General features: G+C 45.4%; 3 protein-coding genes across 4 annotated transcripts; all 3 read left to right on the top strand.

Moving 5' to 3' along the window:
- Nucleotides 1-10,563: 10,563 nt before the first annotated feature.
- Nucleotides 10,564-16,153, top strand: MYL3 (myosin light chain 3). 2 transcript variants are annotated; one of them, XM_004034038.5, is made up of 7 exons: nt 10,564-10,762; nt 13,037-13,064; nt 13,199-13,348; nt 14,380-14,553; nt 15,569-15,646; nt 15,758-15,799; nt 15,929-16,153. In XM_004034038.5, the coding sequence occupies exons 1-6, from the start codon at nt 10,634-10,636 to the stop codon at nt 15,784-15,786; spliced, it is 588 nt and encodes a 195-aa protein (XP_004034086.1). In that variant the 5' UTR covers nt 10,564-10,633; the 3' UTR covers nt 15,787-15,799; nt 15,929-16,153. The 2 variants fall into 2 exon arrangements, with proteins under 2 accessions (XP_004034086.1, XP_018878909.1); XM_019023364.4 differs by lacking the exon at nt 13,199-13,348.
- A 73-nt stretch (nt 16,154-16,226) lies between these two features.
- On the top strand, nt 16,227-54,730 carry PRSS42P (serine protease 42). The gene is given in 8 exon segments (XM_063703739.1): nt 16,227-27,370; nt 29,891-30,021; nt 39,996-40,459; nt 40,461-40,653; nt 40,859-41,015; nt 41,350-41,609; nt 42,519-42,679; nt 44,062-54,730. Coding segments are annotated over 6 exon segments (882 nt in total). The 5' UTR covers nt 16,227-27,370; nt 29,891-30,021; nt 39,996-40,438; the 3' UTR covers nt 44,152-54,730.
- Nucleotides 54,731-54,799: 69 nt separating this feature from the next.
- LOC134758049 (serine protease 44) lies at nt 54,800-66,428 on the top strand. The gene is made up of 2 exons (XM_063703740.1): nt 54,800-62,324; nt 62,673-66,428. The coding sequence occupies exons 1-2, from the start codon at nt 62,060-62,062 to the stop codon at nt 62,831-62,833; spliced, it is 426 nt and encodes a 141-aa protein (XP_063559810.1). The 5' UTR covers nt 54,800-62,059; the 3' UTR covers nt 62,834-66,428.
- Nucleotides 66,429-105,444: the final 39,016 nt, after the last annotated feature.

The following is a 105,444-nucleotide window of genomic DNA, read 5'->3' as shown; positions in this document are numbered from 1 at the left end:
GGGCTCTCACTGGGCACAGGTGGGTCGCCAGTGTGGAGGAGGTTCTGGGCTTAATGGGAGGTGGCTAGGCATAACTCAGATGCCTCCCTGAAGCTGGAGGGGACACTGGCAGCCGGTCTGGCCCAGTGAGGTCAGGCCTCTGCCCAAAGTCACACACCCAGCTCCTGCCTGCCCTGACCTCTGCTCTATCTCTGTGGCCTCTCTGCCTCCCGGACTAGTCATGATCTTTTTGGGGAGGTCAGTGGTCTAGGCTTCCCCCAGTCCCACTGCACTCCTTTCCTGAGCTGGTGTGGGGGCTGTGGAGGCAAGGGACTGGAGCACTGAACTCAGGGCCATCCAGTACATCCTGTCCTCACAGCAGCACCCTCTCTCAGCACAGCTGGCTCTGGAAGCCACTCTTGGCCCAATGAGCAGAGCTGGGTTCAAGATGGAAGGGTGACCACCCCCGCCCTTAAACTCAGCGGCCCCACATCAATTTTCCCAATCAAGCATAACCACACAGGGCTCCTTGGGGGTGGAGGGGGGCAAGGAAGTGATGACCTCACAAACAGAGGAGGAGGAAGAAGAAGAGGAGGAGGAACAATGTGTTCTGCAAGCTCAGCCCTGCCTTCCGTGGCCCCTGCCTGCACCTTACTGTGTGTTGGGCTCAGCTGGGAGATGCAGAGACTCGAGAGTTTGGGGGAGCCAACTCCCTGCCTGGCCCCACTGCCCTGTGTTCCCATTCCCTGAACCCTCCATGAGCTCTTGGCCTCTGCCCCTGCACTTCTTGCCATCTGACTTGTCCTTCCCTTCTCTGCCTGGGTGGCTCTTGTATGCCCTCCAAAGGCCCCCTCCTCTCTGAAGCCTTCCTGGATCTGCACCCTTCAACTCCCAGCAGAGTGAGACCTCAGACCTCCTGGTTTGACTAGAAAATTTAGCACGGCATGATATGCTGCTGCCTCTGTCCCAATAGACGGCGAGCCCTTGAGGACAGGGGCTAGGTTATCTCTGTGGCTCTGCTGAGAAGCCTCCATCTCTGGGGGAGGGCACACCTATTGGCCAGAGCTGTGGATTCCAAACACCCTGCTCCCTTACCTCTTTGTCTCTCAGTTGCCATGGGTAGGCTCAGTTTCCTCATGAGAAGGCCCCAGGATCAGAGACAGATCCCTTCATTGTTGGAACGCTCATTGTCGAAACGTTTTCCTCCAGGAAACGTTATGAGATGGAATCTGCCTGACGGCATCTTCTCAGAAAGCCAGGGAGCAGCCCCAGGGGTTGAGCTGGAGCCTAACCCTGAGACAGCAGCTGAACCTGGCACTGGCAGAGAGGACCCACCCTCGACCGCCATCCCAGACCAGCCTGGCTGTCCCTGCAGCTGCTGCTGTGAGACCATAGGAGTGGGGAGACTGGCATGTCCTCTCTCTGGACCCCAAAGTCAGGCGAGGAGGGGCCTGAGAGGTGGTGACGGCTTCTGGCAGCCGCAATCAGTGATGGTTTCTCCTTCTTTTCCTGCCCCTGGGAGGCGTATCTCCAATGATTCTAGGTGGGGCAGGGGCCACGAGCATGCTGGTTGGGGGTGGGCTGAGGTGGGGGGGGGGGGGTCTCGGGGCCCTACAGCATCCCCTGCTAAATCCCCCACAGAGGCTGTCCTGCTTATGCTCTCAGACCAGGACTACCGAAGGCAGGGCCTCCCTTTGGATGGATGGGCTCACTGTTAGGCAGGGCTTCCTCGGGGCGCAGGAACTCCCCAGCCCCTCCCAGCTCATCTGCAGCCTTGGATGAGCCCCTCTGTTTATGCAGAATTCGAGCCAGTTGTTCCCCTGTTGTCTTGGCTTCAAGCTCCAGCCCTCTGCCCCTCACTGAGACCTGGCCAGGGGCACAGGCTGAGGCAGTGGGGAAGGAGGACACTCAGGTCCAGGGATGCCCCACCCTGGCTGCACTGGGAGGACCGTGCACCTGCTGAACCCACCTTTAGGGAACTCTCGCCCCACTGTGCAGGTGTGGACACTGAGGTCTCCAGAGGGGAAGAGGTTCCAGGAGTCAGTGAAGGGGCCAGCACCAGAACTGAGTTCTCTGTCCCCAGCCAACCCAACCCCAATCCCAGGACCTGTACCCTCATCAGCTTTGGATGGGAGGATGATGCTCCAGTGTCTCCTAACATTCCACTGTCCTCCCAGAACAGTTTCTCATCCAACCCAACTCCAGACCTTTGGGGCACAGAGGTATTTACCGCAGCCCTGGCTCTAAAACCGCATGAGGCTCCCTGGAGCAGAGGGCTCCAAGGCCAGATGCTGCAGAGAGCTGGGCTCCTGGCCTCACCCTTACCCGTCGGCTCTAGGCTCTGCATTTGGGGGTTCCTGTGCTGGTCTGAGGGGGTTATTACACATTCCTGGGTACCCGTGAGTCTCTGAACCTGCTGTGGTCTCCCCACAGCCCTCAAGGCTGACCTGATGGGAGCTTGCCTGTCTCCCAACCATCTCTCCTTCCCTTTTGTCTTCCCTCTGCTTGCACTGGGGTCCAAGATCTGGGAAAGGAATGGGTCGGGAGCCTTCCAGAGAGTCCTTTCCCACGAGAGCCAAGCTCTGACCCCGTCCTTATCTGGCCCGGATGTGCCAAGAACAACACAGATGCTGAAGCTCGAAAGCCCCAAACCAGGACGCTGACCTCCCCGCTCAGCTACTCTGCTTGGGCCTCTGTTTCCCCTTCTGTGGACAGGGTGGGGTGGGGTGAGAGGAGGCAGTGGAAAGGTCCCAAATGTCCAGACACACACGTTCACACACAAACAGATGCGGACACTACCGTGCCAGGCAGGCCTGGTAGGGTTCCCTGATTTCTGCTGCCTTCAGCCCTGCTCCTCCTTCCCAGTGCTCATTTCTGCCTGGAAATTATACCTGGGTGTTCTTTCTATACCTGTGAGCTAAAAGATATGGTGCATTAGGTGTATGTGGGAGAGTGCATGGATGTACATGCAAAGGCATGTGAATGTGTGTATACATGTGTGCAAAAGCATATGTGTACAAAGGAGTGTGGATATGTGTGCACAGGCGCGTGAACATGCATGCAAAGGTTTCTATGAAGCATGAGGATATATGGTAAAGGTGTGTGGTACAGCGTGCCTGCTCTTGGCCCAAGCTCCCTTGGGCCAGGGTTCCTGAGTGCATGTCTGCAGGCTCCAGGAAGCTACGTGTGCACGCACACATTTCAGTGTGATTCCTGCTGTCCCAGTACAGGTGGAAAGGGACTAGGCAAAGGTGGAGTAGGTGGAGTAGGGAGTGTCTAGGGGCCCATTGGTATCTCCAGACAGACACACATCAGGGGTGGGTTAGCCTGCCTGGGGATAGTGTGTGTGTGTTTCAGACATAGCCACACTGGGAGGGTGGATGTATAAATACTCACACAGGCAGGTACCAGAGTTGACCCTAACTATTCCTGGCTGGGAGCTTGGGCCATTTTTATTGCAGCATCCACACCCTGGGCCACAGAGGATTTTTGTATGGCCACTGGAGGCAAGGCCACAGCTGGTTCTGGTGGGGGCAGAGTGGGGAGAGCCCTGGGTGTAGGGGGCCACCATGGCTAGGTGGGGTCTGCAAGGGGTCAGGGAGGTCCTCCCAGCCAGCACTCCCTCTTCACTGTCACCACCACTGTGGCCTTCTTGTCACCCTCCTGTCTTCACCTCCATCACTGTTGTCCCTGTCCTCGGCACTGCCTTCTTCATGTGTCATCCTGTCCCTCTGTCCAGGTGCCCATGCCCACCCTCTCTCCTTGCATCCTGGTCTGGTGCCCACTTCTTGTCCACTTGGAGCTGCTTGAGGATGAGTGAGAGGTGGGAATGAATTTGGGTTATGCTGGCTGGGAGCCGAGGTGAGGGGTGGCATGATGGTGTGCATGCCTGCATGTCTGCAGGCTCCAGGAAGGTGCATCCTTTCCTGGGGCAACATTTGTCCCTGACCCTCCTACCAACCCTCTCTCCCCCCTGTTTCTGACTGCCCCATCTCTCTCTTTCTCTGTCTCTCTCCATCCTCCCATCTCTGTCTCAGTCTCTGTGTCTCACCTCTGCCATAGCCAAGGGTCCCTGTCTCCAGTTTCTCCGTGATGGCCCAGGGGAGCCGGTTCCTCCTCCCAGCCAGTGTGAACTGTTTGCCTGAGACAGTCGGTCCATCCACTCAAACAACCACTCAATTCAGACTCCTCGTCTGACTGACGGGTTTTTTTTTTCTCCTGCTAAATTTACTTGCATTTTTGACTGAATTGGCCATTCAACAGAGGTTGTGTCCACATGCCCCTTCCCCACCCATGCCAACAGATGAACAGGCTCGCAGACAGACACGCACACAGAGCCAGGAGCACGCAGACATGCTCACGCCCACACAGAGTCACAGCCTCGTGCCCATGGTGACACGTGGAAGCACGCAAGACGACACACTCCCACACAATCACACGTGTGGCCTCATCCTCTTGTCCATGGTTACACACACATAGACTATCCACACCCGTCCAGTCACACATGTTCACACCTCGTGTGGCAGTGTCTGCATGTCCTCACACCTATTCTGGGGAAACCTTGGGGAAATGGAGGCAAGGGGAGGGAGGAATGTGGCCCAGGGTGCAGCGCTGGGCAGAGCCCCAGCCCAGCACCCAGGGCAGCCTTTGCAGTCTCCTCCAAGGCTGGCTCATGGAACACCCTCCTTTCTTCCTCAGCCCGTCTAGGTGGGGTTTCTGGTCATTTCAGGCTGCTGCTGAGCCCCTGCAAACCTCAATAGCAGCTCCCAGACCCCGATCCTAAAAGGGGAGTCTTTTTTTTTCTTCCAAGGACAATAAATATTTGCTCTTTGGGAAGCTGCTGGTGGGAGAGTACAGGGTTTGGCCCAGTGGCAGGGAATGTCCAGGGCAGTTCAGGGAGGCCACAGGCCATGCTGGGGGGGAGGGGCCGGGCCCCTGTCCGGAAGCTGGACCAGCAGGCAGAGCTGGGGAGCTGGGGCTCAGGGCTGCATCTTGCTCCATTCCTCCTGACCCAAGCCCCAGGCCTTTGTTTTCTCAGTTCCTTTGATTAGCACATTGGCACCCCCTCCTCCCATCCCAGACCCCGGTACCCCGAACCTCACCCATCCAGAGCTCCCACAAACCCTTGGCAGCCCAAGACTCCATCTCATGCACCCAGAATGCACAGACCCAACCGATGCTCACTCTTTGGACTAAACAGGGGTGCAGTATCTCCAGACACATTTTCAATCTCCCTCCTGAGACTAGCTGCTGAGAGTGGGGCTGAGGTCCCCCAGTCCAGGCCCCTGAGAAGTCGGGGCCATGCCCTTCTTCCAGAATGGACCAAGCCTGGCCAATGCTGTCCCCATCCTGTCCCCCATGAGGCTTGGGTCCCTAGAGGCTTCTGCCTGCCCACCCCTCCCTCATGCTGAATTGGGCTCCCAAATATAGCGGCCGTGGCCACAGCCGGCCAGGACACCACAGCCCTAAGCGTCAGTCCTGGGCCGGGATCAGAGGGGCAGGAGCTGATTATAGGTCCCTGGGCCAAAACCAGGGTTTGCCTGCCAGCCCGCTGGGCCCTGCCACCCCCACCCCTAGAACCACAAGGTTGGAGCATCTGGTCCCCGTCAGCACAGTGGGCAGAGGGAGGGGCCTGAGGGTTGTGTTTGGCCTGCTCGAGGACAGAGTTGTCTGTGTGTGGTGTGGGGGTAGTGAGGATGGGCTGGGACTCAGGGGCAGAGACTGTCCTCTGAACCTGGAATCACATTGCCCCACCCATGGCCATGGTACAGGTGGGGAAACTGAGGCCAAGAGGAGCAGGGACCAGCCCGGGTCACAGGAGCATAGGGAGTCTACTGCCTCCCCCTTGGGTACTCTTTTCCATCTCTCAAGGCCCAGGGTTGTGCCTCTGGGAGGTGGGCCCCATCCTGTTAGTGGCAGAGCGGCCTTGCTGGGAAGTCCTCCTAGGAGTCAGACTTTCATCTGAGGCTCCAGGGCCATGGGATGGTGTAGAAATTTATCTCCTTCTGCTGGTCCTTGTACCTGCCTCGTGCCATCTCTAGTCAGAGTTGCTGGGCAGCCCTTGCCTCCTTGGGGCCACGGTCTCCCCATCTGTGCAACTGGACAGGGACCTAGGGGCCCCGCGTGGGGTCTGTGTTCATGGGTGTCCAGTGTGTAGCGGTGGGTTCACATCTATGTAGACACACAAGTGGGCCCTGGTAAGTGAGCTGCAGCCCACGGGCCTGCCCACACCAGGACAGGGTCCCCAGGACCTGCTGTGCGGCAACATTTGACCTACTTCTAAGGCTCTGGGTCTGGCCCAGGCCGTGTTCTCGACTCCTCCGGGAAGTGTGGGCCTACGTCCCAGCCCAGAGGCTGTGGGCCAGGAGGGGCGGGACCGGCAGGCCAGGGCGGGCCATGGCTGCCTGCGGAGACTGCGGCCCAGGGGACAAGGGCACGTGGGGAGCCCGACCCTGTTTCCCTGCCTCTGGCTCTTAGGCCCAGGGGACAGCTGGCCCTTACCTCCTTCTGCCCACCCTCCACGTGGCAACCATAGTCTGAGCTCCCCAAATTGGCTCTGACAGGATGATGGACATTCTTCATGCCCTTCTGAACGCTACCAGGGAGGTCTGCCAAGCACCTACCCCCGCTGTTGCCAAGAGTGTGACCCCCCAGTGCCCCTTCCCACTGGCCTTGTCCACACAGGGCCACGCTGATCTGGAAATCCGTCAGCCCTTGTCCTGGGTCCTGGGTCTGGGGTTTGGGTTTGCAGTCCTGGAAGTCTGGGTTTAGAGTCCTGGGGCTTGAGTCCTGGATCTGGGGTCTGGGTTTAGAATCCTGGTTCCTGTATCTGGGGTCTGGGGTCCGGAGTCTGGGTTGAAGGTCCAGGTTTACCATCCTGGGTCTTGGAGTCTTCTGTCAGGGTTTGGGTGCCAGGATCTGGGTCTAGGTCTCCACAGTGGGGTCTAGTCCTGGAATCTGGGTTCTGGGTTCTGAGTTTGGCACTCAGATTGTGAGACCTGAGTCTGGGGTCTGAGCTTGGGGTTCCGGGTTCCTGATCTGGGGTCTGGGTTGGGATTCTGGGTTCTGGGGTTTGAGTTCAGGAACCAAAGGTCGGTTCCCATCCCTTCTGCGCCCCCTGCTGGCTGATCGTGGTCCAGTCACTGCCTGTACCACAGGGGTCACCCTCACCTCTTTAGTCTGTGAAGAGCACGCCTGAATTGGGGTGGGCATGGGGAAGTGGTGGGTGGGCTTGGAGGCAGCTGCTGGCCGCACTACTGTCCCAGAGTGCCCTCTGCACTGCCAGAGCTCCTGTCAGTCAGTTGGCAAATCTCCCCATCTCTCCGGGCCCACTCCAGGACAGGGTTTAGCAAGGGGTTCCAGTACCTCTGTGAGAGGTGGGTAAACTGAGATATTTGGAACATTTGTTCATCCAGCATTTATTGAATGCCTGTGGTGTACCAGGTCCTGGGAAAATGTAGCTGTGGAAGAGCAGAACATTCCTCCCTCCTGTGACGGCTGACATTCATAGGAAGGCGGACGCACGGAAGACGCCAGGTAACAAGAGTCCAGAAGAAGGGCGGCGTGGCCGGGCTTTCCTGCCTTAGTCCACAGGCTCCTCAGAAGTCAGGGCCCATATCTTCCCCGCATTCCCCTTGGCTGGGGGAAGGGAGAGGTAAGTGGCTGCCTGAGAGGGCTCTGGGACATGGCGTGTGCCAGCCTGCAGCACACTGGGCTGCAGCTCAGACATCAGAGCTTTGGGAGCTGAAGCAGTAGGACCCAGACCCCCAGCCCTGGCTCTCCAGGCCCCCAAGGCCCTGCCCAGATCCTGCCTGCTAGGCTGACTCCTAAAGGGCACAAAGCTCAGGTTGGGATGTGGGAGAGAGAGGGAAGTGCCAGGCATGGTGTGGCCTGTTCTTACCGCCAACTGCTGCCCACCCTCCCTCCCTCCACCCCCAACTCCCTGCCCACCTTCCTGCCTCCTGTTCACCCCATGCCTTGCTCCTGGTCTCGGTGTGCCTGGGAGGGCTCTGGCTGGTCCTGAAGAGTGCCTATTGGGGGCTAGGCAGTTGTTATAGGTTTGAGGGTGGGCCTGTGGGTGAGTCCTGGGGTACTGTTGCTCCCAAGCCAGCAGGGACATGCCCAGAATCAGAGCTCAGGCAGTCACCATCCTGGCCCTAGCCTTCATCTGGGTCCTGATGAGGGAGTGAGGATGGCTCTGTGCAACCTGTCCCTGCTGCAGGACCACGTTTGCCCTGTGTGTGACAGGAGGGGCCCAAGCCACTGCCTTGACTCTGCCACACACAGGTGGAGGAAGGTGGCACTATGTGGCTCTGGCTGGCTGCATGAGCCTGCCCATCCTAGATTACAGACCTGGACACTGAGGCCCAGGATGCTTTTGTCACTGGCTTACCCCCATTTGGGCCAATGTTGGGTGGTTTCCAAGGGGTGGTAATTGTGTGAGGATGAAAGAAATGAGATGGGAGAGAGGGCCCTGTATATGTCCTCTGCTCTGGCCCTCTGCTTCCCTCATGATGAACGCAAGGAAATTGGTCTTGTTGGCAGTGTCTGTGGGTGGCTGGGGCTCCCGTGTGACTTCCAGAGCCCGTTGTCCTGAGGGTCGGCAGGCCTGGGTGGTGGGGCCTCCCCGGGGCCCCTCTGTGTGGCCCTCTGGCTGTCTTCTCCTCTTGTGGTATTTCTGGCTCGTCTCTACTGACCATCCCCCCACCCCTTTCTTTCTCAATACTGTTGCCAAACATCTGGAAGAAAAGTGAAAAACTTGCCCCCCCGCCAGTCCCGGATGTTGTCAGATTTCCAGATGTGTGTGTTCTGCCCTCCAGATGAGAGGCAGAACGTGTTCCAGTCAGAAGCGGGCTGGCCCCAGCGCTGGACTGCTGTCCCTCCCTGTGAGGCGGAGTGACAGGATGAGAGGGACTGGGCCCAGTAGGAAGACAGCAGGGCGTGCCAGGTAGAGGCCCTGGGCCCCACTGCACCCTCTCAGCCTCAGGCTTAGCCCCTTGCCACACCAGGGAAATCCCTGGCTTTGAAGTTTCTATCAAAGGCTCCAGGCACTTAAAAGTAACCAGGAGCACCTCCTTCCCACCCCCCAGGCACAGATGCTGGGCAAGGAACAGAGCCCAATGTGTTTACAAGATGTCCCTACTGTTGGCGTCCCCATGCGGGAAGAGCCTTGTGCCACCTCAGCCTTCCCACCTCCCCAAGTGGCAGTCCCGTCAGGCTGCACTCTGTCACTGTCATCTGCTGAAGGCTGGGCTTGGGATGGACCCTGAGGGCCGGGCACTGCAGGATGGGCACTGGGGGTGGGCACTGAGTGGTAGGAACAGGGAATGAGCATCATTGCACTGGGGCAGACCCTGCTTGGCAGCTTGGGGTTCCTCAGAGAGGCAGACCCTCTCAGAGCCCCTGCCAAAAGATTCGGCAGAGGGCAACATGTGGCAGTGGAATAGCATTGGAGAGAGCTTTCTGGAAGAGGGCCAGTAGAGCCAAGCCTTGAATATGTCAGGCAGAGGGGGCGAGGGCACTCTGGGCAGAGGGTGCAGTGGGGAGCCAGGCCTGGGGTGTGTAGGGAAATGTGCATCCCTGGGGCCTGTAGAGAGGGGAAGTAGGAATCTAGGGGTGAAAGCTGAGAAACTGGTCCCTGGGCCAGCAGGGGCTGAAGAGGGAGGCTGCTGAACTGGCCTGGGGCGACTGCCCTAGAGGGAGCAGCATCCTTTCTCTTGCCCTTTGTGGGGGTTCCTGGAGACCCTTGGACCCATAGCCAGGGCTACAGCTGCCTGCCATGACCAGACATTCACATACAGACACATGTAAACACCCAGACATAAACACACAGAAGCAACACCCGCAGACACACTCACATAGACACATAGACACACCACACACACATAAAGACCCAGACCCACAGAGACAAATGCAGACACCCGGGCCATCCCTTACATAGACACAGATACGGAGCACACATAGGCACGCACAGAGCCCCCCACCACGGAGGCACCCAGACAATACACACAGGTGTACACAGACCCCCCTCCACACAAACACAGACACACAGAGACCCACAGACACATAGACACCCCAACACAGACACAGACAACGCACACAGACACATGCTGACTTCTGCCTTCCCCCACATGGACACGGTCGTAGACACAGACACAGGCACAGGGGACTTTGGAGAGCTTAAGTTCAGAGGTGCCCTTAGATCATCCCAGTCCTTCTGGCCCCAACACAACACGTAGCATGTACTTGGTCCACCCTTCTTCACCTCTTCAACTTACGGACCTGCAGAGAGGCAGCAGGGCCCTGTGTGGGTATGTGTGGGTGTGCAGATGAGTGTGTGTGTATGTGTGTATGTGTGTGTTAAGCAGTGGCCTTTGTCTCCCTCTCTCCCTCCCCCTTCCCAACAGGTGATTGGGAGGAATGGAGATCCCTCCTCCCCTACCCATTCCTGAGCCTGAACAATGCCCTCCCCAGGCCCCAAAATAGCCCCTAAGCCTAGCCATATCCTTTTATGGCCCTGTCCCTATTGTGCACTGCAGGGGTGGGGCTGGGGTCATGAGGTATCCGGGCAGGATAAAGGCCTGGGTGAGGCGGCTCACCTACCCTGCTTTCTGCATTCTTCTCTGCACATCCCTCTCTGTACTTACAGCCCCCAATGGCCCCCAAAAAGCCAGAGCCCAAGAAGGATGATGCCAAAGCAGCCCCCAAGGCAGCTCCAGCTCCCGCACCTCCCCCTGAGCCTGAGCGCCCTAAGGAGGTCGAGTTTGATGCTTCCAAGATCAAGGTGGGTATGGAAGCTGGGTGGTGGCAATAGGAGCAGGGCAAGTGAGTGGATTCCAGAGTGGACCTAGCAAGAGGCAGGTCAGGCTCTGGAGGTGAGCACTGAGCTGACGCTGGAAGCTTCTGTGCAGAGGTCAGACAAGCCCTGACTGCTTCAGGCATCAGAAGGGCTGCAGCAGGAGGGATGGTGGTCAGACGTTCTGCAGGACTCCTCTGGTGCTGCTGAGAACTAAGGTGGAGTCTGGACTGGGGTTTGAGTCTGGACTGTCTTTTTAGTGGTTTTGGAAATGGACTCTCCCTTGCCCTTCTTCCTGGACTTCTCATCCTTGGGGAATCCTGGAGTCAGCTGGAGCCAGGCAGGGATTTTCCTTGTTCAGCTGAGGGGTCCCAAGTCCATACACGCTCCCAGCGTGGATGAGATAGGGAGTGAGAAGAAGCAGAGCCCTTGTCCAGGCTGGGTCTCGTTCAAGTCACCGAGCCCAGAGCTGGTAGAGCACTTCCAGGCCTCAGCTTTTAGGTAGGGAACTTGAAGCGTCAGCTGGCTGGGGACATTCTGAAAGCTGTGCAGGAAGCTGGTCATGGAGCTATGACCAGTGGCCCCAGGAGCCCTTCCCCAACTGGGAAGTCTTTCTCAGAGTCTAAACTTGGAGGGAGCCATGACTCCCACCTGTGGTATCTGCATAGCAGCACGTACCCTGTGTCCTGCCTGCTCCCTGTTCTTGGCTGGGACCACTGCTGCCCTGGCTGCCTCCTCAGGAGCCCTGTGGAACCCTCGCCGTCCCCGCATGCCCAGCAGGACCTACATTCCATCCGTGAAGTCTTGCCTCCTGTTCATGAGCCCTTCCCAGAGACATCTACCATGTCCTTTGAGGCAAGGGTTCAAATCCCAACTCTGCTCCATTTTAGTTGCCAAGTTCTTCACTGCTCTGAGGCGTGGTTTCCTCAGCTGTGAAACAGAACAGCAAGTCCCCTCTTGCAGGGCTGCTGGGAACCATTCAGAGTATATGCACCTGGAGTTGGCCACCCAGGTCCCAGGCTTGCATTCTGCAGGCCTCATGGTGAGGCTGTGACCACAGCCACGGCCCATGGTGGCATTGTCCTTTCTCGCCAGGCCTGAGGTTGGCACAGACTCCCTTCTGAGAGGTGGGGACAATGAGACCCCTCATGCGCCCTCTTCCCCCATCCCCAGGTTGCAGGTAAAGGGCAGGGAGCCTTTGCCAGGAGCCCAGAGACCCTAATCTCAGTAGGCTTCCTGGTGGAGAGAGCTCTCAGGGAGCCAGGAATGACAACCTGTTCTTCCCAACACTGGGTCAAGCCAGAAGCCAGGAGGGACAGTCATGGTAGGGTGGCCCTGAACAGGGTGTCCCTCTGTGCCGGCATGTACTGTGGAGATTGGTGGGGCTCCGAGGCAGCAGCCATGAGAGAGACGCCAGTCATGCCCCTCCCCCAACCTCCTTTCCCTTGTGTGACCTTGACCTTGGGGCGAGTGACTGCAGTGATAAAAATAGACCTGGTATCCGGTGAGGAGGGGGACACTGGATCCTGGGAGGCCTCTTGATTGACGTCAATCAAGGTGGCCCCAATGTGACTTCAGCAAACACTCAGCAGCACTGCCCTGGCCCTGTGCTGTCCTGGGGTGTGGGAGCTTCCCAGGGACCTACAGACAGGGTGTGTGAGAAATAGGTATAGTGGGGCTGGTGAGCGATTGCCTGGTCTTTAGGGCTTAGGGGGCTCTGTGAGGGCAGACGTATGTAGACACATGCTCACACACACACATGCACACTTGTGCTCACCCTCGATGCTTCCAGCCACGAGCCCTCGGCCTGTACCATTGCCCTTACTCCTTCTACCACCCTGGGCCCTCCCATCTCACTTTTGCTGACAGTCCTGCCCACCAGGCCCCAAGCAAAGCCAGCCTGACTGGGGCCTGTGGCTTAAGGTACATCTGTCCAGAACCGGGAGCATCAGGTAAGGCCCACGCTGGCCTGAGGCCTTGAGCATGTGGCCTCCCTCCTCACTGCTACCCCTGCCAGGGTCCACCGAGCATCAGGGGCTCGGTGCACACAGACTCAAGGTCTTCTGGCTGGAGAGGTGGAGGGGGGCAAGGAGGCAGGAGGGCGTCAAGGTGGACTGCAGGAGGTCCTGGGGGTGCAGGCTGGGATGCTGGAATGGGACAGGCTGAGACAGTTGACATTCTGGGCTGGCCACTGAGTGCCCAGGAGGAGGTGTGGCCCCACCTTTTAAGCCGGGCATCTGAGTCTTTGGGGTCTCTTTTCAGATCGAGTTCACACCTGAGCAGATTGAAGGTGAGCAGGGGTCTTGAACCCAGGGGTTGCAGGATTGGGCTGGGATTCCCTGGTCTGAGGGTCCTGCCAGGGGTGTGGGGAGTGGGGTAGGCTGACCCTGGGAGTGTCTGTGGCTCACTGCCCTCTCCTGGCAGAGTTCAAGGAAGCCTTCATGCTGTTTGACCGCACACCCAAGTGTGAGATGAAGATCACCTATGGGCAGTGTGGGGATGTCCTGCGGGCGCTGGGCCAGAACCCCACGCAGGCAGAAGTGCTCCGTGTCCTGGGGAAGCCAAGACAGGAAGGTAGTGCACCTGCCCGAGAGCCCCCATAGTGTTAGTCCCGGGGAGACTGGCTGGGTGGGCTGCCATCCATCCTGCGGGATAGCACGAGAATCTTTCCTGACATCTCCCATTGTCCCGATGAGGGCACCGAGGCCAGCCACAGGGCCATGCCGACCAGGTGACATGCAGTAATGGTTTGCTGGAGCATCTGGATCCATGCTGATTTGCCAGGCCTCCTGGTGGTAGGCGCTGACACCTATGGAGGAGTGAGAAGGTCGGGCAGTGACAGCAGTGGGCAGTGGGATGCTGTCATCCCAATGCTTTGGGAGGATCACTTGAGGCCAGGAGTTTGAGACCAGCCTGGGTAACATGGTGAGATTCTATCTCTACAAAAATTAAAAATTTAGCTTGGCATGGTGACATGCACCTATGGTCCCAGCTACTCAGGAAGCTGAGCCAGGAGGATCCCGTGAGCCCAGGAATTTGAGGTTGCAGTGAGCTATAATCACACCACTGTACTCCAGTCTGTGTGACATAACAAGAAGACCTCGTGTCTAAAAATAAATAAATAAATGAGTGAATAAATACATAAATGAATAAAATTTTAAAGCTAAAAGAAAAAAGGAGTGAGGCCCAAGCCCCCACCAAGGGTTCAAAAGTCCCAGGGAAGGTCTCTGATTGGCCTAGCTGCTCCTGACCCAATCACAGGTGGTGGAGGGTGAGGTCTATAAGAAAATGCCACGAGGGGAGGACTGTTTCCCAAAAGTAGGCAAGGGGTTCTGGACAGAGCCCTCCGTGGTGGCTCAGGGCAGCAAACTCCCTTTGTGAATAGCAAAGGGCTATGGAAACAGTGCATTGCTCAGTAGACTGTAAAGTGCCTCGCGATGGTAGTTTACTTTTAAATGGCAAACTGGTGTAGACTGCTGTGAGAACTGGTGTAGACTGTTGTAGAACTGTGTGAGAGGTGGGGATAGCTCCTCATTATCAGGCATGGGGGAGGGGTGTGCCCACCCCAGCCTTAGACCCTGGAACCTGGGACCATTTCTCTGCAGAGCTCAATACCAAGATGATGGACTTTGAAACTTTCCTGCCTATGCTCCAGCACATTTCCAAGAACAAGGACACGGGTACCTATGAGGACTTCGTGGAAGGGCTGCGGGTCTTCGACAAGGAGGGCAATGGCACTGTCATGGGTGCTGAGCTTCGCCACGTGCTGGCCACGCTGGGTAAGGGCAGCCTCCTCCCCTACCCCAACTCCTTCCAGGGACATCCTGGGAGAAACCACTCTGTTGCCCCCCAGGCCTGTGACCCATCGGTGAAATGGAGAGAGTTACATAATTAGGGAGCCTCAATGGCAGACAACAGAAATATTACTTAGGAGGAGAGTAAAGCAAGCATGCTGGTGCAGCTCACAGAAGGGGGATGACATCAGCTCTGGGGACAGAGCAGGGCGGGAAGGAGCCGTCTTGATATGCTCCCCTCCTTCCCACGACTCCAGGCCACCGTCCTGGTGGTCATTACTCCAAGGTCAAATTCCAGGGCCACAGCCCTAAGTGGTCAAGCAGGTCAAGTACCTGCCGCCTGGGGGGATCCTGACCTCTGTGGGGCCCTGTGTACCTCCCAGTTATACCCCTACCATCGGCTGCCTGCAGCAGGGGGTCCCTCTTCAAAGTGATTTTTTCCTGCAGCAAACATTTGAGTGTCTACTGTTTCAGCTCCGTGCTGGTCTCTCTCTCTCCTCTCTCTCTCTCTGTGTGCATGTGTGTCTAAAGGTTGGGGTAAGAAGGGGGAGCTGCGGCTGGCATTTTGAAGGGGGGCCAGCACAGCACACAGAAGTACGGAGGCAGGAGAATGCCAGACTTGGGGAGCAGCGGGTGGTCTCTTGGCTCCCTCCACCACCCTCTCCCAAGATCCCCAACTCCACCCCATGGGCCCTTCCTCTAGCCTCAAGGGGCTGCCCCAAGGGACTGCTTCCAGGGAGCCCTGGCTTCGTCCTGGCGGAGGGACCCCCTCCCAGCCTAGTGGGACAGAGGACAGCATGTACTGCACCCCAGGCCCCTTCTTAACTTGTCACTGATTCTCCTGGCCTCAGAAATGGGGTGATGGCCAAGGTCTTGTGAACAGTGCTGGCTGTGGGAATACTGGAGAGGTTGAGCCACCATCTAGAGGGATTCAGTGGGTGCCCCCACCCCATCATGCCTCTGCACGCACGGTGCTGACTCAGCCTCCCACTCCTGCCAGGTGAGAGGCTGACAGAAGACGAAGTGGAGAAGTTGATGGCTGGGCAAGAGGACTCCAATGGCTGCATCAACTATGAAGGTGGGCTCAGCAAGGACAGGGGTCTTCTGGGAGGGGAGTGCTGGGACCCAGGCTCCCAGCCATGGCTTCCCCATGTTGCACTCCTGCCACTCACTCTCCTCTTCTTTCCAGCATTTGTGAAGCACATCATGTCCAGCTAAACCTCGTGCCCAGGTAGGCACCCACTCCCTCCTGAACCCGCTGCTGCCACCTGCCCACACTCCACCAGCTGCAGTGCTCACTTGACATCCTGCTGCCTCCGTCTCCCTCCTCCTCTGTAATCTGCACTGCCTTTGCTCTCAGGAAGCCCAGGGAAGGCTGTGCAGGGACGTCTCACCTCCCATGTGTGATGCTGACACCAGCGGCCTGGAGTCGTGGGAAGGAGGGGAGCCTTACCAAGACTCCTGCAAAAACCCTTGGACCTCTCCACGTGGTTGCCATCTCTGGCCCCTCTCAGGCTGTGCTTACCTGTGACAGCAGCTCTGTCCCCACCCCATGGGCCTCATGAATAAATGGCTTCTTGCTGGCCTTCCTTTCTGACTTATTTCCCTTTCTCCCTCTCTTTTTTCCTTCTCTCCTTCCTTCCCTCCCCTCCTCTTTTTTCTTCCTTTTCTCCCTCCCTCCCTTCCTACCCACCTCCCTCCCTTTCTTCCTTTCTTCTTTCCTGCCTTCCCTCCCATTTTCCTCCCCTTCTTCCCCTTCTTCCTTCCCTTCCTTTCTTCCTTTCCTCTTTTCCTTCTTACTTCCCCCTTTTTTTCTTCCTCCCTCCTTTCCTCCCTCCCTCCCCTCCTTCCTTCCTTCCTTTCCCTCTTTGTCCCACATTTCTCCTTCCCCTCTTCCCTTTCCTCCTTCTTTCCCTCTCTCCTTCTTTCCTCTCTGTGGCCCTTGGCTTGCCTATGTGAATTCTGTGGCCCATGGACACTGAGCTGGAGGAGGCCGAGTGCTTCTCTGTTGCGCTTGCCCCTCACCCGGCCTTCTGCAGGAGGCAGCCATGCTGGGGCCGCTAACACAGGGATGCGGGCGGCTGGGAGCCTGAGAGCACTGTCTGAGCTGTCTCACTGCATGTCCACCAATTGGGTGACCATGGGGCATTGGCCCAGAGCCACCCTGTCACTGGTGGGGAAGCTGAGGCCCGGCACAGGGAATGGCCTTGCCTGAGTGACATTGGGAATGGGTGGCAGGGCAGGAGCTAACTTTGTCCCTAGGCTGTCAGAGCTGACCCCTTGCCCTGACTCCGATGGTGAAACTGAGCCACTCTGCCAGCAGTGTGGCTCTAGGTCAGAGGTAGAGGCTTTGTGGGGATAGCCCCGGGCTCCTCAGCAGAAGACAGCATGCAATCCCTGCGTGGTGGAGGGAGGTGCACACACCTGCAGACCCCTGCCCCATTCTATCCCCTGCTCTGGGGCCAGAGCCCCTCCCCTGAGTCCTCGAGCCTGATGAGGATAGAGAGGGGAGGCTTCCTCGAGGAGATGATTCACGCAGGCTTGATGTGAAGAGAGAGCAAAGCCCTGCAGAGAGGCTGGGGGCCCCAGATATAGAAATGTGGGGGAGATCAAAGGCTTTGAGTGGGGAGTGGGCCACACTGGATGGGAAACACCTTGCAGGCCAGGACCCAGGAGTCAGGGCAGCTCCAGGGGGCGCCTTTTCATGACCTCGTGTGGATGCGCGTGTCTGCGTGGCAGGGGGGATGTGGTGGGGGTGAGAGCAACTTGGAAAGCCTGCGTGGATCAGACTGTCCAAGGGGCTGTGTGGTGTGGGGAGTCCTGAGTGTGTGTGAGAGTGAGTGTGTGTGGATGGGGGCTGCTGGCAGTGTGTGGGAGAGAGTGCATGTTAGGGGTGAGTGTGTCGCAGGAGTCTGTTGCATCCTCCTTTCATTCTCTCAGCATTTACTGAGCACCGACTGTGTGTCAGGCTCTGTTCTAGGTGCTGGGAACACTGCAGTGGAGAAGGCAGTGGAAACCTCTGCCCTTGTAGAACTCACACAAACCAGACAAATCCTGACAGTGAAGTATCGAATGGTGCTAAAGGCAGAGAAGGACTGAAAGCAGGGAGGGCTGTGGTGTGTGTGTGCATGTGTGTGTGTAAGCCGGGAGGTGGGTGACATGTTAAATAATGAGGTCAAGGATTATCTGGGCAGGAAATAGTTGAGCAAAGATTTAAAGGAGAGAAGATGATATTTAGAATATATAAAGAACTTCTATAACTCAAAAACCACCCCCCGAACAACCCAACTAAAAAATAGGCAAAGGACTTGTATGTATACATTTCTCTAAAGAGGATATGCAGGCTGGGCGTGGTGGCTCACGCCTGTAATCCCAGCACTTTGGGAGGCTGAGGCGGGTGGATCACATGAGATCAGGAGTTTAAGACCAGCCTGGCCAACATGGTGAAACCCCATCTCTACAAAAATACAAGAATTAGCCCAGCATGATGGCCGGTGCCTGTAATTCCAGCTACTTGGAAGGCTGAGGCCAAAGAATCATTTGAACCCAGGAGGCGGAGGTTGCAGTGAGCTGAGATTGCGCCACTGCACTCCAGCCTGGGCAACAGAGCAAGACTCCATCTCAAAAAAACAAAACAAAACAAAACAAAAAACCAAAGGATATACAGATAACCAATAAGCACATGCAAAGATGCTGAACATCACTAATCATTACAGAAATGCAAATTAAAACCATAATGAGGTACCACCTCACACCCATTAGAATGGTTTTTATAAAAAAACAGCAGAAAATAACAAGTGTTGTTGAAGATGTGGAGAAATTAGAACCCTTGTGCACTGTTGAAATTTGAAAGTAAAATGGTGCAGCCACTGTGGAAAACACTATAGCAGTTTCCCACAAAATAGAATGACCAGATGACCAGCAATTGTACTTCTGGGCATGTACCTAAAATACTTGAAAGCAGGGTTTGAACAGGTATTTGCACACCCACGTTCACAGCAGCACTATTCGCAGTAGCTAAAAGGTGGAAGCAACCCAAGTGTCCGTGGAGGGGTGAGTGAGTAAGCAAATGTGGTCTATCCACAAGGGAGTATTACTCAGCCTGACAAAGCAAGGCCATGCCGACACACGCAACAACGCGGGTGAACCTTGAGGATGTTACACTAAGTGAAATAAGCCAGTCACACACACACAAAATACTGTAGAGTCCACTTATCTAAGGGTCCTAGAGTAGTCAAATTCATACAGACAGAAAGTAAATGGTAGGGGCTGGGGGAGGGGAGGTGGGGAGTTATTGCTAAAGGGAAAAGGGAGAGATGAAGTGTCTTAGGCTGGGCTCCCCCAGAAGTAATCCCTGAGACAAGGACCAGATCGAGGACTACCTGCAAGTAGTCTCCCTGGAAGGTGATTCCAGGGAGCATGGGAGAGGGGTGGGGTGGGGGGCCTGGGAAGGAAGAAAATCCCCCCAAAGGGGTGCACGCAGAGCAGATGACACTATGAGCAAAGGGGTCTCAGCCCTGCTGGGAACCTCTGGGAGATGGTGGTATTGTCTCACTGAGGGATAAGGAAGGCAGACTATCTACAGACTCCCATCTGTCACTGGCTGGGCAGGGCCCCTAGGTTGGCTGGAACATTCCTATGTGGCACCTAAGCATCTGCTTCAGGAGGCTGTGTGGGCATCTGAGGGAAGACGTCCTGGCAGAGGGCACAGAGGCCTGGTGATGGGAGCAGAAAGTGCCATGGAGAGGGACAGGTCCTGAGTCAGAGAGGTCAGGGAGGGCTGCAGCATGCGCCCTGGGGAGATGTTTTCTCAGTGCCACCCTGGCCGCTGTGTGGAGAAGAGACTGTGGGGGCCACAGGGGCAGCAGGGAGGCCAGTGAGGAGGGTCCAGGAGAGAGGAGATGCACGCTTGGCCCAGGGTACTGGTGGGGGTGATGGTCGTAAGTGGTCAGATTCCAGGGCTGTTTTGAAAACATCCTCAGCAACATCACGGACAGATTTCAAGGCCTTCTGGTTCAGTCCACTCCAGCCTCAGATCTAATTCAGGGGAAGGAGTCGTAATCTGCTCTTTCACAGTTTACCGCCACTGCACTGAGAGGTGCACAGTCTGTCGGCTGGTGGGGCAGATAAAGACGCCCTGCGCCCCGTTGCAGTGCACTTGGCCAATGAGGGCATCTTCATGTGTGTGTGTGATCTTGGCGGGCTCTGGCCAGCCTTCCTGGCCCATGAGTGACTGAGGACCCACACAGAGGGGAGCAGATCACAATCAGGTTCCACCTCCAGCCTCCTCCGGGGTAGGGCACCACCTGAAGTGGCTGACACTCTCCTGGGCAGTCCCCAGTTCCCGCCTGTCTGGTGCACCTTGCTCCTGAAAACCAGGCCCAGAAGTGCTGAGCTCCCCTTCAGAAGTCTGCATGGGACTGAGTAGTTTCAGCATTTTCTTTCTGCATATGCCTACCCTGGGCTGGTGTCCTGAGCACAGATTGCACCTGCTCTCAGTCATCTCCAGCAAGGAGTGCCCTGCATCCAAGTTCACATGTGTCTTAGTCCTCAGGCATACATGTCCCACTCTCTCAAGAATGCCTGCCCTTCTGGTTTCCAGGGTGGCCCGCAGTACTCCCAGGCCTTCCCCAAACATACCCTCCTTCTTGCAGGCTTCCCTAGTCCCTGGGAGCTACTGTCCCACTTGGTTTGGCTTGGTGGTAGAAGGGAGCATCTTGCAATTCCCAGCCCCTAGTCTTCTTGCGTAGCTGGAAGGGGACGGGTTGGGGGGCCCCTTGGTGAGGGCAGGGATGGAGCTGTTGTCTGATGAGCCCTGGCAGGGGCAGCTTGGTTCCACTTGTTGCAGCTCAGCTCCACTTAGAATGTGCCTCTGGCCCAGCCATGGCCATGTTGCTACCCTGGGGCCATTTACCTCTCATATGTGGCTCTGCTGACCACGTGTTCCTGGGTTTGGGTCACTGGCTGTGGGTGCAGACATCAGAGTGGATGGGGTGGAGGCACCTAAAGGTGGGACTCAGCTGCAGAGGTGAGCCTTCTCCTTACTCAGCATCCTCCCATCCTGGCTGGGTGAAATGTGCGTGTGTATGTGTGCATAGGTCCACAGTTGTGCATGTATGCCTGTGGATCTGTGTCTGTAAGTGAATGTGGGCTTGTGTTTGTATGTGTGTTGTATATGTGTGTCTGTGTCTGTGAGTGTGTAGGTGCCCATTTGTCTGTGCATATGTACATGTGTGTTTGCCACTGTGTGTGCGTGAGTGTGTGTGCCTGTGTCTGAGTGCATATGTACTGGGGGGGCTCTGTTGAATCAGCACCGGCGCTGGGCAGGTGGCACTGCTAGGCAGGCTGTGGCCTCCCTACAGTGGCATAAACACTGGTCCCAGCTTCCCCCTCAAGCAGGGTGGTCCAGCCTATGGCCCTGTGGCTGGTAGAGAGGGGTGGGAGGGGGCAGGGGGTTTGCCCTTGGGCCACCTTGATACCCCTCATGCCTCAAGTGCCCTGTCATGTGCCCCATAAGGCTGGGGTCTGTTCTGGGGTCTCTCTATGCCTCACTTTCCTCCTCTGGCCTGGGGCCTGATCTCTGAGGTCTCCTCAAGGTGGCAGGAGGAGCCACCACTACATTCTCAGTCCATGCTGAATCAGAGGGTCAGTGGGGTAGTCCAGGGGCAGAGTTCAGCTTCAGCACCCCAGGCAGGGCCAGGCAGTCCCCTTGAAACTGCAAAACCTAACACAGAAGGTCCAGTGACATTGCAGGAACAAGGTTCTGATGGGCCCTTGACACTCACAGCTTTAGGGCAGAGTTTGGGGATCTAGAACTTGAGCACAAGGGACAGAGGATTATCGGAGCTGGGCCCGCGATGGTCCCAGAACAAACCGTCCCTCCGCTGCTCGGATGTTCCTGCATGGATGCTCATGGCTCTTGTTAGCCTGCCGCACCCTGCATCTTCTCTTCCAGACATCATCCCCAGGGATCCTGGGGTTACCACTGGGACATGAATGAGATGGCATGGAGTAGCGGTGCCAGGAAGGCCAGAAATTCAGGCTGAGATAGAAAGAAGTCAGGTGGGATCTTGAAGAAGTCAGGCATTGGATGAAAATTTTGCCAGGCCACAAGAAGGAAGGAAATCAGTACAGCTGTGGGAAAGTGGACTGTAGTGCTCAAAGCACTCAGTGGCAGAGAGTCTTATGGAAAGCTGATGGAGGCCTTAAGAGAGGTCGGGGGTGACGGAATGTATGGAACAGGGGAGGAGGGGCCAAAAAAAGTCGGCAGCAGTGTGACAGGAGCTCCTTGTGTTGCATAAGGGGGTGTTTGGGGTGTCCTCCGTGGTTGGTCCTGAGGCCATGGGTAGTAGTGAGAGTTGTGGGGTCAGGGAGAGGGCGGGCCTGCCTGGGAACAGGGGAAATGCTGATCCAGTCACCTCAGAGCACAGCAGGAAAACCCGGATCTTGAACCTGGTGACCCAGCACAGAAGTGGTTCCCTGGGGTTCTCCCAAGTTCCTTCCAACCAGCCCCAGTCCCTCCCTCACCCACTTTTGGGGGTTATTTGTTCCCTGCCCTCCCAAAGCCACACAATCCTGGTTTGCCCAAACGCTGACAGAGCACAACTGGAATGTGGCATGTGTGTGTGAGTGTGTGCACACGATACTCCCCCAGGCCGGATCACCCAGCGGGCCCCTCCAGTCTCAGCAGCCAGGGCCCGGGCCCTCTTGGACAGAGAAGGCCCTCGAAGGTCAGGTCTGGGCAGGGTTCCTGCCTGCACCCTCCTCTCCAACCTGCCTGAGGACTCCTGAGGTTCCACCATTTTTTTCCATTCTCCACCCCCACCTCTGGTCTATGGGCTTGGGTACCTCACATATCTACCGAGGCCGTAGCCATGGGGCACATCAGAACCTTTCTGGAGGGCTAGTTGGGGTGGAATGTGGCAGCTGGAAGACTCAGACTCCAGACTCCGCACTTCCAGGTACCCCTTGGGCAAGTTCAGGTCTTGGCAGCTTCCTGATTTTTCTACTTTGGTCCAGCTGAACATGAGTATGCCCTTTTCCTTACCACACCTATGCCCTGGGGCTGGAAGCCTTGGTCTTCCCTCCCCTCAACACCTCTGCCATCATACCCTGCTCCTGGTCTCCTTACCTCTCTCCCATGGTAGGCTTGGAAGCATTTAAAGGTGCTCTAGAATGGCATCGTCAGCTCCTGAGCTAACTGGGAGAGGTCGTGAGCCCTCTGTTCTGAGGAATATGCAAGCAGAGGGGAACCAATCCGAGCCAGAAAGGCTGCAGAAGGGGCTCTTACCCTGGTGGAGATTGGAAGCACTTGGGCATTTCCAAGCCCTAAGGCCCAACTTATCACAATACCCAAGAAAGTTTTGAAAAAATGTCCTATCTTGTATATTTTCCAGAAGCCCAATCTATGCATCTTCAATGCCTGTCTTTCTTCCAAGATTGCATCCTGCCTACTTTCTTTTGCCTTGAGAATATCCTTCTGTTTACAGAAACAATAACGACGGTAGCTGTTGTTTTCCATATCTCTACTTGGCAAAATAAGAGCTTACCTTACAAGTCAGTTTTTAAGTTTTGAGGAAATTTCACAGTTTGTTGTAGTCAGCATTTCCCAAAACCCCTGGATAGAGACCCTTGAATGGAGCAGATCTTTGCCAGGCCCAAGGCTCATTTGAATCAGCTTATTCATCCATTCATCCATCCATTCTCCCTCCCTCCCTCCCTCCGTCCCTCCCTCTCTCCCTCCCTCCATCATGTAATTTTCAGATCTTTGCCAGGCCCAAGGCTCATTTGAATCAGCTTATTCATCCATTCATCCATCCATTCTCCCTCCTTTCATCCCTCCCTCCCTCCCTCCATCCATCCATCATGTAATTTTCAGGTGCTAACTGTGACGACCTATGATAAGTAACAGAGGCCCAGCCTTGCCACTGGGATGGAGTGGGGAATGGGAACTTGGCAGGGAGGTGCTGATGAGCCTGTGGGACAACCAGGTGCTGTGAGGTCAGGGCTAGGGGGTGGTGGGGCACAAGGGAGAAGATGCCTCAGCTCTTTGTTGGAGTATCTGGGATCCTGAGATTCTGAGTGTCCCCAAACCTCTGGATGTCCATACCTGTTTCCACGTCTGGGGCCTGCAGCTGGAGGTGGGGAAGCTCATGGCAGTGACCTCTCATCCATAGCTGCAGCACAAAGTGTGGGATGGTGGCTGCTGTGGCAGGAAGGCAAATGTTCAATGGCTTCTAGCCCTGGGAAAGATGGATGGATCTTGAGGCTGAGGGATGAGAGGGGAAGCAAGGTTTCCCTCTGTATGGCCCAGGCTCAGTGGGGGGCCCTGGGCTGGGAGCTCTCAAGAGGGTGACATGGCCGGATCCCAAGCTCTAGGCTGGGACAGCTCTATTGCTGGAAAGGGGCCTGCTCTGAGGGCTGACTCAGGCTCTGTGCAGTCCGTCTTCAAGAGGGGGCCTTTCTCATAGTGATGGAGTCCTTGGGGTGTTTCACAGAGTAGAGCTGGACGTATGGGAGGGCTCTCGGCTCCCAGGCTTGCAGTGGACTCCAAGAACCCTCCAGGGCCACATTACAGAGTCACCTCTACCCTCCTGGGCACTCGAGAATGCTACCATCAAGCCCCAGGCCTGAGTGGGCATGCCCAGTGATAGGGTGAGTGTGGGCAAGACAGCCTGAGTGCTGACAGGGACATCCAGACTCAGTTTCCAGGCCCGCGGGTTGCCTGCCCCACTTGGACCCCTGCCCCATTTGGACCCCTGCCCCATTTTCTCCTGGGGCCAAAGTCCCTCCTCCAACCTCTTTTCCAGGGCAAGTCTGACCAAGCTGCTGCTTGCTTAAATGCAACAGGGATCTTAGCCCTTGCTAAGGAAGCTCTGCATGGGCAGCTCTCAGATGTAGGGGAGAAATCTGTCTAGGGCCTCCCCGTTTCTCTGAAATTGAGTCTCCAGAACTGTTTCTCCCCTGGCTGGCCCCTTGGTGGTTCACTAGGCTGACGCGGGCCCTGCTATTTTGTAGGGATGGGCCTTGCCCTCTGTAAGGCCACTGACTCAGTGAGGGCTCAGTTTGCCAGGGGCCTGAGCAGGGCAGGGACTTTGATAATTCTTCTAGCACCTGCTCCAGTGGGGGAGGCAGGGGTTGTGTTTGTGTTATGAAGGGACCACTGTGGTCACCTGTGTGGAGGGTGGAACAGAGTGGGTGCAGAGAGGCGAGAAGACAGTGTTATGGGAGGGTGACTGCGGCACTTAGGGGAGGATAAGTTCAGGTGCAGACTGTTGGGGGAGAGCCCTGCAGGTCTCCCTGCGGTGCTACCCTATCCATCTCTGGCCTTAATTTTCCTCCTGTGCCGGGCTGGAGGTGTTGGAGACTCTGGTGTTCTGAGCCCTAGAGAGGCCCCTTCTGGACTCTGAGCTTCGGGCTGGGGGTGGTTGGGGGAGGCGACAGCTGCTTTGAAATGTGGAGAATAATAAAGCGAGGAATGTCTGAGCTCAGGGGAAAAAAAAAACCCCGCTCGCCAGGCCTCCCACCCAGCCGAGCATAATGAATTAAGTATAGGCAGGCACGTTTCATGTGGGGGTGTGGGTTGGGGGAAGCAAGAAGGCCCCAAATGAGAAACAGGGTCCTGGGCAGGCTGCCGGGAGCTGGGGGTTCTGGGCATCTGACCCGACCCCTGGGGATGCCCTCACTCCCCAGAAGCTTCCCCTCCACCTTCCCTTGGTCTGCATGGGTGAATGGGTGAAATGTGTCCCAACCCTATGTTGACATCTGACCTCAGGCTGCGCGCTGGTGCTAACCCTGTCCCCAAAAGGCCAGAAATAGGAGAAGGTGTGGTTGACTCAGAGGGATCATCTCTTCATTCTCACCCTTCTACATGCATTTATTGAACACCGATGGCATGCCTTCTCCATGCTGGATGATGGAGTCAACGCTGCCCCCTGTTGGACTGACTGAACCTGCAGTCCTGCCCATCAGCCTCTGGGGAGCAAGCCCTGAGGCTTTGGAATGCGTCCTGCTTCCAGTCTCCCAGCCCTCCACTTCCTCTGGCCAGTTCCTCACATATCCCCTCTGCTCCATGTGAGGTCATCCTCCCTTCCCACCCTTATGTCCTTGGCACCAGCTCAGCCTCCCTGCCCCAGTCTCCCTGGGGCTTGGACATCAGTGGCTTCCAGGCCCATGCTTTCAGGTTGTTACTCATGCTGTTTCCTTTTGCTTATCTGCCTGGTGGACCTCATTCATTGAACGCCAAGACTGCTTTATAAAAGACCACACCGGCCAGGCGCGGTGGCTCATGCCTGTAATCTCAGCACTTTGGGAGGCTGAGGCAGGCGGATCACTTGAGGTCAGGAGTTCAAGACCAGCCTGGCCAACAATGCGAAACCCTGTCTCTACTAAAAATAGAAAAATTAGCTGGACGTGGTGGTGCGTGCCTGTAATCCCAGCTATGCAGGAGGCTGAGGCAGGAGAATTGCTTGAACCCCAGAGGCGGATGTTCCGGTGAGCTGAGATCAAGACATTGCACTCCAGCCTAGGTGACAGGGTGAGTGAGACTCCATCTCCAAAAAAAAAAAAAAAAAAAAAAAAAAAGACCTCTCCTTCCCAGAGTGGCCCAGGGAATAGTAGGTAAGTAACTGAGCCATCAGCGAAAGGGCAGATTCTCAGCCAGGGAGCCGGAGAGTGGTGGAGGCAGGTAGTAGGGCTGTTCCTTGGGCTCTCCAGCAGGGATTCTTGCCTCCCAGCCTCTGCCGGCTTGGGGCAAGACTCCCACTTTATTTTTAAGAAGTCTGGCCTGGAACTTGGAGCTCCTTGAAATATTCTCCCCTACAGTCCCTTCTCTCCCCCACCCACTTTAATGAAAACCATTGTTTTTCAAGCACATGTTAATTAAAAAGCAAACATGTTTTGCTAAGTAATTTGGAAGCTCTGGTTCTGCAAACCATAGCCATTCCAGTTAAATAACATCCCTCACCCAGCTTGCCCCAGTGTTTTGGGAGCTGTAGACCCCCGTGGGTACTGCAGATGCACTTCCCTTTACAGTTTAGGCACCCTGTGGTGGACTGGTCAGGATAGGGTGTCGTCTCTATCTCACAGGTGGGGACATGGAGGACCCAAGCTCCTGGCAAGTTCAGCCCCACCAGCCCTCTGCAATCCTGTGCTTTGGGCCCAGGGGAAATAGCTGGTAAGGAGGGGTGAAAGACTCATGTGCGCCATCCTGCAGGCAAGGTCACTGTCTCAGAGCCATGGCCCAGCTGTAGGGTGAAGGGAGGAGGATGGGAGCATGACAGCCCTGTGAGCCCAGGTGGGAAGGCTGGCAGGTGCTGCATGGCCTGGGCTACCTCCCATAGTTCCCAGTGCAGCTGGGTGACATCTACCCGAAGCTGGGATAGTAGGTCGCTGAGGCGAGTGCCCAAGGTGAGGACTGGCCTGATGGGTGGAGGGAACCTTGGATGCTCCGAAGCACCCACTCCAGCCCAGCTCCCCACCCAGTGTCTGGTGATCAATATCACTACAGTGCCCATATCCCCACCTTGGCTCCGGTCCTTGGGAGTGCTGGGGTTCTGAGGCCCTTCACACAGGGCGGTACCCTCAGGGCCCATCACAAGGTGCTGGGGCCGCTAAGGTTCAAGGTTCAGTGACCTCCAGCCTTCCTGTTCCCAGCCCCTGGCAGAGGGAAGGGGCATCTCACCAAGAAGCCTTTTCAAGCCTTGCCACTGCCTCACAGCCTGCTGGTGGGCTCTCCCAACTAGGATTCCGAGAGCAGGAGTGCTTCCCTTGGGTGTGCTTCCAGGTGTGAGCCTGTGTCCAGGTATGTGTTCCTGTTTCCGTGTGGGCTGTGAGTGTCTCTGTTAGCCAATACCCTGGTGTGAGGGGTTCCTTTCTCCTTCCTGAAGGAGGAGATGCCTGGGCTCCTTGGGGGGAGTGTGAGGGGGGCAGTGACCAGGAAAAGTATGTGTGTGTCTGGGGAGGTGGGCCCTGGGCCCTGCCAGACACCTGGGCTGGTTGGTCCAGAGCTTCTGCATCCACTCAGGGACACAGGCGCCGGGTGGGAGCCAAGCCCCAGTTTGTGCGCTGGCCAGCCCTCCTTGTCCTCTGCCCTCAGCTGCCGATTTTTGTAAAACGAGGAGTGTGTGTTGGGAGGTGTGCGACTTATCACACGCACAGTGTTTTCCCTTCGGGACACACACACCCTCGCAAGCCACCACACACGGTGACACCAGCGACGCATGCTGGCGGCCGGCTCCCAGGGCTCAGCCTCCCTCGGCGACGCGCCAGTGATACACACTCCCGCCTCTCCCACTCCCACCCACATCCCGGGAGGAGCGGCCGCTCCCCTGTGCTCCTCCGGCCCGGCCCTCGGCGCGGCGTTTCTGTGTTCTGTTCCCTTCACAGCCGCGTGGAAACCGCAGCGGGGCGGGCCGGGATGAGCTCACGCCGCCGCCCGCCAGGCCGCCAACCCTAACTCGCTCCAGATGCAGGGCGGCCTGTGCTGGCGCGGAGAGTGGCGGGGTGGGTCGGGGCCTGGGCCGGGGCCTGGGCCGGGGCCGGGGGAGGCATGGCCCACTCGCGCCCCCTGCAGGGCAGGCCTCCGCAGATCCCCTGGAGGCGGGGGCTGCAGGCTCTGGGCACAGGGGCGCGGGTGGCGGCTGCCCACCCCGGAAGAGGAGGGCCTTATTGCCATCCGCCTGCTTTTTCTCAGGCCTTGCCCACTGCCTGAGATCTGTCCCCGGGCCGGGGTGGGGGGTGCAGCTGTAGAGGTCACAGTCCACAACCCCTCCCTGGTCGGCGCAGCCTCGAGGTGCTGTGCCGGTGCCCGCCCCTCACACAGGCCGCCTTTGCTAGCCCCCACCCGCGACTGCCGGAGTGGGGCTGTCCTCTCCACTTCCCCTCCCCGCAGCTCCCGGGACACCCTGACCAGGTACTGCAGCTCAAGCCTCCCGCCTCAGGGCCCTGGCCAGGCCCTGCCCACTCTTGTTCCTTTTGGAACAAACACTCCAGTTTCTACTGGGAAAGCAGCGGGGGCCTGACCACCGCCTGTTTTTAATAAGGAGCTGGTATTTCCCCGAAATCGCCAGCCGTGGCTGACCTCATGGGGATGACGGCTGGCCCTGGGCCAGGGGGCAGGAGCCGGCTCCCGTGTGAGCCCCTGGCCTGCAGACAGACGCGCAGGGAGGAGGCGCTGGCTTCTCGTCCCATCTCAGCCGTTGGTCATCCAAAACTCTGTCCATCTCTTTGACTGCTGTGTTGTGTACCCTGGGTCGATACCCTGCCAGCCCCCGCACCCCAGCCCTGCCCAGGGCCCTGGGTTCAAGCCCCGCTTTACTCCTGCCTCGTGTGATCTTGGCAAATTGCTTAACCTCTCGCCACTCATTTCCTCCACTGTAGGGTTGAGACTGTTGTGGGGATTAGAGAGGGAACACTGTGGGGAGGGTCGGTGGATTCCAGGAACGTTTCTAGACGGCAGGAGGAGGGGGGTCTCAGGAGCTGAGGCGCCAGAGATCAGGCCCTGGGCTTCCTGGGTGGGGCATTGTGGGAGGAGGGGGAGCTTGGGAAATTGTCAGCCTTGGGGTAGATAGGGACAGCACAGAGGTTCCAGCAGAATGAGAGTGCTTCGTAAGGGATCAGCACGGTGGGGGGTCGGGGGGAGGCTGTGGGCACCAAGAGGTTGGGGAGGGTGTCAGCAAACGCTTTCTAGAGGATGGGCGCTTAGGTGGAATGTGGCAGCGTTGGCGGGGTGGGGGGTCTCAGGGTGGGAGCAGAATCCTAAGGCAACAGCCTGGACGCTGGAACAAGTGAAGGGGTGGAATGGGGGAACAGAATGGAGGAGAGTAGAAGCAGGCAGTCGGGTTCAAGATATCTTAGGGGGACTCTGCCTGAGGCACTGTGGAGAGTCCAGAAGTCCCATCTGTAATTGAGGGACAAAGATTGAGGGAACCAGAGGGGGACACAGGCTCCAGTGGCAGAGAGGGAGACCAGCAGCCCCAGAAGGAGCAGGGAAACCAGGAGAGGAGATGCAGTAGACAGGGAGGCAGGCGGCTGGATACAGATGGTGGCTGGGAGATTTTGCTTGCTCTGGTGCCTGCACCTTTCAGATGCTTGAGGCTCCTCGTGAAGGTAACAACTATAACTACAATAAGGAATAAGGGTGACTAATATTTATTGAGCACTTAGTGTGTGCTAGGCAGTGCTCTAAGCACTTACAGGTATCAATGTGTTCTATCTCCACTTCATTTCTATTTATTTATTTATTTATTTTTCCTAACTGCTAGGCTATATAGGATCTATTTATTTATTAATTCACTCACTGATTCATTCATTCATTTAACAGATGTTTATCGAGTGCCAGACATGTTTCAGGTGCTGGGAATACAGCAATAAGCAAGACAGACAAAAAAACCTGCCCACATAAAGTTTACAAGAGGAAGAATTTATGAAAGAGGAAGATACCCAATGTATTAGGTTGGTGCAAAAGTAATTGCGATTTTCACCATTGAAAGTAGTCGTAAAAATCTTTGCCCCAGAAAACGTAATATGTGTGAGAAAAATACATAGTATATTAGATTGTGCGAAGTACTATGAGAAAAATTAAAGGAGGATAAGGAGGATTTGGAAGGATGGGGGACACAGTTTTTGAGGGTGTCCTAGGAAGGCCTCATTGAGGAGGTAATATTTGAGTATAGACCACATCTGGCCGCCTCTTTTTAGCCCATGAGCTGAGAATGGTTGTTACAGAACATTTGCAGCTGGGTCTGGTGGCTTATGCCTGTAATGTCAATACTTTGGGAGGCTGAGGCAGGAAGATTGCTTGAGCCTAGGAGTTCGAGATCAGCCTGGGCAACATAGCAAAACCCCACCTCTACAATAAATAAATAAATAAATAAATAAATAAATAAATAAATAAAATTAGCCAGGTAGGGCCAGTTTCTCCTGGATGCCAAGAGGAGGATTTGTTTCCTTGATTTTTATAGATTCTAGAGGTCACCAGCATTCCTTAGCTTCTGGTCCCCTTCTTCCATCTTCAAAGCCGCAATGTTACATCTCTCTGACCCTTTGGTAGTCCTATCTCCCTGTGAAACATTCTCCACTTTTGGGTACTCATGTGATTAGACTGGGCTTTTCCAGATAATCCAGGATAATATCCCCATTTCAAGGTCCTGAACCTGAATCACATCTATAAATTTCCTTTTACAACGTAAAGTAACATATTCACAGATTTTGGGTACATGAACACGTATCTGTTTGAATCCCTGCTTTCTTCTTTTGGGTATATACCTAGAAGCAGAATTACTGGATGATATGGTAATTCTATGTTTAACTTTTTGAGGAATTGTCATACTGTTTTCCACAGTCACTGCACCATTTGACATTCCTACCAGCAAGGCACGACATTCCAATTTCTTCATGTCCTCTCCAATACATGTTATTTTCTGTTCTGCTCGTTTCTTTTTAATTAACCATCTTGGTGGGTATGAAGTGTTATCTCACTTTAGTTTTAATTTGCATTACCCTAATGACTGAGTATCTCAATGTTGAGCATCTTTTCATGTGCTTACTGGCCGTTATTTATATTCTTTGGAGAAGAGGTTTATTTACAAATTTATTTGCCCATTTAAAATAGAATTGTCCTTTTGTTTTTGAGTTGTAGGAGTTCTTTATATATTCTGGATATTAATCCCTTATCAGGTATATGATTTGAAAATATTTTCTCCCATTCTGTGGGGTGTCTTTTTACTCTCTTGATAGTGTCCTTCATAGCACAAAGGCTACCAATTTTTATTAAGTCCAGTTTGTCTACTTTTTTCTTTTGTGGCGGTGCTTTTGGTGTCATATCCAAGAAATCATTGCCAAATCCAATATTATGAAGATATTCTCCTATGTTTTCTTCTAAGAGTTTTATAGTTTAACTCATACATGGGGTTTTTGATACATTTTGGGTTAATTTTTGTATATGATGTAAGGTAAAGTTCTACCTTTATTCTTTTGCTTATGGATATCCATTTTTCCCAGCACTATTTTTTGGAAAGACTGTCCTTTCTCCATTGAATGCTCTTGGCATCCTTGTTGAAAATCATTTGACCATATATGAGAGGGTTTATTTCTGGGTTCTCTATTCCATTGGTCTGTATGTCTGTCATTATGCCAATACCATGCTGTTTTAATTAATATAGCTTTATAGTAAATTTTCAAGTCAGAAAGTGTGAGTCTTCCAATTTTGTTCTCTTTTTCAAGATTGTTTTAGCTATTTGGGGTGCTTCGGATTCCGAATGAATTTTAGAATGGTTTTTCTATATCTGCCAAAAAAAGTCATTGGGGTTTTGATAGGGATTGAATTGAGTTAATTTGGATAATTATTGTCACCTTAATAATATTAAGTCTTCCAATCCACGAATATGGAATATCTTTCCACTTATTTAAGTATTCTTTAATTTCATTAAGCAGTGTTGTACAGTTTTCAGTATGCAGGTATTTCACATCTTTGGTTAAATTTATTCCCAAGTGTTTTATTCTTTTTGATGCTATTGTAAATGGCATTGTTTTCTTAATTTCCTTTTTGATCATTCACAGTTATAGAAATGCAACTAATTTTTATAAGTTGATTTTGTATCCTTCAACTTTTCTGAATTTGTTTATTATCTCTAACAGGCTTTTGTGGGAGTTTTAGGGTGGAGTCTTTGGGGTTTTCTAAATATAGGATCATGGCACCTGCAAACAGAGATAATTTTACTTCTTCTTTTCCAATTTGGATGCCTTTTGTTTCTTTTTCTTGTCTAATTGCTCTGGCCAGAACTTCCAATACAATGTTGAATAGAAGTGGTGAAAGTAAGCATCCTTGTCCTGTTGCTGATCTTGAGAGAAAAGCTTTTAGTCTTAAATCATTGAGTATGATGTTAGATGGTGGTTTTTCGTATGTGGTCTTTATTACATTGGAGAAGTTTCCTTCTATTCCTAGTTTATTGAGTGTTTTTATCGTGAGAGGGTGTTGAATTTTGTCAAATGCTTTTCTGTATCAATTGAGATCATCAAGTGATTTTTTCCCCTTCATTATATTAATGTGGCATATTACATTGATTGATTTTTGTATATTGAATCATCCTTGCTTTTGGGGAATAAATTCCACTTGATTAGCTGGGCATGGTGGCCCATGCCTGTAACCCCAGCACTTTGGGAGGCCAAGGCAGGAGGATCACTTGAGTCCAGGAATTCAAGACCAGCCTGGACAATACAGTGAGAGCCCATCTCTAGTTTCATTAAAAGAAAAATTCCACTTGGCCGTTGGGTATAATCCTTTTAATATGCTGCTAAATTCATTTTGCTAGTATGTGACTGAGGAGTTTTGCATCAATGTTCATAAGGAATATGCACCTGTAGTTTTTTTCTTATAATGTATTTGTCTGGCTTTAGTAATAGACTAGTACTGGCCTTATAGAATGAGTCAGGAAATGTTTCCCCCTCTTGAATTGTTTGAAAGAGTTTGAGAAGGGTTGGTATTAATTCTTTAAATGTTTGATAGAATTCACCAGTGAAGCCATCTGATCCACAGTTTTTCTTTGTTGGGAGATGTTTGATTACTAATTCAGTCTCCTTACTAGTTATAGGTCTACTCAGATTTTCTATTTTTTCAGATTCAATCTTGGTAGATTGTGTATTTCTAGGAATTCGTCCATTTCTTTTAGGTTATTCAGTTTATTGGTGTACAGTGTTCATAGTATTCTATTTTAATTCTTTTTATTTCTGTAAAATCAGTAGTAATGTCTCACTTTCATCATCTTCATTTTAAAAACATGGACTTGCTGGATATAACATTCTGGATTGAACATTTTTCTTTCAGCCCTTCAAGTAAGTTGTCACACTATCTTCAGCCCTCCATTTTATTCTGGTAAAAACTCAGGTGTAATCTTATTATGGTTCCCTTGTATGTGATGAGTCATTTTTCTCTTACTGCTGTCAACATGTTCTCTTTATCTTTGGCTTCCAACATTTTGACTCTGATGTGTGGGTATAGGTCTCTTTGAGTTTATTCTACTTGGAGTTCATTAAGCTTGTTCGATGTGTAGCTTAACGTTTTTCATAAAATCTGGGAAGTTTCCAGCCATTATTTCTTCAAATATTTTTCTGTTCCTTTCTCTCTCCTTCTGGTACTGCCATTATGTTTATGTTTGTGTGCTTAGTGGTGTTCCACATTTCTCTGAGGCTCTATTCATTTTCTCCTTTCTTCCTTCCTTTCTCCCTCCTTCCCTCCCTCCCTTCCTTCTTTCCTTCCTTCCTTCCTTCCTTCCATCCTTCCTCCCTTCCTCCCTTCCTCCCTCCCTTCCTCCCTTCCTCCCTCCCTCCCTCTTGATTGGCTGGATTTCCTCTTTTCCTTTCCTTTCTTTCCTTTCCTTTCCCTTTCCCTTTCTTTCCCTTCCTTCCTTCGTTCCTGCCTCCCTCTTTTCTTCCTTCCTCCCTCCCTCCCTTCCTTTCTTCCTTCCTCCCTCCCTCCCTTCCCTTCTTCTCTTTCCCTTTCTTTCTTTCCTTCCTTCCGTCCATCCGTCTTTCTTTCTTTCTTTCTTTCCTTTCTTTTCCTTCCTTCCTTCCTTCCCCCCTCCCTCCCTCCCTCCCTCCCTCCCTCCCTCCCTCCCTCCCTTCCTTCCTTCCTTCCTTCCTTCCTTCCTTCCTTCCTTCCTTCCTTCCTTCCTTCCTTCCTTCTTTCTTTCTCAGAGACAGGGCCTTGCTCTGTCACCCAGGCTGGAGTGTAGGGGCATGATCATAGCCCACTGTAACCTTAAACTCCTGGGCTTCAGTGATACTCCCTCCTCAGCCTCCAGAGCAGCTAGGACTACAGACATATGCCGCCATACTTGGCTAATTAAAAAAATTTTTTTTTTGTGGCCGGGCGCAGCAGCTCACGCCTGTAATGCCAGCACTTTGTGAGGCCGAGGCAGGCAGATCACGAGGTCAGGAGATCGAGACCATCCTGGCTAACACAGTGAAACCCTGTCTCTACTAAAAATACAAAAAAATTAGCTGGGCATGGTGGCGGGCACCGGTAGTCCCAGCTACTCAGGAGGCTGAGGCAGGAGAATGGCATGAACCCGGGAGGCGGAGTTTGCAGTGAGCTGAGATCATGCCATTGCACTTCAGCCTGGGCAACAGAGCGAGACTCCGTCTAAAAAAAAAAAAATTCTTTTTTTTTTTTTTTTTTAAAGATAAGGTATTGCTATGTTGCCCAGGCTTGTCTGAAACTCCTGGTCTCAAGCAATCCTCCTGCCTCAGCCTCCCAAAGTGTTGGGGTTGCACGCATGAGCCATCATGCTCAGCCTCTGTTCATTTTTCTACATTGAGGTTTTGTTTTTGTTTCTTCATATTGTAAAATCTCTAATGACTTATCTTCAAGTTTACTGATCCAAATCAAATCCACTGTTGAGGCCATCTCATGAATTGTTCATTTTAGTTATTGTGCTTCTTCACTTGGTTCCATTTGGTTATTTTAAATATTGTCTATTTTATAAATCACCATTATTATACCTTCCTTTAATTTTAAAACATGCTTTTCTTTAGTCCTTTGAAGATACTTAAAATAGTCATTTTGAAGTCTTTGTCTACTCTGCCGAAGATAGGGGGCCTTTCAAAGATAATTTCTATTACCTTGTTTTTTTCTCCTGTGAAGTGACCAAACTTTCCTGTTTCTTTGCCTGTTCTGTAATTTTTCCGTTTTGAAGAAGACATCTTAGATGATATATTGTAGCAAGCTCAGGCACTGATTCCTGCCTTTTGCTGCCCCCAACCTGTTTTGTTGTTTGTTTGGTCTTTTGTTTGTTTAGTGACTTGGGTGAGATAATTATGTGAAGCCATTTTCCCTCTCAATTTTCATGCATCACTTATTTGTTGGTGGTTGTAGGTAAACTCCTTTAGTCAGTTTTACTTCCACTATTTACCACTGGATGTGTGTGTGGCTGGGAGACTGCTTCACAGTTTAGAGAATTTACTATTTCCCCCCATGTTCAGCCAGAGAGGCAGAGGCTGCAGTGAGCTAAGATTGCACCACTGCTCTCCAACCTGGGCAACAGATGGAGACCCTGTCTTAAAAAAGTAAAAATAAAAAATAAAAAAAGAAAAGATGAAGTGCACAAAATATCATTACAGCTCACCATTAACAGAAAATGTGCAATTGATTTTGACAATAGAGAACACTAACTTGAACCCCAATAAGTAAAATGTTATACTCCCCTCAAAACAATTTTATTCCTCTCATTAGTAGATCTGAATCAGCAAATATTGTATGCAATTAGTATTATGACTATAATTTTGTGGGAAAATTGTCTTGTTGCTATATAAAAACCTACATAATATCCTCAGTTTTGCCTCATGGTCTGCAAATCCTAAAATGTTTCCTATCTGGCCCTTTGCAGAAAACGTTTGTTGACCTGTGAACTAGAGTCTACAGATATATCCATCATAGTATTTTCAACCCCCAGTGTAATAGTTCCAAAATCCATGTCACAGCTGAGTCTGGTTTTGTTGATTGGTTTGTCTCTTGATAGTGTGTTATTTTTTGTTTCATTATGTGTCTCATAATTTTTGGTTGAAAGCTAAAGCCTTCTTGTGAAGGCTAGTGGAGACTTGGGTAAACACTATTTATGTCCAGAAATGGACATGCCTTTTCTTTAAGGAGGAGGCATTGAGACAACTGTGTCAGGTTTTGTTGTTAGTATGGTTACTCTCAAAAAGTACATAATTCAAATTCTTCCAGTATTATTTTTTTGCTTAGTGGCTGGTTTGTTGGAGAGTTTTTCTCAGTGTCTGTTCAAATCACAGTTATTGGTCTTTTCTTTGTGCCTATGTCTAAGAGAGGATATCTTTCTGTGCTTTTACCCTCACTCTTCCAGCAGTAGACTGCTGTTACTTGTTCCTGGACACTTGCTATCCTGGTACTGGGGGGCTTTCTTTATTGTTCTGGCTCAGCCTCACTCTTAGGCAAGTGCTATGTTCTTGGCTGTTAGTCACTGGGCCTTCTAAGTGACCTTGCCCCTCTCCCAGAATAGATAATCTTTAAAAGTTTGGAGCAGGACAGTTTGCTACTCCTCCCTGAGAAATAGAGGGTATTTAATGTTATCTTCACCCAGCTACAATAGGCTTTTACCTGTGCCCTGGAAGTGACATTTTTATGCCCCCTCTCCACCCCTGGTGGCATAGGGCTGGTGTATTTTGTGTGTGTGTGTGTGTGTGTGTGTGTGTGTGTGGTAGTGTTAGTGTTAGTGGTGGTGGTGGGGTTGCTGGGAATCAGAGTAGAGGATCCAGGCCAGATGTCATGACTTTCCCACAGTGGCTTTTGCTCACCTCCCCAAAGACTGCACTGCGGGCAAGGCTTTCTTTGGTCTCTTGCCCTTCCTCTAATCTTTCTCTTGAAGACCTGGTGGAAATTTGTGGAGAAGGGCCTGTGAGTAGATGCAAATTTGCTTCACGTTTGCAGCTCCCACAAATTCTAAAGTCTTACTCTAGGCCAAACTCTGACTTTCACAGTTCATTAAAAGATAACAGGCTGCCACAATAGACGTTATTGTGGAAATGAAAGATATAAGGACTGTGGGGAGGACTGGTTACTTATTACTACACGAAAATTTTAAAGAAGGCAAATGGCAATATTGAATTTTAGTTTCTTGGATTAAAAGCTTCTATGATTTCCTGAAATAATTTCATATTCCTTGTCACTGCAGGATTGATGTAGTTGAAAATAAAATGTAGTATCTCATCTTTTGGGTTGCTGAATTTCAACATAAATGGAATTAACAGCTTCATTATAATTCTTACATAAAAGTCAGGGCATTGATTGGGAAAGAGTGAGACCATGAAAATTTCAATGAAGCATATTTGGATAGATTTAGAACATCTGACCCCCAGCCACATTGAACCTCCCTTGCTAACAGAAGCAGTGCATCTTCTGTTTTGACAAGGGTGGTCTTCTCTACCCTAGAGCTACTGTATTGACTTCAACTGAGGAAGTTACATGATAAGGGCATGCCAGTTCCATACCTACCTCTAGTAGGTCTAAAGATCTACTGCCTCTAGACCCATACCACCCCAGCAAATCTTTACTGCCTCTACACCTAATAAGTACAGTCAGATCCCAGCATACTCTAGAAGGACAGATACAAAGTATAACCCAGGGGGAGAAGGCTTCCTTACAAAAAGAACTGCAAGATTTTGCTAACTTTCATGGGAAAGAACTTGGGAGATATGTACAGGATTGGATTCTACAGACTCTTGATTAGAGAGGCTTGGGCCTAAATTTACCAAGAGTACATTTACCAGAAATTCTGAATTAAGTTTGCTGGTGTCCATTTGTAGATACCAAACAGGCAGGTGAAAGTGACTCTACATCAAGCTAGTCCAACCTGCGGCCCATGGGCCACATACAGCCCAGGACAGCTTTAAATGTGGCCCAACAAAAACTTATAAGCTTTCTTAAGACATTAATTTTTTGTGATTTTTTTTAAAGCTCATCAGCTATCATAAGTGTTAACGTATTTTGTGTGTGGTCCAAGACAGTTCTTCTTCCAGTGTGGCCCAGGAAAGCCAAAAGATTGGACACCCTTGCTTTACATGTTTACTTGTTTATTTTTATTTTTGAGACAGAGTCCTGCTCTGTCATCCAGGCTGCAGTGCAGTGGTGCGATCATGGCTCACTGCAGCCTGGAACCCTCGGGCTTAAGGGATCCTCCCACCTCAGCCTCCTGAGTAACTAGGACTACAGGCACAGGCTACCATGTCCAGCTAATCTTTTTATATTTTGTAGGTACAGGATTTCTCCATGTTGCCCAGGCTGGATTTGAACTCGTGACTCATGGGCTCAAGCAATCCTCCTGCCTTGGCCTCTCAAAGTGCTGGGATTACGGTGTGAGCCACCGCACCTGGCTGCTACTTGGTTGTTTTAAACCTGAACTCAGTGGTGGCCCACACTTGACTACCAAGTGTGATATGTCAGAAATTCCTTGTTTGTGGGCGGCAAGCCACCCAGGTGCCCAGGCAAGAGACTGAAGGCACAAGCTGTTCCAGTATAATAAAGAAAATAATTAAATTAAGAAAAGTTATACTAGAAATAAGATATAGGTATGATTATTATTAATCATTAGTTTGTAGTATTACTTTGTTCTATTATTATAATAATCTTTGTTTTATAATTATAACCTAGAAAAAACCAGGCCATACAGAATTAGGAGCTGAAGGGACACTGTGAGAGATAACTAGAAGACAAGAGCGTGAGCCCTCTGTCATGCCCAGATAAGGGCTTCTTGAGAGATCCTTGGTCTAGTGGTAGCGCCAGTGCCTGGGAAGGCACCCGTTACTTAGCAGACCTTGGTCTAGCAGTAGTGCCAGTGCCTGGGAAGGCACCCGTTACTTAGCAGACCAGGAAAGGGAGTCTCCCTTTCTCTGGAAGAGTTAGAGAACACTCTGCTCCACCAGCTCTTGTGGGAGGCCAGGCCTGCCTGCAGTCATCCAGAGGCTTAAACATCTCCCTGTGGTGCTGTGCTTCAGTGGTCACGCTCCTTGTCCACTTTCCTGTTCCGCCTGTACGCCTGGCTCCTCCTTTTAAGTTCTTAGAAGATAGCAGTAGCAAAATTAGTGAAAGTATTAAAGTCTTTGATCTTTCTGATAAGTGCATAGAAGAAATGCTGATGTATGCTGCCTTTCCTCTCTCCCTCGGCTACCTGTCGGGTGGACACGTGACTTGCGTGACCTTATCAATCATTTGAGATGACTCATACTCCTTACCCTGCCCCCTTGCCTAGAATACAATAAATAGCAGCGAGTCCAGGCATTCAGGGCCACTACCGGTCTCCGTGTCTTGGTGGTAGTGGTACCCCGGGCCCAGCTGTCTGTCTCTCTCTTTGTCTTGTGTCTTTATTTCTACGATCTCTTGTCTCCGCACACGAGGAGAGAAACCCACAGGCCCGGTAGGGCTGGTCCTTACACTTGTTCAATGTAGAGAGAGAGTTAGAGAGAGGCAAATATTGGGATGGATTCATGATGTGTGACCTGCTCGCCCACTCCTCTGAGCTCCAAGAGGGCCATAGAGAATGCCCCCTTCACCAAGACTTAGAACAATAAATTGGTGAGGAGAGCACTGGCATCCGTGGAAAACACTGTCATGGCTGTCCACTTTTGGACAGGAAAAAGTGGAACATACAGCAATTCAAAAGTTGTTATTGTTGTTTTTCCTCCAACTTCAACAAAGATGAAGCCAGGAGAGGCAGAGGCTTGGTAGTAGCTCTTGGGCAGCAGACAAAAGGATGAGCTACCAGAACAGACAGATTAGACATTAGGGACACAGAGCTAATAAGAGTGGATTGACCTGCGGGCTGTTTAAAAGATGTCCCTGTGACTGAAACAGAAGAGCAGCCCACTCCTCTGTCTAGCCTGCTTAATCTGTAAAGCCCTCCTACCCCGATATCTAGGTCTGGTGAATGAAGCCCTGATTTGAGGACGCTATGGACAATGCGGGCTCCTCGATGAATTCCCAGAAGGCCCATCCTGACCAGCTCCAGGCCAGGTACCACGCCTACAAGGTCAGGGGCAGCATCGCACCGGCCTCATAAGTGCCGACCCTAAAGCGGGAGTTCTCCATCGGGCAGTTTCCTCAGAAGTACCCTAACCCCTTGGCCCTGGGCAGGGTTCTGGCTGGACATAGTCTGGAGTGAGGATCTGAGTGAAACCGCGAGGGCGACATTTCCCATTCAGACAAGGAGTCTAGCAGGACCGGGGTCCAACAAGTCGGCTCGGCCATTTCCACCCCTCTAGGCACCGGCCCTGCCCCCTCGTCCCTCGCAGGCGCCCTGGTTCCAGCCAACCCCCGGCAGGGGCGCGAGCTGTCTGGAGAGGGGCAGCCGGTATCCATGACATGTCCTCTGGCGGCGGCTCCCCGGGGCGTCCTGGCGTGGCTTCTGCTCCTTCAGCCCTGGCCCGGGCAGAACTGGGCGGGCATGGCGGCGCCACGCCTCCCGTCCCCTCTCCTCTCAGAGGAGGGCGGCGAGAACCCCGAAGCGAGCCCGGCTCCAGGACCTGAGGCGGGCCCCCCACTCAATCTGTTTACGTCCTTTCCAGGTGACTCACTGCGTGGGAGGCCCGGAGGCGGAGGTTGGGGCGCCAGGCTGGGGCAGGTGCTACCTGGGAGCCTGCGGTCCGCGGCCCGGGGAATCTGAAGCGTGGCTCGGGAGCCCCGGGGGACACGGCCTCCTTCTTGGCTGTCGTCGGGGCGCCCGGGGGAGTCAAGTCCTGTGTCTTTGAGTGAGTTCTTCATCCTACACTATCCTCACCCCAGTGTGTGGCCGAACCCCTCTGAGAATCGTGGGAGGAGTGGACGCGGAGGAAGGGAGGTGGCCCTGGCAGGTGAGCGTGAGGACCAAAGGCAGGCACATCTGCGGCGGCACCCTGGTCGCCGCCACGTGGGTGCTGACGGCAGGCCACTGCATTTCCAGGTGAGGAGCGGCACACGGGGCTGGGGGGCCTTCTGCGGCCAGGCCGGCCCCCTCAAGCACACACAGTTCCATTGCCCCGGCAATTTGGCGACAAAGAAACAAAACTCACAGTGAAGCCGGAGTGCATCGGTCGTCTTGCTTTAGGCATGTCTAAGTCGGGCAGACAAACCAAGTTTGAGAGTGATCAAGGAAGGGTTTTTGGTGATGGCGATGGGGTGGTAGGGACAGTGGCCCGGGAGGTTGAGGCCAGTTTCAGAAACATTGGAAATGTATGGAAAAGGCACAAAGGATGTTTCCCAGGCCTTCTCTTAGAGGCATGTCCTCTCTTCCACAGCCGTTTCCATTACAGTATCAAGATGGGAGATCGGAGTGTCTATAATGAAAACACAAGTGTGGTGGTCCCAGTCCAAAGAGCTTTTGTCCATCCTAAGTTCTCAACAGTTACAACCATTCGAAATGACCTTGCCCTTCTCCAGCTCCAACATCCTGTGAATTTTACCTCAAACATCCAGCCTATCTGCATCCCTCAGGAGAATTTCCAGGTGGAAGCTACGACCAGGTGCTGGGTGACCGGATGGGGCAAAACACCAGAACGTGGTGAGACTTCAAGGCAGGAAGCAAACTTGGGGCAGAGAGGAGGCACCCGTACCCCTGGAGTAGACATGAAGGCCACAGAAAGGGGCAGGGAGGCAAACTGCCTGGTGGGTGGCAGGTGGTGAGGGGCACGCAATTTAGCAGCAGTCAGGGTCATGGTTCCTGGTTGGCTTGGGTGACATCAGAAACTGGGTTGAGTTCTTTTGTTGCAACACAAATATTTGATGGCAGCCATTTAGGAAGACTTCTGTCCTGGAACTGGAGTTGCTCAGCCAGGAGAAGAAGAAACACATGGGCAACATCTCCTTCTGTGGATTCGTGGGGGCACTGTGCTTGACTGGTTTGGGGGATTTTTAGGTTCCCTGGACAGAGCAAGATGCTATAAAGTTCTCCCCAGGAACAGCTCAGAGGGTGATGAGCTGTCTGCCAGTCAGAGCTGCTCCTCATTGGAAGCACCTGCTTTGGTGGATAGGGTATTTCCTGTTCCTGGGGATGTAGAGAGAACCAGAAGACTCCTATGGGTGGGGTGTATGCCCTCCTATCCCTGGGGAGAAGCTGGATTTGGTACTTCTGGGGCATTTTCTGCCTGAGAGTCTGTGATCCTGCTCTAGACAGTAAAGATGCTTTACTGATGCACAGGACACACTCTCACTATTACTACTGATACTTAGAGTGATGATACTTGGTTGTCATTTCTCAGGTTGGCAAGGCCTTGCCTCTCCCTCTCCTGAAATATTCTTCCTGTTCCTGTCTTGGTTTTGTTTCTTACATCCTCCTCTCTCCATGTCAACTTTGGGCCTTCTGTGTCAAATGAGAATAATACTCATGCCTTGGCCTTTTTCCAGAGGGATGCTGGGTGCTTAGGGGCCTATTGTCCACTTGTGCAGATCTGATGATCTTCTTTGATAGGAGAGAAACTTGCATCAGGAATTCTTCAGGAGGTGGACCAATACATCATGCGCTATGAGGAATGTAATAAGATAATACAGAAGGCCTTGTCATCTACTAAGGATGTAATAATAAAAGGGATGGTCTGCGGCTATAAAGAACAAGGAAAGGATTCTTGTCAGGTAAATTCATGGATCCTTTCCCCATTCTCAGATGGCAGAGTCTGGGTTATTTGCTGCTTCCTCTATTCACACCTAGTTGAGTTAAAGAGATTCATAGAGGGAAACCTGCCACGGCTGCCCTAACTTGGCCTGGTCTGTTCTTTCAAAAGGGAGATTGCACTGCCTGGGGGCACTGCTGGCATGTGGGAAAGTTGGGGTGGGTAATGCTAATAACATATGCTGTACTAATTGAGGTTCTCCTATGTGACGCTCACCATGCCAGTGTGGACATTAACCCTCATTATCTCAGTTAAACCACACCACAACCCCGCAACATAAACATCACACCCCTTGGATGAATGTGAAAGGTGATATCCAAGGACATTACTTCAGGATCCTCCTGTGAGTACCAACTCGCAGACGCATGCTCTTCCCTCGGCACCAAGCTGCATTCCTGAGGAGGGGGCATTAGAGCTGGGTCTTAGAGAATGAGTATTTGGATTTCTTGGAAAGAGGAAAACAGCATTGTAAGAAGAGGGAATAGCATGTACAGTGGCTCAGAGGTCTGAGGGAACTTCTTATGTTAAGGGACACTTTACACATTTGGAGAAATGTGGCAGCAAATGTGGCTGAGAAGTGGGTTGGAGTCAGAATGTGTATGGCTTGGAGTGCGGTGCCAAGTTTCTAGATTTTGCTCTGGCAGGACTTGGGAGGGAGGCTTGGTGAGCATAATTAGATTTGCCTTTTAGATAAACGACTCCCTGAGCTGTGTGGTGCATAGATAGAAGTCTAAATGCTTGTTTTCATCACCTAGGCTGTGATAAATGGAGTCCTGAGCAGTGCCTGGGGCAGGGAGGCCGGTGAAGGTGTTTTTGAGGTTGACCCATTCATTCTTGTTGACTGACTGCATGTAGGGGTGGGAGTGAGGGAGAGGTTCAGGAGGACCTTGTTTTTCTGACTGAGACGATTGGTCAGCAGAGGAGGTTTGGGAAAGGACACGCAGAATTCTGCTTGAGTTGGAGGCTGTGGGGCTGTCTGAGAGTGGAACTGAAAATATGGAGGGAGCTGGCTATGTAGGTTAGGAGTTGTAGAGAAACTTCAGGCTAAATATGAAGATTTAGGGGGCTGCCATGCAGAGGTTCAAGACGTTTAACAGCCACTATGGTTTGGAAAATGAGAAGCCATCATTTTCTCAGAGCATATTAAAGTTTTCCCATTAACTTTTTAGTTCCCATGCTCACATATTCAGTTGTCATATTCACAGAAATCTGGGTGGTGGGGCCTTTGAGGTGCCAGAGGAAGCCCTATGTGTGCCTGTCTCCTCAACACCTTGTAGTACAGTCAGTCTGCTCTGATATAGATCCTATTCAATTTCTGAAGTTCGTTTCTTTCTCTTTCTCCAGGGAGATTCTGGGGGCCGCTTGGCCTGTGAATATAATGACACATGGGTCCAGGTAGGGATTGTGAGCTGGGGCATCGGCTGTGGTCGCTGAGGGTTGCCTGGAGTTTATACAGAAATTGGTGTCTACAGTAAGTGGCTGATTGCAGTGGTGGATCAGGCTACCTGTTTGTATCCAGCAGTGTTCCTCATCTTAGTCCTGCATTTGGTGCTGCCCCTGGGCATCCTGGTGGCCCAGTGATCACCCCAGCCCACTCCCCTTTTGTTTCTGAGTCTCATACTAGGCCTCTCCTCCAACCTCCCACTCCTTCTCAATGCTGTTTCTGAAAATCCCAGTTGGAATCCACGGGCCCTCTGGAGATCCATACAATAGAGCACAGCAGGGAGACTGGGGCCTGGAAAGTGCCCCTGCCTGGTGCTCTGGTCACATGCCTCAGCCGTGCCTGCACCAAGGCTGTGCTCTGGCTAGTGGGAAGGAGAGGGTGAACTAATTCCAGCTGGAGGACCAGCCTCCCTGCCAGGTGGGCCACAGTGACTCATCAGTATCTGGGGGAACATCTATCAAAGAAGAGACATCATCAACAGTGAAGCAAGTGTTAGATGTGGTTCTGGTTTCAGGGCTCCCACCTAAGACTTTGTGAAACCAGCCAGCTGGGTGATTGCTCAGCATGAAGGAGGCGTTACCAGGTCCCTGTAGAGGTGTGAGGCCTGGGACTTCCACTCTAGGCTCAGTTGTCTGGGGCTGGGAGAAGTTCCCCTGCAGCCCAGTGTGGATCCATCTGTGAGTGGACAGCCTCTGCCACACTAACTCTCTTGGGGCAACCCATTCTTGGCACCCCCTTCCTCGGTGCCCTAGTGGCCACTTTCAGGGACACTACAAGTTGTATTGAGGCAGTTATGGAGTGTGGAGTTTTCAGAAATCAACTAAATAAATGTTTGGAGAGTCTCCTATGTTCTCCATGTCTACTGGCCTGGTTACTGGGGACACTGAAGAGAACTTACCTCACATTAAGCTTAGGAAGATGTTGATGATTCTTTTTAAACTAAAGAGTGAGAGAGGAAGTCTCTGCCTGCCCAGTTGTGAGTTGGATGGATGGTTTTAGACAGTTGGGTTTTGCTGCCTATGCTCTCCATGGCCATCAGCATTTCCGCATGGAGCTTTGTAGCTGAGTTTGCTAGTCATTGCATCTGGAAAGGAGGAAGCGAGAGAAACTGGAAGCAAGAGAGTGGTCAGGGCAATACACCCCAAACTGCAACCTCCATTTTCTGCCTATTTCTGCCCCTCCTTCTCCAAGCCTTGAGCACCAGATCACTTTAATCAGGCTCTATGGAAAACACAGGGCTGAGGGTTAGGGAGATGACAGGTTGGGGTGCTTACTGATTCTGGCTCGTTTCCCTCATTACCCTATGGGTCCCAGGGTAGTTCTTTGATACGATGCAGAGCCCGTTATTGCTTCCAGTTTCCTTCTTTGTTTATGAAACATTGAAGTTGCCTCCTTTTAGGAGAGGATTAGTGTGTTTTGCCTATGGAAAGAAGGTGCATGTGAATATTTACTTGAATAAAGATTGGTAGAGGCTGGACAGTGGCTCACACCTGTAATCCCAGCGCTTTGGGAGGCTGAGGAAGGCAGATTTCTTGAGCCCAGGAGTTCGAGACCAGCCCAGACAACATGGTGAAATCCCATCTTTTCACTAAAAATACAAAAATTAGCTGGGCATGTCGGTGCGTGCCTGTAGTCCAAGCTACTCAGGAGGCTGAGGTGGGAGGATTGCTTGAACCTGGGAGGTCGAGGTTGCAGTGAGCCGAGATTGTGCTGCTGCATGCCAGTCTGGGCAACAGAGTAAGACTCTGTTTAAAAAAAAAAAAGGTAGAGACTGGTGGATAACTACTGTTCTGATTACTATCAGATTAGATTTGCGTGTTGTTGAACCTCATATAAATGGAGCCATATAGCAAATGCTCTTTTGTGTCTGGCTTCTTACCCTCCACATATTTTTTCCACACATTGTTTTTGAGATTCATCCATATTGGACCTAGAATTAACCGATGCAGATAACTATTGGATTTCAATACCTACTATAAAGGTATGGTAATTAAGACAGAGTTGTATTGGCATAAGGTGTTGTGCTGGAGCCCTGTTGATTCTAATAGGGATGGCACTGTATCCACAAGGCTGAAGCAAAGAGCTAGAGACAGTGAATGAGACATAGGGTTTATTGGGGGACTTACATACAGGGGTGGTCCAGTGGCAGCAGGCTGGACAGGAGAACTGCTACTGTTTGTAAGAAGCATGCATCTTCACCTAGCACCCACCACCTAGCAACCTCCATCTAATCCAAAACAAAGGTCCTTGATCCCCCTATATGGCCTGTGTTCCAAGGGATGGGCTGGAGGTTCAGATGTCCTTCATAGATAAGGAGGAAATCTCTAGGATGGCCACTCCTGGATTCCTTAGCTCAGGACTTTGAATACACATTCTTCTTAGATGGTAGGGTCATTCTCCAGGTATGCTTAAGTTAAATTATTGCTTTCAGGTGCATTTGCCATACGTATATATATCAATGAAACAGGATAGAGAGTCCAGAAATAGGCCCCCACCCATATGGCCAATTGATTTCAACAAAAGTGCTGAGGTAATTAATTGGGGGAAAGGGTAAGTCTAATAAATGGTGATGGAATGATGCGATATTCCTATGCAAAAAAGAAAAAAAAAAGAGCCTTGATCCTTATCTTGCATTATGTAGAAAAATTAACTCAAAACATATTATAGAACTAAATTTAAAACCTGAATTTATAAAACTTCTCTAAGAAAGCTTGAAGAAAAATCTTTCTGATCTTTAGTAGGCAAAAATTCTTTAAGATTCAAAAAGTATGTACCACATAAGAAAAGAATGATATATTGGATCTTAACAAAATTAAAATCTTCTGCTTTTTGAAAGACAGTATTAAGAAAATGAAAGTAAAAGCCACAGACTTGAGGAAAATAGCAACAATGTTCACTGTTAAAGAAAAAATTATTCAGTAATATTTATTAAAGCACAGCAAGGAAGACTTTATTGAAGACCATTAAAACAGGTTTAGGGATCACTGCAATAGGGTCTCCCAGGATGAGGAAGAGAGACTGGACTCAACTTTGAATACAGCGTAGACATGTGGGAATTTATAACCAAAGAGCAGTGAGGGGATCAGTGGATGGAAAATTACTGAGATGAAACATCAGGGGTGTCTTAGTTCATTTGTGTTGCTTTAACAGAATACCACAGTCTGGGTAATTTATAAAAGAAGATTTATTTTTTACAGTTCTGGAGGCTGGAAAGTCCAATCTTAAGGTGCTGGCATCTTGTGAGGGCCTTCTTGCTGTGTCATCCTGCGGCAGAAGGCAGAAGGGTGAGAGAGAGAGAGAAAGAGAGAGAGAGAGAGAGAGAGATAACTTATAACCTGAAGCCCTTTCATAATCAGCATTAATTCTGTTATAAAATTTGATTATAATGTATTAATTGGTGGAGCCCTCATGACCTAAACACTTCCCATTAGGCCCATCTCCAAACATTTTTGCTTTAGGGATAAAGTTTCCAACACATGAACTTTGGGGGACACAGTGAAACCATAGTAAGGGGTAAGGGGGATCCTGGCTAATCTGACCTAACAGGATTCTTGCTTAAGATAGACCAGAGTGATCAGACATCACCTGGGGGACAGGAGAGGATGAGGAACCTGATCAGATAATGAGGATAATCAGATATCAAGAATGGGAGTTCTGGCTAAATGGACTTAGCAGAATTCTTTTGCTAAAAGTAGATCTTATGAGGAAGTGCACAGACAGACCAAGGAGAAGATTTAGAAGCCTGACTAAAGTTTGGCCAGGCAAATAACTTTTGTCACCATTCAAAGACTTATATATGAATGTTTATCGCATCTGTATTCATAACAGCCAGGATCTGGAAACAATCCTAATGTCAACAGTTGAGTGATAAACAATGAAATATTACTCAGCAATAAAATAATAAACTTTTGTTTATTTAAAAATAAATGAAAAGAAAAAGTAACATTTAAAAAGTAAGAAAAAGAATAAAAATAAACTATGAATACACAAAATAACATGGATGAAATTTAAAAAACATTATGTTGAGTGAAAGAAATTAGACTCCCTCAATTTAGATTGCAAGTAGTCTTCCAAGTTAGCAGAACAATTGAGGACTTTCCTATTGCAGGTTAGGGACTGTCCCTCACCACACATTTGTCCTTGATGACTTCTTTGGTGCAAGTGCTATGTCTTCACTTAATGACCTTTAATGTTCCTCCTATAGGTCAACAGCATGAGCTTTAAAAGCTAGCTTTACTGGCCGGGAGCGGTGGCTCATGCCTGTAATCCCAGAACTTTGGGAGGCCGAGGCAGGCGGATCACAAGGTCAGGAGATTGAGATCATCCTGGCTAACACGGTGAAACCCTGTCTCTACTAAAAACACAAAAATTAGCCAGGTGTGGTGGCTTGCATCTGTAGTCCCAGCTACTCGGGAGGCTGAGGCAGGAGAATCCCTTGAACCTGGGAGGTGGAGGTTGCAGTGAGCCGAGATTGTGTCACTGCACTCCAGCCTGGGCGACGGATCAAAACTCTGTCTCAAAAAAAAAAAAAAAAAAAAAAAAGCTAGCTTTACCTTTTACACACACATAAAAAGCTAGCTTTACCTTTCACACATGTTACTTTCCTGCAGGTCACCAGTTGCAAAACAGAAATTTCAGACTACTAAACACTTGGGTCTTGAGTAGCTGGAGGAGTAATGAAAAGGAAAGAACGAAGATTCCGAAGTTACCCAACTTCTTTTCTTTCCTACATTTCTATGTGATTGCCTTATCTAAGAAAGTCAGATGTCTCACAGCAAGGGGTACGGGAGGAGAAGGGAGTAGCCAAAGAGATTCTGAGATAACTTCATCACCAGATTGATTAGGAATTTATCAAAATCTGGGATAACTCTAGACTTTGGTTAGGCATTTTTTTAAAAACAAAAAGAGTGATGTGGAAATTTCAGATCAAGAGACCTAGAAATCAGTCCAAGCATTATTCTATTACCTATTTTTTAAAAGACACAAAATGATATTGTAGGGCCATTAAGGAATATTCACTAAAGAACTTGCTTTTCCACTACAAACAATTAGAAAAAACTGGACAGAATAAAATAAATAACTTCAGATATTAGGACAATAGCCAGTATAGGACTGTGATCCTAGAGAGAAGGAAAACAAGTGAAGTGAATTCTATAATTATATTGGCCTCCTTTGTGGAGGCAATTTTCAGATGGCACAGAGAGGGAAACCCAAATAGGGCACTGATATCACTAAGTGAAGGAGACAGAGATTGGAGTTCAGGAAGGCTAGGTATCTGGAGTTTGCAGATCAGAATACTGTAGAGCAGAGGTTGGCAGACTATGGTTGTGGACCAATTCAAGACATAGTCTTTTTTTTTTACAGGCCTAAGATAAGAATGATTTATACACTTTTAAAAGACTTGTTTTAAAAAAAAGAATATAGCAGAAACTATGTGTGTCCTACAAAGCCTCAAATATTTACTATCTAGCTATATATAAAGTTTGCCAAACCCTGCTATATAGGATGAAGATACACAGAGAAAGTTCCAGAAATCTGCAGAGCACTCCCTTTTAGTCTTTGGCTGAATGTTAATTTGCACATGAATAGGGTAAATTTCCAGATGACTAGGCAAAGAACAAATGCTAGGGAGCCATAAGCTGAGCAATTATCAGAACTTACACAGTACCAGGAGACATTCAAGTTTCATCCAACCAGATAGGAGGGATCTCACTGAATACTTGGGTGATCAGTAGAGATCCTACAAGGTTCATACCTTAATATCAAGGGTAAGGTAGCTGATACGGTTTGGCTCTGTGTCTCCACCCAAAGCTCATCTTGAATTGTAATCCCTGTGTGTCTATGGTGGAACCTGGTAGGAGGTGATTGGATCATGGTGGTGGTTTCCCCCATGCTGTTCTCATGACAGTGAGTGAGTTCTCATGAGATCTGATGGCTTCAAAGTGTTTGGCAGCTCCCCATTTGCTTGCTCTCTCTCTTGCCACCATGTAAGCTGTGCATTGCTTCTCCTTTGCCTCCCACCATAATTGTAAGTTTCTTGAGGCCTCCCCAGTCATGTGAAATTGTGAATCAATTAAACCTCTTTTGTTTGTAAATTACCCAGTTTCAGCTAGTTCTTTTTAGCTGTGTGAAAATGGACTAATACAGAAAATTGGTACTGGAATAGTGGGGTACTGCTCTAAAGATAACCTGAAAATGTGGAAGCAACTTTGGAACTGGGTAATGCACAGAGGTTGGAACAGTTTGGAGGGCTCAGAAGAAGACAGGAAGATGTGGAAAAGTTTGGAACTTCCTAGAGACTTGTTGAATGCTTTTGACCAAAATGTTGATAGTGATATGGACAGTGAGGTCCAGGCTGAAGTGGTCTCAGATGGAGACGAGGAACTTATTGGGAACTGGAGCAAAGGTCACACTTGCTATGCTTTAGCAAAGAGACTGGTGGCATTTTGTCCCTGTCCTAGAGAACTCTGGAACTTTGAACTTCAGAGAGATGATATAGGGTGTCCGGTGGAAGAAATTCCTAAGCAGCAAAGCATTCAAGAGGTGACCTGGCTTTTTCTGAAAGTGTAGAGTCAGCTGTATGCATTCATAGAGAGATGATCTGAAATTAGTACTTACGTTTAGAAGGGAAGCAGAACATAAAACTTTGGAAAATTTGCAGCCTGACCAATTGGCAGAAAAGAAAAACCCATTTTCTGGGGAGAAATTCAAGCCAGCTGCAGAAATCCACATAAGTAAGGAGGATCCAAATGGTAATAGCCAAGATAATGGGGAAAATGTCTCCAGGACATGTCAGAGATCTTCCTGGCAGCCCCTCCCATCACAGGCCTGGAGGCCTAGGAGGGAAAAATGGTTTTGTGGGCCAGGCCCACGACCCTGATGCTCTGTGCAGCCTTGAGACATGATGCCTTGTGTCCCAGTTGCTGACACTCCAGCCATGGCTAAAATGGGCCAAGGTACAGCTGAGGCCATTGCTTCAGAGAGTGCAAGCCCCAAGCCTTGGCAGCTTCCACACAGTGTTGGGCCTGTGGGTGTACAAAAGACAAGAGTTGAGGTTTGAGAACCTCCACCTAGATTTCAGAGGATGTATGGCAATGCTTGGATGTCCAAGTGGAAGTCTCCTGCAGGGGCAGAGCCCTCATGGAGAACCTCTGCTAGCGCAGTGCAAAAGGGAAATGTGGGGTTGGAGCCCCCACGAAGAGTCCCCACTGGGGCACTGCCTAGTGGATCTGTGAGAAGAGGGCCACTGTCCTCCAGACCCCAGAATGGTAGATCCACTGAGAGCTTGTACTGTGTACCTGGAAAAGCCATAGGCACTTAATGCCAGCCCATGAAAGCAGCTGCGGGGGCTGTACCCTGCAGATCCACATGGTTGGAGCTGCCCAAGACTTTGGGAGCCTATTCTGCATCAGTGTGCCCTGGATGTGAGACATGAGTCAAAAAAGATTATTTTGGAGCCTTAAGAGTGCCCCGTTGGGTTTCAGACTTGCATGGGGCCTGTAGGCCTTTTCTTTTGGTGAATTTTTCCCGTTTGGAATGGGAACATTTACTCAATGCCTGTACCCACATTTTATCTAGGAAGCAACTAACTTGTTTTTGATTTTACAGGCTAATAGATGAATGGGACTTGCCTTGTCTTAGATGAGACTTTGGACTTGGACTTTTTGAGTTAATGCTGCAATGAATTAAGACTTTGGGGGACTGTTGGGAAGGCATAATTTTTTTTTATTATTTTATTTTATTTTTTGGAGACACAGTCTCATTCTGTTGCTTAGGCTGGAGTGCAGTGTCATGATCTTGGCTCACTGCAAGCTCCACCTCCTAGATTCAAGTGCTTCTCATGTCTCAGCTTCTCAAGTACAGTAGCTGGCATTACAGGTGTGTGCCACCACACCCAGTTAATTTTTGTATTTTTAGTAGAGATGAGGTTTCTCCATGTTGGCCAGGCTGGTCTTGAACTCCTGGCCTCAAGCAATCCACCCCCTTTAGCTTCCCAAAGTGCTGGGATTACAGGTGTGAGCCACTGCACCTGGCTCATGATTGGTTTTTAAATGTGAGAAGGACATGAAATTTGAGAGAGGCCAGGGGCAGAATGATATGGTTTGGCTGTGTTCTCACCCAAATCTCATCTCAAATTGTAATCCCCATGTGTCAATGGAGGCATCTGGTGGGAGGTGATTGGATCATGGGGGTGGTTTCCCCCATACTGTTCTTGTGATAGTGAGTGAGTTCTCACAAGATCTGATGGTTTAAAAGTGTTTGACAGTTCCCCGCTCACTCACTTTCTCTCTTGTTGCCATGTAAGCCATGCCTTGCTTCCCCTTTTCCTTCTGCCATGATTGTAAGTTTCCTGAGTCTTCCCCAGACATGTGGAATGGTGAGTGAATTAAACCTCTTTTGTTTATAAATTACCTGATCTCAGGTAGTTCTTTGTAGCAGTGTGAAAATGGACTAATGCAGTAGTCTTAGCATAAAGGCTGCTCTAGACTCATCCTAACAGACTTCAGAATCAACCTCAAATGGATCAAGATGAATTGCAAGTAACTTAGCTGTCTGCCAAATTTCAACATTTCTTAAAGAAAGACAATGTAATTGAAATAGTCAACAATGTAACATTTAACAGTGGTCAGCATTTATTAAAAATTATAGATATGTGAGAAGGCAGGAAATTGTGACCTGTAATTGAGAGGAAAATTATTTAATAGAAACAGGCACAGAAGTGACAGAGATTATGAAATTTTAGACAAATACTTTAATATATCTATTATTAATATTATAAATTTGATCAAGGATTTAGAAGAAAACATTAACACAATTAGGAGAGACATTCAAGATGTAAAAAGAGCCAAATGGGACCATTTGAGCTGAAAAATACAACGTCTGAAATGAAAAATTAACTGGATGGTTTTAGCCATAGATTACACTGCAGAAGAAAATATTAATGAAATTGGAGGCATAGCAATGGAAACTATCCAAACTGAAGTACAGACCAAAAAATTTGAAAAAAATTAAGTATGATAATTTCACCTGGGGGTCTATAGCAAGTAGTGTGACATGTGAAAAACTAGAGTACAGAATGACAGAAGAAAATAGTAGGAGCCAAAAATATATATTTGAAGAAATAATAGCTAAAAATTTTCAAATTTGATAAAAGCTAAAAGCCACAGATTCTAGAAGCACAGTGAATCTCAAGCAAGGTAAACACAAAGCCACACTACAGAACATAATAATTGAATTGCTATTTAAAACTCAGTAGTAGAGTTTAAAAGCAGCTGGAAAAAAGGACATAGACAGAGAAACAAAAATAAGAATGATTACAGACTTCTCTCCAGAAACAATGCAGGTCAGAAGACAGTAGAGTATCATCAAATGCTGAAAGGAAAAAAAGTGAATGTAGAATTCCATTATTAAGTAAAAGTATCTTTCAAAATTGAAAGTGAAATAAAAACTTTTATAAACAAAAGCTGAGTGAATACCTTCCTGGACTTCATGCAATGTTAAGGAAGTTCTTCAGGGTGAACAGAAATGATACCAGGTGGAAATTTGTGTCTGTACAAAGAAATGAAGTGGACCAGAAATGATAGCTTTGTTAGTAAATATTAAAGCCTTTGTTTTAAAATTTCTTTTTTATTATTTTTTGAGATTGTCTTGCTCTGTTGCTCAGGCTGGAGTGCAGTGGCATGATTATGGCTCACTGCAGCCTCGACCTCCCCAGGCTCAGGTGATCCTCCCACCTCAGCCTCCCACATAGCTGGAACTACAGGCACACACCACCATGCCCATCTAATTTGTTTAAAAAATTCTTTAGGCCGGGTGCGTTGGCTCACGCCTGTAATCCCAGCACTTTGGGAGGCCAAGGTGGGTGGATCACGAGGTCAGGAGATCGAGACCATGGTGAAACCCTGTCTCTACTAAAAATACAAAAAATTAGCTGGGCGTAGTGGCGGGCGCCTGTAGTCCCAGCTACTTGGTAGGCTGAGGCAGGAGAATGGCGTGAACCCCGGAGGCGGAGCTTGCAGTGAGCCGAGATTGCGCCACTGCACTCCAGCCTGGGCGACAGAGCAAGACTCTGTCTCAAAAAAAAAAAAATTCTTTAGAAAATTACATCAAATGCGAAGTGGTATAATATTGTTTAGCCCGTTTTCATGTTGCTGATAAAGACATACCCGAGATTGGGCAATTTACAAAAGAAAGACGTTTAATTGGACTTACAGTTCCATGTGGCTGGGGAAGCCTCACAATCATGGCAGAAGGCAAGGAGGAGCAATTCATATCTTACATGGATGGCAGAAGGCAAAGAGAGAGTTTGTGCAGAGAAACTCCAATTTTTAAAAACCATCGGATCTCATGAGACCCATTCACTATCACGAGAACAGCACAGGAAAGATCCACCATATGATTCAATCATCTCCCATCGGGTCTCTCCCACAACACGTGGAAATTATGGGAGCTACAAGATGAGATTTGGGTGGGGACACAGAGCCAAGTCATATCAATATTTGAAGGTAAGCTGTAATAATTTAAAGACATACTGAAAACACTCAAGCAACCACTAAAAAATAAAATAGATATATATATATAATAAGGCAGTTTAGGATATTAAATGGAATCAAAACAAACAAACAAACAGTTAATCCAAGATTTGGCAGGAAAAGAGAAAAGATGGGATAGAGAACAAATGGAATAGAGAAGAAATAGCAAGATGGTAAACTTAAACTCAACCACATAAATATTACATTAAGTGTAAAGAAGCTGAATAATCCATTTAAAAGACACATTTTTAGAAGGAAAAAGAAAGACCCAACAATATGCTGTCTACAGGAAATGCCCTTTTTTTAAATTTTTTTTGAGACAGAATCTTTCTGTTGCCCAGGCTGGAGTGCAGTGGTGCAATTATGGCTCACTGCAGCCTCAACCTCTTAGGCTCAAGTGATCTTCTGACCTCAGCCTCCTGAGTACCGGAGACCACAGGCAAGTGCCACCACACCTGGATAATTTTTAAATTTTTGTAGTGATGAGATTGTACCATGTGGTCCAGGATGGTCTTGAACTCCTGGGCTCAAGTGCTCCTCCTGCCTTGGCCTCCTCAAGTTGGATTTACAGGTGTTAGCCACTGTGCCTGGCAGGAAATGCGCTTTAAATATAAGGCATAATTAGATTAAAAGTAAGAGGAAGAAAAATGATATACTATGCAAATACTAATAATGAGAAAGATGTAAGGCTATATTAATATTAGAAAAGTAGACGTCAGGAAAAGGAAGATAGCCATACACAAAGAGGGACATTTCATAATGATAAAATGTGTAATTCATCAAGAACACTTAATAATCCTAATTACAGAGTTTCAACAAAAGCAATAAAGCAAAAATGGACAGAACTGCAAAGAAAAATAGACAAATCTATAATTATAATAGGGGATTTCAACACTCCTCTCTTAATAATAGATAGAACAAGTAGACCAAAAAATCAGTAAGGATGTTGAAGACTTGAGTAGCACTATTAAACAATTTGACTTCGTTGACATGTATAGAATACTTCATCTAACAACTGCAGAACAGATTCTTTTCAAGTGCACCCGTAATATTTCTCAAGAAAGATTATGTCCTGAGCCATAAAACATGTCTTAATAAATGTGAAATGACTGAAATCATTAATAGTATGTTTTCTGATGAGAATGGAATAAAAAAGTAACAAATAGATATCTTGAAAAATCCCCAAATATGTGAAAATTAAAGAATACTCTTCCAAATAACCTATGTATTAAAGATAAATCACAAAGGAAATTAGAAAATATTTTGAACTGAGTTATAATGAAAACATAAAATATCGAATTTTGTGGGATGCAGCTAAAGCAATGCTTAAGATATAAATGTATGACTTCAAATGCCTATGAAAAAAGAAGAAAGATTTTAAGTTCATTATCCAAACTTCCACTTTAGGAAGCTAGAAAAAGAAAATTATTCTCAAATGAAAAAGAGGAAGGAAATAAAGACTGAAATGAAAATCAATGAAACAGTAAATGGATAACAAATAGAGAAGCAGCTCTCAAACATTTTGGTCTCATGATCACCTTACACTCTCAAAAATTATTGAGAATCCTAGAATCTGGTTGATGTGTTATATATCTACCAATGTTTACTACTTTAGAAATTAAAACAGAAATTAAAAAGTTATTTTATTATTTATTTAAGAATAAAAATAAACTCATACATGTAAACATGAATGATGGACTTTTATGAAAAAACTATATTTCCTATAAGAAAAAAATTAGTGAAAAGAATGGTATTATTTTTTAGTTTTTCAAATTTCCTTAATGTCAGGCTTAATGTCTCTTCTGCATTGTTTATTGTTTTGATTGAAGTTTATGAAGAAAACCTAGCCTCATACAGATACACAGTTGGAAGTGAAGGGGTAGTTTAATAGCCTTTTCAAGTAATTGTGCCTTTTCAAATTACTGTTTACACTCTGCCAGAACTTGACAAGTGGTAGATTTTTGTAATGTAGAATATAAAACTGAACTTTTGTACTCATTACGTTAAAATCTGTTGGCCCTTCACTGTGAATGGGCCTTTCACCCATGCATAACTTTGTAAAATCATTGGAAAATATTGGTTTACTTAGTTATGCAGATTTTCCAAAAGTTGACACATTTCATTATACAGTACTGTACAATATCAAAAAAGAATTGCCTTCACTCATATCACCACCAGTGTCATCAGAAAAGTCTTTAATTATTGGAAAGCTGTTGTGTTCATGGTAGCACATACACATTTTCCAAAATTCAAATTTTCACTTGAAAGCTCAAATTTTAACATTGGCAACAAATACTTTCAGTCATTTTTCTTAAAGTCACAGATTCTAACTTAGTTTATTTTTGAGAAAAAGCCTGCCAAATACTTAGGTCAAAATAACCATAGTTCTATTGTGATTCATTCTTTGAAAGTAAAAATGATGTCCCATGATAAAACCAGCTAGTTCAGTTCACAACTCAAAACAACTGCACATGTGTTTTCTTGAGTCAGCATCATACTTCTGTGTACAGCAGCAGTGCTTTATGCATACTTGCCATTTCATCACACAAAATAATTAAATGCATGTGCATTAAAAGATCAATACTTAATAAATTAGTAATTTTTACAAAGATTATTTATAAGATATACATATATGTATTTTTTTATAATACGTATGAACCCCAGTAAGGATGAGATATTGGCCCTCCAGGGTAGAAGGGGGTTGATATAATCATCTTCCTACCAAATAGCTAGTTGGTTTCCTTCAGGAATGTAGCACATCAAAGGCTTGGCATTGCTTTCTGATGCTAACAGATTAGACATTCAGAGCAGTAGTAGCTAGATCACCTTTGTTCAGAGGAAACTCGTGCTGTTTTATTGGGTGAATGAATAGCCTCCAATCCTGCCAACACAATTATACTCTTTTCCTGAGCACAGTGTGTAGTGCAGAGGTTGACGAGGACAGGAGCTAGCTGACCTCTACTGGAGGAGTCATCCTATCCACTTGGTTGTTGAGTGCTTCCTCTTCAGCGGATACCCATTGGTGGGCATTGGTATGAGATTTTAAAAAGCCACACAGATTATACCCACTCCTATAGGTCTAGCCATGTGCTTCTTCCCCAGATGTTTGAATTTTGCTCTAAGGCCCAACCAACCAGACAAGCCATTCATCACTGCTTGAAGGTCCATATGTATTCTTACTCAGGCCACTTCTCCCTTTACAACAAGCTGATGACCAGGTGTACTGTGTGAAGCTCTACATACAGGATTTCCCCTCACCACTGTCTTTTAGGGCCGCTCATGAATGGGGGATTGTGACGGTTGATACTGAGTGTCAACTTCATTGGACTGAAGGATGCAAAGTATTGATCCTGGGTGTGTCTGTGAGGGTGTTGCCAAAGGAGATTAACATTTGAGTCAGTGGGCTGGGAAAGGCAGACTCACCCTTAATCTGGGTGGGCACCATTTAATCAGCTGCCAGGACAGCTATAATACAAAGCAGGCAGAAAACATGAAAAGACTAGTCTGGCCTAGCCTCCCAGCCCACATCTTTCTCTTGTGCTGGATGCTTCCTGCCCTCGAACATCAGACTCCAAGTTCTTCAGTTTTAGGACTTGGACTGGCTTTTCTTGCTCCTCAGCTTGCAGATGGCCTATTGTGGGATCTCGTGATTGTGTGAGTTAATACTTAACAAACTCTCATATATATATATATATATGTATGTATGTATATATATGTCTCCTGTCTACAGAACCCTGACTAATACAGATTTTGGTACCAGGAGTGGTTCTAAAGGAACAGAATATTAAGGATGGAGTTCTTTCATTGGTTTTGGGGCTTCTGGAGTTGGCTGCTTAATATGATTAGACCCAAAAATGCGGACTCTACTCCTAAATTTTTTTTCTTTTTTTGAGATGGCGTCTCACCCTGTTGCGCAGGCTGGAGTGCAGTGGTGCGATCTCGGCTCACTGCAACCTCTGCCTCCCGAGTTCAAGCGATTCTCCTGCCCCAGCCTCCGGAGTAGCTGGGATTACAGGCACGGGCCACCACACCCGGCTAATTTTTAAAATATTTTTAGTAGAAACGGGGTTTCACCATCTTGGTCAGGCTGGTTTCGAACTCCGACCTCGTGATCTGCCCGCCTTGGCCTCCCAAAGTGCTGGGATTACAAGCGTGAGCTACCATGCCCAGCAGGACTCTACTTCTAATAGTATGGAGAACATGATAGTCCTTGGCATGAACTGTTTAGAGAGTTATGCAAAATAAATGCATTTGACACTCCTGATTCACCGCTCATGAAAGGCAAGGATTTTAGTGACTCTATACATAATACCTTTGACCATATGTGGAGAGCCAAGGAACATAATGAAGCTGGTTGTTTGCTCTTAAGTTCAGTGGACAAAGTGATGAAAGAAAATGATGAACTCAGGGATTCTAACACCCAGTTTCAGAAGCAGATACTGAGCCTCAAATCTGCCAAGATTACCCTGAGTGAGAGTCTTATCTCCTGTAGAGAAAGAGCTGAAACTGTGGAAAAACAGACATAAGCGCTTATCATGCGAGTGGCTGACCTGCAACAAAAGATGCACGCACAGCCACCTGAGGTGTCTACTGCTAAAGTGAGGGCATTGATTGGAAAAGAATGGGACCCTGCAACTTGGAATGGGGACTTGTGAGAGGACCCTGATGAAGCTGGGGACACTGAATTTGTAAACTCTGCTGAACCTTTTTGGCTAGAAGAAAAGCTTTCCCATCCCCAGTAGTGACAACATCCCCTCCCTGACCCATGCTGCCATCAGCCTTTCTACCTTTGTCTAAGGAGATAAACCCTGTGCTGCCTGAGGCAAAAGTGATGGCCTCTTCTGAGGCAGTTGTCAGACAATGTAATGTTGATTCTCCTCAGGAGCCACCCCCAACACCCCCATTTGCTTCTAGACCTGTAACTAGACTAAAGTACTGGTGGGCCCTTAGAGGTGAGGTTGAGAGTGTGACCCATGAGAAGGTGCACTACACTTGAAAATAACTACTTGAATTTTCTCATTTGTATAAGTAGAAATCTGGAGAACAGGCATGGGAATGGATATTAAGGGTATGGGATAATGGTGGAAGGAACATAGAGTTAGATCAGGCTGAATTTATTGCTTCAGGCCCACTAAGTAGGGACTCTGCCTTTAATGTTGCAGCTCAGTGAGTTAAAATAAGGTTCTAATAGTTTATTTGCTTGGTTAGCTGAAATACGCATCAAAAGATGGCCCACTGTGAGGGAGCTGGAAATGCCTGATCTCCCTTGGTTTAATATAGAAGAAGGCATCCAAAGGCTTAGGGAGATTGAGATGGTGGAGTGGATTAGTCACTTTAGATCTACTCATCCCAGCTGAGAGGGTCCAGAAGATATACCCTTGATCAATGCCTTGTGAAATAGATTTGTGAGGGCAGTACCTGCATCTTTGAAGGGTCCTGTAATTGTTCTTCTCTGTATGTCAGATCTAACAGTGGGAACTGCAGTCACTAAACTACAAAATTTAAATACATTGGGAATAATTGGATCCCAAGGTGGCAGGGGCCAAGTGGTGGCACTCAACCATCAAAGGCAAGGTGGGCATAGCTACTGTAATGGGCAGCAGAGGCAAAGCAGCAATCAGAATAGTCTGACTCGTGTAGAGCTCTGGCATTGGGTAATTAATCAAGGTGTTTCTAGAAGTGAAATTGATAGGAAGCCCACTGCATTCCTACTTAATTTATATAAGCAGAAAACTTCTAGATCGGATGGACAACAGACTAATTTGAATTATAAACATAGAGAATCACAGCTCCTCAATCAATTTCCAAACTTGAGCCAGTTTACAGACCCAGAACCTCTTGAATAAAGGGGAGGCTGTGTCCCCTTGAGGAAGGACCCCATTACACTACCGACAACTTATGCTGTTAATATTTCTCCCATCCTTCCCCAAGGAGACCTATGGCCTTTTACCAGGGTAACTGTGCACTGGGGAAAGGGAAATGGTCAGACATTCTGGGGACTACTGGACACTGGTTCTGAGCTGACATTGATTCCAGGGTACCCAAAATGTCATTGTGGTCTTCCAGTTAAAGTAGGGACTTATGGAGGTCAGGTAATTAATAGAGTTTTAGCTCAGGTCTGACCTCGGTCCAGTGGGTCCCTGGACTCGTCCTGTGGTCGTTTCCCCAGTGCCAGAATGCATAATTGGCATAGACGTACTTAGCAGCTGGCAGAACTCCCACATTGGCTCCCTGACTGGTAGGGTGAGGGCTATTATGGTGGGAAAGGCCAAATAGAAGCCCTTAGAGCTGCCTCTATGTAGAAAAATAGTAAATCAAAAATAATATTGCATCCCGGGAGGGACTACAGAGATCAGTGCCACAATCAAGGACTTGAAGATGCAGGGGTGGTGATTCCCACCACATCCCTGTTCAACTCTCCCATTTGGCCTGTGCAGAAGGCAGATGGATCTTGGAGAATGACAGTGGATTATCATAAGTTTAACCAAGTGGTGACTCCAATTGCAGCTGCTGTACCAGTTTTTCTAGTCCTAGATGGAAATAAATTTCATCTGCCTCAGTTTTCTGGTATAAAAGGTGCAATCCCAGTTACCTCACAGGCCTGGGTGAGGAAAATGCCAAGAGCTGTAAAAGGGCCTGGAAAAGTAAAAAAGGTGATGTATAAATGTAATGATTATCATTTTGTGCTCAAGAATAAGCCATGGAACACAAAATAGGAAAGTAAGTCTACAGCCCTAAAATATATGCATATAAAACTTTAAAATAATGCAGTTCCAACTCTACAGATGGTATCTGGGGATTGTCTACTGCTTTAGAGTCTCAATGCCCCTTTTCTCACGTGGGTGTTGATTTCCAAAAAGGTAGCAGTGTCGTCTGTAATGTGGGTGTTGATTTTCAAAAAGGTAGCAGTATCGTCTCTAACGCAGTGGTTAGTCATGTTAAGTGCAACATGCACGTTAAAGAGTTTTAATTTTTATTGCAAACAAGTAAGGGAAGGAGACTCTAAAGCCCTGGCTGGAGGAAGCTCTGCGGTAGAGTAGTGGTCGCATTTTTGTGTGAACAAAGGGCTAGACAGCTGCCACTCTGAGGCGAGGGCCCTAGGCCAGGAGACGCTGAGTGCCTGGGAGGCTCTCGATGAGGTGGAGGGCCCTGAGTCCACCGAGAGCTGCGAAGAGAGAGAGGACTCATCTGAGTCAGGACTGCACGGCGCGACCCCGCCCAGGCCCCGCCCCTCGGACGGCCTGGTGGCCCCGCCCCGCCCCCTCGTCCCTCCCGGGCGCTCCAAGTTCCCGCCAGAACCCATAGCCGGCGTGGAAACCGCTGCGAGGCGGCGCCACGACGGAGGCTGAGGTCGCCGGCAGTATCCATGGCGTCCCAGGGCGGCAGCTCCCTGGGGCTCCTGGCCCGGTTCTTGCTTCTTCAGCCATGGCTCGAAGAGGCCCGGGCAGGCAGGGTGGGTGCGCAGGGAGGCGTAGCACTGCTCTTCCCCTCCGCGCTCCCCTCAGGGCCAGGCGGCCAGGACCCCGGAGCGAGCGGATGGGAGCCGCCACCTGTAGGGGCTCCAGGATCCCCAGCGGCCCCCCAGTCCAGGGGGAACGCAGTGCCCCCCGCTTCGGTGTTACTTCCCTCAGGTGAGTCTGATTCTTACCAGGCTCTGGCAATCCCACACACACTATCATCAACATGGACCAAAGGGACAGTAGCATTAAACGTCAGGTGACGCTTCTGGGCCATGCCCAGCCGCAGAGAACTGGCCTGGTTTGAGGGGGAGGGGACCTGCCCTAGAGGAGGAGGGGCTCAGGGGACACGATCTGTCCAGGGGCGGGGCGGCTCCCTGAGACCTGGGAGGACACAGCCATTTTCCGAAGAGCCTCAGGGGATGCAGGCCTTGCTTTGAGGGTTCCGAGGAGCATTTGGCTCTGGTGAAGGTGCTGCAGCAGCGTTACTCTTAGTCCCTTCCTTTCATTGACCTGCCCCAGCCTATGGCCAGCGGACTTCAAGGATAACTGGAGGATTGCCGGCCCCAGACAGGAAGTGGCCCTGGCAGGTGAGCCTGCAGACCAGCAACAGATACATCTGCGGAGGCTCCCTTATCGCCAGGCACTGGGTACTCACTGCCGCTCACTGCATCTCTGGGTGAGGGTTTGGGGCTCAGAGCTTGGGCCCTGATCAGGCTGTGGGACCTGGAGCCAGTCTGTCCCCCTCCCTGAACTTCCTCTTCCTCATCTGTAAAAGGGGGTGACAGCCCCATAGTTTTTATCCAGTCTGGGTGAGACCTGAGGATTTGCATTTCTAACAAGTTTCTGGGTGTTGCCGCCGCCGCTGATCTGGGGACCACTGGCTAAAGTGGTCAGGGGTCCTGGAGGGATGTGGCTTGGAGAGAGGGAGGTAGCTGCTGGCTGGCATAGGAAGATGGTACCAGGCGGGAAGCACCTCGAAGGTGTGGAAGCAGAGTGTAGACCCGGGAGGATCTTCCTGCAGCCATCTGGAATACACAGTGAAGCTGGGAGACACAAATGTGCATCATCGCTCCAAAACAGCACTTGTGGTCCCAGTTCGTGATGTCGTTATCCACCGATATTTTACGTCTCCTGGAATAATTGAAAATGACATTGCCCTTGCTCTGCTTGACTTCCCTGTGAATTACTCCACGCACATCCAGCCTGTGTGCCTCCCTGAACAGGCTTTCATGGTGCAAGCTGGTACGAACTGCTGGGTGACCGGATGGGGCAAAGTAAATGAAACAGGTGAGACTATGAAGCAAGACTACAGCAGCCCCAGACCAGGGAAAATGTTGCTTGGTGCCCTGGGGTTGATCTACAAGCTAAAGGGAGGGACAGAGAGGCAGATTTTTTTAGTAAGTCAGGGAGGAGGGTGCAGTAGATGCTGCCTGGGAATAATTTTAACAACTGGTCTATGAAATTCTTTTGGTTTGTCAGGACCTGGGGATTTGGGTGCCAGGCATGGTGGGTTCTCTCTAGGGTGGATTTTACCTCTGGGGGCGATGAGCTAGCTGTCTGCCCTTTTAAGCTGTCCCTCCCTGGAAGTACCTGCCTTGGTAGATAGGAAGCTTCCTGTGTGTGAGAAGAGGCCAGAGACCTTTCAGAGAGGTGTAGGGCCTCCTATCCTTGGTGAGAGGCTGGATTTGGTACCTTTGGGGCATTACCTGTCTGACAGTCTGTGATTCTGCTCTAGAAAGTATAGATGCTTTACTGATGTACAGGATACTGTGTCACTATTAGTACTACTATTCAGAGTGACAGATGCTTGGTTTTGGTTTCTCAGGGTGGTAACGCCTTGCCTTCCCTTTCCTGTCTGTTCTTATTTCCCCTGTTTTGGTTTGGATCTTATGTCCTTATCTCCCCATGTCAACATTGGGCCTCATATCTTCCTTTGTCAGATGGGACAATATCCAATGCTTAAGAGCGTGTGTGTGTGTGAACACATGGTATTGAGACCCAGAGTGGGTATGGGGTTCTCCTGTCCTGTCCCACTTATACACACCCACTCAGTTGTAAATTGTCTCTCTGTAGATTCATCAGAAAAGGTAGTAACTGAGCTTCAGGAGGCTGAGCTAAGCATTATTCTTCATGATAAATGTAATGAGGTGCTCAAGGAAAAGATAAGAATGAGGAGTGAAATGGTCAAGAAAGGGACCATCTGTGGCTATAATGACCAAGGGAAGGATGCCTGTCAGGTCAGCTCATGGGCCTCTTGCTGCCTCAGCATTGCAATTGTCTCCTCAAAGCTTCCTCATCCCCAACCAGTAGGGCCTGTGTTATCTCCTAGCCCCTCCGTTTACCCTTATTCATGGTAATGGGACGTGAGGACAAGCCACCAAGGCTTTCCTGGGCAGCCTACCTGATCCTTCAAAAGAGAGCAGCTGACACAGCCTGGAGCGGGAGGAGGGGTGAATCAGGCAGGTCCCACCAACAATACATGCTCCATGTTTTGAGACCCTTCTGTGTGACAGGCAGTGTACTCAGGTTAGCACTTGACTCATTATTGTCTCAGAGTAGGCACGATTTCATTAGGTATATTCCGTTTTTTGAAACATGCCTTTTTAGTAGGTACATGATTTTGGTTTATTGGAAATTGTCAATTCTCAGATCTCATATTGACAGATACCTAAGGCTAGGAGGGTCTTAGGGGTTCCTGGGGAAGCCCCCTGAGTGCCTAGCTCTGTAGCGCATTGCAGTGCAATTAGCCTGCTCTGATGTGGATCCTATTTCTTTCCTACAGTGACTGTCTTTCTTTTTCCAGGGAGATTCTGGGGGGCCCCTGGTCTGTGAATTAAACGGCACATGGGTCCAGGTGGGGATTGTGAGCTGGGGCGTTGGCTGCGGTTGCAAAGGATACCCTGGAGTTTACACAGAAGTTAGTTTCTACAAGAAATGGATTATTGATCACCTGAGACAAGCTTCCTGTTTGAATTCAACAGACTTCCTCATCCTAGTCCTGTGTCTGGTGATGCCCCTGGGCATCCTGGTGACCCCGTGATCAGACCCCATTCTACTCTTCTGCTGTTTCTGAGTCTCACACTTAGGTGTCTCCTGTGACCAACTTCCCACTCCTTCTCAATGCCCTTTCCGCAAATCTCAGTTAGAATCCACGGGCCCTCTGGAGATCCGTACAATAGAGCATGGCAGGGAGACTGGGGCCTGGAAAGTGCCCCTGCCTGGTGCTCTGGTCACTTGCCTCAGCCATGCCTGCACCAGGGCTGTGCTCTGGCTGGTGGGAAGGAGGGAGTGAACCGATTCCAGCTAGAGGGCCAGCCTCCCTGCCAAGTGGGCCACGGTGACTCATCAATATCTGGAGGAACATCTATCAAAGAAGAGACATCATCAACGGTGAAGCAAGCGTTAGACGTGGTTCTGGTTTCAGGGCTCTCACCTGAGACTTTGTGAAACCAGCCAGCTGGGTGATTGCTCACAGAGAGTGAAGGAGGCGTTACCAGGTCCCTGCAGACGTGTGAGGCCTGGGTCTTCCACTCTGGCTCAGTAGTCTGGGGCTGGGAGAAGTTCCCCTGCAGCCCAGTGTGGATCCATCTGTGAGTGGACAGCCTCTGCCACACCAGCTCTCTTGGGGCAACCCATTCTTGCACCTCTTTCCTCAGTGCCCTAGTGGCCACTTTCAGGGACACTACAAATTGTATTGAGTTTGTTATGGGGTGTGGAGTTTTCGGAAATCAACTAAATAAATATTTGGGGAGTCTCCTGTGTTTCTGAAGCTCTGCTCACTGGGGTGTGAGGTTGTATATAACATACTCTGTAAAGAATTGGCTTCCGATTTATTAGGAAGATATTCATGGTTTTTATTAAACTCTGGCAGAGCCAGGGATGAGGAGCTTGTCTGCCCTCATTTAAGTCTGACAGGTGGCTTTACCCAGTGGGTCCTGCTGCCTGTTTTTGTTTTTTTGTTTTTGTTTTTGTTTTTTGTTTTTGTTTTTTTTGCCATCAGCATCTCTGTAGCTGGGAGTGTGGTACTTGAGTTTAACAAACCCTGCATCAGGAGTGGGGCATCAAGAGGGACAGAGACTGGGGTGTGGCACACTCAGACACCTTCCTGCTTCTCCTTGCTGCTCTATAACAAGTGTGCCTTGAGGAGACAAAATGGACTATGGGCTGGTCCTTGAGCCCAAAGAGCTGAGTATCCACAGGGAGGAGGGTGGGAAGGAAGAGCTCATTCTCTCTTTGTATGTGTATGTTTGTGTGTGCATGCAGGAGAGAGAGAAAGAGGGGAGGGGGAGAGAGAGAGAGAGGGGAGAGAGAGAGAGGGGGGGGGGGGAGAGAGAGAGAGAGAAGAGAGGGGAGGGGGAGAGGAGGGGAGAGAGAGAGAGAGAAGAGAGGGGAGGGGGAGAGAGAGAGAGAGAAAAAAAAAACCCTGCTGCCTGAGGGAGCTGGGGCTCAGTGAGTGAAAACACTCTGCTTTTCAAACTCTACATGGTTACAGCTAAACCCAGCAAGTCCTAAGTCATGACCTACAGAAATGCCCATGAAGAAGAGTTGGATGCCCAAGACTTGCCACATATTTCTGTTACTTGCAGCTTTCTTTCAGAACAGACTGACTGACCCTTTTCCATGTTCCATCTGCGGGGAATGCCAGTATGGCTTCTCATTTCCTTCTTTCTTCTTCCTCATCTGTTCAGCCCCAATATAAGCATTCCCCCTTTCCACAAACCACTACTGTGGACTCTGCTGGTCTGTGTAATGTAATGTGCCTTCTTCTGGGCTCCCTGGACTCTGCAGTCTCTGTGCCTGTTAATTTCTCTGTTTCCACTGGTTGACATTTTGTTCCTCATGGCCATGGGACTCTGTCTAATCTTTCCTTATCTTCCATCCTCCAGCTCCAGGCATGGAACAGAGCAGGAGTTTAGGAACTATTTGGTGAGTGAGTGAGTGAATGAAGAGATAATTAGGTGCTCATATATCCTCTATTGCCTTACTTTTTTCTCTCTCTGCCCTTTCACCTCATTCCTTTGTCCTCCTTTTGCTTTCCAGGTTGCCTTCGTGAAGGGGGAAAAAACACAACTGGGTAGGCAAGGGTTACAGCCCCTGCAGTGGGGAAAGTCCCAGGCTCCAGGAAGTTTATGGTTCTGGATGGGGTGCCCTTTGGTCTGCCAATATTAGAGCATGTTTCTTGTTATAGGAGAATAGAAATTCCATTCAAGCATCTTGGCTACTGAGGAATAGCCTCTGGCTACCAGAAAAGATGGGCATGGCCCCCCAGGGAACAAAACATCAAGTGCCAAGTAAACGTTAGTCGATTTTACTCTTTCCAACAAAAATTTTGAATTATCTTTTATGAATGAGGCACTGGCCTTCATCCACAGATAAGATGTAGATGGCAGTTGGGGGATAGAGGTGGTCATTAGGAGGACTCCTAGGTAAGGAGCTTGGTGGCTGGGTAGAACCTGAAAGAGATAGATGACACAGGGAGAGGAGTTGTTGACTGGCAGGCAATCAGTTTTACTAAAAATGCCAGACTTGAACAAAAAGGAAATAAAAACAAACAACAAAATTCCCTATGGGTTTCTAGTCATAAGGGGCAAGTGACATAGGGCGCAATAAGCATTTTTAGTGGTCTTGAAATACCATTTGCCGGCTAGGCGTGGTGGCTCATGCCTGTAATCCCAGCACTTTGGGAGGCTGAGGTGGGTGGATCACCTGAGGTCAGGAGTTTGAGACCAACCTGGCCAACATGGTGAAACCCCGTCTCTACTAAAAATACAAAAAAATTAGCCAGGCGTGGTGGAAGGTGCCTGTAATTCCAGCTACTTGGGAGGCTGAGGCACGAGAATCGCTTGAACCTGGGAGGCAGAGGTTGTAGCAAGCCGAGACCGCTCCATTGCACTCCAGCCTGGGCCACAAGAACAAAATTCCATCCCCCCCAAAACAACAACAACAACAACAACAACAACAACAAGAAGAAATACTGTTTGCCACCAAAAGAAACCAGGGCTTCTTGGAGAAATGGCTTGAAAAATTTACAGGTATGAAACAGGAAATGTATAAAATAAGCCTGAAATTTCTTGTCATACCAGATAGCAAGGAAGCCATCATGTCAACAGGACTCAGAACCAATCAGAAGAGGCACCCTGTGTTCTGACATGTGGTGTTCCTGCTAGATCCCATTGCAGAGAAATCACAGCCATCCCTCAGCTTCTGAAGTTACTGATTCACAGCTGCACCCCTCACAAAATGGGCACTCAGCCTCAGGGAACTGATTCCCTCAAGATTAAGTCTCTTCACAGGGGTATCCCATAGCAAATAATTGCTGTGCAGAGATATAAAGGCCCAGTCTTCTTCCCTCAATTTGGGACAACTTGGAAAGGCCTCTTGTAGGATCAGCTGAGATGTCAGTTGCAACTGCCTTCTGTGAGCAGCTTCTCCTATGAGCACTCCTCAACAAACCATTGGACATAATTCTCTCTCAGAGCCTATGTTCAGGGAACCCAATCTAAGTCACCCTGCCTGGCAAAAGATGTCTTTGTGTGTTTCAGGATTCTATTGCTGTGTAACAATCACCCCAAGCTCAGTGGCCTAAAACAACACATTGTATTACGGTCAATTCTGATTATTCAAGCATTCGTACTTGCAAATTCACCTACTTGCTGAAATTTATTTTAAACCCCAAATCAGTACTCGGAGTGATTTGTGGACATGCACAGGGCAGTGGAAAAATTTGAGTTTTCTGATGCCTAAGTTCCTAGCTGAGGCTGTACAATGTGCTATTTTGTCTGCTTTCATCTCTCTTACTGTAAACAAGTATCTTTTTTGTCATCTCTTAACTGTCACTTTTAAAAAAACATTTTTGTGCTTGTTGTTGGTGATTTTGCTGTTTAAAAGGGCCCTGGGGCCAGGTGCGGTGGCTCAACGCCTGTAATCCCAGCACTTTGAGAAGCCAAGGTGGGCAGATCATAAGGTCAGGAGTTCGAGACCAGCCTGGCCAACATGGTGAAACCTGGTCCCTACTAAAAATACAAAAATTAGCTGGGCATGGTGGCGCATGCCTGTAATCCTAGCTACTCAGGAGGCTGAGGCAGGAGAATTGCTTGAACCTGGGAGGCGGAGGTTACAGTGAGCTGTGATCATGCCACTACACTCCAGCCTGGGCGACGGAGCAAGACTCCATCTCAAAATAAATAAATAAAAGGACCCCAAGAGTACTGCTGAAATGCTGGTTAGTGCTCCTAAGTGCAATAAGGCTGTGATGTGCCTTATGGAGGAAAAATAGGTGTGTTAGATAAGCTTTGCTTAGGCATGCATAGTTCTGTTGCCTGGGAGTTCAACCAGTCGAGTGTACTAAAGGAGATGTCTTTAAAGGAACATACATAAAACAAGGTTATATGTTGACTGGTTGATGAGTCTATTTTGACTAGAGGCTCACAGGAATCTAACCCTACATTTCCTCTAGGAGCAATGGTTCAGTATTCACGCATTCAGTCCTCATGATGACTTTATAAAACATAACTTCTGTGAATAATGAGATTCAATTGTATTCCTCATAATTTTGTAGGATAGTTGGCAGTTCTGCTGGTCTAGTCTGAGCTAATTCCTGTAGTTACACTTCAAGCATGGTGGGGATGTCCCAAGATGCTCTTGCTCAAATGGTGAGTGGTTATATGGGAATATAGGTAGGGGTGCCCTAACTTTTCCTCCAAAGGCCTTTCATCCTCCTGTAGATTAGATCAGGTGGACTCAGGACAGTGCTCCAAGTGGGTGAAAGCAGAGATTGCCAGGCCTCTTTATGCCTAGATTCAGAAGTTGTAAAACTTAATTTCTACCACATTCTGTTGGTCAGAGCATGTCACAAGGCCAGTTCAGTTTAAATGAGGATGGAGAACTAAATTTCATTTCTTGATGGGAGAATATGCAAAATATTGTGTCCATATTTTCTAATCTACCACAGTAAGCATAACAATTACAATGCATAAAAACTCATAAAATATGTTAAAATCCAAAATCTTCATAAAACTTTTCCACCTCAAAAAGAGAAATGATACCATTAGATTACTATTTTTCAACCTTCAGTGAATTAGTAGATCCAGGCAAAAATAATCAACAGCTGATAACATCAGAAAATGAGCCCATCCAGACATTGTGTGTCTCCAAGTGAAAGAATGCAACACCTGCTATGTTGACAAAGGGATTGAACCTGAGACTAGCTGCTGATTTACAGGAAATACAGAAAACAGAACATGTTGAACCACACCATGAAGGCAATTAACAAAGTCCAGATTGTGGGAGACTCTACACGTCAGGCAGCCCAGATTCTTCAACAGATGAACTGTAAGGCAATACAGGGGAAAATTATAAGTGAAGAGTGTCTCTAAAGACATATCAAATATGAAACAGTCATAGCAAGACAAAAGTGTAGTGTTCAGGAAAACATATTTGGGTGATAAAATTATAAAGAAACACAAGGAAAGAATTACTTAAAAGTCAGATTAATGGGTTATATTTGAGAGACAGAAGGCAATTGTGTTATGGAAGGCACATAGAAGGGCTTCAAGCATGATTGGCACAGCTCTATTTCTTGACCAAAATTGCAGTTACAAGTATGACCCCCTTATAATGATTACTTAAATGAAATGGTTTTTGTGTATCATTTTCTTTTTAACCATGTAAAACGTAAAAGGAAAATGGTAGAACTCATCTTTAAAACTGCTATTGTGTGAAGCTTTGTGGTGATGGGTGGGGGGAGCCTTTTATTATTTATTTATTTCATGGTTATTGGTCTTCAGGTTGTCAATCTCTTCTTGTGTTATTATTGATATTTTAATGTTTTTTAGAAATATATTTAATCTAGATTTTCAAATTTTTGGCATACTTTTTTTTAAAAAAGAAAACAGCTTTATTGAAGTATGATTGACATACAATAAACTGCATTTATTTAAAATGTACAATTTGATAAGTTGTGATATATGGACACACATCTGCAGCTATTACTGTAATCATGAAAATGAACATTTCCCCCAAAAGTTTCTTTGTTAGCCTTGGTAATCCCTCTTTCCCAGCCCTTCTGGTTGCTCCTCTGTCCTCAACTGGTGATCTGCTTTCAGTCACTATTCATTAGTTTGTAATTCCTAGGATTTTATGTAAAGGGGAAACATAGAGTATTCTTTTTCAGGGGGGTCTGGCCTCTTTCACACAGCACAATTATTTTGAAATTTATCCACAATCGCCGTGTGTATCAATATGTTATTTTTATTGACGAGTAGTATTTCATTGTATGGATATACCACAATTTGTTTACCCATTCATCTATTGATGGACATTTGGGTTGTTTCCAGGTTTATACTATTACAAATTAAGCTACTATGATCATTTGTGTACAAGTATCTGTTTTTAAATTATTTTATACTACTCTAGTTTATTAAATAAATGAAACAAGGTTTATGCCACATGTTTCAACAATGTTTAAATAAAGAGCTTGAAATATAAAGGCTTACGAAAACTTCATACTCTTTATATAATGTATACTATTTCTAGCACATGCATAAATATGGAGGACAGGAGTCTTTCTTTATATTATGAATCAGCAATAGTAAGCATCAATGATTATGCAAATCCGCAAGCAAGCAAGCAAGCAAGCAAACAAACAAACAAAAACTATTGGTTATAAAAACTAGAAATCCTTTTGCCATATTTAAGCAATATCCAAAGGTGGGGAGGGAGTTATAGGCACAGCCCCGAAAACAAGGGGACCAAGTCTCCCAATTACTTAAGTTCTGTCTTGGTTAGAAGCTTCAACAACTGCATTAGCTCTTTCAAGAAACAGAAAAAGCAAATCAAAACCCTGTTCTATAGGCATTTAATAAATCTACACTGAAGAAATACTATACTTTTGTCTTAAATTGTGCTGAAGTTTGAATACCTTTTCCTCTTGGTATGAACATGTTGTGTACAAGTCTTTGCATGTACACTTACTCTCATTTCTCTTAGGTAAATATGTGGGAGTGGAATGGATGGATCATAGAATAAGTGTATATTTACATTTTTAAGTAACTGCCAAACTTTTTTTCCAAGTGGTTGTACAATTTTAGGTTCGCAGCAGTGTACGAGAGTTCCATTTCCTGTACATCCTTGCTACCAGTTGGTATGGTCAGTCTTTCCCATTTGTAGTCATTTGAATAAGTTTATAATGGTCTCACTGTGGTTCTAGTTAGCATTTTCATTCAACAACCCTTCATGCTAAAAACTCTCAATAAATTAGGTATTGATGGGACGTATCTCAAAATAATAAGAGCTACCTATGACAAACCCACAACCGAAATCATACTGAATGGGCAAAAACTGGAAGCATTCCCTTTGAAAACTGGCACAACACAGGGATGCCCTCTCTCACCACTCCTATTCAACATAGTGTTGGAAGTTCTGGCCAGGGCAATTAGGCAGGAGAAGGAAATAAAGGGTATTCAATTAGGAAAAGAGGAAGTCAAATTGTCCCTGTTTGCAGACGACATGATTGTATATCTAGAAAACCCCATTGTCTCAGCCCAAAATCTCCTTAAGCTGATCAGCAACTTCAGCAAAGTCTCAGGATACAAAATCAATGTACAAAAATCACAAGCATTCTTATACACCAATAACAGACAAACAGAGAGCCAAATCATGAGTGAACTCCCATTCACAATTGCTTCAAAGAGAATAAAATACTTAGGAATCCAACTTACAAGGGACATGAAGGACCTCTTCAAGGAGAACTACAAACCACTGCTCAATGAAATAAAAGAGGATAGAAACAAATGGAAGAACATTCCATGCTCATGGGTGGGAAGAATCAATATCATGAAAATGGCCATACTGCCCAAGGTAATTTATAGATTCAATGCCATCCCCATCAAGCTACCAATGACTTTCTTCACAGAATTGGAAAAAACTACTTTAAAGTTCATATGGAACCAAAAAAGAGCCCGCATCGCCAAGTCAATCCTAAGCCAAAAGAACAAAGCTGGAGGCATCATTCTACCTGACTTCAAACTATACTACAAGGCTACAGTAACCAAAACAGCATGGTACTGGTACCAAAACAGAGATATAGATCAGTGGAAAAGAACAGAGCCCTCAGAAATAACGCTGCATATCTACAACTATCTGATCTTTGACAAACCTGAGAAAAACAAGCAATGGGGAAAGGATTCCCTATTTAATAAATGGTGCTGGGAAAACTGGCTAGCCATATGTAGAAAGCTGAAACTGGATCCCTTCCTTACACCTTAGACAAAAATCAATTCAAGATGGATTAAAGACTTAAACGTTAGACCTAAAACCATAAAAACCCTAGAAGAAAACCTAGGCATTACCATTGAGGACATAGGCATGGGCAAGGACTTCATGTCTAAAACACCAAAAGCAATGGCAACAAAAGCCAAAATTGACAGATGGGATCTAATTAAACTAAAGAGCTTCTGCACAGCAAAAGAAACTACCATCAGAGTGAACAGGCAACCTACAAAATTGGAGAAAATTTTCGCAACCTACTCATCTGACAAAGAGCTAATATCCAGAATCTACAATGAACTTACACAAATTTACAAGAAAAAAACAAACAACCCCATCACAAAGTGGGCGAAGGATATGAACAGATACTTCTCAAAAGAAGGCATTTTCCTAATGACTAATGATATGCCCCTTTTCTTGCGCTTATTTGCCTCTATATATTCTTTGGTGTGTTTGTTCAGATCTTTTGCCTATTTCTAAAAATTGGGGTTTAAATCTTTTTAAACTGAGCTTTGAGAGTTTATATATTCTGGATACAACTCATTTATCAGATTCATGGTTTGTATTTATTTTTTCCGAATCTGTGACTTGCCATTTCATTACCATAGGAATATTTTAAGACGGGTAGATGTTTGTAATTTTGATGAAGTCCAGTTTATCAATGTGATCTTGCCCAACCCAAGGTAAAAGATTTCATTTATGCTTTCTTCTATATGTTTTATAGTTGTTGGTTTTACATTTAGGCTTATGATGCATATTAAGTTAAACATTTTATATATCATGAGGAATGGATTGAAGTTTATTTATTTATTTGCACATGAATATCTAAATGTTCCAGCACCATTTGTTGAAAATACTATCCTTTTGCCATTGAATTGTCTTTACACTTTTGTCAAAAAGTAGCTGTCCCTATATGTGTGGGTCTATTTCTGGACTCTTTCTCTATTCTGTTCTATTTATCTATTTGTCAGTTTTTATGATAATACCACAACAACTTGATTACTGTAGCTTTATAATATGTCTTGAAGTGAGGTAGTATTAGTCCTCCAACTGTGTTCTTTTTCAAAATTGCTTAAGCATTCTAGGTTCTTTGCATTTTCATATGAACCTCAGAATAAGTTTACTGATTTCTACGAAAAAAAGTATGCTGGAATTTTTACTGGGATTGCATTGGATCTGTAGTACATCAATTTGGGAAGAATTGACACCTTACAATATTGATATTTTTCAACCCATGAACTTGATCTATCTCTTCGTTTATTTAGGTCTCCTTTAATTTTTTTAAGCAATGTTTTGTAATTGTCTCTGTACTTCTTTAGAGGCATCCCACAAATTTTGATATGTTGTGGTTTCATTTTTATTCACTTAAAAATACTTTGTAATTTTCCCTTTGATTCTTTGACCCATCAGTTGTTTGGAATTGTGTTATATAGTTTCCAAATATCGGAGATTTCCCAAATATTATTCTGTTATTTATTTCAAATTTAATTCCACTGTGATGAGATGACAGATTTTTTATGAATTTACTCCAAATATGACCCTTCTTGGTAAAAGTTCTATGAAAACTTGAAAAGGATGTGTATTCTGCTGTTGAGTGGCATATTCTATAAATGTCACTTGTTGATAATATTGTTCAAATCTTCCCTTTCTCTACTGGCTTTTTTCTACCTGTTTTATCAGTTATTGATAGAGGAGTCTTGAAATATCTGACTATAATTGTGGATTGGCTATTTCTTATTCATCTTCTATCAGTTTTTGCTTCATGCATTTTTTAAAATAAAAGCTTTACTTTGGAATAATTTTAGATTTACAGAAATGTTGCAAAGATAGTACAGGGAGGTTCCTGTATACTTCTCATCAGGTTTCCCTAATGTTAACAACTTATATTACCATAGTATGTTTGTCAAAACTAAGAAATCAACACTGGTACCTTAATATTAATTAAACTTCAGACTGTGTTCAAATTTTACTAGTTTTTCTCACAATGTTCTTTTTCTGTTCTAAGATCCAGTTCAGGATACACATGGTATTTAGTCACAATTCTTCCTCAGTCTCCTCTGGTCTTCTCAGTCCTACCTTATTTTGATGACTTTGACAGTTTTGAGGACTTCTGATGAAATATTTGGTAGAATGTCCTTCAACTTGGGTTTGTCTGATTTTTAAAAATATATATATACTGGTTATTTTTTGTTGGGCATTGTATTAGTCAGGATTCTCCAGAGAAACAGAACCAATAGGATATATTAAGTATATATAACAGGATACTTCTTATGGGAATTGGCTTGTACAATTATGGAGGTCAAGAAGTCCCATGAAATGCTATGTATAAGCTGGAGAACAGGAAAGCTGATGGTGTAATTCATTCAGAGTTCAAATGCCTGAGAACCTGGGGGTAAGAAATAAGTTCTTATGCCAGTGGTGCATTGGAATAAGTCCTGGACTCTGAAGGCCAGAGACCCAGGAGATCTGATGTCCAAAAGGAGGAGAAAGTGGATGTCCCAGCTCAAGGAGACAGAGAGAGAATTTGCCCTTCCTCCACATTTTTGTTCTGTCTGAGCCCTAATTGGATTGGATGATGCCACTCACACTGGCTAGGGCAGATCTTTACTCAGTCTACTGATTCGAATACTGATCTCTTCCAAAAACACCATCAATAGAAATAATGTTTCACCAGTTATGTGGATATCCCTTAACCCAGTCAAGCTGACACATAACAATTTATCATCATAGGCATAAATTCTCAATTAAGATAGGAAAAGTTTCAATAACAACTGTATTCCTCAAGGAATGATGCCAGGGCAAAGAAAGTCACAGTAAGAAATGCAGTGTATGTCCTTTGCATTGGCTTCCACTTCAGTAGTACTTGTATAACCTTTCAAGTTTGAGCTCCTTGTAAGAAAGGCAGTAGTTGAAAAACATGTAAGCTGCCAACAGCATAGAAACCCTGAGAGTGCTGCCTTTCTTCACTTTGACGTACTTGTAATACCAGTTGTGGCTGTATTGAAATGCCCCAACAGTGCCTTTAGGGATGAAATCCCACATCAGTATCCAGTGTGTCATCCCTCTATTTTGACATCCATTGAGTACAATTCTTTTCCTAAACTGGTAGAACTGACACCATCTTGGAGTCTTGGATGTCCACTGTCCTAATGTTTTTGTTATGATTAGCCTGGAGTTATGGGTTTTGGGGGAAAATACCACAGAGATGAAGTACCCTTCTTGTCACATTGTATCAGAGGTTACATCCCATCAGCATGGCATCACTGGTGATCTTAACTTTTGTCTTTGGTTAAGATTATATTTGCCAGGTTTCTGTACTTTAAAGTTACATTTCTACATATAAAAAAACTCTTTCAATATCCAATTCTTTGGAAGCAAGTTACTAAGTCTTGCCAACACTGAAGTGAGTGGGGAAATTAGACCTTTCAGCAGACAGAGCTAGGATATATATACTAACCCAAGTAAACACACATACATATTATCATTTCTGTATTTATCTATATACAGTCATGTGCTGCTTAATGATGGGGATACATTCTGAGGAATGCATCATTAGGCAATTTAGTCATTGTGTAAGCATCATAGTGTGCTTTCACAAACCTACTACACACCTAGGCTATCTGGTGTAGCCTATGGCTCCTAGGCTGCAAATCTGTGCAGCATATTACTGTACTGAATACTGTAGGCAATTATAACACAATGGTAAATATTTGTATATTTAAGCCTACCTAATATAGAAAAGGTACAGTAAAATATGGTATAAAAGATAAAAAATGGAAAACCTGTATAGGGCACTTACCATGAGTGGAGCTTGCAGGACTGGAAGTTGCTATGGGTGAGTCAGTGAGTGAGTGGTGGGTGAATGTGAAGGCTGAGGACATTACCGTACACTCTTGTAGACTTTATAAACACTGTACATTTAGGCTGTACTAAATATATAAAAATATTTTGTTCAATAATAAATTAGCCGTAGCTTACTGAAACTGTTTTTTTTTTCTTTTTTTGAGACAGGGTCTTGCTCTGCCATCCAGGCTGGAGTGCAGTGGTGCAATCTCGGCTCACTGCAACCACCGCCTACTGAGTTCAAGCGATTCTCCTGCCTCAGCCTCCCAAGTAGCTGGGATTACAGGCACCTGCCATCATGCCCAGCTAATTTTTCTATTTTTAGTAGAGATGGGGGTCTCACCATGTTGGCCAGGCTGGTTTTGAACTCCTGACCTCAGGTGATCCGTCCACCTCGGCCTCCCAAAGTGTTGGGATTACAGGCATGAGCCACCGTGCCCGGCAAGCTTACTTAACTTTTTAACTTTGTACACTTTTAAATTTTTAAAAACTTGGTTCTTTTGTAATAACACTTAGCTTAAAACACAAACACATTGTACAGCTATACAAAAATATTTTCTTTCTTTACATCCTTATTCTACAAACTTTTTTCTATTTTAAAAATTATTCATTTACTTTAAATTTATTTTTATTTTTTATCTTTTTTGGACAGGGTCTTACTCTGTCACCCAGGCTGGAGTGCCATGGTGCCATCTCGGCTCACTGCACCCTCTACCTCCCAGGCTCAAGCGATCCTCCCACCTCAGCCTCTCAATTACCTGGGACCACAAGTGCCGCCACTGTGCCCAGCTAACTTTTTTGTATTTTTTTGTAGAGACAGGGTTTAGCCATGTTGCCCAGGCTGGTCTCAAACTCCTAGGCTTACGTGATCCACCCGCCTCAGCCTCCCAAACTGTTGGACTACAGGCATGAGCCACCACGCCTGGCTAATTTCTTTATTACTTTTTAAGCTTTTGTTGTTGTTGTTGTTAAAAACTAAGACACAAACACATTAGCCTAGGTCTACACAGGGTCAAGATCTTCAATATCACTGTCTTCTCCCTCCACATTTTGTTCCACTGGGGCAATAACACGCATGGAACCATCACCTATGATAACAATGCCTTCTTCTAGATACCTCCTGAAGGACTTAACTGAAACTGTTTTACAGTTAACTTAAAAAAAAATAAGTGGAAGGAGTATGCTCTAAAATAATGATTAAAAGTGTAGTATTGTAAATACATAGACCAGTAACATCATTGTTTATTATCATTATCAAGTATTATGTACTGTACATTATTGTATGAACTATATTTTTATATGACTGGCAGTGCAGTAGTTTTTTTTTAAATTTTTATTTTTTATTATACTTTAAGTTCTGGGATACACGTGCAGAACATGCAGGTTTGTTACATAGGTATACATGTGCCATGGTTGTTTGCTGCACCCATCAACTAGTCATCTAGATTAGGTATTTGTCCTAATGTTATCCCTCCCCTTGCCCCCAACCCCCCGACAGGCCCTGGTGTGTGATGTTCCCCTCCCTGTGCCCATATGTCCTCATTGTTCAACTCCCACTTATGAGTGAGAACATGCAGTGTTTGGTTTTCTGTTCCTGTGTTAGTTTGCTGAGAATGATGGTTTCCAGCTTCATCCACGTCCCTGCAAAGGACATGAACTCATCCTTTTTTATGGCTGCATGGTATTCCATGGTGTATATGTGCCACATTTTCTTTATCCAGTCTATAATTGATGGGCATTTGGGTTGGTTCCAAGTCTTTGCTATTGTGAATAGTGCTGCAATAAACATATGTGTGCATGTGTCTTTACAGTAGAATAATTTATAATCCTTGGGGTATATACCCAGCAATGGGATTGCTGGGTCAAACCGTATTTCTGGTTCTAGATCCTTGAGGAATTGCCACACTGTCTTCCACAATGGTTAAACTAATTTACACTCCCACCAACAGTGTAAAAGTGTTCCTAATTCGCCACATCCTCTCCAGCATCTGTTGTTTCCTGACTTTTTAATGATCACCATTCTAACTGACGTGAGATGGTATCTCATTGTGGTTTTGATTTGCATTTCTCTAATGACCGGTGATGATGAGCTTTTTAAATATGTTTGTTGGCTGCATAAATGTCTTCTTTTGAAAAGTGTCTGTTCGTATCCTTTGCCCACTTTTTGATGGGGTTGTTTTTTTCTTGTAAATTTGTTTAAGTTCCCTGTAGATTCTGGATATTGGCCCTTTGTTAGATGGATAGATTGCAAACATTTTCTCTCATTCTGTAGGTTGTCTGTTCACTCTGATGATTCTTTTGCTGTGCAGAAGCTCTTTAGTTTAATTAGATCCCATTTGTCAATTTTGGCTTTTGTTGCAATTGCTTTTGATGTTTTAATCATGAAATCTTTGCCCATGTCTATGTCCTGAATGGTATTGCCTAGGTTTTCTCCTAGAGTTTTTATGATTTTAGGTCTTACATTTAAGTTTTTAATCCATCTTGGGTTAATTTTTGTATAAAGTGTAAGCAAGGGGTGCAGTTTCAGTTTTTTGCATATGGCTTAGCCAGTTTTCCCAATACCATTTGTTAAATAGGGAATCCTTTCTCCATTGGTTGTTTTTGTCAGGTTTGTCAAAGTTCAGATGGTTGTAGATGTGTGGCATTATTTCTGAGGCCTCTGTTCTGTTCCATTGGTCTATGTATCTGTTTTGGTACCAGTACCATGCTGTTTTGGTTACTATAGCCTTGTAGTATAGTTTGAAGTCAGGTGGTATGATGCCTCCAGCTTTGTTCTTTTTGCTTCAGATTGTCTTGGCTATATGGGCTCTTTTTTGGTTCCATATGAAATTTAAAGTAGTTTTTTCTAATTCTGTGAAGGTCATGGTAGCTCGATGGGAATAGCATTGAATCTATAAATTACTTTGGGCAGTATGGCCATTTTTGTTATATTGATTCTTCCTATCCATGAGCATGGAATGTTTTTCCATTTGTGTCCTCTCTGATTTCCTTGAGCAGCATTTTGTAGTTCTCCTTGAAGAGGTCCTTCACATCCCTCATAAGTTGTATTCCTAGGTATTTTATTTTCTCTGTAGCAATTGTGAATGGGAGTTCACTCATGATTTGGCTTTCTGTTTGTCTATTATTGGTGTATAGGAATGCTTGTGATTTTTGCACATTAATTTTGTATCCCGAGATTTTGCTGAAGTTGCTTATCAGGTTAAGGAGTTTTGGGGCTGAGACGATAGGGTTTTTTAAATAGACAATCATGTCATCTGCAAACAGAGACAATTTGACTTCCTCTCTTCCTATTTGAATCACTTTATTTCTTTCTCTTGCCTGATTGCCCTGGCAAGAACTTCCAATACTATGTTGAATAGGAGTGGTGAGAGAAGGCATCCTTGTCTTGTGCCAGTTTTCAAAGGGAATGCTTCCAGCTTTTGCCCATTCAGTATGATATTGACTATGGGTTTGTCATAAATAACTTTTATTATTTTGAGATATGTTCCATAATACCTAGTTTATTGAGTGTTTTTTAGCATGAAAGGATGTTGAATTTTATCAAAGGCCTTTTCTGCATCTATTGAGATAATTATGTGGTTTTTGTCATTGGTTCTGTTTATGTGATGGATTATGTTTATTGATTTGCGTATGTTGAACCAGCTTTGCATCCCAGGGATGAAGCCACTTGATTGTGGTGGATAAGATTTTATTGTGCTGCTGGATTTGGTTTGCCAGTATTTTATTTAGGATTTTCACATTGACGTTCATCAGGGATATTGGCCTGAAATTTTCTTTTCTTGTTGTGTCTCTGCCAGGTTTTGGTATCAGGATGATGCTGGCCTCATAAAATGAGTTAGGGTGGAGTCCCTCTTTTTCTATTGTTAGGAATAGTTTCAGAAAGAATGGTACCAGCTCCTCTTTGTACCTCTGGTAGAATTCGACTGTGAATCCATCTGGTCCTGGCCTTTTTTTTTGTTGGTGGGCTATTTATCACTGCCTCAATTTCAGAACTTGTTATTGGTCTACTCAGGGATTCTACTTCTTCCTGGTTTAGTCTTGGGAAGGTGTATGTGTCCAGGAATTTATCCACTTCTTCTAGATTTTCTAGTTTATTTGCATAGAGGTGTTTATGTGGGATCAGTGGTGATATCCCCTTTATTATTTTTATTGTGTGTATTTGATTCTTCTCTGCTTTCTTCTTTATTAGTCTGGCTAATGGTCTATCTATTTTGTTAATCTTTTCAAAAAACCACCTCCTGGATTCATTGATTTTTTGAAGAATTTTTCGTATCTCTATCTCCTTCAGTTCTGCTCTGATTTTAGTTATTTCTTGTCTTCTGCTAGTTTTTGAATTTGTTTGCTCTTGCTTCTCTAGTTCTTTTAATTGTGATGTTAGGGTGTTGATTTTAGATCTTTCCCCGCTTCCTCATGTGGGCATTTTAGTGCTTTGAATTTCCCTCTAAACACTCCTTTAGCTGTGTCCCAGAGATTCTGGTACATTGTGTCTTTGTTCTCATTGGTTTTAAAGAACTTATTTATTTCTGCCTTAATTTTGTGATGTACCCAGTAGTCATTTAGGAGCAGGTTGTTCAGTTTCCATGTAGTTGAGCGGTTTTGAGTGAGTTTCTTAATCCTAAGTTCTAATTTGATTGCATTGTGGTTTGAGAGACTGTCTGTTATGATTTCCATTCTTTTGCATTTGCTGAGGAGTGTTTTACTTCCAAGTATGTGGTCAATTTTAGAATAAGTGCTATGTGGTGCTGAGAAGAATGTGTATTTTGTTGATTTGGGGTGGAGAGTTCTGTAGATGTTTATTAGGTCTGCTTGGTCCAGAGCTGAGTTCAAGTCCTGAATATCCTTGTTAATTTTCTGTCTCATTGATCTGTCTAATATTGACAGTGGGGTGTTAAAGTCTCCCACTATTATTGTGTGGGAGTCTAAGTCTCTTTATAGGTCTCTAAGAACTTGCTTTATGAATCTGGGTGCTCCTGTATTGGGTGCATATATATTTAGGATAGTTAGCTTTTCTTGTTGCATTGATCCCTTTACCATTATGTAATGCCCTTCTTTTTCTTTTTTGATCTTTGTTGGTTTAAAGTCTGTTTTATCAGAGACTAGGATTGAAATCCTTTCTTTTTTTTGCTTTCCATTTGCTTGGTAAATATTCCTCCATCCCTTTATTTTTGAGCCTATGCATGTCTTTGCACGTGAGATGCGTCTCCTGAATACAGCACACCAATGGGTGTTGACTCTTTATCCAATTTGCCAGTCTGTGTATTTTAATTGGGGCATTTAGCCCATTTACATTTAAGGTTAATATTGTTTATGTGTGAATTCGATCCTGTCATTATGATGCTAGCTGGTTATTTTGCCCGTTAGTTGATGCAGTTTCTTCGTAGTGTCGATGGTCTTTACATTTTGGTATGTTTTTGCAGTGGCTGGTGCTGGTTTTTCCTTTCCATATTTAGTGCTTCCTTCAGGAGCTCTTGTAAGGCAGGCCTGGTGGTGACAAAATCCCTCAGCATTTGCTTGTCTGTAAAGGATTTTATTTCTCCTTAGCTTATGAAGCTTAGTTTGGCAGGATATGAAATTCTGGCTTGAAAATTCTATTCTTTAAGAATGTCGAATATTGGCCCTGACTCTCTTCTGGCTTGTAGAGTTTCTGCCAAGAGATCCACTGTTAGTTTGATGGACTTCCCTTTATGGGTAACCTGACCTTTCTCTCTGGCTGCCCTTAACATTTTTTCCTTCATTTCAACCTTGGTGAATCTGAAGATTATGTGTCTTGGGGTTCCTCTTCTCAAGGAGTGTCTTTGTGTTGTTGTCTGTGTTTCCTGAGTTAGAATGTCGGCCTGTCTTGCTAGGTTGGGGAAATTCTCCTGGATAATATCCTAAAGTGTGTTTTCCAACTGGTTCCATTCTCCCCATCACTTTCAATTACGTCAATCACATGTAGGTTTGGTCTTTTTAACATAGTCTCATTTTTCTTAGAGGCTTTGTTCATTCCTTTTCATTCTTTTTTCTCTAATCTTGTCTTCACACTTTATTTCATTAAGTTGCTCTTCGATCTCTGATATCCTTTCTTCTGCTTGATCGATTCAGCTATTGAAACTTGTGTATGCTTCACGAAGTTTTCGTGCTGTGTTTTTCAGCTCCATCAGGTGATTTATGTTCTTTCTAAACTGGTTATTCTAGTTAGCAGTTCCTGTAACCTTTTTTCAAGTTCTTCGCTTCCTTGCATTGGGTTAGAACATGCTCCTTTAGCTTGGAGGAGTTTGTTATTACCCACCTTCTGAAGCCTACTTCTGTCAATTCGTCATTCTCCATCCAGTTTTGTTCCCTTGCTGGCGAGGAGTTGTGATACTTTGGAGGAGAAGAGGCATTCTGGTTTTTGGAATTTTCAGCCTTTTTATGCTGGTTTTTCCTCATCTTTGTAGATTTATCTACCTTTGGTCTTTGATGTTGGTGATCTTCGGATGGGGTTTTTGAGTGGGCATCCTTTTTGTTGATGTTGATGCTATTGCTTTCTGTTTGTTAGCTTTCCTTCTAATAGTCAGGCCCCTCTTCCGCAGTTCTGCTGGAGTTTGCTGGAAGTCCACTCTAGACCCTGTTTGCCTGGGTATCACCAGCGGAGGCTGCAGAACAGCAAAGATTGTTGCCTGCTTTTTCCTCTGGAAGCTTCATCCCAGAGGGGCACCCACCAGATGCCAACCAGAGCTCTCCTGTATGAGGTGTCTGTCAACCCCTGCTGGGAGGTGACTCCCAGTCAGGAGGCATGGGGGTCAGGGACCCACTTGAGGAGGCAGTCTGTCCATTAACAGAGCTCAAGAGCTGTGCTGGGAGATCTGCTGCTCTCAGAGCTGGCAGGCAGGAATGTTTAAGTCTGCTGAAGCTGGCAGCGCAGTAGTTTTATTTACACCAGCATTAATACGAACGGGTGAGTTATGCATTGCGCTATGATGTTACGATGGCTATGACATCACTAGGCAATAGGAATTTTTCAGCTCTATTATAATTTTATGGGATCACTGTCATATATATGGTCCATCCTTGACCAAATGGTTGCTCTGCAGTACATGACAGTATTCATTTTTTCTACTCCACTGTACACGTAAAGCAGTTTCAGAATTGTAACCTGTACCTCTGTGAGAAAAACTTTACAAACTAGTGTTAACTCTGTAGAGATTCCAGTCAAATACCATTTTTCCAAACTTACTTAAGTCGGTTACCTTTTCCCACATCCCCTTCAGTAAGATTATGTCAACATTTGTAATATAGTTAGATTATTTCATCACAGTCTGTGTTTCAGACCAAGACCTCCTGACTTCTTGGTTGAATTTTAAAATGTTCCCACTTTCAAATTTGTTCTTTGTGGATGTACAGTTCTATGCATAGAGCCTGTGTATCAAACACCCTGTACCATGTAGCACAGTGTTATCACTCTAAAAATTTCCCTATGCCATCCTTTTTTATAGTCAACCACACATAGCCACCAACCCCTGGAAACTACTGACCTATTTTTCATTTCTATCTTTTAAAAATTAGCAGACTCTATATTTGGGCAGTTTTAGTTTTTCAGAAAAAATGAGTGAAAGTACAGAGTTCACATATATTCTTTTAACCTCCCCATCCACTTTCCCCTTTTATTAACATTTTGCATTAGTGTGGTATATTTGTTACGATTGATGAGTGAATATTGACACATTATTGACTAAGCTCATAGAGTTTACTCTTTGTTTGGTATATTCTATAACTTTAGACATATGTATAATAAAATGTATCCACAATTAGAGTATCATGTTGTATAGTTTCACTGCCTTAAAAATACCCTGTCTTCCCTATCCATCTCACCTTCCCTCTTCCCCACTCCCTGAATCCTGACAACAACTGATCTTTTTTATTGTCTTTATAGTTTTGCCCTTTCCAGAATGTCATATGGTAGGAATCATGCAGTATGTAGCCTTTTCAGATTGGTGTCTTTAACTTAGCAATGTGCATTTAAAGTTCCTCCATGTCTTTTCATGGCTTGATAGATCTTTTTAAAATTGCTGAATAATATTCCATTGTATGGCTATCCTACAGTTTGCTTATTTATTTACCTATTGAAGTATATCTTGGTTGCTTCCAAGTTTTGTCAATTATTTAAAAAATGCTATAAACATGTGTGTGTAGGTTTTTGTTTGGACATAAGCTTCCAACTCACCTGATTAAAAAGACTGAGTGCAATTGCCAGATCATATGGCAAAATATATTTAGTTTTATAAGAAACTGCCAAACTGTCTTCCAAAGTGGTTATACCAGTTTGTGTTCACACCATTAATAAATGAAGCTTCTTGCTGTTCTACATCTTTGACAGTATTTAGTGTTGTATTTTGGATTTTAGCCATTCTAATAGGTGTACAGTGGTATCTCCTTATTGTTTTAATTTGCATTTCTCTGATGATGTATGAGATGGAGCATCTTTTCATATATTTATTTTCTATTTGTGCATTTTCGTTGGTGAGGTGTGTGTTCAGATCTTTTGTCTGTTTTGAAATCTACTTAAAAATTGTAAATCTAGTTGTTTTCTTATTGTTGAGTTTTAAGAGTTCTTTGTATATTTTGGATGTCAGTCCTTTATCAGATATGAGCTTTGCAAATATTTTCTTCAAGTCTATGGCTTCTTGTCTTTTCATTCTCTCAACAATGTGTTTTGCAGAGCAAACATTTTTCATTTTAATGAGATCCAACTTACCATATTTTTTTTCTTTCATGGGGTCATGCTTTTGATGTATCTAAAAAGTCATTGTCAAACCCAAGGTCCCTAGATTTTTTCCTATGTTATCTTCTAGGAGTTTTATAATTTTGCATCTGTGATACATTTTGAGCTAATTTTTGTGAAAGATGCAAGGTCTGTGACTGGATTCTGCCCTCCCCCATGTTCTCCTTGTGTTGGCACGTGGATATGGATTCCAGCACTATCTATTGAAAAGACTATCCTTTCTTACTTGAATTGCCTTTGTTCCTTTGTTAAAAATATGTTGATTAGATTATTTGTATGAGTCTATTTCTGGGCTTACTATTCTGCTTTATTGATCTATTTGTCTATTCATTCACCAGCATCACACTGTCTTGATTGATGTAGCTTTGTAGTAAGTTTTGAAGTTGAGTGGTGTTGATCCTGACTTTGATCTCCTTCAATATCGTGTTGGACATTCTGGGTCTTGTGACTCTCCATATAAATTTTAGAATCAGTTTGCCACTACAAAATAACTTGCAAGGATTTTGGTTGGAATTGCATCAAATCTGTAGGTCAAGTTGAGAAGAACTGACTTCTTGACAATGTACAATTCATATATGTACATGGAGCATCTCTCTGTTTTTAGATCTTTGTTTTTAACATGTATTTCTTTCATCAAAGTTTTGTCGTTTTCCTCATATGCATCTTGTAGATATTGTGTTAGATTTATACTTAAGTATTTGATTTTTGGGGGTGCTAATGTAAATGGTATTACATTTTAAATTTCAAATTTTGGCTGGGCGTGGTGGCTAACACCTATAATCTTAGCACTTTGGGAGGCTGAGGTGGGCAGATTGCCTGAGGTCAGGAGTTTGAGACCAGCTGGGCCAACATGGTGAAACCCCGTCTCTACTAAAAATAAAAAATCAGTCGAGTGTGGCAGCGGGCACCTATAATCCCAGCTACTTGGGAGGCTGAACCAGGAGAATCACTTGAACCCAGGAGGCGGAGGTTGCAGTGAGCCAAGATTGCGCCATTGCACTCCAGCCTGGACATCGAGTGAGACTCCATCTCAAAAAAAAAAAAAAAAAAAAAAATTCAAATTCCAATTGTTTATGGCTGGTATAAAAGAAAGAAATTGACTTTTAAAAAATTTCTTTTTTCATTTCTTTGGGTCTTTTATCAGGCCCAAAGAGACACGAGTATGACTTTTGTTTATTAGCCTTGTATCCTGCAACCTTGCTATATAGTTCAGGAGCTTTTTTGTTGATATTTTGGGATTTCCATTACAGACATTCACGACATCTGTGAACAAAGACAGTTTTATTTCTTCCTTCCCAATTTGTATATTTTTCATGTCATTTCTTTTCTTGTTGCATTTACCGGGACTCCCAGAGGGATGTTTAATAAGAATGGTGAGAGTGGACCTCTTTGACTCATTCTTGATCTTAGTGGGAAAGCATCTAGTTTGTCACCATTAAATATGATGTTTGCTGTAGGTCTTTTAAAAAGTAGATGTTCCTTATCAAGTTGAATAAGATCTCTTCTATTCCCAGCTTTCTGAGAGACTTAAAATCATAAATGATTATTAGATTTTGTCAAACAACTTTCCTACATCTAGTGACATAACTATGAGATTTTTCTTCTTTAGCCTGTCGATGTGATGGATTACATTAACTGATTTTCTGATTTTTCATACCTGGGATAAATCCCACGTAGTCATGGTGTATCATCTTTGTCCACATTATTATATTAGGTTTGCTAATATCTGTTGATTATTTTTGCATCTATGTTCATGAGAGACATTGGTCTGTAGTTTTCCTTTCTTATAATGTCTTTGGTTTGGATATTAGGGTAATGCTGGCCTCATAGAATGGATTAGGGAGTATTCCCTCTGTTTCTATTTTCTAGGAGAGATTATGCCAATTACAGTTGGTTTAATTTCTTCCTTAAGTATTTGGTAAAATTATCTTATTAACCCATCTGGGCCTGATGCTATTTTGGAAGTTTATTACTTTTTTATTAAATTTATTTAATAGAGCTATGGTTAAAATATGATTTGTTCTCACCAAAACTCATGTTGAGGCTTGGTTGAGGCTGCCCAATATGGCAGTGTTGGGAGGTGGTTCCTTTAAGAGGTGATTAGGTCATTAAGATGGATTGATGTGTTTCTCATAACACTGTGTTAGTTCCCTTGGGAATGGATTAGCTCCCATGAGAGTAGGTTGTTATAAAGCGAGGTTGTCTCTCATGTTTTGCCCACTTTGCACACTCCTGCTTCTCCGCCATATTATGATTCAGCATGAGGCCCTCACAGAGGCTGTCCAGATGGGGCTGCCCAATCTTGGACCTTCTAGCCTCCAGAATTGTAAGCTAAATAAACCTCTTTCCTTTATACATTACCCGCTCTCAGATATTTTGTTATAGCAACAGAAAATGGACTAAGACAGGAAATTAGTACTGAGACTGGAGTGTTACTATACAAATACCTGAAAACATGAAAGCAGCTTTGAAACTGGGTAATGGGTTGTAGCCGGAAGAATTCGGAGGAACAGGCTAGAAAAAGCCTGTATTCCCATGAATGGAGTACTAAGGGTGATTTTTTGGTGAGGGTCCAGTAAATGGGAAATGAGACTAAGGAAAGTTGGGAACTTTCTAGATATTGGTTAAGTGGTCATGACCAGAATGCTGATAGAAATATGACCAGTAAAAGCCATTCTGATGAGTTCTTTGATGGAAATGTAGAATAGCTTACTGGAAACTTGAGTAAAGGCCACCCTTGTTATATAGTAGCAAAAAACCTGGCTGCATTGTGTCCATGCCCTTGAGCTTTGTGGAAAGCTGAATGTAAGAGTGATGAAATAGCAATCTCACAGAAGACATTTTTAAGCAGCAAAGGACTTATTTTTGACTTCTAATACTTATTACGTATTATGTATTCTGGATATGAGGTCTCAAAAACAGTGAGGCCTCCAATTTTGTTATTCTTTTTCAAAATTGTTTTGGTTGTTCTGAGTCCCTTGTGTTTCTTTTTCTTTTCTTTTTTTTTTTGCTGTCAGCTTTATTGAGAGATAACTGACAAAAAAAATTTTATATATCCAAGGTGTACAACATAATGATTTGATGTACATATAAATTGTAAAATGAATGCCACAATCAAATTAATTAACACATCTATACACATAATTACCATTTTGGGTATGTGTGTAGTGACAACTCTTTCTTAGTAAATTTTAAGTAAACAATAAAGTATTATTAACTATAGTCACCATGCTGTACATTAGATCTACAGAGCTTATAAACCTTATAACTGAAGTTTTAACCAACGTCTTCTCATTTATCTGGGGCACCCTCAGCCCCTGGCAATTACCATTGTACTTTCTGCCTCTATGAGTTTGACTTTTTTAGATTCCACATATGAGTGAGATTATACAATATTTGTCTTTCTGTGCCTGGCTTATTTCATAGCATAATGTCTTCCGGGTTTATCCATGTTGTCACAAAGGACAGGATTTCCTTATTTATTTATTTTTTTGATAGGATAGTACTCTGTCACCCAGGCTGGAGTGCAGTGGTGTGATCACAGCTTATGGCAGCCTCATCCTCCTGGGCTCAAACAATCCTCCCACCTCAGCCTCCGAAGTAGGTGGGATCACAGGCATGCACCACCACCTTCAGCTAATTTTTAAATTTTTTGTAGAGACAGGGTTTCACCATGTTGCCCAGGCTGGGCTCGAACTCCTGGGCTCAAGCAATCTTCCCAAAGTGCTGGGATTACAGTGTGAGCCACCATGCTTGGCCATGTATTTCCTTCTTTTTTATGACTGAATAATACTCCATTGCATATGAGTCTGTGTGTATTTCAATGTATATATGGGCCTATAAAATATACACATATAACATATAAATATAATATATGTAATATGTAAAATGTGTATATGTGTGTATGTTTGTGTGGGTGTGTGGATAATACATTTTCTTTATCCATTCATCCATTGATGTACACTTAGGTTGTTTTCATATCTTGACTGTTGTAAATAATGCTGCAGTGAACATGGGACTGCAAATATCTCTTCAAGGTACTGATTTCATTTCTTTCTGATGTATATTTAGAATTAGGATTGCTAAATCATATGGTAGTTCTAGCTTTAATTTTTTGAGGAACCTCCATACTCTTTTTCGTATGGCTGTACCAGTTTACATTCCCACCAACAGTGTCCTAGGGTGTCTTTTCCTCAGCTCCCTTGCCAACACCTGTTACCTCTTATTCTTTTGATAATAGCCAGCTTAACGGGTATGGAGTAATAGCTCATTGTGGTTTTGACTTGCAACTTCCTGATGAGTAGTGATGCTTAACACCTTTTCATTTCCTTATTGGCCATGTGGAAACATATCTGCTCAGGTCTTTTAACTAACATTTCCCCCACCCTCGGCCCCTGGCAATTGCCATTGTACTTTCTGCCTCTATGAGTTTGACTATTTTTAATTGTATTATTATTATTATTATTATTATTAAAATAGAGATAGGGTCTTCCTATGTTGCCCAGGCTTGTCTCAAACTCCTATCCTCAAGCGATCCCCCTGCCTTGGCCTCCCAAAGTACTGGGATTACAGGCATGAGCCACTGCACCTGGTTTTGCTGATTTTTAAAATTGGGTTATTTTTTAAACTGTGGAGTTTTATGAGTTCCTTACATATTTTGGATATTAACCCCTTATCAGATATATGGTTTGCCCGTATTTTCTCCCATTCCACAGGTTGCCTTTTCATATAGTGATTATTTCCTTTGCTGTGCAAAAGCTTTTTAGTTTGATGTAGTCCTACTTGTTTATTTTTGCTTTTGTTGCCTGTGCTTTTGTTGTCATATGCAAAAAATCATTGCCAAGACCAATGTCAAGGAGCTTTTTCCCTAATTTTTTTTCTTAGGAGTTTATGGTTTCAGGTCTTACATTTAAGTCTTTAATCAATTTCTAGTTGATTTTTGTATATGATTTAAGATAAAGGTCTAATTTTATTCTTTTGCATGTCAACACCCAGTTTTCCCAACACAATTATCAAAGACACTATCCTTTTCCCATTGAGTGTTCTTTGCATCCTGGTCAGAGATTAGTTGACTCTATATGAGTGGGTTTATATCTTGGCTCTCTGTTCTTTTCCATTTGTCTATGTGTTTGTTTTTATGCCAGTACCAAACTGTTTTGATTACTATAGCTTTGTAATATAGTCTGAAATAAGGATGTGTGATGCCTCCAGCTTTGTTTTTTCTTTCTCGTGATTGCTTTGGTTATTCAATGTCTTTTGTGGTTCACATGACTTTTCAGATTGCTTTTTCTATTGCTTTGAAAAAAATGACATTGGAATTTTGATAGGGATTGCACTGAATCTGTAGATCACTTTGGGTAGTATGGACATTTCAACAATACTATTTTTTCCAATCCATGAACACAGAATATCTTTCAATTTATTTATGTCTTTTCCAATTTCTCTATCAATGTTTTCTTTTATCTATAATTTTCCATATATATAGATCTTTTACTTTGTTAATTTGTTCCCAAGTGTGCTATTATTTTTGGTGCTATTGTAAGTGGGATTGTTTTCTTTCTTTTTTTTTTTTTTTGAGATGGAGTCTTGCTCTGTCGCCCAGGCTGGAGTGCAGTGGTGCGATCTCGGCTCACTGCAAGCTCTGCCTCCTGGGTTCACACCATTCTCCTGCCTCAGCCTCCCAAGTAGCTGGGACTACAGGTGCCCGCCACCACGCCTGGCTAATTTTTTGTATTTTTAGTAGAGACGGGGTTTCACCATGTTAGCCAGGATGGTTTCGATCTCCTGACCTCGTGATCCACCTGCCTCAGCCTCCCAAAGTGCTGGGATTACAGGCGTGAGCCACCATGCCCAGCTGGATTGTTTTCTTAATTTCTTTTTTGGATAGCTTGTTGTTAGAGTGTAGAAAAATAACTGATTTTTGCATGTTGATTTTGTATCCTTCAACTTTACTGAATTCCTTTATTGGTTCTAATCGTTTTCTTGTGGCATCTTTAGGGTTTTCTATATGTAAGATTATTTCTTTTCCAATATAGAGAATTAATTACCCCCTTTCCAATTTGGATGCCTTCTATTCCTTTTTCTTGCCTAATTGCTCCAGCTAAGACTTCCAGTACTATGTTAAATAGAAGTGGCAAGAGTGGGCAATCTTGTCTTATTCCTGATCCCAGAGGAATAAGACAGCTTTTCACTGTTGAGTTTGATGTTAACTTGTCATATATGGACTCTGTTATGTTGTGGTACATTCCTTCTATGCCTAATTTGTTTTTTTGTTTTGTTTTGTTTTGCTTTTTGAGACAGAGTCTTGCTCTGTCACCAAGGCTGGAGTACAGTGGTGTGATTATAGCTCACTGTAACCTCAAACTCCTGGACTCAGGAGATCCTCTTGCTTCAGCCTCTTGAGTAGCTAGGACTACAGGCATGTGCCACCATGCCTGGCTAGGTAAAAATTTTTGAAGGAGAAATAAAATACTTTACAGACAAGCAAATGCTGAGAGATTTTGTCACCACCAGGCCTGCCCTAAAAGAGCTCCTGAAGGAAACACTAAACATGGAAAGGAACAACCGGTACTAGCCGCTGCAAAATCATGCCAAAATGTAAAGACCATCAAGACTAGGAAGAAACTGCATCAACTAACGAGCAAAATCAGCTCGTTATAATGACAGCTAACATCATAATGACAGGATCAAATTAACACATAACAATATTAACTTTAAATGTAAATGGACTAAATGCTCCAATTAAAAGACACAGACTGGCAAATTGGATAAAGAGTCAAGACCCATCAGTGTGCTGTATTCAGGAAACCCATCTCACGTGCAGAGACACACATAGGCTCAAAATAAACGGATGGAGGAAGATCTACCAAGCAAATGGAAAACAAAAAAAGGCAGGGGTTGCAATCCTAGTCTCTGATAAAACAGACTTTAAACCAACGAAGATCAAAAGAGACAAAGAAGGCCATTACATAATGGTAAAGGGATCAATTCAACAAGAAGAGCTAACTATCCTAAATATATATGCACCCAATACAGGAGCACCCAGATTCATAAAGCAAGTCCTGAGTGACCTACAAAGAGGCTTAGACTCCCACACATTAATAATGGGAGACTTTAACACCCACTGTCAACATTAGACAGATCAACGAGACAGAAAGTTAACAAGGATACCCAGGAATTGAACTCAACTCTACACCAAGCGGACCTAATAGACATCTACAGAACTCTCCACCCCAAATCAACAAAATATACATTTTTTTCAGCACCACACCACACCTATTCCAAAATTGACCACATAGTTGGAAGTAAAGCTCTCCTCAGCAAATGTAAAAGAACAGACATTATAACAAACGATCTCTCAGGCCACAGTGCAATCAAACTAGAATCAGGATTAAGAAACTCACTCAAAACTGCTCAACTACATGGAAACTGAACAACCTGCTCCTGAATAACTACTGGGTACATAACGAAATGAAGGCAGAAATAAAGATGTTCTTTGAAACCAACGAGAACAAAGACACAACATACCAGAATCTCTGGGACACATTCAAAGCAGTGTGTAGAGGGAAATTTATAGCACTAAATGCCCACAAGAGAAAGAAGGAAAGATCCAAAATTGACACCCTAACATCACAATTACAAGAACTAGAAAAGCAAGAGCAAACACATTCAAAAGCTAGCAGAAGGCAAGAGATAACTAAATCAGAGCAGAAGGGAAGGAAATAGAGACACAAAAAAACCTTCAAAAAATTAATGAATCCAGGAGCTGGTTTTTTGAAAGGATCAACAAAATTGATAAACCGCTAGCAAGACTAATAAAGAAAAAAAGAGAGAAGAATCAAATAGACACAATAAAAAATGATAAAGGGGATATCACCACCGATCCCACAGAAATACAAACTACCATCAGAGAATACTACAAACACCTCTACGCCAATAAACTAGAAAATCTAGAAGAAATGGATAAATTCCTTGACACATACACTCTCCCAAGACTAAACCAGGAAGAAGTTGAATCTCTGAATAGACCAATAACAGGAGCTGAAATTGTGGCAATAATCAATAGCTCACCAACCAAAAAGAGTCCAAGACCAGATGGATTCACAGCTGAATTCTACCAGAGGTACAAGGAGGAACTGGTACCATTCCTTCTGAAACTATTCCAATCAATAGAAAAAGAGGGAATCCTCCCTAACTCATTTTATGAGGCCAGCATCATCCTGATACCAAAGCCGGGCAGAGACACAACCAAAAAAGAGAATTTTAGACCAATATCCTTGATGAACATTGATGCAAAAATCCTCAATAAAATACTGGCAAACCAAATCCAGCAGCACATCAAAAAGCTTACCCACCATGATCAAGTGGGCTTCATCCCTGGGATGCAAGGCTGGTTCAATATACGCAAATCAATAAATGTAATCCAGCATATAAACAGAACCAAAGACAAAAACCATATGATTATCTCAATAGATGCAGAAAAGGCCTTTGACAAAATTCAGCAACCCTTCATGCTAAAAACTCTCAATAAATTAGGTATTGATGGGATGTATCTCAAAATAATAAGAGCTATCTATGACAAACCCACAGCCAATATCATACTGAATGGGCAAAAACTGGAAGCATTCCCTTTGAAAACTGGCACAACACAGGGATGCCCTCTCTCACCACTCCTATTCAACATAGTGTTGGAAGTTCTGGCCAGGGCAATTAGGCAGGAGAAGGAAATAAAGGGCATTCAGTTAGGAAAAGAGGAAGTCAAATTATCCCTGTTTGCAGACAACATGATTGTATATCTAGAAAACCCCATTGTCTCAGCCCAAAATCTCCTTAAGCTGATCAGCAACTTCAGCAAAGTCTCAGGATACAAAATCAATGTACAAAAATCACAAGCATTCTTATACACCAATAACAGACAAACAGAGAGCCAAATCATGAGTGAACTCCCATTCACAATTGCTTCAAAGAGAATAAAATACCTAGGAATCCAACTTACAAGGGACATGAAGGACCTCTTCAAGGAGAACTACAAACCACTGCTCAATGAAATAAAAGAGGATAGAAACAAATGGAAGAACATTCCATGCTCATGGGTGGGAAGAATCAATATCATGAAAATGGCCATACTGCCCAAGGTAATTTATAGATTCAATGCCATCCCCATCAAGCTACCAATGACTTTCTTCACAGAATTGGAAAAAACTACTTTAAAGTTCATATGGAACCAAAAAAGAGCCCGCATCGCCAAGTCAATCCTAAGCCAAAAGAACAAAGCTGGAGGCATCATTCTACCTGACTTCAAACTATACTACAAGGCTACAGTAACCAAAACAGCATGGTACTGGTACCAAAACAGAGATATAGATCAATGGAAAAGAACAGAGCCCTCAGAAATAATGCCGCATATCTACAACCATCTGATCTTTGACAAACCTGAGAAAAACAAGCAATGGGGAAAGGATTCCCTATTTAATAAATGGTGCTGGGAAAACTGGCTAGCCATATGTAGAAAGCTGAAACTGGATCCCTTCCTTACACCTTAGACAAAAATCAATTCAAGATGGATTAAAGACTTAAACGTTAGACCTAAAACCATAAAAACCCTAGAAGAAAACCTAGGCATTACCATTGAGGACATAGGCATGGGCAAGGACTTCATGTCTAAAACACCAAAAGCAATGGCAACAAAAGCCAAAATTGACAAATGGGATCTAATTAAACTAAAGAGCTTCTGCACAGCAAAAGAAACTACCATCAGAGTGAACAGGCAACCTACAAAATGGGAGAAAATTTTTGCAACCTACTCATCTGACAAAGGGCTAATATTCCAGAATCTACAATGAACTTACACAAATTTACAAGAAAAAAAACCAAACAATCCCATCACAAAGTGGGCGAAGGACATGAACAGACACTTCTCAAAAGAAGACATTTATGCAGCCAAAAGACACATGAAAAAATGCTCACCATCACTGGCCATCAGAGAAATGTAAATCAAAACCACAGTGAGATACCATCTCACACCAGTTAGAATGGCAATCATTAAAAAGTCAGGAAACAACAGGTGCTGGAGAGGATGTGGAGAAATAGGAACACTTTTACACTGTTGGTGGGACTGTAAACTAGTTCAACCATTGTGGAAGTCAGTGTGGCAATTCCTCAGGGATCTAGAACTAGAAATACCATTTGACCCAGCCATCCCATTACTGGGTATATACCCAAAGGACTATAAATCATGCTGCTATAAAGGCACATGCACATGTATGTTTATTGCAGCAGTATTCACAATAGCAAAGACTTGGATCCAACCCAAATGTCCAACAATGATAGACTGGATTAAGAAAATGTGGCATATATACACCACAGAATACTATGCAGCCATAAAAAATGATGAGTTCATGTCTTTGGAGGGACATGGATGAAATTGGAAATCATCATTCTCAGTAAACTATCGCAAGAACAAAAAACCAGACACCACATATTCTCACTCATAGGTGGGAATTGAACAATGAGAACACATGGACACAGGAAGGGGAACATCACACTCTGGGGACTGTTGTGGGGTGGGGGGAGGGATAGCATTGGGAGATATACCTAATGCTAGATGACGAGTTAATGGGTGCAGCACACCAGCATGGCACATGTATACATATGTAACTAACCTGCACATTGTGCACATGTACCCTAAAACTTAAAGTATAATAATGAAAATTTTTTTTTTTAGAGATGGGATCTTGCTATGTTGTCCAGGCTGGTCTCAAACTCCTGACCTCAAACAATCATACTTCCTTGGCCTCCTAAAGCACTGGGAGTATAGGCATGCACCATCATGCCTGGCTCCCCTAATTTGTTGGGAGGGTGTTTTTTAAAAATAATGAAAAGATTTTCAATTTTGTCAAATGCTTTTTCTGCATCTATTGAAATGATCATATAATTTTTATCCTTAATTCTGTTAATATGGTGTATCACATTTATTAATTTGCATATGTTGGACCATCCTTGCATTCCAGGACTAAATCTTACTTGATCACGGTATATGATTCTTTTTAATGTGCTCTTGAATTTGGCTTGCTGGTATTTTGCTGAGGGTTTTTGAAGCTATGTTCAGCAAAGATATTGACCTGTAATTTTTTTCCTATAGTGTCTTTATCTGGTTTTGGTATGAGGTAATTCTGGCCTCATAAAATGAGTTTTGGGAGTATTCCCTCCTCTTCAATTTTTTTGGGAGAGTTTGAGAAAAACTGGCATTAATTCTTCTTTAAATGCTTGGCAGAATTCACATGTGAAGCCGTCTGGCCCTAGGCTGTTTCTTTATTGGGACTTTTGCTGATGGATTCAATCTCTGTACTCAGTCTGTTCAGATTTTCTATTTCTTCATGATTCAGTCCTGTTTGGTTGTATGTTTCTAGGAATTTATCCATTTTTTCTAGGTTATCCAATTCATTGGCATATAATTGTTCATAGTCTCTTATAGTCCTTAGTATTTCTGTGGTATCAGTTGTAGTGTCTCTTCTTTTATTTATAATTTTATGTATTTGAGTCCTCTCAGTTTTTTCTTGGTTATTCTACTAATAGCTAAAGGTTTGTCAATTTTGTTTATCTTTACAAAAAATCAACTCTTAGTTTTGTTGATCTTTTCTATTATCTTTCTAGTCTCTGTTTCATTTATTTCTGCTCTCTAATCTTATTATTTCCTTCTTTGTGCTGATTTGGGGCATAGTTTGTTCTTTTTCTAGTTTTTTAAAGTGTAAAGTTAGGTTGTTTATTTGAGTTTTTTTTTTCCCTAATGTAGACATTTATTGCTACAAACTTCCCTCTTAGAACTGCTTTTGCTGCATTCCACACATTTGTATGTTGTGTTTCAATTTTCATTTGTCTCACTTATTGATTTCTGTTTTGATTTATTCTTGACCTATTGGCTATGTAGAATCCACATATTTCTGAAATTTCTAAAATTTCTCTTGTTAATGATATTTATTTATTTATTTATTTATTTTGAGATGGAGTCTCGCTCTGTCACCCAGGCTGGAGTGCAGTGGCTTGATCTTGGCTCACTGCAACTTCTGCCCCACCACGTTCAAGCAATTCTCCTGTCTCAGCCTCCCTAGTAGCTGGGATTAGAGGCATGTGCTGCCATGCCTGGCTAATTTTTATATTTTTAGTAGAGACAGGGTTTCGCCCTGCTGGCCAGGCTGGTATCGAACTCCTGACCTCAAGTGATCCACCCACCCCAGCCTCCCAAAGTGTTGGGATTACAGGCGTGAGCCACCGCTCCCAGCCTTGACATTTAGTTTCATATCTCTGTGGTCAGAAAATACATTTGATATAATTAAAATAATCTTCTGAAATTTGTTAAGAACTGTTTTGTGATCCAGTATATAATCTATCTTGGGTAATGTTGTGTGTGTGCTTGAGAATAATGTGTATTCTGCTGCTGTTGAATGGAATATTCTGTATTTGTCTGTTGGATCTATTTGGTCTGTTTGGTTTGTAGTATTATTCAAGACCACAGTTGCTTTATTGTTTTTCTGTGTGTATAATCTATCTACTATTGGCAGTGGGGTATTGAAGTTCCCTACTATTATTGTGTTGCTGTCTATTTTCCCCTCTATTTTGTTAATATTGCTTTATACAATTAAGTGCTCTAAATATTGGGGCACATACATACATACATAGAAATAAAATATACATAATGTGTATATTTTTCAATTGTTATAATCTCTTAATGAATTGGTCCCTTTATCATTATATAGTGACCTTTGTCTCTTGAGGCAGTTTTTGAATGAAATTCTACTTTGTCTGATGTAAGTATAGCTACTTGTACTCTCTTTTGGTTACCATTTGCATGCAATATCTTTTTCTATTTCTTCACTTTTCAGCTTATGTGTGTCCCTAAGACTGAAATGAGTACCTTGTAGGTAGCATATTGTTGGATCTTGTTTTTAAATTTGTTCAGCCATTCTATTTGTTGATTGGAGAATTTAATTCATTTACATTTAGGGTAATTGTTGATAGGTAAGGACTTATTATTGCCATTTTGTTAATTGTTTTCTATTTTTTAGTTCCTTTTTTCCTGTCTTGCTGTCTTCCTTTGTGATTTGTTGATTTTTTTGTAATGGTATGCTTTCATTTCCTTTCTATTTATTTTTTGCAGGTCTAGTAGAGGTTTTTCTTTGTGGTTACTATGAGGTTTATATAAAATATTTTAAAGTTATAACATTCTATCTTAACCTAATAACAATTTAATTTCAATGTTATACAAAACTATACACTTTTGCTTCTCCCCCATCTCCACATTTTATGCTATGTCACACTTTACATCTTTTAATGTTATGTATCCATTAACAAATTATTGTAACTACAGTTATTTTTAATCTTTTTGTCTTTTACTTTATATTCTAGCTTTCAAAGTGATTTATACACCATCATTATAATATTTAGATTTGATGTTATACTTACCTTTACCAGTGAGTTTTATATTTTCATGTTCTCACATTGTTACTTAACATCCTTCTATTTCAACTTGAAGAACTTCTTTTCCTTCTTTTTTCTTTTCTTTCTTTCTTTCTCTCTTTTTTTTTTTTTTTTTTTGAGACAGAGTCTCACTCTGTCGGCTAGGCTGGAGTGCAGTGGCATGATCTCGGCTTACTGCAACCTCTGCCTCCTGGGCTCAAGCAATTCTCCTGCCTCAGCCTCCCGAGTAGTTGGGATTACAGGGTTGTGCCACCAAGCCCAGCTAATTTTTGTAGTTTTAGTAGAGACAGGGTTTCACCATGTTGGCCAGGCTGGTCTTGAACTCCTGACCTCAGGTAATCCAACTGCCTCAGCCTCCCAAAGTGCTGGGATTACAGGCGTGAACCACCGTGCTTGGCCTCCTTTTTCTTTTTTCTTTTCATTCTATTTTTTTTGTTGTTGTTGTTTATTTTTTAAAGACAGCATTTTGCTTTGTCACCCACACTGAAGTGCAGTGGTATAATCATGGCTCATTGCAGCCTTGACCTTCCAGCTCAAGCAATCTTTCCATCTCAGCCTCCTGAGTAGCTGGGATCACAGATGTGTACCACCACACCTGATTAATTTTTAATTTTTTGTGTAGAGGTGGAGTCTCCCTATGTTGCTAGCCTGGTCTTGAACTCCTGGGCTAAAGCAGTCCTCCTGCCTCAGCCTCCCAAAGTGCTGTGATTACAGGTGTGAGTCACTGGGCCCAGCCTTGTAAGGCAGATTTGCAGTGATGAACTCCCTCAGCTTTTGTTTGTCTGTGAATGTCTTTATTTCTCCTTCATTTCTGAATTACAGCTTTGCTGGCAATAGTATTCTTGGTTGGCAGCTTTTTTTTTTCTTTTAGCACTTTAAATCTTTCACCCACCCTCCCCTAGCCTACAGCTTTTTACTGAAAAGTCTACTGATATCCTTATGAGGGTTCTCTCATGCTATGGTTTGAATGTGTCCCCACAAAAGCATGTGTTAGTAACTTAATCCCCAGTGCAACAGTGTTAAGAAGTGTGGCCTTTGAGAGGTCATTAGGCTATGAGGACTCCACTTTCATGAATGGATTAATGCTGATTATGAAAGGGTTTGAGGCTTCTAGTTTGATCTCTTTTGCTCTCTTGCCATATGATGCCTTCTGCCATGTTAGGATGTAGCAGAACAACCTGCCCAGCTGCCAAAGCACCTTGATGTTGAACCTCCCAGCCTCTAGAACTGTGGTGGAAATAAATTTCTTTTCTTTATAAATTACCCAGTCTGTAGTATTCTGTTATAGCAACACAAATGGACTAAAAGACTTTGTGATTAATCTGTTTTCTCTTATGCTTTCATGATTTTTTGTCTTAGGCGTTTGATAATTTGACTATACAATCAAGCCTTCAAATTTGTGATTTCTGCATCCATGGATTCAACCAACCACAGATTGAAAATATTAAAAAATAAATAAAATAATAATGCAACAATAAAAGCTAATACAAAAATACAATATAACAACCATTTACATAGCATTTACATTGTATTAGGTATCATAAGTAATCCTGAGATAATTTAAAGCTTATGGAAAGTTGTGCATAGGTTACATGTGAATACTATGCATTTTATTTAAGGTATTTGAGCATTCATGGATTCTGGTATCTGTGGATGGTCTGGAGCCAATCTTCCATGGAGACAGAAGGACCACTGTGATGTGTCTCAGGATATTCTTCTTTTGGTTGATCTTGCTTGGGATCCTTTAGGCATCAGGAATCATTAATTAAACTACATTTAATTAAACATTCTGCCTCTTTCTCTTTTTCTTCTTCTTTTGGAACTCCCATAATTCATAAATACATTACCTTGATGGTACCCCATAGATCTCTTAGTTTTTATTTTTTAATTTTTTTAAGATGGAGTCTTACTCTGTCACCCAGGCTGCAGTGCAGTGGTGCAATCTTGGCTCACTGCAACCTCCACCTCCTGGGTTCAAGTGATTCTCCTATCTCAGCCTTCTGAGTAGCTGAGACTACAGGTGTGTGCCACCATGCCCGGCTAATACTTATATTTTTAGTAGAGACGGGGTTTCACTATGTTGGTCAGGCTGGTCTCGAACTCCTGACCTCAAGTGATCCACCTGCCTTGGCCTCCCAAAGTGCTGGAATTACAGATGTGAGCCACTGCACTAAACCCCTTTATTCTTTTTACTTCTATTGTATTTTTATTTCTCTAGTGGCTAATTTCAAATGACCTATCACTGAGTTCACGGATATTTTTCTTCTATATGATCTCTTCTGCTGTTAAAATTTTTTATTAGGCTGGATGCAGTGGCTCATGCCTGTAATCCCAGCACTTTGGGAGGCCGAGGCGGGCAGATCACGAGGTCAGGGGATCAAGACCATCCTGGCTAACACGATGAAACCCCGTCTCTAGTAAAAATACAAAAAATTAGCCTGGCGTGGTGGTGGGCACTGGTAGTCCCAGCTACTCACGAGGCTGAGGCAGGAGAATGGTGTGAACCTGGGAAGCGGAGCTTGCAGTGAGCCGAGATAGTGCCATGCACTCCGGCCTGGGCGAAAGAGCGAGACTCTGTCCAAAAAAAAAAAAAAATTTTTATTGACTTTTCAGCTCTGTCATTGTGTTCTTCAGCTCCAGGACTTTTTATTGTTTTAATTTCTTTATTAAATGTCTAATTTTGTTCATGCATGATTTTGTTTAGTTGTCTATCTGTGTTCTCTTGCATCTCATTGAGCATCTTTAAGATGGTTATTTTAAATTATTTGTCAGGCAATTCGTAGAGCTCCATTTTTGTGGGGTCAGCTACTGGAGCTTTATTAGTTTCCTTTGCTTGTGTCATGTTAGCCTGACACTTTGTTATCCATGCAGAATTTTCTGTAGAATTCTGTAACAATTTCTCTAAAATTCTGTAGAATTTTCTACATACAAGCTTCATCTTTGAATAGAGATAATTTTATTTCTTCCTTTTTAATCTAGATGATTTTCATTTATTTTTCTTGTCTGTTGACCTTGCTAGACCTGCCAGTACAACGTTGAATGGAAGTGCTGAAAGCAGACATCCTTGACTTTTTCCTGATCTTAGGGTGAAAGCATCCATTCTTTCACTATTAAGTATGATTTTACCTGTGGGGATTTCATAGATGCCTTTTTATAAAGTTCAGGAAATTTCCTTCTATTCCTATTTTGTTGAATGTTTTATCATGAAAGGGCATTAGATCTTTTCACATGCTTTTTCTTCATCTATTGAGATAATTATGTCTTTTAAAATCCTATTAATGTGGTATATTATATTGATTGATTCTTGGATGTTATACTAAAGTTGCATTCCTAGGATAAAGTCCACTGGTCATGGTGTTGATAGTGTATAACCTTTTATATTTATTGTTGGATTCAGTTTGCTATTATTTTATTGAGAATGTCTACATCTAAATTCATTCTTAAGAAATACTGGTCTGTATTTTATTATTATTATTATTATTATTATTTTTTGAGATGGAGTTTCACTCTTGTCACCCAGGCTGGAGTGCAATGGCATGATCTTGGCTCACTCCACCTCCCGGGTTCAAGTGATTCTCCTGCCTCAGCCTCCTGAGTAGCTGGGATTACAGGCACTTGCCACCATGCCCAGCAAATTTTTGCATTTTTAGTAGAGGTGGGGTTTCACCATATTGGTCAGGCTGGTCTTGAACTCCTGACCTCAGGTGATCCACCAGCCCTGGCCTCCCAAAGTGCTGGGATTATAGATGTGAGCCACCATGCCTGGCCTGGTCTATATTTTATTTCCTTTCATTTTTATTTTTTCCTTTCTGTTCCTCAGACTCAATAATTTTTTTTTTGAGACAGGGTCTGGCTCCATCGCCCAGGCTGGCGTACAGTGGCACAATCTCAGCTCACTGTAACCTCTACCTCTTGGGCTTAAGTCATCCTCCCACCTCAGCTTCCCAAGTAGCTGGGACTACAGGAGCATCCCACCACGCCTGGCTAATTTTTGTATTTTTTGTGGAGACAGGGTTTCATCATGTTGCCTAGGCTGCTCTCAGACTCCTGGGCTCAAGTGGTCCTCCTGCCTTGACCTCCCAAAGGCCTGGGATTATAGGTGTGAGCCACCATGCCCAGCTCACAGTTGCTTTGAAATGTCTGGATCCTTAAACTTCTGGCTCCCCAGTGGGAAAAAAGGGAAAAAAGAAATACAAACAATTAAGCAGGTGTGGTTCCTTTAAATCCCCTGAAAGCTGTGTCAGCCTGTGGCAGTTGAATCAATGGTGGCTAGCCTGTGTGCCTACACCTCAGTGATCAAAAGCAGCAATAAGTTAGAGAACACTGATTCCTGTTATTGGAGGAGAAGGTTGTTATTGCCCATTCTGGCTCCTACAGTAAGCTGCACCAGGAACATGGGCATAGTTGCCTGCAATGAGGCTAGGAGTAAGGGGTGTTTAAAGCTTAAATTGGTAGAAACTAACTAATCTACTAGCCAAGTTTTCTCCTTGAAGCTGTAAGGGTTCAAATAGACTCCAGACTCTAGTTACTTCAAACAGTTCCTGCCAATACAATTGTCATCTAGGTAAGGAGTTATATTCCTGGAATTTCCTACTCTGCCATCTTCCCTGACATAACTCCCTATATTTTTTATTTTTAAAGGATACTTGAGTTGCATATAGAATTCTTGGTTGACAGTCTTTTTCTTTCAGCACTTTAAATGTGTCACCCAACTGCCTTCAGACTCCATACTTTCTGATGAGAAGTCGGCTCATAATCTTATTGGGGATTCCGTGTATGTGATGCATTGCTTCCTTGTTGCTGCTTTGAAGAGTCTCTTTTTGTCATTGTCTTGCAACTCTTTGCTTATAAAATTTTGAAATGTGTGTATCTTCAAGTTTATTTTATTTGGAATTCATTGATGTGTAGATTCATGTTTTTCATCAAATTTGAGACATTTTAGGCAATTATTTCTTTAGATATCTTTTCTTCCCCCTTTCTCTCCTCTTTGCACAGAACTTCCATTATATGTATGTTGACATACTTAATGGTGTCCCACAGGTTTTTGAGGCCCTGTTTATTTTTCATCATTATTTTACTTTTCTGTTTTCCAGAGTAGATAATCTCAAGTGACCTATCTTTAAGTTCACTGATTCTTCTGCCAGCTCATGTTTACTTCTGAGCTCCTCCTGTGAATTTTCATTTCAGTGTTTGTAACTTCCAACTCTAGATTTTCTATTTAAAAAAATCATTTCTCTTTGGTAATATTTTTATTTTGCGAGATGGCATTTTCATACTTTCCTTACTTCTGTAGACAGCATACTTTAGTTCTTCAAACACATTTAAAATAGCTTACTTAAATTGTTTGTCTAGTAAGTTCAACTTCTGGGCTTCCTAGTGGCAGTTTCTTTTGACTTTTTTCCCTGTTTTCCCACCCTTGGTACAGGCCATACTTTTTTGTTTCTTTGCATGTTACATAATTTTTTTAACAGAAACAGTTTAAATACTATATGTTGTAACTATGGAAATCACATTCTCACCTTCCTCAGGTTTTGTTATTGTTTTGTTTTGTTTTGTTATTGTTGCTATTTGTTGTTGCTGCTGCTGTTTGTTTGGTTAGTGACTTTTCTAAACTAACTCTGTAAGCCTCTTCTTTGTCATATATGGCCATGAAATCTCTGCTTGTTAGCTTTAGTGCTCAGCTAATAATTAGAGATTTTCTTAAATGCCTTAAATCAACAAATTTTCCAGCCTGTGCTAAGGAGCTCTGTTTGTTGGGGCATGTCTACAACACTTCAGTTTGCCCTAGCATTCTTAGTTTTCGTTTCTGACATGCATAGACATGTTAGAAGGCTAGCTGGAGGTGAGAGATTAGGGTCTTCTCAGGTCTTTCCTAAATATACATACAGTTCCAACATCTATGTCATATCTGAGTCTAGTACTGATTATTGCTTTTTCTTAGACTGTGTTTTTTTTTGCCTTGTGATT

Source organism: Gorilla gorilla, chromosome 2 (assembly GCF_029281585.2).
Source record: "Gorilla gorilla gorilla isolate KB3781 chromosome 2, NHGRI_mGorGor1-v2.1_pri, whole genome shotgun sequence".
Classification (NCBI taxonomy): Eukaryota; Metazoa; Chordata; class Mammalia; order Primates; family Hominidae; genus Gorilla; species Gorilla gorilla.
The sequence above is the reverse complement of the archived record's forward strand: the minus strand, read 5'-3'. Positions and strand labels throughout refer to the sequence as shown.

Excerpts from the sequence above, each read along its gene's own strand:
- MYL3 (XM_004034038.5), top strand. The coding sequence starts at position 10,634 with ATGGCCCCCAAAAAGCCAGAGCCCAAGAAGGATGATGCCAAAGCAGCC. Across the intron at positions 14,554-15,568 it reads CCACGTGCTGGCCACGCTGG|GTGAGAGGCTGACAGAAGAC; the intron begins GTAAGGGCAGCC and ends CACTCCTGCCAG. Across the intron at positions 15,647-15,757 it reads TGGCTGCATCAACTATGAAG|CATTTGTGAAGCACATCATG; the intron begins GTGGGCTCAGCA and ends TCTTCTTTCCAG.
- LOC134758049 (XM_063703740.1), top strand. The coding sequence starts at position 62,060 with ATGGCGTCCCAGGGCGGCAGCTCCCTGGGGCTCCTGGCCCGGTTCTTG. Across the intron at positions 62,325-62,672 it reads TTCGGTGTTACTTCCCTCAG|CCTATGGCCAGCGGACTTCA; the intron begins GTGAGTCTGATT and ends GACCTGCCCCAG.